The following is a 135,985-nucleotide window of genomic DNA, read 5'->3' on the forward strand; positions in this document are numbered from 1 at the left end:
AGACACGAGGAGAACGTGCAAACTCCACATAGACAGTGACCCAAGTCGGAAATCAAACCCAAGTCTCTGGTGCTGAGGGAGCAGTGCTAACCACTGTGCCACCGTGCTGCCCCATGCCACTATGCCGCATTGCTGCAGGGTCCTTGGCTCCAGAAGCCTGACCATCTGCAGCAACTTCCTCCTGAGGGTTGGCTCGGAGGTCCACCTGCCCCTCATCTCAGAATCACATCTTCTCTCCCCACCACCACGAAGGTCTTCAGCACCACAACCTGGAGCCTTCTCTCTGACCAGGCATTTTGTTTCACTTGTTTAGGATTAGAACGATAGTACTCAGCAGCAGCTTTTTGCCATTCTGTGCAGTTTCCCTTTACGAGGGACAGATTGCCTTTAAGAACAGAAAGCTGGCAGCACCACATGTTATCAGCAAAACTCCAGTAAATACCATTCTGAACGCAGAGGCTGTCAGTAGTATGGGAGGCACTTGGCTCCATGCCACAATTATGGAAATGAGGTGGCAGCATCAAATTTGCCTGCTGCCCGCTTTCACCAGAATCAGTTCAGGCACGTGTTCAGGCATCAGTCCACGATAAGTGAACCTGAGTTATAGGGAAGGTTGGCCAGGCTAAGACTTTATTCCTTGGAATGTAGGAGAATGAGGAGTGACCAGATTGATGTATATAAAATCATGAGGGACATAGATAGGACGAACTCACATTTTTTTTTCCCAGGGAAGGGGAACTGAAAATTAGAGAACATAGGTTTACGGTGAGGGGGGAACGATTTAAAAAGGGGACCTTCTCCACTCAGAGGGTGGTACGCATGTGGACTGAGCTGCCAGAGAAAGTGATTGAGGCAGATTCAATAGCAACATTTAAAAAGCATTCGGATAAGTACATGGATGGGAAAGGATGAGAGGAATATGGGTCAAAGGTCAGCAATTGGGACTAGCTGGGAGGGCGCTATGGTCAGTGTGGACTGGTTGGGCAGAAAGGCCTGTTCCTGTGCTGTATTGCTCTATGGGTGGGACTTTATGGGCTCACTCGAGCAAGACTGGAAATTTCTGCTCGAGGTTAACAACATTTCTGTTGTCCGCCCCTCACCCGCTCCAATTTTTTGGCGGGCAAGGAAGTAGAATTGCAGCGTATGACTCTATGTTGCAACTCAAATCCTCCCCAACCCCCCACGCCCCTACACACACCAATAAAATACCATCCATATCTTTGGCCTGCTAAGTTTACATAAACCTACTATGTATCACACCTCAAACAAATGCATAGAATAAATAATGCCCTGAACTCCATTTTCTGAGAGTGACACTGAACAGGCAGTATAACTTTACAACTTGCGCCGCACTTACGCAAGAATATTTTGGCCTTGGAGGGAGTGCAGAGGAGGTTTACTAGGCTGATACCGGAGTTGAGGGGGTTGAGCTATGAGGAGAGGCTGAATAAACTAGGCTTGTACTCGTTAGAGTTTAGAAGAATGAGGGGAGATCTCATTGAGACGTATAAGATGATGAATGGGATGGATAGGATAGAGGTGGAGAGACTCTTCCCGCTCAGAAAGGACAGTAGGACTAGGGGGCACAGCCTCAAGATAAAGGGGGGGCGGTTTAGAATGGAGTTGAGGAGGAACTTCTTCACTCAAAGGGTGGTGAATCTCTGGAAATCTCTGCCCATTGAAGTGGTGGAGGCTACCTCGCTAAATATTTTTAAGACGCGGGTTGATGGGTTTTTGATAAGCGAGGGGATTAAGGGTTATGGGGAGAAAGCGGGAATGTGGAACTGAGCCACGACAGATCAGCCATGATCTTATTGAATGGCGGGGCAGGCTCGAAGGGCTAGATGGCCTACTCCTGCTCCTATTTCTTATGTTCTTATAACTTGGGTCTGTCAGCCCCACATCACTCTGAACAATTGGAGGTGAGTGCCTAGGATATAATCCTTTTACCTAATGGAATCATGACGCTACACAAAATAGGGATGGCTGAGAGGAGTGTGGGAAAACAGTTTGAATTAGCAGGGAATTAGCTGGCAGCCATTCTTTGATTCAGTGTAAAGCCTTATAATGAAGGAACTGCTTGTTCTGGAATATTCTTTTAATTGTACGGTTGAAACTTTGACAGGAAATAGAGACAGATGAAAGACCCAAAGAAATTACTGTGTGTGACAGTCAATGAAGTCATTGGAAATGCAAGTTTCTGGAAAGGATGGAGTATTGTGGTAGGAACAGGCCCATAATTGATGAGCTGTGCATCAGCGAGACTGGGCTTCCTGAATACCAGTCGATTTCATAAAATTTGTCCTCGGGATGTGGGCGACACCAGGAATTGTTGCTCATCCCTCGTTTCCCGGAGAAAATGGTGACTTTTCCTCGAGCTGCTGGGAGCTCTTCCTCTCCAGGACACAGATGAGAGTCAACCAGGTTGGGATGGGACTGGAGTCACACACAGGCAGGTAAAGGAGACTTCCTGCTGAAGGCCGTGAGTGAACGAGTTGGGGGTTTTACGACAATCTGACGGCTTTACTATAACTTATTTCCTGATTTTTATAAACTGGGTTCAGGCTCTCAAACTGCCATGGGGGGGATTTGAACTTGCGCTCTTCGGGTTGACAGTGCAGGGAGGCAAACATTTTGCTACTGTGTTAAATGGTGATTAAATGTGCCTTCCCGTGCACTGAGCGCTGGATTTACATAAAAAATGGGAAGTTGAACAGACAGTGGTCAACAGGACACAAGAACAGAAAATGCTGGAAAATCTCAGCAGGTCTGACTGCATCTGTAGAGACAGAATAAAAGCCAAAGTTTCCAGTCTGGATGACCCTTCATCAGAGCTTTGTCAGCCATAGAATCCTACGGTGCAGAAGAAAGCCATCCGGCCCATCGAGTCTGCAGCGACCACAAAGCCACCCAGGTCCTATCCTCATAACCCCACGCATTTACCTTAGCTAGTCGCCCTGGCACAGTTTAGGATGGCCAACCTGCACATCGTTGAACTGTGGGTGGAAACCGGAGCACCCGGAGGAAACCCATGCAGACACAGGGAGAATGTGTAAAGTCCACACAGACAGTTACCCGAGCCGGGAATCTAACCCGAGTCCCTGGCACTGTGAGGCAGCAGTGCTAACCACTGTGCCACCATGCCGCCCAACGTGGTTGAGCTTCCCTGTCAAGGAAGAAAATTAATTGCAACATGGGAACCTGGACCATTTTCCAGCATAAGTTTTGTATCTTAGCTGCTTGAATGATCCATTATTTGGGCTAATTCCCAGGCAGCATATTAATAAATCAACAACTTGTATTTATGTAGCCACCTTTCACATAATAAAACATCCCACAGCACTTCACAGGGCCATTATAAAACTGAATCTGGCATTGAGTTAAATAAGGAACCAGAAGCTGGGCTGAGAGTCAATAAAGAAGAATGGAACCAGGCTCATGCAGTCACACATTGCTGGAGGCTGGTGAAGGCACATTAGAAGGGAATCACCTGGGTCAAAAGTTGCAGAAGGGTTGAGAAGCAGGAGAAGCAATAGTTGACCTTTGTCTCAGACACATAGTAGGTCATTTGTAGCCCCGATAAGAATAGTTTTGGTACTGCAGTGGGGCAGAAACCTGTTTGGAGGGATTTGAGCACCGATTTCCAGAAATAATGGGCACAGGTGTGGGAGGCAGCAACAAGTAAAGGAGTTTGGTAAGGAAAGGAAAGTCAGTGGTGGGCCCATAGTTTGCAAAGACGGAAGGATCAAGGGTGTTTTGAAGAGATGCGTGATGACAGCAGATTTGCAGGATAAGGGGCAGTGTCTCAGAAGAGAGAACCATTAATGATGTCAGCTAACATGGGAAATTGACTGGTGAGCAGTTGAGTGGAAATGAAGTCAAGAGAGCAGGATGTGGGTCTCACAGACAAAATGAGTACAGAGAAGGCCTGAAGGAAGATAGAGAGAAATTGGAGAAGTTACAAGTTCAGGGTTAAGGCATGAGGAACTTGAGACGTTCCTTCTCTAGCTTTCAAAACACATTAATGTTACCTGTGTAAGAAAATATGACTTCCAAATTTCAAAGGTTGCTACCAAATTAAACTAAAGAAATAATTACAAAGCATTTGGGGTGAGGTATCATGTGTGGGAAGATTAAAGACAGAGGAGAAGGAAAGACAGCAAGAGAAATGGTGATCAGAGAGTGGCAGGAAGGGGCATTGAGCTAGAAGGTCAGCTATGATTCAGTTGAGTAGGTCTGAGGGCCTACTCTTGTTCCTATGTTTCTATTTTGTCATTTACAATATTCTGTGGCTCCAGGGCCAGACTATCATAGCTGCCATTACAATCTATGCTAGGATCTCCATTAAAAATGCCAAGGTTTACCAGGATGATTTCTAGGATATGTCTGTCATTTGAGGAGAGACTATTCGTTTAGGATTATATTCACTAGAGTTTAGAAGAGTGAGAAGGGATCTCATTGAAACTTATAAAAATTCTAACAGGATTAGACTGGGTGGATTCAGAAAGAATGTTTTCAATGGTGGGGAGGCCAGAACTAGGGATCATAGTTTGAGGGTAAGGGGGTAAACCTTTTAGGACTGAGCTGGGAGAAATTTCTTCACTCAGAGAGTGGTGAATCTGTGGAATTCACTACCACAGAATGTAATTGAGGTCAAAGCCTTGTGTGATATCAGGGAGTAATTAGATACACTCTTGGGGCTAAAGGGATCAAGGGATATGGAGGGGGGGGAGGGGTGGCAGCGGGTGGCGAGCAGGAGGTAGGATCAGGATATTGAATTTGATGATCAGCCATGATCAAAATGAATGGCAGAGCAGGCTCGAAGGCCGAGTGGCCTACTTGTGCTTCTAGGCTCTACGTTTCTACGTTTTAATAACCAGGTACTGTGACTCCATAAACTGTCCCAAATTCATAAATCAAAACACTCACCTAACGTGATACAAAATCTTTTGCCTGAACAAAGCCCACGCTATTTTATCACTGACAATCTACTTTTCGCCCCTGTTCTCGAGCTTTATTTTTTCCGTAGTGAGAGATTAGAAAACACAGGAAGATAAAACCCTTTCAAGAGTAAGAGGGCTCAAATTTCCAACACTCTTGCTGCAAGCAACTGCTTTGCAACTTCAGCTGTTGTGTCAGAAAATCAATCAATTACTTCAGCAAATCGTGATACTTTCTCAAGCTATACCAGCTTGTAAATTATTAACCACAGGTTTTTTTTCCCAACATCCCCCCCACCCCCGCCCCCGTGATGCTCTATTCTTTACCCAAACACTTTGCAGTGTGTGAATCGACAAATGCAAATCCGGATGTCAGCCATTTCAAACTAATTAAATGGTTTTAAACATCAAAAGAAAATAGGGAGTAGGGATTTCTAGTCTTAAGTCCGCTGCATGTGTTTTCTCATGAACAGATCTTTACCTCCATGAAGTACAGAATTAGATAAGATTGGCCAGATGGGCAGCACAAAGGTTAGCGTTAGTGCCTCACACCATCAGGGACCTGGCTTGGGTCACTGTCTGTGTGGAGTTTGCACGTTCTCCCTGTGTCAGCGTGGGTTTCCTCCGGGTGCTCCGGTTTTCTCCCACAATCCAAAGATGTGCAGGTTAGTTGATTCGCTATGCTATATTTCTCCTTAGTGTCAGAGAGATTCACAGGGTAGATAGGGCCTGGGCGGGATTGTTTATCAGTGCAGACTCGATCCGGTCTACCTTCTGTACTGTAGGGACTCCATGGCTGTGTGCAGCCTATATTTTACATTGTTGTGGATTGGAGCAGTTTTTCAGCATGACATCCACCACCTAGATGCAATCCCAACCTTAGCCTTTAGATCACTTGCAGGTTTCTTGTCTTTTATCAGCTGTCAATCTGGGATAGGACCTGAAAAAGACTCTGGTAGATCTCAGAGGTCAAGAAACATCCATTGCATCCAGTACTGCCATGATGCAAAGGCTCCTTACTGTAGCGTATTGTTACAGTGAAAAAAGCAAAGCAAAGAGCTTGCATTTGTATAGTGCTTTTCATGACCCCAGATTTCCCCAAAGCATTTTAGAGCCAATGAAGCATTTTTGAAGCGTAGTCCCTGTTGCAATCTCGGAAACATTGCAGACAATTTGCACAGAGCAGTATGACACGTGATCAGATAACCCATTTTTTTAGGTGAAGTTTGCTTCAGAGATAAGTCTTGGTCAGCACATTAGAGACAACTCCAAGCCTCTCCTGAAAAATAAAACCTTTTGCCAAAAATTGTCAGATATAACGAATTGTCACTTCCAGCAAGTAATCTCAGGAAGCTGGATACACTCAGTTCCTCGGGGTGCTCCAGTTTCCTCCCACACTCCAAAGATGTGGAGGCTGGGTTGATTGGCTGTGCTAAATTGCCCTTAGTGTCAGAGGGATTAACAGAGTAAGCACGAGGAGTTGTGGGGATGGGGCCTGGGTGAAATGCTCTGTCTGAAAGAGGGCAAGGCCTAATGGGCTGAGTGGCCCTCTTCTGCACTGTAAGGGTGCAATGACAGCCTTTCTTTCATTTCATTTTTTGCGCATGTACATATGAACAAGATAATCTGATTTGCTTGTTCACAACTTCTCCTGTGCACCTGACTGCTCTTCCAGTGCTGAGCTTTCCCTAAATCAAATAGCCAAAATATTGGTTCATCACCAACCATAGTACCCCCACTCTCTACAAATCCCCCCGGCAAACTATTGTGCCAATTTTAGCAGAACTGCCAGGTTAAAACCAAGACTGAAGCTGCCTGTCTTCATAAACTCCTTGTGCCTTCTCACTTGCAGATAAGTGTTCTCAATATTTTAAACATGATGTATTTCAATGTTTCTTTTCAACATTTACAAGAAAAGTGAGCATGCTCTGAGATCTGGAGCACAATGGCCTGCTCTTGTTCCAATGTAACCTCGCATTAATAGAATTAGATTTAGAAAGGGCTACTCCACCCATCTAATTCAATCTATTAGACAGGCCTGTGTCTGCCATCTTTGGTTGTTCCCCATATGTTTCGTAAGAATACTTCCAAAATTTGCAAGAAGAAGTTGAGGCTTACATTTATATGGCACCGTATCACATCAGTAAAGAAAGTTCGCACAATAAGTCATTCTCAAAGCATTGTGAATGCTTTGCTGTGTAGGCAAATATGGCAGATAATGTGTGCCAGTAAAGTCCTCAAAAGGCAACAAAGTTAATTTTGTCTGTTTTCTTTTGGTTAAATGCGCACCGGAATATTTTATTGCAAATAGAAATTTTGAACAACCATTGTGCAGTACAAGAAAGGGAAGATTTCTCCTGTGGTTTGTGAAACAAATTTATAAATGTGTTCTTTGTAAACAAGTGGTCACACAGATTACATGTTAAACGCAAATGTGTAAATTGAAGGAAAGACAGTGGATAATTTATCGGAACTACTCATTCTTTTCTGAATTTCTCGATGGTTAAATGTAGATGTTAGTAACTGGGTAACAGAACTCTCCCCATTTCAGGCACGCAGTTTTAGCATCAAGCCATGCCAATCAGCATTCTGTAAACTAATTCAATTCCGTCTTTAAAAAAAGCCACAGCTTCAGGAAAGTACCTCCTCCTTGCACCAGTGTGATAGTTTCCCCTGTTCCTCATGCCACCCCATTCCCTGGCATCGATAATTGGCAATCACAATTATTATCAAATTCAAGGCTGTGTTTTGGCTCCAGATGTTTGTTAAGGAGTGGATTGAGATAGTTCAAAGTCGTTTTACGTTGGAACTAAAAAGAAGTTCGCAGGACCCTGACAGAGACTGCATTCCATTAATCTACAATAGGATGTGAATCATGTCCCAATGGTGAAAGATCAGTATTTAACCCACTGCACCATTCAGTTTTCTTAAGCCATTGCTTTTATTCCTGATCTAGATTAATGTAAAATGCTTCTTCGGGTCTGAAAGACTGAATCAGCACCAATTTTCTTGCTTGTACAATCATGATCAAATCCCTCAACTCTACATTGCAGTACCTAATCATAACTCACTAAAGTTTTGCTCTCCAAGACCAAACATGTCACCATTTTTTGCCCATTACATCTAATGTACATACAATTGAAAGAAATTATTGGCTATTCATCTAGTCACTTGCTAATGGAATCACTCCAGTGCAGAAGGAGACCATTCAGCCCATTGAAACTGCACCAACTCTCTAACAAAACTTCTAACCCAGATCCTATCCCTATAATCCTGTGTATTCACTCCATTAATTTCCCTAACCTACACATCTTGAGACAGTAAGGGGCAATTTAGCATGACCAATCCACCTAACCTGCACACCTTTGGAGTGCGGAAGGAAACTGGAGCACCCGGATGTAGATGCTGGGAGAATGTGCAAACTCCACGCAGGCAGTGACCAAAGGCTAGAATTCCCTGGGTTTCCTAGTGCTGTGTGGCAGCTGTGCTAACCACTGTGCCAGCAAGCTGCCCTATAAAGTAAATCCCAATCACAGGAAGGTGAAAAGTTTGGAAACCTCAGAGGCTGTCAGTAGTGTCAAAAGCAAGTAGGAAGAAGATGTCTCCAAGAGCTGTACGCCACAACGAAATAAAGTTTTCTCAACTTTCTATGCTAAGCTAGTGCCTGGGCAACCATCAAATCATCCATTCCAATCAACAGAAGATCCCAACTTCATGTCAGTGCAATATATTGTTAAGTGATATGTCAGAAAATCAATTAATTACTTCTAAGTAGCAGTTAAGAGTATCCACACAATACTGCCATTTGAATTATTAAACAGAACAAAGGCTGAGTTTTTCAATCTGAAATTCTGCCTCAAAATAAAGTGCAGAAAGCTCCATGTGCCCTCCAGCCTCATCAGAATTATTGGACAGGCTGAAATGCTGGCAGGAACTGTGTGTGTATGCTGAGGCGTGGGGTGGGGGGGCTGGGGGTGGGGGGAGGGGGTGGTTTTTATTAGTGGGTGTCAAACTACCACAATGATAACCTTATCCTATTTTTCAGCGGTGATTGTGTGTCGAGATCATGTCTGGCAGAAGCCTTTTATCTCATTTCAGCACAAGCAAAGGCTGACCACTGTGCTTCTGCAGCCATCAGGAAACACCTTGTTTATAAGTTGCTGAAACATTGCACTGACATTCAGTAGCAAGAGCTGTCACAATAACGCGCGTTGCCAAATAATATTGCCTCACCCACCAGATTAAAAGGAAGGGTTTGCGAAACAGGGCGTTAAAGAATGCAAACTGCTGCCATTGTAGCAGATTAACGGCAATAAAGGTTTCATGCAAGCCAAGACTTTCGGGCCCATCTATCCAACCAGTCTACGATTATCCCCTTCAAATACGTCTAATAATCTTATCTATGTGCGACTGGTGTCTGTACAAATTAACGTGAGGTATCACTTGTCCAATCATTGGATACAATGCTAGTGCATGAGTTAATGACCATGATGTTATGTGGGATTCATCTTCTGTGTGAAGAGCACACTTTAGGTTTTGTGGTTGATCTTTTTTTATTTTCAGTTGCCACTTATATTTATTTTCTTCTTTCTTCCCACAATGTTCTCCCTTCTTTTCCTGAACTGGCAGGGATTTTTTGGAGTTCCATCAGTGCACTCTGCTTCTGAGGGCCCACCAAAGTGACCAGTTCTCATTCCAAAGCCCACATAGTAAATTTTGAGAAAGTTTTAATCAACAGAATGGAACTGGGATGGCACAACGGCACAGCGGTTAACACTGCTGCCTCACAAAACTGAGGACCTGGGTTCGATTCCTGACTTGGGTCACTGTCTGTGTGGAGTCTGTATCTTCTGTCCGTGTCTGCATGGGTTTCCTCCGGGTGCTCCGGCTTCCTCCCACAGTCCAAAGATATGTGGGTTAGGTTGATTGGCCAATGCTAAATTGCCACTTAGTGTCAGGGTACTAGTAGGGTAAATACGTGGACTTATGAGGATAGGGCCTGTGTGGAATTGTGGTTGGTGCAGACTCGATGGGCTGAATGGCTTCCTTCTGCACTATGGGGATTCTATGATCCTATGAGTCCAATTCTGTGCTCATGTGCTTATCCCAGCACTAATCACTGGATACCAATGACATTTGAAAAGTCTGATTAACCTGGTTCCTCCAAGCTCCTCCATGGAACTATGTGCAGGGTTTCGGGGAAAAGGCAGGGATATGGCACTATGTCATAATGCTTGTTTAGAGAGCCAGTGCAGACAGGATGGACCAAGTGGCCTTCGCCAGCACTGTAACAATTCTGTGATGTCGCCTGGTGACAATAATCAAATGAACAAGGCCCAATCTCTGAATCACTGAATGTCAGTGCACAGACCCCTACGTGTGATATCCCTGTCTCATGTTCATATTTTCAGGACCAGCATGACTCTCTGAGAAATTAGGGTGCAATTACCTCAAGTAGGTGGCACTCCCCTGGCATTGTTTAATAGGCCTAACTTACGTCAGTCTCCATAGCAAGATTAGAGAAGAACTGAAACAATGGGCAGGACTTTTCTCCCTCTCCACAACGTGTCTGAAAGCGACGGGAGTTGGTCCAGCCATTGTCAACAAGGTTTCTATTTGAATGCACCTCTCACTGCCGGGAAACCCAAACCGGGGGTGTGCCATGAGCGGGACCATAACATCTCCTTAGTATGAATGTATACTGCAAGATTTGAGACTGATTATGATCATTCATAGAGTACACCAAAACCTAATAGAAACCAATTCAACTGGCAATTGCCATGGTATGCCCACTAATATGATTGACATTCCCTGTGATTTATGCCACTATTTATCATGCTATTTTCACTGTACTACATCCACTTTACATAGCACCTTGATCAAAAATTTAAAACAACTACAATTTAAAAGCAGATTGATGAAATTTGCATCTATTTAAATTGCTTTCCTTCATCATAGACTGTTAGAATCCCTATGTGCAGAAGCAGGCCATTCAGCCCATCGAGTCTGTACCGTCTCTCTGGAAAAGCACCCACGACCACACCCAACCTGTCCCCATAATCCTCACTCATCACATCTTGGGACATCAAGGGACAGTTTAGTATGACCAATCAACCTAACTGACACATCTTCGGATTATGGGAGGAAACCAGATGAAACCTGGCCTCCTGGCACTGTGAGGCAGCAGTGCTAACCACTGTGCCACCATGCTGCTCTTTTAATGCCTTGCTAAAAAAAACTTTGCTCTTACTGTAATAACTATAACTCAATACATTCTGTCTGGTGTGCGGATGATGTTCTAACTTCTACACCCAGGCTATATGAAACTGGCAAACAATTACTTATATTGATTAATATTTATCTAAATGAAATATTGACACACAAACTGGACAAATTCCTAATTCAACAGAACGTAGGAAATGGGATTTTGCCAGCACAAATGAAGATGAAGTGGTCTGTTCAGGTTCAGAAGGTGGGTGGGTGAAGTGGCTGGGTGAACTGACCATTTCTCATTCCCACTTCTAATCTTCTGCCCTTACTTCCAAATTACTTGCTAACTAAATAGAAGACTTAAATAAATAGCACATTCAGCTCTGTGAAGCTAACCAGCAGGCAAAAGGAGCTCATAATCAATGGGAAGTGTGTTGAAACACCAATGTGGCTTTTGTCCCTCAATCACTTTCCCTTTTTAACAGCACTCTGAGTCCATCTACACCACTCGGACTGCAGCGGTTCAAGAAGGCAGCTCACCGCCACCTTCCCAAGGGCAATTAGGGATGGGCAATAAATGCTGGTCCTACCAGTGAGGCTCACATCCCGTGACAGAATTAAAACAGAACCTCACTCTGTATCATCTTCGCTTAATGTTTTTTGCTTTCTCATGATTAGTGAATGTGGTGATGCTGATAGCTTTCTCTTGAGGCTGTCAAATCAGTAAAACAAGACTAACAACAAGGATAGCAGTGGAGGTCTGAAGAGGCAAAGGAAGAAAAGGCACAAGAGGCCTGAAATTGGGCATCTTACCAAGGTGTCAAACAGCAGCAGTGTTTGCGGCAGATGTATTTTGAAAAGATATTTATTTTTCTATACCACCTATTGGGGTGAGAATTAGAATCCAGCACTATTGATTTTACAGCCCCCACCCTGAGTGTGTGTATGGCAGGGGGACAGCTAAAATGTGTTGGGTGGTAAGACCATCCACCCCTGAGGTGACCCCTTTCGCAATACTCTGGGTGTGTGGGTGCTGAAATCGGCAGCCCCCCCCCGCCATGGTTATCTAATTAATTAGAAGTCAATGAAACTTGTTAGCGAGCATATTAACCAGGATAATACGCCGCCCACACCATTATACTGTCAACAGGGACAGATGGGCAGGAGTAGGTAGGTTTTTTTTTGGTCTAAATGAAAAGGCAGAAAAAAAGGTGGTAGGACACTATATTTAGTGGGGAGTGGTGCCATAGATGTCACCCACCCTCCCTGCCCCTCCCTCCATGCTGCCTGTCCTGCAAAACCCCATCCCTGGGCTCTCAGATCCTTCCCTACCCTAAAATCCAGGGACTTTTTCATTCTGCGGCTGCTGTCACTCTCAGTGCCTATTGCGGAACTCCCCCTCTGCTGGACCGCTGCCAACCAATCAGAATGGCTGTCAGCTCTTGAGGATAGGACTTCCTCTTCCCCTTATAAGGGCAGCACGGTGGCACAGTGGTTGGTACTGCTGCCTGGCTGCGCTGGGGAGCCAGGTTCAATCCCTAGCTTGAATCACTGACTGTGCGGAGTCTGCATGTTCTTCCCGTGTCTGCGTGGGTTTCCTCCCGCAAGATGTGCTGGTTAGGTGCATTGGACATGCTAAATTCGCCCTCAGTGTACCCGAACAGGCACCAGAGTGTGGCAACAAGGGGATTTTCATAGTAACTTCATTGCAGTGTTAATGTAAGCCTATTTGTGACACTAATAAATAAAAACTTAAACTTAAAATTTAAACTAAACTTCGTCCCACTGAGGGGCAGAATTCCCACTCTTGGCTTAATTAGCCCACCCTCAGCATGTTATAACTGGCCTTCTTATCAGTTGCTGAAAGACTGTCCATCAGAGTGGTGCAGCCCCATGATACACACTACACCGCCCATGACAGTGACAATTATCAAGGGTGGCACGCTGGCACAGTGATTAGCACTGCTGCCTCACAGCACCAGGGTCCCAGGTTCAATTCTGGCCTCGGATCATGTCTGCGTGGAGTGTGCACATTCTGCGTGGGTTTCCTCTGGGTGCTCCGGTTTCCTCCCACACTCCAGAAATGTGCAGGTTAGGTTGAACAGCCATGCCAAATTGCACCCCAGTGTCAGGGGGACTGGTCAGGGTAAAATGCATGAGGTTATGAGGATTGTGGTCGGTGCAGACTCGATGAGCTGAATATCCTCCTTTCAATCATAGCCTTATCCCTCTGGCTTCTTCCAAACTGCTTCTGGTAGCATCAAAACATTGGTCAGTTTTCTCTGCAGTCCAGTAGCTCGCTGCTACATTGTTTACAAAGTGGCAACATTTCATTAACTTTCTCGTGGAGGCTGACAAGCAGGAAATAAAAACTTTGGGATTTTCCCACATTGTTGGAATCATGCAGGTGCAGAGAATCATGAACTGCTTCCCTGCTCTTCCCTCCTACCCTAGTCCCTGCTCCATAACCATGTCTGATCACTGAACTATGCGCATTGTCAGCATCTGAACTGGACTCTGTTGGTATAAAGTGGAATGACGTTTTCTTTTCAATAACCCCTTCGTCTTCCGCTCCTTCATGGCTGTGTGCTCCTTGAAATGGAAGGAACGGAGCAGGGTTAACAATTGACAGTATGGGACAAGCAGATGAGTGGTTGCTGAATAGGAGTATTTGTCATACGTAGTGTGTGAAGGTGAGATTAAGGGAGAGAAAAGTGGGGTTAACATTGATGAGAAGCTTATCCTCCAGCTTCATCAGGTGTCACACTCCTAATATGTTCCTTGCCCACGATGTTAATCACTTGTTGGTTTGGTGAGGACAGCACATTGATGAGTGATGTTCCAGAACAAGCATGGTCGCTTCTCGCGAGCTGTCCCCAGTGTGTCCTCTAACTCCATCTTTTACTCCTGTTCTACACTCTTAAAATTGAACTCCAACTCTCCCGTGGGTAGCACAGTGGCGCAGTGGTTAGTTAGCACTGCTACCTCACAGCGCCAGGGACTTGGGTTCAATTTCCAGCTTGGGTCACTGTCTGTATGGAGTCTGCACATTTTCCCCATGTCTGCGTGGGTTTCCTCCAGGTGCTCTGGTTTCCTCCCACAGTCCAAACAGTGTGCTTGTTAGGTGCATTGCCCATGTTAAATTTTCCCTAAGTGTACCCGAACAGGTGCCAGGGTGTGGCGACAAGGGATTTTCACAGTAATTTTATTGCAGTGTTAACATAAGCCTGTCACTGTTTGTGACATTAATAAATAAACTTTTAGCTTAAACTTTAAAAACTAAACTTTATAATAATGCTCTTTTTGAGTCTCTTCTATCATATATTAAGCTGATCTTTTTCTACACCCTAGTTATGACTGTAACAAATTCTGCACCCTCTCTTTTCCTTCTCCCTTATGTACTCCATGAACTGTACGTTTTGTCTGTATGGCATGCAAGAAACAATTTTTTTTCACTGTAGCCCGATACATGCAAAAATAATAAATCAAATCAAATCAAAAGCCAACCCTATTTTGAGTGCAAGTTTGTCCTGCATTAAAGTAGCGATTGTGCCATTGTTAGCAGTGAGAAGTTTTGACATTTTGCACATCAGGGTAGAATAGTGTTGCTGGTGTGGGAAAGATGATAGAGTTGTAATGGGGAGAATGACATAATAGTGAACAGTGTAGCAGGTGCTGCAATGGGAGTGAAGTAGGCAGCAGATAATCAGACAGGAAACATTGTGAATGCTGAGGCAACATTTCATGAAAACACAGAGGCATCAGAAATTTAAGTTTGGAGACTTGCCTTCAATAGTTTTGTGAGGTTATTAAACTTTTTTTTTGCATGTCAGCATGTTCTATGTCCAAGCTTCTGGCCATTCACCCAATCTCCATCATCTTGGACAAAGCTATTTTGATTACCTCCTGTCGCTTGGTGAAAAGAAGACCTCCTCTTACCTTTAACCTCCTGTACCGATTGCTCCACTGCTGCAGCAGAAAAACAGTGGAGGGGGAGGAGGTGCCCTGGCAGCTTCTCTTCTGATGTGGATATGCCGGCGTTGGACTGGGGTAAACACAGTAAAAAGTCTGACAACACCAGGTTTAAGTCCAACTGATTTATTTGACAGTAAATTCACTAGCTTTCGAGGTTACCCTCTTCGTCAGGTGAATGGAGAGTTCTGGCCTCAGACAGACCATATAAAGCACAGACAGTTTACAGGTTAGAATGCGAATCTTTACACCTAACTCTCCATTCAACTGATGAAGAGGGTAACCTCGAAAGCTAGTGAATTTACTATCAAATAAACCGGTTAGACTTAAACCTGGTGTTATCAGACTTTTTACTGAGCTTCTCTCCTGCCAGTTGTCTGTCGGTTGCCTTTAAAAGCTGCCAGTAATCCACAATGTTGACACTTGCCATTGTGACACAATGGTTAACGCTGCTGTCTCACATTGCCAGAGACCTGGGTTCCATTCCTGGCTTGGATCACTGGCTGTGCAGAGTTTGCATGTTCTCCCTGCGTATGCATGGATTTCCTCCAGGTGCTCCAGTTTCCTCCCACGGTCTGAAAGACCTGCTGAATTGGCGCATTGGCCATGCTAAATTCTCCCTCAGTGAACCCGAAGGTGCTGGAGTAGAGCATGGAAAAACTATAGCACAAACAGGCCCTTCGGCCCACAAGTTGTGCCAACTAGGGGATTTTCACAGTAACTTCATTGCAGTGTTAATGCAAGCCTATTTGTGTCACTAATCAATAAGCTTTTTTTTAAAAACTTTAAACTTTAAACCTTCCCACCACCCCCCCCCCCCATAATTAGTTGTATCCGCTATGAATGGACATCCACTTTAACCATCTGCTTACTGTATGCCTGAAAACAGGCTTAAACCATTTGCACCCCTACAACCCCAAGTAAATTGAACTGAGTTATCCAGATTTTTGTACCATTCTGAGCTGGACAAGCCCAGCTCAGACACACCTGAGGATATGAGAAAGGGCCTTGGGAAGGGTTTGATCTCTTATTCTTTGTTGCTGTTTTCTTTCTCGATCTTACATTTTTGCAATAATCAAATGTAAAAGTGTATTTGTTACTCTGGTGAAGCTGAACTAACTTAGCACAGACCTGTGATTAATGTCACTATTAATTAGCACAGGATTTCTGACCTCCCAAGATGCACTCCCTGAGAAACATTCTTGTTATGCTGAAGAGTTAAATCACAAAAGGGTGATTGTTTTTGCAAGATGGGAACAACAATACAAAAACAAATTTACAATACATGTATACATTTATTATAGTTATACGTATACATCTCATGGAATCATAAAATTCCTACAGTGGCAGAATGAGGCCATTCGGCCCATTAAGCCTGCACCAACAACAACCACACCCAGGCCCGATCCCCATAACCCCACATATTTACTCCACTATTATAATTAAAATGTTCTCTTATTCAACAAAGTATTTAATTCTTACCTTTGTATCATTATTTAATTGGAGGAGTGATGCTGCTTTTGCTTACAGATTTGTTTAATATTAGGCTGCTGAAGAACTAGATTCTGTTATCAGATACGCATACACACACACCCTCACACACACACACACTTTCATCTCTCTCACACACCTCTCCCTCTTGCACGCATGTTCTCATCTCTCTCCCTTTCACACACACACTCAAATCCTCACTCTCTCTCCTTTGTTTCCGTTTCCCCTCCAAAGATCATTTCCCCTCGTGCCCTCCATGGCCATTTCACCTCTTGCCCATTGAGACTCCTTCCCCCTTCATGGACACTGCCTAGCTCCCTCAGCCGCCCACTCTGCCATCTGGCTGCCTTCACTCTCACCCTTGCCTGGGACTATAAATACTGACTTTGCCATTCTTTCCAGATTGTCCAATCAGAGGTAGGTTTCACAGTTCTTTGCTGCTGATAGGCTGGCTAGTGTGGCCATCAGTAGTCAATGCAGTGTCAAAAGCAACAAAGATTGGACAAGTTGGAAGGATATTTTTATTCAAATTTAACATGGCCGGGACTAACGCAGGAACCCTGGGAGGTCTCCTACAGAACGACAGGGTTCCACAGAAGCCAGTTCAGAAAAGGGTGAATTAGCAAATATTATACATATTATATTATATGTATTGGTATAAATGGGTCTCTTTCTTTGGCATAAATGGATCTTTTTTTGATTGGCAGGCAGTAACTAGTGGGGTTCCACAGGGATCTGTGCACGGACCCCAACTGCTCACATTATATATTAATGATTTGGAGAGGGAACTGAATATATTATCTCCAAATTTGCAGATGATACAAAGTTGGATGGGAGGGTGAGCTGTGAGGAAGATGCAGAGGTGCTTCAGCATGATTTGGACAGACTGAGTGTGTGGGCATGTGCAGGGCAGATGCAGTATAATGTGGATAACTATGAAATTATCGACTTTGGTAGCAATAATAGGGAGACAGGTTATAACTTGAATAGGTGGAATTTGAGAGAGGTGAATATTCAATGAGATCTTGGAATCCTTGTGCATTGTTCACTGAAAGTAAGTGTGCAGGTACAGCAGGTAGTAAAGAAGGCAAATGTATGTTGGCTGCATAGAGAGAGGATTTGAGTACAGGGATAGAGATGTTATGCTGCAATTGTATAGGCCATTGGTGAGGCCACACCTGGAGTATTGTGTGCAGTTTTGGTGTCCTCACCTGAGGAAAGATGTCCTTGCTACAGAGGGAGTAAAGCGAAGATTTACCAGGCTGATTCCAGGGATGGCAGATCTGTCGTATGAGGAGGGATTAAGTCGGTTCGCATTATGTTCACTGGAGTTTAGTAAAGTGAGAGGGGATCTCAGAAAAAATTATACCATTCTAACAGGGTTAGACAGTGTAGATTTAGAAAGAATGTTTCCATTGGTAGAGGAGTCCTAAACTAGGAGTCACAGTTTGAGGATAGTGGATAAGACTTATAGGACTGAAATGAGAAGAAATTTCTTCACCCAGAGGGTGTTGATTGTATGGAATTCACAACAACAGAATGTAGCTGAGGCCAAAACGCTGTCTGATTTCAAGAAGGAATTACATATAGCTCTTGGAGCCAAAGGAATTTGGAAGAAGGAACTGAAGACACTGTTGCTAAGTTTGCAGATGATACAAAGATATGTAGAGGGACAAGTAGTATTGAGGAAGCAGGGAGGCTACAGAAAGACTTGGACAGGCTAGGAGTGGGCAAAGAAGTGGCAGATGGAATATAATGTGGAAAAGTGTGAGGTTATGCACTTTGGAAGGAGGAATGGAGTTATATACTATTTTCTAAATGGGGAAATTCTTAGGAAATCAGAAGCACAAAGGGATTTGGGAGTCCTTGTTCAAGATTCTCTTAGGATTGATCTGTAGGTTCAATCTGCCGTTAGAAGGATAAATGCAATGTTAGCATTCATGTCGAGAGCGCTACAATACAAGATCAGGGATGCATTTCTGAGGGTGTATAAGGCTCTGGTCAGACACCATTTGGAATATTGTGAGCAGTTTTGGGCCCCTTATCTAAGGTAAGATGTGTTGGCCTTGGAAAGGGTCCAGAGGAAGTTCACAAGAATGATCCCTGGAATGAAGAGCTTGTCATATGAGGAACGGTTGAGGACTCTGGGTCTGAAATCGTTGGAGTTTAGAAGAAAGAGGGGGATCTTATTGAAACTTACAGTATACTGCGAGGCCTGGATATAGTGGACGTGAAAAGAATGTTTCCACTAGTAGGAAAAACTAGAATCCAAAGGCACAACCTCAGACTAAAGGAACGATCCTTTAAAACAGAGATGAGGAGGAATTTCTTCAACCAGAGAGTGGTGAATCTGTAGAACTCTTTGCCGCAGAAGATTATGAAGGCCAGGTCATTGAGAGTCTTTAAGGCAGAGATAGATAAGTTCTTGATTAATAAGGGGATCAGGGATTACGGAAAAAAGGCAGGAGAATGGGGATGAGAAAAAAAAGTCAACCATGATTGAATGCGGAACAAACTTAATGGGCCCAATTCTGCTCCAATGTTTTATGGTCTTATGGTCTTATGGTTCAAGGGATATGGAAGGAAGTGGGGATCAGGTTAGTGAATTTGATGATCAGCCATGATCAAGATGAATGGCAGAGCAGGCTCAAAGTGCTGAGTGACTGGCTCTTGCTTGCAGTTTCTATGTTTCAATGCGAATATCAGTCTGCAAAGTATCATAATAGTTGCAACAGTCACAAAATAGCCTTGATAATTCCATCAGCTATTTTTGGATGTCTATTCTATGAAAGCCATGTACTGACAATGTAATCATGTCATCAAACTCTATCTCTTCCAGAGTGTATTTTAGTGGACAAGTAAGAAATGCCTGTCATGAAAGAAGATATTTCTTCCTTCATTACAGTTTTTCTTGCTTCACTCTACTTGTTTCTCACTGAATTTTCTTCTCTCGCTCTTCCTGAATTACAAAGGTGCTGACTTTGATCCTCTTCCTTCTTCATATCTTCTCTTTGTTCAAATTAAATTGCTTCCCTGTATTACAAGAGAAGCAAAAGTACTTCATTGGCTGTGAACTGCTTTGGGTCGTTCTGCTGTTCGGAAAGACACAAAATAAATGCAAGTTCTTCATTTTGAGACACAGGGGGAGATGATGGCATAGTGGTATTGTCACTGGACTAATAATCCAGAGACCCAGAGTAATGTTCTGAGTAACCCCAGTTAGAATCCCACTATGGCAGATGGTGTAGTTTGTGTCCATTTAAAGCCTAGAATTAAAAGTGACCATGAAACAATTGTTGTCAAACCCACCTGGTTCACTAATGGCCTTTAGAGACAGAAATTTGCTGTCCTTACCTAGTTTGGCCTTCACGTGACTCCAGAGCCCACAGCAAAGAGGTTGCTGTGAAATGGAGGGCAGTTAGGAGTGGGTAATAAATGCTGGTCCAATCAGCAATGCCCACATCCCCCTGAATGAATAAAAAATCACACTGTTAATTCTTTCAATAATGTAGAAACACTGACCCTTTAAAACCAGCAATAATAATTAATTATTTCAACTGCCAAATTCTAATATCACTGTCACCAGTTTATTAATCTATACCCCTGTTAACAACAATAAAATAGTTCAACGCAAACCATTTGCAAAACATTCTTCTGTATGTTTTTAAACAGAGATCAAACCTGTGCTAAAGCAGTAGACAGAACACTCCTCGAATTGCACTGTTAGACCTTTGAAGGGGCTACTAGAACAGACAGACTAATTTTACATTTATTCCTGTCGCTAAATTCCACCAACTGCAATCCCCGGCCCCACCCAGGTCAATAAATGGAACAGGTCTTTTGCCAGGGGTGATAGCTTCAGGGGCACTGCTGCACGTCAAGCCAGGAAACTCACACCATCTGCCATAGACATGGGCGTATTTGCAGGATTTACAGGTTGATAATCAACCTGTTTGACCACATTATGAAAGCAACTTCCATAGCCATCATGTACTGGAGTGGGATGCAAAACCAGAGCTCCAGGCTCAGGAGTGAGAACATTACTCATTGTGACACAAGACCTCATTCCACTAACCATGGTTTATAATATTGCTCAATAGGCTATCAAATGAATAGGATTGAAAAAAACTCAAGTCACACTGGATGGCACGATGGCATAGTGTTAACACTGCGGCCTCACAGTGCTAGGGACCTGGGTTCAATTCTGGCTTTGGCCACTCTGTGGAGTTTACACACTCTCCCCTTGTCTGTGTGTGTTTCCTCCTGGTTTTCTAGTTTCCTCCCAGAGTCCAAAGATGTGCATGTTAGGTTGATTGGTCATGCTACATTGACTCAAGTGACAGAGGATTAGCAGGGTAAGTATATGAGTTTATGGGAATAGGGTGGGATTGTGGTCGGCGCAGACTCAATGGGCCAAATAGCCTACTTCTGCACTGCAGAGATTCTGTGACTCAAAAATGTTTTATCTGTTTCAAGACAACAAAACCAGAATTACTTGTGAAAGTTTTTTTTGAAAAAAGTTAAGAACAAAATTTGACATTCTACTTGCAACTCAACTTTAACATGATGGGAAAAGTGAGCATCATTTTAATGCCTAAATGAAATTACTAGGTTTTGGATGCCTGGGGCAAAATTGAATCAAACTCTCTGGTGAATTTGGTAAGTGAAAAACTTATTAAGCATGAGTGCATGTCATTTCCCAATTTGCCAGTATTTAAGAATCTCTAGGGTAGCCCATGTAAAAAGCAGGCACCTTACCCCAGCACTGGACAATCGGAGCTGGTCATTGAGCATCTCTGCTCTTCACAATGAGCGAAGGGCAGTTTGCTTTACCCTCGCACCTGTCCTGGGCTATGTACCTGATGTCAGAAGGCAGGGCTGCAACCAGCATTTTCGGTAGAGTGAAATTTGATTTATTTGTTTCTCAAAGCAGTTGTTAAATTTCTAACGATTCCAATTGACATTTAAGTGCCTTTGTCTAATATAAACAATGATCGATCTCTCTTTTGTTTCAAGTTGACAGTGTGCGTGGGCTAACAGTTTACTATATTAATTCTTCTGACTGGACGAATGGGGCTTTAATGATCAGAATGTGATTGTATTGGGTAGGGGAGTTATTTCAGGCTACGATTCTATGAGATCCGCTGACCCCTTTCGTTGCCTTTTTGGATCCTTGTACAACATTGCAGTGCAGGGGAATTAAATCTCAATGCTTGTCCTCAGTAAATGCGCCACATTTGTCACGGGATGTCACGCCGCGCCTTGCTCTGTTTATTGTACCCGCTCGCACGACTTTAGGCGCGACTTCACTGGAGTTGCCCATGTGTTTATTTTCTCTCTCTGAAAAATATTCGAGAGAACGCAGATTAAAAAGTGTCAAGGCTTGTGGCAATCTAAAACCAGCACTGGCTGAATTATAATCAGAGACCAGCTTCATTGCGAAAATGGTTCTGTTCAGTGGAGAGGAGGGTTTGCAAGATGTACTTGTGGCTTTCACTGTGGCTGTGCCGATGCATTAGCGGCGTCTGTCGTGGTTAAAGCACCCCCCCCCCCCCCACTTCAAATCACCTCCCGGTATCATTTAGTTCAATCAAATGTGACCATGGTGTAACACAAATGCAGTTTTTTAAACACACGAGGTGAGCAGTACAGATGTCAAGGTGCTTTGAGATTATTTATATCGTGAAGGTGTTCTTTCACACCAAGTGATAAACTGCAGTCATTCTTCCAGCTTGCTCATTCACTCTGTGGAAGGACATGCACAATAGCAAGGAAGAAAACTGCTGTGAAATTAAAATACAACGAAGGGTATGTTCCCAAACCATGCCATGTCCATGTGCAAGATAAGATTTGTGACTGAAGCTTACACCGGAAGAAACTGTGGAAGCAACTTCCTCGCGATGGTGTTAAATATTTGGCTCTCTGGGTTAGCAGAAGTAACTCGGGGCGTGCAGCCGTAGCCACAAGCTTCAGCTTTGGCAAGGCTACTGATTATTTCTCTCTGTAAGGTGAAGGAGCCGAGATGTCAATGGTAGAGGGTGTGGGGGGCTACACAGAAACTCTCCCAGCGGTTGACAGACAGCCTTAGCGGAGTGGAGGAACACCCCCCAACCCCACGATAAAAGAACTTAAACGGCGCTATTTGAAATAAGCAGCGATTGCTCCAATCGGCTTCTGAAGTTGTTTCTGTTTAACTGTCTGATGTCCCTTCGCTTTTTCTTTATCGTTACCATCGTATGTGGAAGTGAATTCACATTATAGAGGGTTACCAAAAAAAACACAGCTAATGTAATGTATTCATTGCAAAAAAACATACAGAAAACTACTGTTTTCAGCAAACCTACACACACACGCGCACACAGGCGGTTCAGAGTGGGTGGGATATGGAAAGAACTCTGCGATGTGACCAAAAATTAGACAATATTAAATGGTCTCGGAAGTCCACGCACGGAAACAGTGGTCCTAACTATAGTTAGTAAAACAACATTGCACAATCATCTTGGGCCAAGCCAGCGGCGGGAAATGTTTCCGAAGATGTTAGGTGTTAATTCTGGCTCGAAAACACACACATTTCCCGATATTTCAGTCTGCAAAATGGGTGGATGCTGTTAGGAATCAGATTATTTTGAGTTACAAAGCGGCTACCTGATATGTTGAATGGGGTGAATGAATTCCAATTTAACCATCCCCACTTTGTCAATCCCTCAAAAGTCGATTAAGATAGTTCATTAGTCCAAACAGTAGTGTCCTGAATTTTAAGACCGTCCACCATTGGTATGTAGCATGGCGGAGCAATGTAACCGACCAGGAATCGCTTACATTCCCCTGTGGCCCCTCTGGGTTCCACATGCTACATCAACATTAACACACACTACCATTCCAAATATCATCCCCCCCCCCCCCAACTCACACTGCCCCCCTCCCCCCCCCGCCCCAGCCCCAAGCTGTGGCTGTTACCTGGAAGAATTAATATATTTAATAGTTTCAATAACATTGGTGGGATAAAGAAAAGCAAGTACCATGGTCAGCGAAAGGATGGGTGCAGGAGAATAAGGAGATTAAATGAAACGGTTACCATTCTACGTCGTGCTGCATGAGCCACCGGCAAAAAATCTTTTTCTGGGGTGATTCTCTGTAATATAATTCTCAAGAGTCATTTTTATTTTTAATTTTTGACACTAATAATAAGCACTGAGATTTTTTTCCCCAACCATTGCTCGGGGGGAAGTGGGGGTGGGGGGAGCGGATGAAAAGTGAATCGCCCCCAATATTGCTTAGGAAGTGGCTTTCTGTGCACGGTGTATGTAGAATCTTACATTCATAACAGCTTGAAGAGATGTGCGGTGCAAAACCAGCCGATGACTGGAGAAGATTTACCCTAAGGTTCACTCAGTGGATCTCCCCAGTATATAACATTTCAATTGTGTCCATTTCGTGCAGGTGATTCAGAAGAGGTATTTAAACTCAGGAGTTTCAGCTTTACTTTAGATATTTTTTAAATAAAAGTGAAGTTATCTGTCATTGGTGAATGATGGCAGGGTTACAGCCTTTCCAGTTGGGTTAGCGAGGCCCGGAAAATCAAGTTAGGCGAATAATGTTAATCCAAAAGACGTGCCGGCTAGGTGCATTGACCATGCTAAATTCTCCCTCAGTGTACCCGAACAGGCGCCGGAGTATGGCGAGTAGGGGATTTTCATTGCAGTGTTTATGTAAGCCTTACTTGTGACAATAATAAATAAACTTTAAACAATTCGAATGAGCATGCAGAAAGGTGGCAAAGGCTTAACAGAATTAGAACAGGGTCACAAATACAATTATATATAGATATTAAAAAGTTAGACACATTTTATTTTTTAAAATAACCCTCATAATTGGTGCTTACATGTGAGATGGCCATTAGAAAGGGAATGTTGGAAACATTCGATCATCTATTCAAGCAGACTCTCCAGGGAACGAGCAAGTGAGTTGCAAATTAAACGGATCTGGAAGAGAGGTGGTCGGAAATATTAAGGTGGCCCAAATTTTATTTACCGATTTTCTATTGTAAACTACCATATATGCAATGTTGAAAAAGCGGTAGCTCTGAAATAGGGTTCCAGATTTAATAATTAGTTGAACGCAGAGTGGTAACGGTGTTGGAATCAGTAATAATCAATAGGTTAGGTAACCATGGTTGTTACCCATGGAGTCATTTGCAATTTAAGTGGCAAGTGACTGAAACATTTCTAACAAACCAACCCCACGCCACCCCACCACCACCTTTCCTGTTGCACGTTCTACAAAAAATCTCAGAAAATCACAGTGCAAGGATTCCGAAAAGAATTGTATTCAAATACTTTTTTTTATTGAAAAAGCAATTTCACATTCAACAGAACTTAAATGAATATATCACCCAACACCTACCCCAGTTCATGCACTGTGCGGATCCACTGGGAGCGAGGGAAAATGCGCTTTATCTTACCCTTCTACTGACTGACTGGGAGTAGTCGGCACTTAAAATGAACTTGTATTTAAAATGATCAGACCTTGAAAAAATTTTGGTTAAAAAAAAGCGTGGCTTTTGAATCAGTTGCGTACGAGAGAATTCACGCTTTAATTTTCAAATTTTTTTTTGTTTTAGCTGTGAACGGTGGCGGGTTAAACTACACAGTTAGTTTCCCTGTGAAAGGTGAAACTATTGCAGGCAATGGGATTATTGAGAGATGCTCAAAGCCCCTTTGAACGAGGTTGCCTGGTCGAGCAATTTTGTCGCACTCTCCACACGTAGGAAGGGGACCTGAAAGATGGACACGGGCAAAATAATCAGATGTGTATAGGTACCGTGTGCTCCCTTCCAAGTGAAATATTTAATGATCCCAGAACGAAAAGGAAGAATAGTAAAGGCTTGGTGATCGTGTTTACATGTTGGATAATTAAAGGAAGTAAAACGTTCACATCAGGCAAAATGAACATGTATTCATGTTTAATTATGTTGTTTTCCTTTTGTTTTGTCAAACCAATAGTAGCATACTGAAATAATTTCTGGTAATAGGCTTGGTGCGCTGTAATATTTACTCTATAAACAGGATGAATCTGCATCTATGAGAAGTTATTGCAAACAACAATCTTTCAATCCTTTATCAACTCATTGATGTCAATTAATTCCTGTTATTAACAGGATAACATGACACTCCAAGTTATCCGTTTCCAACCACTTTTATCTAAAACGCCCGTCCCCCAAATACGAAAATATCTAATCTAGCATCGTGGACTTTTAGCTGATCCTTAGATCCGTAACCCCAGACATCCCAGCAAGCAAAGGCAAAGCTAATTCATGCGAAAAGCTTTGTCACAGGACATTATTCTATATTTTTAATTCAGGTACATTGCCAAAGCCCTGTCAATCACTTAGATATTGTCAATAAATCGTTAAACCTCCAGGAATACTTCGGGCGAGAAGGGATGTGGGATTTGGACAACCATCTGTGACCTGGGATGTTGCTAGCAGCCTCTTCGCTTTGGGCAGTGTTAAGAGGTGAATCTGTAAGACTCCGAACTCAAAATGTGACCCTCGCTGTTTCTGATTACACTTAGGCTTCCGCCTTTTGCTAATCCCCAACCCTGAACTGCCATTCCCGCTACCGTTTTAGTGAACCCAACCCCGTGGCTACGCGCAAGGTTGCTGTCAATGTGTCAGCACCGACCCTAACTCTAACTGGGCTGCTCTTCTGACAGCCTGGGAGTTTTGAGTGTTGTGTCCCAGACTGCGAAGTTGCAGTCAGCTACTGCTGTTTCCACTCACCCTGAACCTAACCGAAACCGCTTCTTGTTATTCCTTACCCTGGAGGACAAGGTTGCCATTTACACGTCAAACGTGCCCCATACCCACTTCGTTTTGATGCTGGGTTGGGTAGGTATCTGAGAGACTGTAACTGGGCAGTTGATATTTCGCACAACTGGGTGACTACAATCCGCCGAGATCGTGGATGCCCAAACCAATCATTTAATTTGGAAGTGCATTTTCAATTATGTATCCGGTATAATTAAGAACCTGACGTTAGAGTCAGGTGCATGTGAGATTAATGGTCAACTTCTGCCCCGACGAAAGATTGAGTTTAAATACACCGTAGAGGAATGGTGTTTGCAACGTTCCTAACTATAGACCAAAATGTTGCATTTTGATGTTTTTAAAGAAAGTCGTGCGTTTTCCAATTAAACTGTAAATGTCACTCACTAGCGAGACTTTAACATGGGAATGGCGTTTGAGTCCCTACAACAGCATAGTTTCGGATCATGAAAGGATGAAACACAGGAGATGGACAGTCACAATTCAAAATCATTCAATTTAATAAGGCCGGCTATGAGATTTCAAAAAAAATCTATTACAATTTTGTCAGTAGACATTTATCCTGCCGCCTTGTGCATTTCGCCAAATAATAATTCAATCTTATGAACATAATTTAATTCATGTGAATCTCCGAAGTTAAATAAAATCAATAATTCTAATTGTCTTGTTATTTTTGGACGTTCAGCAATGTGGCCCTCGAAGAGTTATATTCTGTGAGATCGACTGATCTTTTTTTTTCAAAAAAAGGCTGCCTCTGCATTTTTTCTTAATACTCATATCTTTATTGAGACTCTTCCTGTTTAGTTACAGAAACTAAAATGTACTGCCAAGACACGCAGACATCGCGCGGGGCGGGGGGGGTGGGGGGAAGGGAGGGGGGTGGTGAGTGGGTTGCGAACTCACGTGATTATGTATGACACATGGAATGAAAATATACAGTCAGGAGACAAAGTCGCCACGATGTGGATGGGGTTAATTCACATTTTATTTTGTTTCTTTTTCTTCTTCTTAAAAGGTCTTGCTTGCCCCCTGCAAAAATAATAATAATAATTCGGCAGTCAAAAGCAGAAGTCCAGCAATTCGAGAGTTGTCAGGCTTCGGTCCGACTCAGCCAACTCCACTTCAAGGTCCATTGCTGCCCCCTGGAGCCCATTGCTTGCTTCTGCTTGCTCCTGAACATAAGCTCCCTCTTGTCAAACCTGACTGAAGGAAAACTCATCGTTGCGTAGGGTTATTCTCCACCCCCTCGGCCCCCCCCACCCCGGCCACCCCACCGGGTTTATTTATTGAATTCCTCCCCCGCGTCAGGAAGCAAGTGAAAGTGCAGCCCATGCCCGCGAACCAGTTGTCATGCGAGTCTCACGCTGTCTTTTTTAACCTCCCACTCTGTCTACATGTGCTGGTGGCTGCGGGACGGTAGCCCGGATTCCTGCGGTTTCCTGCGGGGCTCACCAAGGCCCGGCTACGTGGGGATTGAAATCATACCTGTTTGACTATCAGTCAGCGCCCAGGTCGTTAATATCAGTCAGAACAGCGACTAGGAAGTGGCTGCACCCCTAACAGGGAAACGCTGGGAGAAAGTACAGAAATCTGTGCTGTTGGAGAGCTGGCATGCCTCAAGTATTCGAAACCTTATACTTCTATTTTTTAGACGAACACTGTGCAGGAATTGATCACTTTTGATCTTTATAAGCCACCTCTGACCTATTGTGTGTGTACTGAAGTCATACACAACTGGCGAAATGTTTATCATTATACAGGCACACGAGACATTGGAAAGTTGCATTAATTCGCCTCAGATCTGTGTCATAACATTTCTATAGCTTTACAAAAGAAACAAAATGATAGTTACCCTAGGTATAAATTTATGCAAACTCAAGAGACCAACATGCAAGTCCCGCCTTCTTGTCAACGCTAGATTTGCATATCCATCTCTTGTTTGGCAATCAATATTGAAGAGTTAAAATCAAAAACCTGAGGTCCCAGAAAAGCATAATATTTAGAAAGAAAAAGAGCTAAAATAACTGATATAAATTCCTAATCGAATTCGCCTGTAAATATTTAGCTGTGAGTATATAAACAACACAGTCAGGGGTGAGGGGAGAAGAGAGGTCAGCAATTGGAACTGGATAAACTAAATATTTTTTTTGCATATGGATCAAGGGGAGGCGGAGGTGGAATTAAACATGTTTTACCCACTCCAGAGGGAATTAAGGATTGCCCACTTAAGGATTCCTTCTTTTTGTTGTTGCTTTTGGTCGATCAACAATGGTTGAGTGATATTAAGCATGTTTTTAAAAGAAAGTTAGATTGGGTGAGAAGTTTTTGAAACGACAGAGAGTGGGGCCATGGGGGGGTGGTGGTTAAGTGCTGGAGTAGGAGGCGAGGAGAGGGGTAGGAATCCCATTGATAGAGGCGATGCGCGCTCCCGTGCGCGCTCCCTCCCTCCCCTAGTGCGCGCTCCCATCCAGTGCGCGCTCCCCGCGCGCGTAATTCCCCTTCTGCAGGGGCGCGCCCTCCTCTTCATCGTCCTTACTGCCCCCTCTCCCCCCCAGGGCGCGCTTTAACTTCCTGGCCGTCGCTGATTGGCTGGAGGGGAGGAGGGGTTCGGCCAATGGCTCTGCCTTCCTCTCCAGGACGGGCAGCTGATTGGTTTAGAGCGAGGACTATGCAAATGAGCGGGTTGCTGTGGCCACAGAGAGGGAGGGAGAGACTGGCCGGCTGTTTGGTGTAGAGGAATTCCGAGACATTCACCTTCAATCAGAAGGAGAGGGAGTGTGGGGAGACACTCATTCATAAAGCGCTGGGACTACTCCTGCTTTGCCGCCTGCCAGTGTTCTAGCGTGTACAACACATAAATACTTCCAATTTTACAACAGAACCAGACAGAGAGAGAGAGAGACACAGGCGTTTAAAAGGAAGAGGATTGCCGACACAGAGATGGAAAAAAGAAACTTAATTTCTTCAGCAGCCTGAGAAGTTTTAACCCCCCCTCCAAAAAAACACACAAGAAGTTTCTCCAGTTTTTTTTTCTGGAAAAAAAGATTTATTTGGCTCAGTCATCTTCAGGGGCGGGTGTCTCTTGTGTGAAGTTGAACTGAAGTCTGTGCGTGTGTGTTGGTGTGTGTCTCGCTCTGAATTTCGGTCGGGAGATTATATATGTGTGTGTCTCAAACCACATAGAAGCCGCAAGCCTAACCGATCAAAACCACGCTGCACTCAAAAATAAAGATCTCGAAAGCGAAAGCTCCGATAAGCAAAACCCGGAGAAGAGCAGAACATTTCACGTGGATTGTTATTGCATTAATTCTGTTTGAACGGACTTGGGCGAAGTTATTTTTTTCAAGGAACATCATCAGATCGTTGGATAAAACTGCAGTGCTATTTTGTTGTTTTTTTAAAAAATTTCTCTCTGTGTGTTGGGGAGAATAAAAGGACATCAAGAACTCTCTCTCAATCAGCCGGGACCAGATCTAATTTTCAAAGTGCAGGATCATGCAAGGCAGGCCACTGTCAGAAACGTGCTATGTGGCTGGAAAGTGAAAGGGGGGCCACAGCAGCAAGTCTACAGGTGGACAGTTCATTCTTGTAACCGCTGACTGATCGAAAGTCCCAGCGCCTGGCATTTATTACTGAAAGCTGCTCTGAACTCAACCTACTCAGAGACTTGGTTATATGGTGACCTGCCTTGCAGGTGGATTAAGACAGGCAGAGAGAAAGATCCAAGACTGAGTTTTGTGTTGCTGCCCCGCTGTTCGTTTTCTTTCTCTAGCCCCCATCCCCACCCCTCCATCCCTCGTTATTATAATAATTAATTTTTCTTTTGAGATTAGTTAAGTTTTGTTGTGATGCGTATCCCTGTAGATACCAACACCAGCCGCCGGTTCACGCCGCCTTCCACCACGCTGAGCACGGGGAAGATGAGCGACTCTCTGCCCCTGGCACCGCAGGAGAGCGCCCTGAGCAAGCTCCGAGTCGCCGATCGCAGCATGGTCGACGTTTTAGCCGACCATCCCGGAGAGCTGGTCCGGACGGACAGTCCAAACTTCCTCTGCTCCGTCCTCCCGACCCACTGGAGGTGTAACAAAACCCTCCCCATCGCATTCAAGGTAAATGTGTCTCGGCAGCTATTCCGGTGCATGTCGAATCAATGTCTTGCCTTTGAACTATTGCATCTATATGAGAGCTAGTCCAGCAAAAGTGTCATTATTTTCACAGCAGCTACTAATGGAATATATTTTTCTTATATTCAGATTTTTAAAATTATTTTTAAGAACACGATTTGATTTATATTTGGTGCAGATTATTGGAGAGAAACGAGTCTAATGTATAAACTGTGTACTCCAGTTACCGCCCTGTAATTGGAAAGAATAAACTGTCTTCGCGTTATGTACACTGACGCTGGGATTATATTTGACTTCGCTGCCCCAGACAGAGTGAATTCTGCTAGCTCCCCAAGTAGTTTTCTCCAGCAATGATCCACAGCAGAAACTATCTTCATATAAATCAGTATTTTGGATAGATGGTGCAGTGATGGTGTGTGACTCAATGTAGTGAGGGGTAAAGGGGGGGGGGTATTGGATGTCTATGAAAAAAGGGGGAGGGGAAGGTATTGGGTAGAATCTAAAGTGATATTTGCGTTGGGAAATTGAGGGTTAGTGTTGAGTGCTGCTCTGTATTCCAGCCTATATGTGTGTGTGTGTGTGTGTGTGTGTGTGGTCACTCTATCTCAGCTGTTTTCCTCTCCCCCGGGTGTACAGGTAGTCGCCCTGGGGGACGTTCCTGACGGGACCCTGGTCACGGTGCTGGCCGGCAACGATGAGAACTACTCCGCCGAGCTTCGCAACGCCACGGCGGTCATGAAGAACCAGGTGGCCCGCTTCAACGATCTGCGGTTCGTCGGACGGAGTGGCCGAGGTAGTGGCAAAGTCACAGCAACTCGCCCCCCCCCCACCCCTCCCCGAGGGCAGCGAGTGCCTCCCCCATCCCACTCCCACACATCCCCACCTACCCTTCCAACTCACCCTCCCTGATCACCTTCCGCTCCAACCTCCAAAATCATCGTTCACATCTCAAATAACCAGTGCATTCAAAAACAACATATCCCTCCAAGTTTAGATTACATCAGATCTTGTTGATTCGCTTGCTGTGTATGTCCTATTTGGGGGGGGGGGGGGGGGGGGTGGTGGCTGGTAACTCTCTGCTAAGGACACTGGCGAGTGATGATGTTATTTCATTTTGTTTGTGTTGGACACTCAAATCACCACAGCGATGTTTAGGAAAATAAGCTTTTCGCTGCCGGATGGCTCAGCGCACACCCGCCTTGTGGCTTTGCCTTGTGGTTCCTAACTCTTGCTTTGGGAGGACTCAGAGCCGGACTTGCCCTGGGCACAGTACAAACGCAACGCGACTCCTCCGAATATCTGTGTCATCGCTACATAGATCACAGCATTCCCGCAGGATTAGACCACAGTGTTATTTCATTACGGAATTTCAGCCCTCCTCCTGCAGATTAATTTAAAACTCTCAAACTTATTTTTACTAGTTTTTTAAATTACACCAACATATTTTTCAAAAGAAATACATCAGATGTCAGAAACATAGTTTCTCATTTACATTATTTTCTCATCAGATTCAAGTTACCTTTTTAAATTTGATTTGATTTATTATTGTCCCATGTATTAGTATACAGTGAAAAGTAATGTTTCTTGCACACTATACAGACAAAGCATACCGCACATAGAGAAGGAAAGGAGAGAGTTACAGTCATAGCTAGGGTATAGAAAAAGATCAACTTAATGCGAGGTAGGACCATTCAAAAGTCTGATGGCAGCAGGAAATAAGCTGTTCTTGAGTCGGTTGGCTCGTGCCCTCAGACTTTTGTAACTTTTCCCCGACGGAAGAAGGTGGAAGAGAGAATGTCCATCCCTTGAGTATAAATTGTCTCAATTCTAGACAGCCGGTGCCGTTATTAGTCTGCAGATTAGAATCCAGTTTACTAAACATAGCGAAAAATACACAGTAATGAGATTCTGCTCGACCTAATAAAAACAAGGACACAAAGGGAAAATATGACAGTCTAAACTCCGAAGTAATTCAGACATCGGAGTTGTTTAACATTAAGCAGTTGACCGCGTGGGCCAAGTTGTTTATTTTCCAGTTGTCATTTTTCTTGTGTGCGAATAAATTGTTAACATTGTAAGACAGTATGTTTTCCGTTCTTCCTTATTCCTCCGCCTCCAACAGTTGTCTCCGGAATTGGCTAATTATTTATTTCTGTATCTGTCGGTTGCAGGGAAAAGCTTCACGTTGACCATCACAGTGTTCACAAATCCGCCTCAAGTAGCCACGTATCATAGAGCCATCAAAATCACAGTGGACGGACCCAGGGAACCCAGGAGTGAGTACTGCACTTAGCATTTCTATTTTGCAATGCCCATCCCCCGCCCCCGCCCCAAAAAACGGAAGATTTATTCTATCCTGCACCAAAATGCTCTCTTTATTATGAGCTCTGTCATCTCATTTTGTACATTTTCCAATATGACAGTGGCCACCGCCCCGGCCTTCCCTCTCCCATACACTCGCTGCACAATGTAACCACACCGGCTGAGTGGAGAAGCAATCGCTGCCTCCACACAGCGTCAGGAGCGAACAAAAAAAATGAACGTCAGGAGCAGGTGATTTCCCCCCCCCCCCCCACCACCCCCTTCTTTGAGAGTTTATTTTTGTCTTCCACATACATAAACTAAATATTATTATTCAGCGCATCTCAATTCGCATTCAAAGACTCCCAGTTCAGAGATGGAGCGCACATGGTACTGCGAGCCGAAGATAAAATCCAGAACTTATCCGGATAACATTCAAGCGAAATAATGACACGGTCAATAATCTCCATTGCTACCGAATGATTTTTTAGATCATATTCCCCCCTCTCCCTTCTCCATCAAGAAATTTAAATGCCTTTTGGCTGCCGAGTGTTTTGCTACAAACTGACCATTGGCATAGTTTTAGTAACTCTACGAATCTGTCTGATTGTGAGTTAAACACATCAATATTACACTTTTTTGCTCATTAACTACTGAAAAGAAATTGCACCATTCCATGAGCCATAGTCCTAGCAATACGGTATAAAAATATGAAAGCCCAATGCTTGCTAAATCAACTTTCTGGGTCTTTAGCATAAAAAGTCGACACATGGACATATAAACAAATTAAACACCAAAAACTATTTTTTTCGATCTAAATAGTCAAATACCGATGGGGAATTATTTGTAGATGTTTGGTTACTTTAAGAAAAATATATTATCAGACTAGAATTCTTAATGTGTACTTGGTTCTGGAGGATTTTGTGTTTCTTTACCAATTGTCGCACTCGGAAGTTGCTACTTGACTATAGTGAATGTATTAGTAGAACGGGGTCCAATTACAAAGGAAAGTAGACTGTTTAATAACAATCATCCTAATGCATAGCTAAATCACCTCTAACACCTCTAGTTCGCTTCGCTCATTTCCAGAGTATTTGCAGTTGTTTGCAAAATGGGCTGGAGAGGTTAAGCACCAAAAAATAACGCTATTGCCAATTATTAATAATGGGCAGGATGCAAAAATTGAAAGAAATTAATAAGAATGACAAACAGCCCGTATTTTACAAACGCACCCACCGTTTACATCTTGTAAAATTACACTTAGCATATCAGATGTACAAGTTTCAAGTATCATTTCAAACATTATACCAGTTCAAACTCGTGGATGACTTACTCCACTATTTCCGTTTATTCGACACAAATGTCCATCAAATACTTATTTTCGGGTGTCCATAAATAAAAGTATCTATTGATAAACACTGACATACTTTAATTAACTTGAACATATTTCTTACTAGCATCACAAAACAATGCTCCCAGCTATTCAAAACAATACGCTTAGTGTGACAATAGGAATATACAAAAGCGGAACGCCAGAAATAGTGTTTCTTCTCCCAGAGCTATTTAATAATGAGTTAAGCCCTATCTGAATCATTACACAACTTCCATGTGAATACAAAATCTGGATAACGATTAGATGAATATACCAATGCAATAAATATTTGGAATGACATTAAGTGTAGACTGGTAATTAAAGTGATCACACCCTTTGCAATTTAATCGTTAAATGATGACTGGGATTACTTATGACCTAGTGTTTAACTATTTTTTAACTGACAATATAAAATTGTAACCTTTAGTTTAGAGCTGGTTGCAAGTATTTTACAAAACGATTGCATTCAAAATGTGTTACAAGTGAGCATTTTTGAATGCATTAATAGTAATGATAAAACAGTGAGGAGAGTACAGTTATGAGGGATTACAGCAGCCATCAATGTGGTTTAATAATTTTGAGATGATTTGATATGATAAGCCTTTTTAAAATACGGAACTTGTTATTTATCATTAATTTCCATATGTGTCGTCATACATGCTACTTTTAAAATGGATAGCTGTCATTTTACAGTGTAACTTTACATTTGGTTGTTTTGGCCACTGCAAGTATGCATTTTTGGAAGATATTTTCTCTCTTTTGATTTTAAAAACTAATTGTTGGCCACATTTATTTTGCTTAACAACATGAATCGACATACATTGATAAAAAAAACGCACTAATATGAGTTGGAATACTCACGCTAATGTTTTGGTTTAAAAAGTGCCATACTATTAATTTCCAGTTCATCCCCATTTCTGTTGCACCTTCAATACTCCTTTCCTCTTCAGGTTCTCTCTTTGCCCGTCTGTCGCATTTAATCATGGATATCTGCATCGTTTGAGTGTATTCGTGTGAGATAGGAGAGCATGGCTGACACTGATGATTCCACAAACACTAAAAAGTCCCATAAATTGTTACACTTGCCTCTGGGCGTATAACAATAAAAATCAAAACAAATTAATTATCATAATCAATTATCAACAGTGTTTGGTTATTCAGATGTTTTAGTTGAATTTCTGGTTACTCTTCTCAATGGTATTTGTTTAGTCAATGATTAATCATTTGTTTTTAAAGTACTCATCTGAATTGAAGTTATAGGTTCTGATACACAAAATATCTTTAATCTGAAAATAATCTTTTGCAGAATAAAAAGCTTTTGTACCTACCGGGAATTAGAATAAATTATAAGGCAGTGAAGGGAAGGTGGGTGGAATTAAATCTTTTTATTTGTGAATAGCAGTAGATTATCTTTTCACCATTCATCTAAACCACAAAATTACCTTTGATCTTGTGCTTGGTGAACATCAGAGAAACCAACAGATTTCAGATAAAGATTCAGCTCACCTCCCAGCCAAACCACAGAACTAAACTCAGTGATCTCTATAAATGGCAATGGGGTTGTGACAGATTCGCCAGCACAGTGACTCTAGTTTGTATACTTGATTAGTTAAGAGGGTATTGATTAAAGTAGGAAATTGAGATTTGATAGTCAGCATTATAATCCATGGTTTGTGCTGGAAATTTTTAAGTCAGAGCATAAATATTTTTACACATATTTATAACGATATCCTGTAGGAAGACACAGAAGTCTTATCCTTACAGAATCCATTTTCCACAATTTCACTCTCTGGATAATTGCTTTATTTCCAAAGTATTTTCAATACAATGTAACAGAAAGAGAACATAAGCAGCAATTAGGATAAGTGATTTACTGCAAGAACCATTTAAAAGTGTTCAAAAATGGCATTCCAACTACCTCTGGGTATTTTTATTGGAAAGCCGGATTATTTGGGCAACAAATGTAAGCGGTGAAATAGGCAGAATGTCAGCACAAGCCAAATCCCTCACTCTAACAGCGGGACATGTTGTAATCATTTGGAGGCTTTTGCTATGCCTTGCGGGGTTTTGCAGGGCAATTTCAAAATATTGTACTGAAGAATAATATTCAGAAGCAAGCAGTTGCAGCATCAAGTGTATCGTGACATAAAACTAGATCTTTATGGCAGAAATTATTATTAAAACTCAGTCTGAGGAAGTTAATCAAAATTGCTATTCAAACACATCATGGAATTATTAAAGTATAAGGATGGTATTTTTCTTTATTGAATCATTTCCCTCAAATTGCTTCTGTTCATTAGAGAAGCCCATTTCAAAACACAAGATGCATATTAACTCTAGTCCCATGAATATCAAGTGTTACATTAAACTTTTCAGGCTGGAATACATTAGAATCACTAAACTAACCATCCAGTTTCAATACAAGTCAATAACTCCTTTGTTCATTTTGGTGTTTGAACCAAATTCGACATTATTATCAACACTTGCAAATGCCGGAAATGATCTTATATATCTGTTGCTTCCCACCATTTGATTAAGTTTTCAGCAGTCTATATTTACAAGTACAAATTTGGTTTGATCTATGTATTAGTACAGTGTTTGACCTTTTACACAGGACAACATCTATCAAGCTGTTTGTTCAGGGACTCATGAACTCAAGCACTGTGAATTATTTAATGTCTGATTTGCAGTTTTTAGTAATTAGCCAACTCTTGAGATATTGTGCTCAGGGTAGTTGTTAAGAGAAGAAAAGAATGTTGTCGCTGAATGCGGAATTGAGTCCATGCCATTTTCCTATTTTATTTCCTTCCTTATTCCTCCCTGAAGATACTGACCGCCCATTGGGTCATGATTCCATAGGTTCTATTTTATAGAAAAACTTATGAATTGGGAGAGGTAGGTCATTCAGCCCTTTAAGCCTGCTCTGCCATTCAATAAGATCATGGCTGATCTGATTGTAACTTCAACCCCCACATTCCTGCCTACTCCACAGGCAGCTCATCCGGGTGGTGACATTTCACGCCTAGCTTTCCACTGTTCGAATAATAAACAATATGAAGTATTAAAGACTTTAAGCTCACGGTGAATACGCCTTTTGCAGCCACTTATGTGGTATTCCTAATTCCATAGAAGGAGCAGAGCGGAAGGTAGTGGACCCATTCTCACCAGGCACAGTGAAAACCTTGGAGGATAAACCATTTAATCAAATACAGTTTGGAGGTTTCACGTTCAGAGCTATGTTTGGTGGCCTGGGACATAGCAGGAGGTCTATGCACACAGCTACAGTGCAGATCCCAGGGTATTCTGAGGAAAGGGATGATAAAACAAAAACATTTAAACATTTAACAAGTAAAATGGATGAAACATCTGACATACTGACAATCTTATAGAACTGGATTCAGACTGAAGTGAGGATTCCACTTTGACAATTTAAATTTCCCAACATGTATTAGATATTACTATTATTTACAAAGGTTCTGTTACCCGTAAAGAGTGCAAAACCTGAATTCAGTTGATAAGAGGAGCGTTTCTAATTGTTGCAGTTGTTGGAAGCCGATCATCTCAGCCCCAGGATATTGTTGCAAGAACTCTTCATGGCAACACCTTGGGCCTAGTGCTTCTTGGCATCCAATGGTATCATTATCGCCAAGTAACCCCACCCGTCCACATCCTGGGTATTATCATTGATCAGAAACACAACAAGGTCATGTAAGTGCTTGGCTGTAGAGCAGGTCGGAAGCTGGATGTTCTGTGGTGAGTGATTTACCTCCTAACTCCTTGAAATCTCTCCACCAGCCATAGAACACAAGTTAAACTTCCCTGCAGCACTGATGTGGAAAAAGCAATCCCATCAATCTGCAACTTCATCCAACGACCTAAACATCCATTCCTTTTACCAGTGTAATGGCATCTTACGCAGCAATGAGCAAATTCTCCACCTCCACCACCTTGGAGAACAAGAGGCAACAAGTGTACCAGAATGCCACTATGTCCAAATTCCCCTGCTCTGTAAGTTACACATCAGCCTGATTTGGAAAGGGGCAGGGACCTGGGTTCAATTCCAGCCTCAGGTGTCTGTCTGTGTGGAGTTTGCATGTTCTTCCCATGTCTGTGTGGGTTTCCTCCAGGTGCTCCGGTTTCCTCCTATATTCCAAAGATGTGCAGGTTAGGTTGATTGACCATATTAAATTGTCCCTTAGTAGCAGGGTAAATATGTGTGGTTACAGGGATAAGGCCTGGGTGGGATAGTTGTTGGTGCAGACTCAATGGGCCAAATGGCCTTCTTCTGCACTGTAAAGATTCTTTTATATGAAATATGTTGCCGTGTCTTCATTTTTCTTGGGTTAAAATCCTGGAAATGCCTCCCTAACAGTATTGAGGTGGTCCCTTCACCAAACAGACTGCAATGGTCAGGGCAAAGGCCCACTACAAGTATTTAGAAGGATAGAAACTGAATGCTAGCTTTGCCTGTTGCAGCCATATCCCAAATAATAAATCTAAAGTAAAAGCAAAAGATATATATATATAATAAATTAAAAATGTTTTGATAGATGTAGAAGACTGGCCGTATCAGAATAGCCACATGTCATTTCAGCATCCATTGTTCCATTCTCCTAACACCATCACTGAGGAGTCTAAGTCTCCTTTCTACTGAAGTTGAAGGTGCTCCTCAGAAAACAGAGAAAAAAATGTGAATTAGTATTGGCTAATGTTGAAAATATACATACATTAGGATTATCTTCAAAACAACAGAGTACAATTTTAGTACAATTTGTTATCACTATGTAACATTGAGCACTTTCTGAATTGTGTGGCTAGTGTTAGATCAGTATCTACTGACAAGTGAATGGAGACTGTCTGAAATTATTATCTAATAGATCAGTACCATACATTGACATTTACACAATTATACATATGTACTAGAAAATTAGGATTATTTAACATGAACATTCATTTGCTCAAAACAATATTTTTTTAATAAGGAACTATTTAGGCTAGCTACTGTCCACATTGTTGGACACTATCTTGAAAAAATGTCTCTCATCACTGTGAATACAATGCTTTAAAATTAATTGTATTGTTTCAATCACAATAGTGTGGTACAGTCCACCTTCCTCTCAAACCAGGGTTTCAGGGAGGCCGGATAGTTTAATGGAGAATCTTTTGCAACTGTCAAGGTCTCTGGATACAAAATAAGCTTCCAGAAGGAGACAGGTCACCTTCCTAATCGACTTCCCCCTGTCAGCCCTCCCTGATCCCTCACTTATTGGCTAATCTTTGGCACGAAACATTTCTAACTTTTCCTTACAAAATAACTGCCAGTTCAACCATCCAGGAGGGTTGCTTTCTAACCACATAGTTCATTGAAAAATTTAAAGTTTATTTATTAGTGTGGCAAGTAGGCTTATATTAACACTGCTATGAAGTTACTGTGAAAATCCCCGAGTCACCACATTCTGGTGCCTGTTTGGGTACATTGATGGAGAATTTAACATGGCCAATGCATGTCTGCATGTCTAATCAGCATGTCTTTCAGACTGTGGGAGGAAACTGGGGCACCCAGAGGAAACCCACGCAGACACGGGGAGAACACAGACAGTGACCCAAGCCGTGAATTGAACCTGGGTCCTTGGAACTGTGAGGCAGCAGTGCTAACCACTGCGACATCATAACATATCACAGTGCAGAATGTATTTACGTCCTCCAGATTAAGTGATCAACATTGATTATTTCATGGTCTTTTTATACTTCTGGGCTAATTTTGTAGTTTTGTTTACAAGCATAATTGCAAACTGCAACTGCGACAGAGAGTGGTTGTAGAGGGCTGTTTTTCAAACTGAAGGCCTGTGACCAGCGATGTGCCTCAGGGATTGGTGCTGGGTCCAATGTTATCTATCATTTATATTAATGGTTTGGATGAGAATTTATGGGCATGGTTAGTAAATTTGCAGATGATGCCAAGATTGGTGACACAGTGGACAATGAAGATTGTCTAGGGTTGCAATAGGATCTTGATCAATTGTACCAGTGGGTTGATGAATGGCAGAAGGAGTGTAATTTAGAAAAATGCAAGGTGATGCATTTTGGTAGATCTAACCGCGGCAGGACTTACCCTCAATTAATGGTAGAGCACTGGGGAGAATTAAAGGACAGAGATCTAGGGGTACAGGTTTATAGCTCCTTGAAAGTGAAGTCACAGATGGATAAAATAGTGAAGAAGGCATTCAGCATTCGGCATGCTTGGTTTCATTCGTCAGAACATTGAATACAGGAGTTGGGCGTCTTGTTGAAGTTGTACAAGTCATCAGTAGGGCCACACTCGGAATACTGTGCATAGTTTTGGTCACCCTATAATAGAAAGGATTTTATTAAACTAGAAAAAGTGCAGAAAAGCTTTACTAGGATGCTGCTGGGACTTGATGGTTTGAGTTATAGGGAGAGGCTGGATAAACTGGAACTTTCTTCCCCAGAGTGTAGGAGGCTTAGGCATGATCTTATGGAGGTCTATAAAGAAATGAGGGGTATAGATCAGCTAGATAGTCAATATTTTTTCCCAAAGGTAGGGGAGTCTAAAACTAGAAGGCATAGATTTAAGTTAAGAGGAGAGGGATACAAAAGGGCCCAGAGGGGCAATTTTTTCACACAGAGGGTGGTGAGTGTCTGGAACGAGCTGCCAGAGGTAGTAGTAGAGAGGGTACTATTTTGTCTTTTAAAAAGCGTTTAGATAGTTACATGGGTAAGATGGGTATAGAGGGATATGGACCAAATGTGGTCAATTGGGAATGGCTTAGTGGTAACAACTGGGCAGCATTCATAAGTTGGGCTGAAGGGCCTGTTTCCATGGTGTAAACCTCTAAGATTCCATAACTACAACATGCCACAATTAAAAGCAACCCTGACCATACATAAGCAGTTTCACTAATTCTTAAAACAATTTACTAAACACTCTACTTACCCTATTCTTGTTTTTGTCAAGCATACATCTCTATGGCATTGAATAACAAAACAACATCTTTTGAACATTATCACTAAGCTTTCAAAACCCCAGACATTTTATCCTTCATCTGATTATATTTTCAGCAGTTCTGTTTGAAATGACAAATAACTGGGGGAAACAAATTGGATTTGGATTTAAGATCCATTTTGTCCTTGTAACACAATTAAATCGACATATTCGAGTCGGATCCAGTGAATAGTTGCCTGGAAAGCAGCACACTGTGTATATCACTTGAAGTCAACATTAGTTTAATGTCTAAACGTATTTATAGTGTCAAGGGTATTATTCATTCTGTGCAAGCTGTCTGACACAACACTGCCAAAAATGCATCAATGAATTAGATAATTTTAGGCAGCTTGTTTTCAGTTCGTTCTGAGTGAACTATACTGTTGGTCATTACAAATGAAAAAAAATGCCTATCCCTTTTGAATAAAGTTTGATCAATTCTGATCACATTAACTGAATGTACCGCGAGGTTCTACTTCAACATTGAAAATCCTGGAAGAATTTCCACATCATATCAATGATTGCCCATTTACTTACAGAGGTAGATAACGAGAAGCATTCATTTGTGATATTGATACGGAGAATTGTATGAGGTCACTAAAATAAAACAGGTCTCTGTTGGAATAGTGAACAAGGGAATGGCATCTATTAAACATAATAGCAATACTGTATAGCCTGAAGCTTTCTGTTGCTGACATTAGTTAATAAAACATACTTCTGCCATTCTGGTAAGGCAGTCATCCATTTCAAATAAACGGGTAAATGCTTGTCTTACAGTAGTGTCTTATAGACATTATACCTTGTGTTACATCTTGACTGTTAGTCTGAAAATATCAGCCTTAGTAATTTCTAAGTTTACGTAGAAATTATGGCTTGCCCTGTTGCAAATTTCTTTAACATTTGTATGCTGATACCACAACTGTAATTTCTAGAACAAGAGGCTCATACAGTAATTTTGCTGTTAGCTAACTTAGTTCAATGCACAAAACACGAAAAGTGGCATGTAACAATTGAAGCCAAGGACAGAATATTGTATTACTTCTTGGCTGTTTGACTTTAGAATGGTCTTTATTGAAGACGAGTTTATATTTAGGGTTTGCGTCTTGTGATTAAGTATGTTACTCAAAGTGAAGAGCTCATCATAGTTTGCCTTCATTATAGCGTCCCCTAGATTCACTGTCCTTGCACGGAGAGGAACCCTGATCATTTTTGAATGTATATGTAAATTGTTTGTGTTGTTTGTATGTGTGTTGTTTACTGTGTGGGTGGCAATCTATGTGTGTGTGTGTGTGTGTGTGTGTGTGTGTGTGTGTGTGTGTGTGTGTGTGTGTGTGTGTGTGTGTGTGTGTGGCCAGGTATGTGGCCAGGTATGTGGTTCTTCAAGTGTCGTGTGTGTGGTGTGGCTGTATGTGTAAGAGATTTGACTGTGTGTGGTGTGTGGGTGTTTATGGAAATCAAATGCATAAACAAATAGATGACAAGTAACGTTTGGTTCTCACAAACTTAAAAAAAACTTGTTCAGTTCTCACAAGGTTAATGTTGAGATTTATACAGTTTCATTTGGATCAAGTTGCAAAGCCAGTTGGAGTCGCTCCAAGAAATATGATACATCTTTATTAAATTGATGATCATCATTAACCTTTAGTAATTTATACATATTTTCTTCTCTATCTTCTAAAAGATCACTATTACAATGATAGCAAACATTTTCTCTCAGAAGCCATCCTCTGTATTTTGGCCATATCTCTGCAAATGCTTGAACTACGATTTACAATTAAGCAGTCTTCGTTATGTGAATAGCTTGTGTGACAGAAATATGTTTGTATCTAAACTGGCCGTTCTGCTGCAAAGACCTGTTAACACAAACAGTATTTTACATATGTCTGTGATAATATCCCTCTCTTTGGAGTTGCCCAAACAACAGCTTCTGGCTTATTCAGCAGTTATACCACAGGTCCGAGATCAAGTTATACTATTCATTTTCCCCACCCTCCAAATGTCAATGGATTTGCACAGGCAATTGTTAACCAGCTAACTGTATTGTTGAGAACTATTGCATTGGGAAAAGGCTAACTGCCTCTGCTTCAGCATTGACAACGTAAGGGTGGGCTGCATGGAAACTTAGCTTCATCCTTGAAAAGCTGGCTTTGCACCAGTTGCAGCTCCAGCTGGTGTGAAGCCTAGATAGTACGAGACTGCTTCCTGGAGGTGCTCATAGAACTGAAGTAAAATCCTCAGCTGACAGAAGTTTGGCTACAGTCAGTTATGCTGCTCATTGACATAAAGCCAACATTGCTCTGCAGCAATGCAGAACGTTCAGCAAAACTCTGCTGCCCATATCCTAACGTGAACCAAGTACCATTCACTCTCCGTCTCTGTGCTTGCTGACCCACATTGGCTCCTGACCCAGCAACATTCACAATCAGAGGCAGAAACAATAGAGTGATTTATTTTTCTCCTAGTGCAATTGTCCTAAGACATAATCCAGCCGGTACTGAGGGAATGATGCATTGTCTGAGGAACCCTGTTTCAAATAAGAAATTAAAACAGGGAATCATCTGCTTACTCAGTAGACTCAAAAAGATCCTGTATCATTATTTATATAAATTAATTGGATGAAGAGACTGAGGTTCAGTTGCTAAATTTGCTGATGAATAAAGGTGGGTAAGAAAGTAAATTGTAAAGAAAATGCAAGGAGGGTCATTGATTGGTTAAGTGACTGGACAAAAATCTGGCAAATGGAGAATAAAGTGGGCAGATGTGAAATTGCCCATTTTGGCAGGATAAATAAAAGAGAAGCTAATTATCTAAATAGCAAGAAATCGCAGAGCTCTGAAATACAGAGGAATCTGGGTATTCTAATGCATAAAGGGGAGGCAATGGCCTAGTGGTATTATCGCTGGACTATTAATCCAGAAACTCAACTAATGTTCTCGAGACCCAGGTTTGAGTCCCGCCCACAGCAGATGGTGAAATTTGAATTCAATGAAAAAGAACTTCTGGAATTAAGAGTCTACTGATGACAATGAAACCCTTGTTGATTGTCAGAAAAGCCCATCTGATTCACTAATATCCTTCAGGGAATGAAATCTGTCGTCCTTACCTGGTCTGGCCTACGTGTGATTCCAGAGCCACAGCAACGTGGTTGACTTTAAACTGCCCTCAGGCAACAAGGGATGAGCAATAAATGCTGGCCAGCCAGCGACGCCCATGTCCCATGAATGAATAAAAAAAATGACAAAATATACAGGTGGAGCAAGTAATTAGGAAAGCTAACAGAATGTTATCATTTATTGTGAGGGGAATTGAGTACAAAAATGTATAGGGCATTGGTGAGACCGCATCTGGAGTATTGTGTACAGTATAGGTCTCCTTATTTAAGGAAAGATGTAAACACATTAGAGGCAGTTCAGAAATGGTTTACTGGACTAATACAAGATAAGCAGATTGTCTTATAAGCAAAGGTTGGGCAAGTTAGGTTTGTATCCACTGGAGTTTAGAAGAGTAAGATGCAACTTGATTGAAATCTTTAAGATCCTAGGGGTATTAACAGGATGGATATGGAGTGTGTGCTTCCTCTTTTCAACTAATCTAGAACTGGGAATCATCAGTTCAAAATAAGGGGTCACTCATTTAAGTTACAGATGGTGAGAGTTTTTTTCTCTCGGAGGGTCCTGTGACTCTGGAACTCTCTTCCTCAAAAGGCAGTGAAAGACTTTGCTAGATAGATTCTTAATTAACAAGGGGATGAAAGGTTATCGAAGGCAGGCAGGAATATGGGGTTGAGGGTAGTATCAGATCAGCCATTATCTTATTGAATGGTGGAGCAGGCTCGATGGGCCAAGTGACCTAGTCCTGCTCCCAGTTCTTATGTTCATATTATTTAAAGGAGATTGAGAAGCTCTCTTGCAGAATTGGTCAATGTTCCTATCTGAACCAGTGCCAGAAAAACCATATGAACTGGTCATAGAATCCCTATAGTACAGAAGAAGGCCATTCAGCCCATCAAGTCTATACCAACTACAATCCCACCCAGGCTCTATTCCCATAACCTCACACATTTACCCTGCTAATCTCCATGACCCTGGTGAGAACTTAGCATGGCAAACCTACTTAACCGGCGCACCTTTGGACTGTGGGAGGAAACCGGAGCGCCCGGATAAAACCCACACAGACACAAGGAAAACTTGCAAAATCCACACAGATAGCGGCCCAAGGCCAGAATTGAACCCAGGTCCCTGGCTCTGTGAGACAGCAGTGCTAACCACTGTGCCACCATGCCATTCCTTTATTTTCTGTTTACTATTTAGATTAATTTAATGGGTTAAATGAGCTTAAGAGGAAGCAGGAATATGACGAATGATACAAAAGGCCATCTCAGTAATGCAATGAGGGCTTTTGAAAACAAGATGGTGCAAGTAACCAAGATTGTGAGAAATACAGGAAAAGTTCCAGCAATGAAAACAGGAAATGGTGAAATCGCACAGTAGATCTTAAAGGGAGAAAAGAACAGGCTAACGCCTCAGTCACAGAACCTTTCCTGGAGCTGAGCTCAGATATTGATTTCTCCAGATCCAGTGTATCACTCTAATTTCACTCCACCCGGGGCAGCAATGGACACACTCTATATCTATTTTGCCAGTCTGGGCTTCATGGTTTAGTGTGGCTCAGGCCTCCTGGTGTCTCATCATTTGGCTGTTCTTCCCATTCCCATGCCAATCTCTCCAATTTGGCCAGCCCAACTCAGTGCCAGCTTTAGGAATTATATCCCGTTCTTATTCTTGAAACTTTGCAAATAACCTTGTAAGAAATCGGAAAGGATCAAAAACTGTTTCTGTCCTTTATTGTGAATACTCTCTGGTGGCCTTTTGTTCATTACTTTGACATAAGAAGATAAGAAATAGGAGCAGGAGTAGGCCATCAAGCTCTTCGAGCCTGTCCCACCATTCAATAAGATCATGGCTGATCTGAAGTGGATCAGTTCCACTTTCCCGCTCTCTCTCCATAACCCTTAATTCCCCTGTCTATCAGAAACCTATCCACCCGTGACTTAAATATATTCAGCGAGGTAGCCTCCACCACTTCAACGGGCAGAGAATTCCAGAGATTCACCACCCTTTGAGTGAAGAAGTTCCTCCTCAACTCTGATCTAAACTGCACCCCCCCTTATCTTGAGACTGTGCCCTCTAGTCCTGCTATCCTTTCTAAGCGGGAAGAATCTCTCTACCTCTACCCTATCGATCCCCTTCATTATCTTATATGTCTCTATAAGATCCCCCCTCAGCCTTCTAAACTCCAACGAGTACAGACTCAGTCTATTTAGTCTATCTTCATAGGCTAGCCCCCTCATCTCCGGTATCAGCCTCGTGAACCTTCTCTGCACTCCCTCCAAAGCCAATATATCCTTCCGCAAGTGCGGCAACCAAAACTGCACACAGTACTCCAGCTGCAGCCACACCAGTACCCTGTACAGTTGCAGCAAGACCTCCTTACTTTTATATTCTATCCCCCTCGCTATAAAGGCCAACATTGACTTAGACAAAAATCTTAAAAAGAGAGAGTTGAATTTTCAATGTACAACATTTACGCTTACGTTTATTACTGTCACAGTTGGGCTTACATTAACATTTCAAATACTGTCAAAATCCCCTAGTCACCACACTGTGGCACCTGACAGAGAATCTAGCATAGAGTCATAGAAGTTTACAGCATGGAAACAGGCCCTTCAGCCCAACTTGTTCATGCTGTCCCTTTTCTTCTAACTAGTCTTTTCTACTGAACTAGTCCCAATAGCCCATGTTTGGACCATATCCCTCTATAACCATCTTACCCATGTAACTGTCTAAATGTTTCATAAAAGACAAAATTGTACCTGTCTCAACTACTACCTCCGGCAGCTTGTTCCAGACACTCACCATCCTCTGTGTGAAGAAATTGTCCCTCTGGACCCTTTTGTATCTCTCTCCTCTCACCATAATCCTATGCCCTCTAGTTTTAGACTTCCCTACCCTTGGGAAAAGATGTTGACTATCTATCCAATCTATGCCCCTCATTATTTGATAGACCTCTGTAAGATCACCCCTAAGCCTCCAGAGGAAAAAAAGTCCCAATCTATCCAGATAACTCAAACCATCAAGACCAAGCATGGTCAATGCACCTAACCAACACATCTTTGCGACTGTTGGAGGAAACCGGAGCACCCAGAGGAAACCCACACTGACACGGGGAGAAATGCAGACTCCACACAGACAGTAAAGGCTTGTGTCATTTTAATCGCATTAAAGGCCTTTGTTGAAATAACGAAGGGGGAATTTGTGCTTAGTACTTGATGTAAACTCAGTAAAGGGAACTACTATTTATAATTGTTGCTGCAGCAATGTGGATAGCCTGTCATGATGCCATCTCCTTAGCAAGCACACCACATTGGATAAGCACGCAACCTTTTCAAGGGTAATTTCTGTCTTTTGCTCCTGGCATTGAACAGTGCGAAGTGAGAGCACTTATCAGAGATACAGAGGTTCATGTCTCTGTTATGCAGTCCATCCAATTTTCCATTAATTGCAATGGATGAAAAATTTAGTGGACTCTGTAATCAACATGCTATATTCTGTGCCCAGTATTCAAACACAGGCCTCTCATGTGCATTACTCCCACTAAAGGGCAGCACGATGGCAAAGTGGTTAGCACTGCTGCCTCGCAGCACCTGTGTTCAATTCTGATCTTGGGTGACTGTGTGGAGTTTGCATGTCTTCCCTGTGTCTGCGTGGATTTCCTCTGGATGCTCCAATTTCCTCCCACACTCCAAAGATGCACAGATTAGGTGCATTAGTCATGTTAAATTGCCCTTAGGTGTCCAAAGATGTGTAGGTTAGGTAGATTAGCCATGCTAAATGTTTGGAGTTACTGGAATTGGGTGGGAGAGGGGGCCTGGGTAAGATGCTCAGTCAGAGAGTCGGTGCAGACTCAATGGGCTGAATGGCCTCCTTGTACACTATAGAGATACTATGGTTCCAAGTGTTTAAAAGTGGGTAATCTTCCCAAAGGATTAATATATCAATTAGTTTCTTTTCAACAAACACCAATTTTATTTTTTGTACCCCAAAGAAAAAGCTGAGAGAAAAATTAATGCAAGACAAATATGAAATATTTTAGCAAAGGGTACTGTGTCTTTCTGCTTGCGAGTGTTTTAGGAAATGCTGAAACCAGCTTGAAACTCCAGCAAAGCTTTGCTATGAATTTGCAGTTTGTCTCAGATTGCGAAATACCAGCGCAGCCATTTCCTGTTGCCATCTGTGTGCAGAATCTTTTATAAGTCACTACATTTATATGACATATGACTGGTAAGTGACTTGTTTGCATAGTGTTGAGACTTGCATGCATGAGTGCTCAAATCCAGGGATGGATATAGGCCAAAGTAAAGACTGTTGCATATTGGGTAGAAAATATTCTGAGTATTTTTGTGCAAAGCTACTAACTCCATAGCATTCATTTAGAAAAGCAGAAGGCCTGTAATCATTATTTTATATAGAGGATGTTAATTCGGAAATGAACTGCATTCTTATCTACTACATAGCTCTGAATATGTTCAGGAGTACATAAGGAAGTGGCCCTGGAAATTGGTGGGTATTTTCCAAAATTTTCTGGACTCAGGACTAGTTTCTTACAGATTGGAGGGTTGCTAATGAAGGCCCCCTATTCAAAAAGGGAGGTAGAGTGAAAACAGAGAACTACAGACCAGTGAGCTTAACGTTAGTACTAGGGAAGTTGCTAGAGTCCATTATCAAGGATTTCATAACACAGCATTTGGAAGACAATCAGACAAAGTCAGCATAGACTTACAAAAGGGAAACCATGCTTGATGCATCCATTGGATCCTTCTGAGGATGTAAATAATAGAGTTGACCAAGGAGGGGTCTTTTGGGTAGAGTTGACCAAGGAGAACCGGTGGATGTGGTTTATTTAGACTTTTAGAAGACTTTCAACAAGGTCTCATATAACAGACTACAATGTTAAGTTAAAGCACATGGGATTGCAGGTAATGTCTTGAGATGGATAGAAAGCTGGTTAGCAGAGAGGAAGCAAAGAGTTGGAATAAATGGGTCTTTTTCTGATTGGCAGTCAGTGACTAGTGGGGCTCAGCAGGGATCTGTGCGAGGACCCCAACTGTTCATATTATATATTAATGATTTGGAAGAGGAAACTAAATGTAGTATCTCCAAATTTGCAGATGATACAGAGTTTCGGGGGGGGGGGAGGTGAGCTATAAGGAGGATGCTGAGGTGCTTCAGCATGATTTGGACAGGCTGAATGTGTGAGCATATGCATGGCAGATGCAATATAATGTGGATAAATGTGAGCTTATCCACTCTGTTAGCAATAATAGGAAGACAAATTATTACTTGAATGGGTGTAAATTGAGAGAGGTGGATAGTCAACGAGACCTTGGAGTCCTTGTGCATCACTCACTGACAGAAAGCACGCAGGTACAGCAGGCATTAAAGAAGGCAAATGGTATGCTGACCTTCATATGAGAGGATTTGAGTATAGGGCTGGAGATGTAATTCTGTAATTGTATAGGCCGTTGGTGAGGCCACACCTGAAGTGCTGTGTGCAGTTTTTGTGTCCTTATCTGAAGAAGGATATCCTTGTTATAGAAGGAGTACAGTGAATGTTTACTAGGCTGATTCCTGGAATGGCAAGTCTGTCATATGAGGAATGACTAAGTCAGTTAAGCTCGAAGGGCCAAGTTCCTACTCCTGCCTCTAGTTTCTATGTTTCTATGAATGAACATACTGTTGCTTTCTTCCATGCACAGTTTTTATAAATCACTCACATACTATTTTTTTGTCCCCTCACTCTAATGTTTTCCTGATTCCGTCAAGGGTCATATGCTTTGCTAACTTGGCCAACATCCAATAAGAAGTTGGATGAAACAGGCCATGTTCCTGCCTGCCCTCAATAAACTTTCATCCCCTTGTTAATTAAGAATCTATCTAGTAAAGTCTTCCACTGCCTTTTGAGGAAGAGAGTTCCAGAGTCACAGGACCCTCCGAGAGAAAAGATCTCTCCCCATCTGTAGCTTAAATGAGCGACCCTTTATTTTGAACTGATGATTCCCAGTTCTAGATTAGTTGAAAAGAGGGAGCACGCACTCCCTAATTGCCTTTGAGAAGGTGGTGGTGAACTGCCTTAAGAATCATAAGACGGAATTTTACCGACACGTCTGCCCAAGTTTCACACAATCCCACCCAAGGCCAACTGAAAATGCTGTTCTCCGAGCCTCGCCTACCCCCGGAATCGGGGCAGACATGCCAATAAAATTCCGGCCATAGAATCCCTACACTACAAAAGGAGACCATTCGGCCCATCACGCCTGACAACAATCCCAGCAGGCCCTTAACCCCACGCATTTACCCTGCAAATCCTCCTGACACTAACGGGCAATTTAACATGGCCAAATCAAACTAACCCGCACACTTTTGGAGTTGAGGAAGAAACCGGAGCACCTGGAGAAAACCCACAGAGACACGGAGAGACCATACAAACTCCATGCAGTCACCCAGAATTGAATCTGGGTCCCTGGCGCCGAGGCTATAATGCCAACCACGAAGTCACCATGCTGCCTTTTTGAACCACTGCAATAGATGTGGTGCAGGGACAGCCCAGAGCATAGATCTTGTTAGGAAAGAGGGACTTCACACAATTTAAACTATTTCTAAGTTAATTTGAAACAGGTTCCAGCTCAGCGGCAGTCAAAAATAACAATAGTCAACATGAACCTTATTTGCTGGATTGCCCAAGCCCCAGTAAAGTTTTGTCAATTTTAAGCTCCTGATGAGGTCTGAATTTTGCTTTCCCTTGAAATTTGTTTTTCCTGGAGAGATAGCTCATGAAACTGAGTGACAGAAATAAGAAGTTGGATGAAACACTAGCCTGCTGTGAGACTTATTACTTCCGCATCTCTCGCCCTTACACCCACAAGCCTTTCTTTGGTTTTGTTTTACTAACTGTTCCCTTTATACATTCTCTTGCTCTTTATTTCTATCCCTTTATCTTTCATCTTTTCTTGAACATTCGTCCTTATCTCTTTCCTTCCATTCCTACATTTCTCTGTCTCTTTCTTTCTTCTTTTCTTCCCTTCCTTATCTTTCCCACACTCTGTGATGCTGTTGCTTCATGGCTTTAATCCATCCTTTACATTTTTTCACTGTTCATCTGTCCTTAAGCTTGCTATTTTTCTCTTTTCTCCATCATTGCTGTCTTTCTTTTGGCTCCGTCATCATTCACTTTGGACTTCACCCCTCAGTCTCCAGGTATTTAACAACTCACTAACACAGTGAGCACCAAGGCCGGAATTGAACCTGGATAGCTGGCATTGTACGGCAGCAGCACTAACCATTGTGTCACCATGCCGCTGTGCCATACCAGTTCTATGATTCTAGGTTACTGGCTTATTAATCCCAAGAGGTGGACTCATCATCCGGGAGCTGGGTAATTTAAATTCAGCGAAAAAAAATCAGGAATCGGGACACATGGTGACACAGTGGTGAGCACTGCTACCTCATGGTGCCAGGGAACTAGGTTCGATTCCCAGCTTGGGTCACTGTCTGTGTAGAATCTGCACGTTCTCCCTGTGTCTTTGTGGGTTTACTCTGGGTGCTCCAGTTTTCTCCCACAGTCCAAAGGTGCATGGGTTAGGTGGATTGGCCATGCTAAATTGACCCTTAGTGTCAGGGGGACTCACTAGGATAAATGCATGGGGTTATGGGGATAGGGCCTGGGTGGGATTGTGGTTGGTGCAAATTCGAATGGCCTCCCTCTGCACTGTAGGATTCTATGATTCTATAATCAAAAGCTGGTGTCATTAATAGTCATCACAAAGCTACCAGGTTGTCAGAAAAACCCATCTGGTTCACTAATATCCTTTACAGAAGGAAATCTGCCATCCTTACTGGTCTGGCCTACTTGTGACTCCAGATCCACAATAATATGGTGGACCATTCTTCTGAAATGCCACTCAGATGTCAAGGAATAGTCTTTCCAATGGTACCCACGTTCAGTGATTGAACAATTTTTTAAAAATCTAACCAAGAGAACAATCTTGGGCAATGTTTAGAATAAATGATCCTGTCGGTTCATGTGAGCTTAAAAGCCAATTTCTGCAATACAGAAGTAGCACGATTATTGAACCTTTGGATGTTAGTGCTTCTAAATAGTTAGTGCTTCAGGATAAATACATGAGAAGTACTTCAGCTTTCTTTCTGCTGCTAACCCATCAGCAATGTACTGTCTAATTTCTTTCATCGAGTGTGCGGGTGATTTGTTGACTGTGCCACTCCTTCAAGGTTTTTGGCCTGCAAGAGAGAGTTTGGATTCTCATGTGGTCTTTCAGTTTAAAAGGGCAAGTTGCCCATCAGATGTACATTTTGCTACAGTAGGCAGCCTTGATTCACCTCCATCCTGACTGGTTTCTCAAAACTTGTGTTCATCCTGCATTAAAAACATGTCTGTTCAGGATTGTGAGTCGCTGGACTGAGGCTCAACTTTGGGTGACTCACCACACCTCATGAAAGGTAGATATTGCTCTCAATTGCTTTTAGCTGACAGCATCACTGTGACTAAGCAATGATGGAAGTCTGTGAAGAGTGTCCAGTTTTAGTTTCTACAGTCATGTGCAACTCACACAGGCCAAACCCTTCTATGTTTTGAGATGCCACACTTCTGGGCAGCATGGTGGCACAAAGGCACTGCTACCTCACAGCACCAGGGTTCAATTCCCGGCTTGGGTCCTGTCTGCGGAGTCTGCAACTTCTCCCTGTGTCTGTGTGGGTTTCCTCCGGGTGCTCCGGTTTTCTCCCACAATCTGAAAGATGTGCTGGTTAGGTGCATTGGCCACGCTAAAATTCTCCTTCAGTGAACCTGAATAGGTGCCGGAGTATGGCAACTCGGGGATTTTCACAGTGACTTCATTACAGTGTTAATGTAAGTCTGTTTGTGACTAATAAATAAATAAGCTTTTTCCTGCTGTTTCTTTACTGACACCACGGAGAAGAACAGAGAGAGCACTGGACCTTGGCTTCTCCATGGCCAATGATATCCACTATCGACAAAAAGGACATCCCAAAAAGCACATATATATTGACACACATGCCCCTGGTTTCGGACTGTTGGACCCTGGTGCCCAGTTCAGTACAGTACGAGGTAAAAACATCTTGGGCCAGATTTGGGCCAAGGACTCACACCCATTTATTTAAGGGACACCCACAGACTTTTCACAGGCTTTTGATCAGAAGCTTTGTGTACTTCGAGATAATTCCTGGTGTGCCACGCTCTGTGGGTAATCTGTAACTTGTGTCAAATTGAAGAATCTTGACTGAGACATGGAGAGCTGACAGAACTAGTCCCTGTCAGAACGATGGAACCATTTCTGCATTGGGAACCCGCTCACCTAATCATTGAATCATAGAATCCCTACGATGCAGAAGGAAGCAGTTCAGCCCATTGAGTCTGCAATGACCCTCTGACAGAACATCTGATCCAGGACCACCAATACCGCAACCCCCCCCACCCCCACCAACCCACCCACCCCACCCTATCCCTGTAACCTCACACATTTACCTCACTAATCCCCTAACCTACTCATCTTGGGACAGTAAGGGGCAATTTAGCATGGCCAATCCACCTAACCTGCATATCTTTTGAGTGTGGGAGAAAACTAGGAGGAAAGCCACGCAGACCTGGGAAGAACATGCAAACTCCACACAGACAGTCACCCAAGACTGGAATTGAACCTGGGTCTCTGGCACTGTGAGGCAGCAGGGCTAACCATTGTGCCACTGTGTTGGTGTGGCAACAACATCCTACCTCTAGGCTCCAAAAACAACCAGGGACAACAGATGGAATACTGTGTCTATTCTGTCAAAGAAGAATTTCTAATTACAGGGCCCATGGACTAGGTTAGAGGGTCTCACCGGGGTAAGGCTGCAGCAAGCATCGCAATGGAGTGGAGACCTAGTCCCCACCACCAATCTCTCATTTACCTGGAGCTCCTGCTATGGAATCGGAGTGGCTCCAGTGAAATGAATTCTCTAAAGGAGGGGAGGAAGAGGAAAACCTCTCCAAAAAAGCAGGCATGGATGGAAGTGACCAAGGCAGTCAGCAGCAGATGGACTCTTCCAACTGGAAGCAGTGCTCCAAGAGAATCCAGGACCTCAAGAGAGCCTGGCGGGTAAATGGCGCAACACTTTTAGATGCCACTCTGACTTGTTCAGCATTCATCTGCACTCCTTAGGAGAAGATAGCTTGCTAACTCCATCCATTCCTCTTCACATCCCCATCTGGACAGCCAAGAGTCATGTTCCTCCTCAGTCCTCTTATACTCATGCCTCAGTCACCCTCCACAAATGTCCTCACCCCCTCACAAGTCAATACAAGCACTCACTGTTTTCTTGCCTTGCTTGAGAGAGGTGGAGACCTGGGCTCAAGGTGAGATGGAGGTGACTCTCTAGTGACATGGACCATCTCAGCCACTGACACTGCATGCTCATCTACTGCACTGGGAAGGACATCTTATTGAAGGAGGTTGCAGATGATCGCAGTGACCTGCTTGTCAAAGCCTGAGCCTCCTGTGGCCCTGGTACTCTAACAGGTGGAGAGAGCCGATTCTCTGCCTTTAGACCCTGTGATGGCGATCCCACCCCTTTCCAGCTGGATCTTAACGTCCATCTCAAGTTGCTTGGCAGAGGGACGCGCAGTTGAGGGAAGGCAGCGTCTGCTTTTGCTGGTGCAGTTTGTGCTGCAGTGGAGCTGCAGCCTTTGGTGTGGCCTCTGCTGTCCCTCAGCACGGGTGGGAAGTGGAACTGCGAATGCTGCTCCTAAAACAACAGTAGAGCTAGGATATGCAGCTGAAAGTGAGAAAAGTGCTGGAAAGATGAAATGAGTTCCCAGAAGTTGGCAGTAACCCGTGGAGACAGTGTTAGTGACATTCTGAGAATCACAGTCCCCCAGTAGCCACAGCTGGAGCTCTTCGGTGTAACTGATCAAGCTTTTCCAGCCCATCAGTTTCACTGGAGAAACACGTCTATCTATGCATTCATTTTTCACTGGAGTTCAGACGAATGGGGGAGGGACTGGAATCTCATAGAGACTTAGAAAATTTTAACAGGACTAGTCAAGGTAGATGCAGGAAAGATGTTCCTGATGGTGGGGGTGTCCAGAACCAGGGGTCACAGTCTGAAGATACAGGACAGAGATGAGGAGACATTTCTTCATCCAAAGAGTGGTGAGCCCGTGGAATTCATTAACACTGGAAGTAGTTCATGCCAAAACATTGAATGTATTCCAGGGGCGGCTGGATATAGCACTTGAGATGAATGGGATCAAAGGTTATGGGGGAAAAGCAAGATTGGACTATTGAATTGGACGATCAGCCATGATCGTGGCGAATGGCAGAGGAAGCTCGAAGGGCTGAATAGCCTCCTCCTGTTCCTATCTTCTATGTTTCTATCTCAGTGAGTCTGGTGAGGTGCAGGTGCACTGTGGAACACCAGAACCAATGGGAACTCAAGGTTAAAAAGGTTCAATCATCTGTAATTGCTTTCCCGTCAAGCCCCCTGGGTGCCGCCTGCAGGATTCAGAACCAATCCCAGGGAAGGTTGGGTGTGGGGGGCTGAGGATATACTGACACTGAGATTCAGACCCTTCATTTTTAGGGACCTTAACACCACACATTCATTGAATCCTACCTACACATGGCTAATTACACGGCCTGGGTAACAGGGGCTCACCAGGGTGAGGCTGCAGTTAACACAGGAGTGGAGAGCAGTCCTGGGAAAGTTACCCCCCAGTTGCACGATATCTAAACAAGAAATGTAAGGGTTTTTTAAATTTGTTTATGAGATGTGAGTACCTCTGGCTGGGTCACATTGTTGTGGATCTGCGTTCACATGTAGTTCAGACCAGGTAAGGGTGCCAGATTTCATGAAGCAATGAAGTAAAACCCAGCTTCTGTAGCATGAATCTCCTGAGGGGTTAGCATAGTAAGCCAAAAGGTGCAATGTTTTAACGGGAGTGAAGTATTATAGCACATTACTGTGCTGCTAATGTGAACCAGTGCTCCTTGAAGATTACAGAGTTTCATCCCCATTGGGTAGAGATTGCATGAGTTGATTGAAAGTTGCTATTCAGGCTGGTGATCAGAAACCTGACCTGGTCTTGGGGAATGTCCATTAAGAGACTGCAAATACTGTGGCTGCAATAGTTTCTGTTCCTAAAAAAGTGTCTCTGCGCAATCCAAATGAATACATTTGCTTTTTTTTTCTATACTTTATTTTAAAGTGTAAAGCTGATATTTGGGTTAGACAACATGTGGCGTCTGGAATGTGGTGAACAGGAAGTGCATGCTTGACGTTGTGGGCTAGATTTTCCTCTCACCTTTCACCGGCCTCCTTAATGTAACTTAGCAACTCAGGCAGAGACGTCTTTCAAAGCAACTCTGCTATCACGCCACTTACCCCATCACTTCAGGGATTTCCTGCTATGAGGGCAGGGAGGGGGTGGAGGGAGGTTGTTGGAATGCCATGCGAGTTACCAGCTGCCTTTCTTTCCCATCCTTTGCACCACAGCAATGCCGTGCATAAGGGGTGCCCTAGTGTTTAGTGTTCCTACAGGTGGGAGAGAGGCCCAAAAAGGCGCCGGCAATTCACCACTTTGTTTCCAAATTGTGACCAAGCGATCCCTGCTGGGACAGGTCTGCAACAACCCATCTAAAACATAGAACAGTACAGCACAGGAACAGGCCCTTCGGCCCACAATGTTGTACTGAACATGACACCAATTTAAATGAATCCCTTCTGCCTGCTCTTGGTCCATATCCCTCGATTCCTCACATATTCACATGCTTATCTAAAACCCCTTGAACACCCTATTATATCTCCCTGCACCACCACCTGCATGTTGCAGACACCTACCACTCTCTGTGTAAATAACTTCACATCTCCTTTGAACTTTTCCCCTCTCATCTTAAATGCATGCCCCCCAGTATTTGACATTTCAACTCGGGAAAATGATTCTGACTGTCACCCTAATCTATGCCTTTCACAGTTTTATAGATTTCTATCAGGTCTCCCCTCAGCCACTCCAGAGAAGGCAACTCTAGTTTGCCCAGCCTCTCCTTTTAGCCCATATCCTCTAATCCAGGCAGCTTCCTGGTAAATCTCTTCTACACCTGCTCCAAAGCCTTCACATCCTGTAATGTGGCAACCCAGAATTGAACACAATGCTCTAAGTACAGCCTAACCAAAGTTTTACGACGATGCAGTATGACACCCTGACTCTGGTACTGAATGCCCTAACTAATAAAGGCAAGCATGCCATACTCCTTCTTTACCACCCTATCTACTTTTGTGACCACTTTCAGGGAGCTACAGACTTGAACCCCAAGATCCCTCTGTACATCAATGCAATTCAGGATCCTGTTATCAACTGTATACTTACCCTTAATATTCGATCTTCCAAAGTGCAGCACCTCACACTTGCCTGGATTAAACTCCAGCTGCCATTTCTCCACCCATATCTGCAATTGATCTATATCCTATTGTATCCTTTGACAACATTCTACCCTATCCATTCCATTTCCAACGCCTCTTCCCCTGTTGATTACTAGGCACCTCACCTCTTAAATAGGAGTGACCCGACCCACATCAAGGCACGCCAACAGATGGCATTCACCATCCCAGGTCCAGAAGGGGCAGGAAATCAAATTCTCCTAATGTTAACTTGGAAAGATAAGGACGTTTGGCAAGTGTCTACTTGTCCCTTGGCTGAGACCAGATGTTTCGTCACTCAGTTCTCAGTCTGGATCCTCCCCGCATTCTGACTTGGGTCAGGCCAGATTAATTTCCTGAGCAGAGGTTGTTGTTTTTTTAATACTGTTTGCAGTTTTGGAGGCAGTCCAGAAGAACACCTGAATTATGGCACCTGCATAAACTGTCTGGGTCATGAATCAGCGATTGGCCCTTTTCATCTCCTGACACCATCCTACCTCCTTGACTTTCAACAAAAACAGAAGGAAAACGGGGTGGGGTGGGGTGGGGGTTACAGCGAGATGGTTTGTGGTCTAACTTTTGGCACACATTTTGATATGAAAATTAGGTCTGATGTTTTCTTTTTTAAGTTTTTAAAAGAACCAGGCAGGGATTTAGTGCAAATGTTTGCCAACCCAATAAGTCAAACAGTAAATGAGACAGATTCACAGGAGGTGTTTAAAGAAAAAACATCCTTTCTTGAACGTATTGAGAGAATAAAGGAAAGCCACAGAGTGAAAAGAAAACTGGAACTAATTTTTCAGCCAAATCTTTTGTTTGAAGTTCTAATCCTGCAGCACAAATGATCGAGACGTTATTCTCCTTTTCCTTTAAAGTAAGACCGAATGTTTTCCTGTGTCCTGCAGGACATAGACAGAAGTTGGAAGAGCAGAGTAAAAATGCCAGCCTGGCCTTCTCAGAACGGCTCAGTGAATTAGAGCAGCTACGTCGCTCGGCCATGAGGCTCAGCCCTCATCACCCCACTACCGCTCCCAACCCGCGGCCCTCACTGAATCCCACAACTGCCTTTAACCCTCAGGCACAGAGCCAGATTCAAGGTAGGTACCCGAGAGCTACGCAGAATGAGGCACGGGAAGACTAGATTCTCTGATAAATTTTCAAACACTGTGTTGAACCTCCTTATTTTTAAGTAGATTTTTCAATCTGTCTATCTGTTTAGAAGGTTGAGGGGGGGATCTTACTCAAACTTACAGGATGCTGCGAGGTCTGGATAGAGTGGACGTGGAGAGGATGTTTCCACTAGTAGAAAAAACTAGAACCTAGAGGGCACAACCTCAGGCCAAAGGGGCAATCCTTTAAAACAGAGATGAGGAGGAATTTCTTTAGCCAGAGAGTGGTGAATCTGTGGAACTCTTTGCTGCAGAAGGCTGTGAAGGCCAGGTCATTGAGTGTCATTAAGACAGTGATAGATAGTTCTCGATTAATGAGGGGATCAGGGATTACGGAAAAAAGTCAGGAGAATGGGGATGCGAAAAAAAATCAGCCATGATTGAATGGTGGAGCAGACTCCATGGATCGAATGGCCTAATTCTGCTCCTATGTCTTATGCTCTTATACCTGCAGCTTCTGAGATTGATTTAATCATGGCACGGTGGCACAGTGGTTAGCATTGCTGCCTCACAGCACCAGGGACCCGGGTTCAGTTTTGGCCTCGGGTCACTGTCTGTGCAGAGTTTGCAAGTTCGCCGCGTGTCTGCGTAGGTTTCCTCTGGGTGCTCCAGTTTCCTCCCACATTCCAGGATATGTGCAAGTTAGGTTGATTGGCCATGGTAAATTGACCATTAGTGTCAGGGGGACAAGCAGAGTAAATACATGGGGTTACGGGGATAGGGTCTGGGTGGGATTGTTGTCGATGCAGACCCGATGGGCCGAATGGTCTCCTTCTGCACAGAAGGGTTTCTGTTGTCTCTTGTGAAAGGTGATGGGCAGAAACGATTGTCCGTATAAGAGCAAATTACTGCGGGTACTGGAATCTGAAACCAAAAGTGAAAATGCTGGAAAATCTCAGCGGGTTTGGCAGCATCTGTAAGGAGCGAAAAGAGCTGACGCTTCGAGTCCAGGTGACCCTTTGTCAAAGCTACTTTGACAAAGGGTCATCTGGACTTGAAACGTTAGCTTGTTTCTCTCCTTACTGATGCTGCCAGATTGGCTATCAGTGATTTTTTTTATCATACACATGCTCCTGGATAATTCCTCTTCCTGCTATTTTAAGGGTTAGTGGAGGAAGGAATTTGATAGGAATGTGTAACTATCATGACAAAAACATTGTCAGATATCATTTCTATCCTCAAGTGTCAATTACTCTTTTGTATGATGGCATTTCAATGTAATCGCAAGTGGTTTGCACCAATGTTATTATTTCTTTTTGTCATGGGATGCAGTGAATGAGCTGTGACATTTATACCAAGCAGACAGAACAAACTTTGCACTAATGTGTCATTTTACCTCTTAGATGGGCAACTTGTAAAAATCTGCCAGATCATTCAGCTTCCACATTAGACAGTACAAGTCTCTGTGGACAACGAGCACCTAGTATACTCTTATCAAATTACCCCACACTATTTTAATGGAGGAATTAAGTCATTCCAATAACAAAGAAATAGATCCATCGTAGACAGACTCTATATTCTTATTCTTATTCTCTACACCCTAGTCATGATTGTAACACTACATTCTGCACTCCCTCCTTTCCTTCTCCCCTATATACTCTATGAATGGTATGCTTTGTATTGCGTGCAAGAAACAATACTTTTCACAGCAGAGCAGAGCAGAGACAGAACTGAGAAATTTCCCAACACAATTTCTTGTTCGCTGACGGGAATCAGAATTAATTTCATGAAATGTCATATGGCTCAGAGTTCTAAGATTCAGATTCTGGTTTCAATATACCAACGCATGTGACAATAATAAATCAAATCAAAGCAAATATGTCCTGGCATATTTTAGAATGAACTATGTTGAGAAATGATAGTTCTTCCAGTATCAGCATCAATGTCTCTCACATATGGTGGACACAGGGTAAAGCTCCCCCTCCTCGTCCCAACAATATACCTCAGCTCTGACCTTTGAAGAGGTTGTGAATGTAGCCAAATCCATCGCGCAAGCCATCCATTGACTCTGTCTGCCAATCTCGCCACCTTCCAAATTAGGTTGATGGCTATTGAGGTACTGTTACTGTAGAGTTGGCAGTGTAAGCACATGCCCACCAGGCATGGATTGAAACTGCTTAGCAAATTGTCACAGTGATTTTGACAGTATACAAATACTTAGTCAGGTGGAATTCTTCACAGCTGCCTCTGCCTTGCCTGCTTTACTCCTCTCAAAACTACATTGGGTATATATCAATGAGGTTTCTGATGCACTCCCTGTAAAATAATGTCAGCGGTACAGAGACAGATCAGAGGAATTTCCCAACATAATTTGCCATAAGCTGATGAGGACTGCAACTAATTTCATGAAATATTACAGAGTTCTAAGACACAAACTCCAGTTTCAAAAGCATTCAAGCACACTCCCTTGAATGCTATTATATATTCACACAAATGCATTGCTGTGGTATAGCTATAACTGGCTGTTAGTTTATTGGTGTAATCTAAATATCAATATAAATCACCATTTGCACCTTGTGCAAGTGCAAAATACAGTGCCTGCTGCACAAAATCTATTTATGTAAATTTGGTGCAAAAATATGAAGCAGGAAGTTAAAAATTGAAAAACAAAAGTAAGCTGAGATACAGGTTAATGTAATCAACATTATTAACATTACATTGTTAACCGCTATATTCAAATCTCAGGAGAAAATGCTGAATCCTAGCTATTGGAAATTGAATGTTCCAATTGGCTTCAGACTATCACTTCATAGCTGACTGAATCTAGACATCCTAGGTGAGATTTTATGGCCTTGCTCATCCTGAAACCATAAAATCGCACCTGAGGTCAACAGACTTTTCCGAAGGTTCACCCCTCGCCCGCTCCGATTCCCCTGGCGGGTGGGCTGGTAAAATTCCGGCCCCTGAGATGGAATTGCTCTGTGCCCATTGTCAATTATAGATGAAACTGCTATCACTTTCAAATAACAATATGGGCCCAGTTTCTGCAGCTTCTTCATTCCTTCCATTATATCATTGCTTTGACTGAATGGCAGGAACATGATCACACATGTAGGGAGCTGAGAATCAGTTGGAAGATTGATGGATCCTGTTCCACAACTTTAACACACTGTATATTTCTCACCTCTGCCTGATTAAATCTGTAGTTGGCAGGCTCATGACTGGCCTTCCTGTCCTGAGACCAACTCAGACCTCTTTAAGTGGGCATTACTGCCCAATTAAGGGCCTCATTCTGACAGGCAGGGGAAGAAAGGGACCTTGGCATGTTTGCCCATAGAGCTCTGAAGACGGAAGGACATGTTAATGGGGTGGTGAAAAAGGTACACCATAGAATCCCTACAGTGCAGAAGGAGGCCATTCGGCCCATCAAGTCTGCACTGACAACAATCCCACCCAGATCCTATCTCCGTAAACCCACGTATGACCCCGTTAATCCCCTGACACTAGGGTCAATTTAACATAGAAATGAACCTAACCAACTCATCTTTGGACTATGGGAGGAAACCAGAGCACCCGGAGAATGTGCAAACTCCACATAGGCAGTGCCCAAGCCGGGAATCGAACCCACATCCCTGGTGCTGTGAGGCAGCAGTGCCATCGGGGACACTTGCCTTTATTAATCGAGGCATAAATTACAGAAGCAGGGAAGTCAGCTTGGAGTTGTATAGATCTTGATGAGGCTAGAGTTAGAGTACAGTGTGCAGTTCTGGTTGTCACATTATAGGAAGGATACAATTGCACTGGAGGGGATACAAAGGTAGCATCCCAGGATGCTACCTGGGATGGAACATTTAAGTTATGAAGAGGGGTTGGATAGGCTTGGGTTGTTTTCATTAGAGGAGAGAAGACTGAGGGGTGACCTGATGAGGTGTACAAGATTATGAGGGTCATGGACAACGTGGATAAGGAGCAACTGTTAGTTGAACGGTCTGTCATGAGGGGACAAAGATTCAAGATAAGAGGCATGACGTTTAGGGGGGAAGCCTCTGATTGGCCGGGAGCTCTGCCAGGTGGGACATCTAGCGCTGGGATCCTTGATGCCAGGAAAGACCCTTTAAAGTGCCCAATTAAATGCCTATCCAATTAACAGGCCAGACCGCATTGCCCGCATTGTTTATAGTATTGTAATTTTTATTCAATAATAACATCTATTCTCCAACTGAAAACTATGTATTATCGTTATATAACTAAACCATTGCTTTTATTATAACAATCCAGCGATTTGGGCTAACCGCTGGACAAAGCTAACATATAAAGCAAAGTATCTTTGATTGATACATGCTCAGACAAGTAAACGCAGCACTGAAATGCGAGGGCTCCCTTTCTGTTCAAGAAAAAGCACCTGTTCATTCACTAAACAAGTTGTTACCTGGTTGTGGCATCAATTGTCCACCACATCACACAGGCTGGCAGATGAAAGGTCGCTTTGTCTCAAACTCACAGAGTCAAACACTTTCTTCTCACAATACTTAGGCGATTTAATTTGATACCTTGTTTTGAAGGATTAAGCTGGGCATTTTTCTCAGAAGCTTTGTGCAACATTGCAGAAGCTGGCTTCAGTATTTCTTTTAATTACAAACCACACTTCCCCCCCCACCCCCCACCCCCATCATTTCCATTCAAGTGAGTCCCTGATCAGGAACATACAGTCACTTTCCTTCCCCCCACCCCGATTCTGACTGCTATCCCAATTCCAAAAGTATTAACATTCACTGGGGTTGTACGTTTTCAATCATTTTTGTATCATTTGGGTCCTGGTTTCATTGCAAGGCAGGATCGATCCAGCTGAGTAGCTGGGAGAGGAGCAGGGTTGCGTGTCAATGCCTGGGGGTGAGCAGGGCGGGGGTGCGGTGGGGCAATGGTAGGTCCTCCACTCCAGTTTAATTGCCCTACATGATTACTGTCAGTTGTGGGGAGAGGTTAGTAAAGGTTGAAGCCTTGGGCAGTACAGTGGTGCAGTGGTTAGCACTGCTGCCTCACAGCGCCAGGGACTCAGGTTCAATTCCTGGCTTGGGTGACTGTGCAGAATCTGCGCATTCTCCCTTGTCTGCATGGGTTTCCTCCGGGTGCTCCAATTTCCTTCCACAGCCCAAAGATGTGCGGGTTAGGTGGATTGGCCATGCTAAATTGCCTCTGAGTGTCAAGGGGACTAGGTAGGGTAAATGTATGGGGTTTTAGGGATAGGGCCTGGGTGGGATTGTGGTTGGGCAGACTCGATGGGCTAAATGACCTCCTTCTACACTGTAGGATTCTTTGATTCTTGCTTCCATAGTTAATGTGGTGGTGGTATGTTGCAGTTCGCTTGGAGTCCAGGTTGCTGTGGCAATGTGCACTTGTACATGCATGTTGTGGTCTGAAACTGCAGAGAGTCAGGGTAGAGGCTCCAATGTTCTCTCTATCACATGGCGGAACAGGAAGCTCTCCAAATCTTAGCAGCAGCCACTAAAAGTTTAAAGTTTATTTATTAGTCACAAGTAAGGCTTACATTAACACTGCAATGAAGTTATTGTGAAATTCCCTAGTCGCCACATTCCGGCACCTGTTCAGGTCAATGCACTTAACCAGCTCATCTTTCACACTGTGGGAGAAAACCCCACACAGAAACAGGAAAAATGTGCAAACTCCACACAGTGACCCAAGCCAGGAATCAAACCCTGGTCCCTGGCACTGTGAGGCAGCAGTGCTAACCATTGTGCCGCCCACTAGTGTGAATTTGAAGGATTTGCAGATTGATACTGAATCTTCTTGGCCACGTTATAAATGTTCCATCCTTGTTATCAGGTCCTGGGGTGGGAGTCAAACCCAAAGCTTCTGGCTGAGAGACAGGGACACTACCTACATCCCCTACAGAGCCTCCAATAATTACTGTAACAGATTTATATTCTCTGTCCACAGAATGTGATTGGCAGTCACTTGTTTTTCAGTTCCCTGCCTTTGTGTATCCAAGGATGATGGAAATTATTAGGAAGTATTTATGTTTGAGAACGCAATGATTATTGTTGAGCGATCCTTCAACAATACAAAGGCCAATCAACGTCACCTTGAATTTGAATGGGCTACAGCTTGCATGTCAGTGTGTGTACATAGTGTACGCTGTATATTCATTTGTAAATATATAATATATAAATATGTGCATAAATGCTATGGCTACAGGAGGAATTTAGATGCTGGATATTCTGCATTGAGTAACTCACAAAGCCTGCCTATCATCTACAAGGTACAAGTCAGGAGTGTGATGGAATACTCTCCACTTGCCTGGATGAGTGCAGCTCCAAAACTATTCAAGGAACTCAACACCATCCAGGACAAAGTAGCCCATTGATCAGCAGTCAAGCTATCGCCTTAAACATTCACTGCCTGTACCCCCAGTGTAGGAGTGTGTACCATCTACAAAATGCACTGCAGCAACTCACCAAGTCTCCTTCAACAACACCTTCTAAATCCCTGCCCCCTAGAAGGAGAAGTGCAGCTCAGACATGGAATACCACTACCTGCAAATTCCCCTCAGTCACATGCTATCCTGAGTCAAAAATATATCATTGTTTCTTCACTGTCGCTGGGTCAAAACCCTAAAACTCCATCCCTAACAGCACAGTGGGTGTACCTGCACCTCAATCCCACCACCAGCAGGCAGGGAAGATTCAATAGTCCTGTCCTGACTGTGTAAAATCACATGAGCTCTTCAGCCATCGAAGGAGGTGGCTGAGGTCACTAAGGTCAAAAGATCAAAACAGCATTGAGAGGGCAAACCTGAAATGGTCCTTCAGATTAAACTGTAGGGAGGACAAGAAGCACAGGTTGCAACCTGTGAAAGGTGCATTCAGAGATGGTTGTCTGAAAGGAGCATTTTGGGAGAAAATGTCAATTAGATTGGCGGAGGCAAAAATTGATGTTTTTTTTAGAAGGTGATGGATAAAGAGGAAAAGTTATTTCTTCTCATTCAGAAGTCAGTGAGGAGCAATCATCATTTTATCACAAGGATCCAGTGAGTGAGGAGTGAGGTTAGGAGAAAATTCTTCATTAGAGATTTGTTAAGGCATTGAATGCTTTGTAACAGGGAGGGGCAGAATGATGGCACAGTCATTAGCACTGCTGCCTCACAGCGCCAGGAACCCGGGTTTGATTCCTGGCTTGGGTCATTGTCTGCGCTGAGTTCTCCCTGTGGCTGCGTGTTTCCTCCGGGAGCTCCGGTTTCCTCCCACAGTCCAAAAGACGTATGGGTTAGGTGCTAAATTCTCCCTCAGTGTACCCGAACAGGTGCCAGACTGTGGCAACTAGGGGATTTTCACAGTAACTTCATTGCAGTTTTAATGTATTTGTGACACTTAAAAATACTTTAAGGGGAGGATAAATAAACATTTAAATCTGGAGAAGAGTAAGAAAGCTGGGGAATAAACTAGAACTGTAGAGTTAATTTTAGATTGTTTGAGTAAAGAACCAGCACTGAAGCAATCACATTGGGCTACATGGTTCTGTGGATTCTACATTGAGATGTGGAGATGCTGGCATTGGACTGGGGTGGCCTAGACTTTAACCTGGTGCTGTGAGACTTTGTTCTATATTGAGAGAAGGATAAGTTTCTTTCAAGATACATAAGCTAAAATGAACCTTATGGATTTTCTCATCCATATTTTGCATTGGCAGGGTAACACATCAAATCACCAAACAACAAGTGCAGGATTTTACAGCCTCGCTCGACCTGAGACCGGAAAATTCCACTCTAGGTCAACGGACCTTCCCATTGCCCACCCCCTCGCTTGCTCCGATTCCCATGGCGGGCTGGGCACAGTGGCTAGCAATGCTGCCGCACAATACCAGGGACCTGGGTTCAATTCCTGGCTTGGGTGACTGTGCGGAGTCTGCATGTTCTCCCCGTGTCTGTGTAGGTTTCCTCCGGGCACCTCGGTTTCCTACCACAGTCTGAAAGAGATGCTAGTTAGGTGCATTGGCTATGCTAAATTCTCCCTCAGTGTACCCGAACAGGTACCTGAGTGTATCAACTAGGGGATTTTCACAGTAACTTCATTGCAGTGTTAATGTAAGCCTACTTCTGACACAAATAAATAAACTAAACTAAACTAAACTAGAATTCCAGTGTAAGAGTCTGCACCTTCAGGAGAGGAGGGAAAATTTGGAAATAACATTTGACAAGACAATATTCATACCATTTTTCTGTTACCTATTCAGTCTCAATGTGTTTCGAGTTTTAAAGAATATTTTAAAAATGTTTTAATAAAAAGATTCAGATTTTATCTGTAGGGTTTTTTTTCTATTTGAACGGAAAAGCAATTTTGAAACCAAGTTTTTCACTGCACTGACTTCAAATTGGATAATTTAAATCAGATGTTAGAGGACTAAAGCGAATAGATTTATTGTCAAACTGCTATTGTCTTTTATGAATGGATATTGGACAGCCAGCCAAACTAAAGCAAACTGCTAACAGTTCTGCAAATATATTTATGGGTGAAAAATAATCACAGTGTAATATTGTAACACATCATAAGTTCAGGGTTACAGGAAATTCAGAGCAGCAAACCATACTTTGTCTTTGAATAAGCCTTTGTAGCAACGTGCAGTGTTGCACTGTATTTTAGTGATTACTGCAGTGCTGTATATATTGTTTCTTTGATAGGGTTGGACATTTACTGTATCTGAAAGCAAACAGACTTCAGAAATACTCCCTCAATTCCTTTCTCCTCTTATCACACCAAAGAACTGATCTTGCAGGGGTGTGGTTTAGGGTACCACTCCCTAGTGCTCAAGTATCAGTGAGTGTCGACAAGGTATTTCAATATGGAAGGCAATGCAGCTCAGTCTCATCCTATCCACTTCCCAGCAGTGGTTGGGTCTGCATCCAACATTGGAGTGTTGAGGCTAAGTCGTAGTGCTGTACAGGGAATTAGAACTGGGATCTTATGGTCCATAGGAACATCCCACATTATTTATCCCCAGAATCACAAACACTGCTTGGAAATAAGTCTGTAATCCTTCCACTGTATCATTTGTACTGGAGCAGCACAGTGGCACAGTGGTTAGCACTGCTGCCTCACAGTGCTAGGACCCAGGTTCAATTCCTGGCTTGGGTCACTGTCAGTGTGAAGTTTGCACAATTTCCCTGTGTCTGTGTGGATTTCCTCTGGGTGCTCTAGTTTCCACCCTATGTCTGAAAGATGTGCTGATTAAGTGCATTGACCTGAACAGGAGTGTGGTGACTAGGGGAACTTCACGATAACTTCATTGCAGTGTTAATGTAAGCCTTGTGACTAATAAATAAACTTTTTAAACTTTACTGAAACTTCAAGCTGTGCAGCCATGATTCAGTGATGGCTTATAAGTTTGTGGGCTCAAGCTCCACTTAGAAACCTAAAGACAGAATCCAGGATGACACTTCAGGGCAATAGTAAGGGGGTGCTGCACAGTTGGAGATGCTGCCTTTCAGATAAGACATTAAAACTGAACATGCCACTGTTGGATGTAGAAGATCTGATAGCGTGATATTGAAGAAGAGCAGGCGAGTTCTCCCCAGTATCCTCTTGGCCAATATTTATCCCTTAATCAACAGTTAATAACTGATCGTTATCTCATTGCTGCTTAATGAAGGGTGCTGTGGGCAAACTGGCTGCATATCACAAGTGTGACTACACTTCAAAAGCATTTCATGGGCTGGGCAGCACTTTGGTTAAGTTTTATGGTCATGAAGTGCTTGAGTAATTGAAAATCTAGCGTGGTCAACCTCTCCACTCCCAATGTGAACTGCTCCCAATGCCTGACAGCAGTGGCTCATTTCTGCTTCCAAAATTGAGGGTAGAACTTTGAGAATGATCAGAGATCAGCACTCCAATGTCCCGCCCGAGATGGAAATGTCCATTTCCCATCCTCCTTGCCCCGCCAGCCTAAAAACTTAAGGCTGGGCAGGATAAGGCCATTAGTTGGACGCTTGAGAGCGAATGGGTGGGTTTCCCACCCGAGGACTTGCCGCCCAATCATGAAATTGCGTCCAGCCTTGAGGGGAATCTCAGGAGGAATCCCATCTGTTCAATTTTATACTTCCCCACATCCCCTGCCCCCCAGCCCTCCCCCTCACCTGCCCCCTCTCCCGCCTCACAATCTGCCTCTGGGGAGCATAAAAATCTGCCCTTTGCATGTTTGGCATTTGCACATTGTTCCATGCACCTTAACTAAAATTTCAAACTGAAACAAAAGCAGGTGGCACAGTGATTAGTATTGCTGCCTCACAGAGCCAGGGACCCGGGTTCAATTCCCAGCTTAGGTCACTGCGTGTGCGGAGTTTGTACATTCTCCCCGTGTCTGGGTGGATTTCCTCCGGGTGCTCTGGTTTCCTCCCACAGTCTGAAAGACGTGCTGGTAAGGTGCATTGGCTAAATTCGCCCTCAATGTACCCGAACAGGCACCAGAGTGTGGCAACTGGAGGATTTTTCACAGTAACTTCATTGCAGCATTAATGTAAACTTACTTGCGACACTCATAAATAAACAAGCCCTGATATTACTCCAGCAATTGCAGTGCACAAATACCTGGTATGTTTGCCTGCAGTTTGCCTTTGCTATTTCACCAGAGCTATTAAACAATTAATTGAAATTGGGTTAACACCTCCACTAAGATGACAGAGGGAGGAATTTCTGACAAACAAGTTTGATCAGTGCATGATGCCAATAAGCCAGGCTGTGCTGTCAGGGCTGTTACCTACTTCGTTTATTTTTCAGTGGACCATTTTTCAGTTTGTTTGCCTAAACTTTATGGAACAGTGCAAAACAGTGAGAAAGAAAGAGATGAAACTTGTGAATGCTTGATATGCATTGACGGAAGCCAAAGTCTTACCAATATTTTATATCAGAAATTTCTCTTTTAAAACCCCTATGTAGATTTGCAGTCACTTTGTGCATCGTGTAATTTACTATTTGGGTTTGTAGGGAAGAAATAGGAATGGTCAACTTTTACAGACTGTCTACAGACAGTTGCCTGAGAAGCTGCGTGTTTGTTGGTACCATCTCTGCCTGATTTATATGTGTGTTAGTTAAGCTTTAAATTGTTGTGTCTCTGACTGGCTGAAGCAAGAGCACCAAGTGGTTGGAGCATGTCTCAGCTCCGAGATTTGGCTGAGATCTGTGTCTTGGCTCTGAATCAACTCAAACCTAACACCTGTCTGAGACAATGCGTGTCTTGTTAGTTGCCTGTGCTGTTGGGGTCACATTTGGAAAAGGAAAAAGGGGATTTCAAAAAAAAACAAATTATAGAGTAACTGCCATAAAATCTTCAGGTAAACTGTCAACCATTGTGCTATAAAAGGGTTATTTTCACAGTAACTTCATTGCAGTATTAATGTAAGCCTGTTTGCGACACTCATAAATAAATTTTAAAACTTTGATACCTGAGACTCAAAACAAACAGGCCAAATTAAAGTTAACGAGAGAAAAACAAAGCTCCAATTATGAATGAAAGTGTCAGTTTCCCCGTTGTGAATCTGTTTGAGATAGATTTGTTAAGCAATTACAAATGTATACTGTGAAGCTAAGCATCTTATCGTCAGATTGTTACTCCGGTCACTAGGTTGAGTGCAAGCTGATAGTTGAGGTAGAGATCATACCCCAGCTTTCTCCAGACACCTAAAGAAACAATGATCAAGAGGCAAGGCAGGGAGTTGTTTTTTGCTGTTTACTCAGGACTGGGCAGGGGCATCACCTGAATGAAACTCACCCCATTTTTACATCAGGAGCATGTTGCCAATAGCAAGTGTGTGGGATTCCTACTCGAGGACCCAACTTGTGCTTTGCAAGCAATATCGGAAATGTACATTTTAGTGGGCCTCCATACTGATAAATTCAATACTTCCTTACCTGAGTAAGCACAGCTATAAGAATACATATGCAGAATCTAATCCATGTTTTTTTAAAATTTTTTCTGTGGGACGTGGGCAACGCTGGCTGGCCAGCATTTATTGCCCATCGCTGGTTGCCCTTGAACTGGGCGGCTTGCTCAGCCATTTCAGAGGGCAGTTGAGAGTCAGCCACATTGCTATGGCTATGGAGTCACATGTAGGCCAGATCGGGTAAGGAAGGCAGATTTCTCTGCATGTTCTCCCCGTGTCTGTGAGGGTTTCCTCCGGGTGCTCCAGTTTCTTCCCTCAGCCCAGACGTGCAGGTTAGGTGGATTGGCCATGCTAAATTGCCTCAGTGTCAGGGGGACTAGCTAGGGCAAATACACTATGAGGATTATGAGGATAGGGCCTGGATGGGATTGTGGTCGGTGTAGACTCAATGGGCTGAAAGGTCTCCTTCTGCACTGTAGGATCCTATGATTCTACGATTTTCTTCCCTAAAGGATGTTGGTGAACCCAGGTCCCCAGAACATTAGCTGAGTTTCTGGATTAATAGTCTGGTAAGAATACCACTAGGCCATCGCCTCTCCAAACGCTTCAGCATTTAAAGCTGTCATGATGGGATGATTGCAAAGCCTATTCAGAACTGGGCTAAAGTAGTAAGAGGGCACTGAGAGAGGGAATTAATTGACTTGAAGCCGCTTATGGAGAAGTTTGGGTGAAATAGATATCTCGGGGAGGAAGGTTCCTGCATGTTCACTGATCCTCTCTCTCTCTCTGTTCCTAATCTTTGCATCCTCTTGTATTTGATCTTACAAGGGGACAAATGACTGCAACAACATTTGGTGCTACAGAACCACCAATCCATAGTAAGGTTATGGGAATAGAAAGAGGTCATGAGCCTATGTACCTCCAACTGTGTTCATGAATCAAGACTAGAGTCTGAAACCAATGGCTTCAGGTGCAGGGTATCGTGGCTCTTCCCAATTCATGAAGTCATTGCCACAACTGAGCACATATGCAATGTGAGGAACCCAGGCTCCAAATGAGCCTATAAATACAAGAAGTAGCAGGTCAGAAGTTAAACCTGAGAGAGCAATATTCTTTGCAGGCAAGTCTCCTTTTGAGTACTTCTTCTGGGACCCAATCTGCAGCTGAAAAATCCTGTAAAACCACTTTTGATTCCTTGATGTTTTTTCTCCATCCATTTTCCGTTTGTTATTTTTTTCCCTTCCTGTTTTGGAGATATTCCCTTCTGCAATGACATGTTCGGATTAGGGTTAGTGATGGTTAACACAGTTTCACATCCATCAGGCAGCCTCCAGTACTGGATTCAAATACAGATTATTCAGGTACAAACCTTGACAATAAACATCATTACATTCACTGCCAAAGCTGGAACTGTCCTCTGCTAACATCCACACACATACACTCCAGAACGACATGCGCTCAGGGTCTTTGGATAGGAGCAAGCTGCTGTGCCCCCTCTTTAACCCAACCATGGCACTGAAGTCAGTTAGAAAGTAAGAATTTCACCACATCATTTGTCCAGAACACCTTTGAATCACAACCAATGAGTTACTTTTGAAGCATAGTCACTGTTGTTATGTATGCAAACACAGTTGCCAGCTGTGTAATTTTATCTTGGTGTGGTTGTTTTTGGGATGGGAAATGTTGGTCAGGACACCAAGAAAACTTCCTGCTCTTCTTTCAACTGTGACACAGGATCTTTCTAAGTCCAGCTGAAAAGCAGGAGCAACATCTTGGCCTGTTTTAGCGACCATTTTAAGTTATGCGCTGACGCGCTGAAGTGGGGTTCAAGCCAAAGTCCTTCTCACTCAAAGATGGGACCATTACAAAATGAGCCAATGTGACACTAAGAGCGCCCACCAGCTCACTGCTGAGATCAGCTCTGTAGGAGTTGAACCTGAGGACTAGTGTTACTCTGTGTGACCCGTGTTACTCTCTATAACTCGTGTTACTCTCTATGACTCATGTTACTCTCTGTGACTCGTGTTACTCCCTGTGATCCATATTACTGTCTCTAACTTATGTTACTCTCTGTGACTCGTGTTACTCTCTGTGATCCGTGTTACTCTCTGTAACTCGTGTCACTCTCTGTGACTCATGTTACTCTCTATCATGTTATTCTCTATGACTTGTATTACTCTCTGTGACTTGTGTTACTCTCTGTGATTCATGTTACTCTCTGTAACCCGTGTTACTCTCTATAACTCGTGTTACTCTCTGTGACCTGTGTTACTCTCTGTGACCCGTGTTACTCTCTGTGACCTGTGTTACTCTCTGTGACCCGTGTTACTCTCTGTGACCTGTGTTACTCTCTGTGACCCGTGTTACTCTCTGTGACCTGTACTACTCCCTGACTTGAGTCATGGGCGAAGCATCATTTTCTCACATTGTAACTGCACTCCTTTCACGAGGCTGTTTTCATGTACAGTACAAAGGTAACATTTTCTGCAGTTTTTAGTTGTGCAAAAGAAATGAAATAAAATTGCGAAAAGATCAGCAAACAAGCAGCCTTGTGCTGTTAGCTCACCCTTTAGACCAGGAAGCTGGCAGCACTCAGCAAGTTTCCGAGTTTGCGTGCATGTTAAATTCAGAGTGTCATTAGACGTGAGACAGGCTGGCACTTGGAAGAAAACACAAGGGCACTGCTACAAACAGTATGAAGTTAGCAGTTTAATTCACTTCACTTGCATTGACTCACCAGCACTTTGGTTATAATGTAACAGCAGCCCCCCTCAACCCCTACCCTCAATTATAAGCAAAGGCATTTGCTGCACTTCCCTGATAAGCTGCTTTCAATTAGACGCAGTCAGTAATGATGAGCTGTCCAAACCATAGTGTGCCTAAAAAGCTAGTGGGGTGTTGGGGCTCCCCCAGTGCCGTCCAATTGCAGCAGTTCAAAAACCACTTCAGATGTTTGATCAAAGCACTAAGAGCCAAAATTCACCATATTTCCCCAGAGTTACAGAATGTGGCAAAGAGAGGGCAGTGAAAGCAGTGGCTAACACAGTCAGAGAGTGCTATACAAAATAGCAGATGCCTCCCTTCATTGAAAAAGATCAATTAAGAGTGTAACAGCAGCATAACCCTCATGGGATGTGGGAATCACAGGCAAGTCCAGCATTGTTGCCCATCCCTAATTGCCTTTGAACTGTTAAGTTTATTTATTTATTAATCACAAGTAGGCTGACATTTATGCTGCAATGAAGTTACTGTGAAAATCCCCTAGTTGCCACACTCGGACGCTTGTTCGGGTTGACTGAGGGTGAATTTAGCATGGCTAATGCACCTCACCAGCACATCTTTCGGACTGCAGGTGGAATCCAGAGCACCTGGAGGAAACCCATGCAGACACAGAAGAACATACAAACTCAGTGACTTGATGGGCCATTTTAGAGGGTGTTTCAGAGTAAACTGCATTTCTGTAGGTCTAGAGTCACGTGTAGGCCAGACTAGGTAAGGGTGGCAGATTTCCTTCCCTGAAAATGAACAAAAAAGTATTTTTTGAACAAGTGATGATCGACTTATGGTCACCATTACGGAGATTGGCTGTCAATTTCAGATTTTATGAACTGAATCGTTCGGCAGACAGTGGAATTTGAATTCAGTGAAAGAAAATCTGGAATTAAGAATCTACTGATGACCATGAAAACATTGTTAATTGTCAGAAAAATCCACTGAGTTCACTAATGTCCTTTAGGGAAGGAAATGTGCCGTCCTTACCTGGTCTGGCCAACATGTGACTCCAGAGCCACAGCAATGTCTCAACTGCCCTCCAAGGGCAACTAGGGCAATAAATGGTGGCCAACCAGCGAAGATTATGTCCCACAAATGAATAAATGAAATGAACTCAATTTAAATTCTGTCACTGCCGTGATGGGATTTGAACACAGGACTATACTGCGGATTATACTGGGTTTCTGGATTACAAACCCAGTAACGTTACCACTACCCCTAATGTCCTTCGTATGCCACACATCAATTTTCAGATCAGAGTAGCAGTGAATGATCACAGCGCTGCTAACCCAGTTGGTATATACAAACCAGGATAAGTTGAGTCACCAACCCAATTTACTCTACTTTCCCGAGGGGAATTGCTTCAGAACTCCTCAGCGTCACCTCACCATGAGATTGTTCTGAGTGGGAAGCCAGTACGTGAGGAATCCGGGACATGTATCCAACTATTTCCATCCACAGGATCTGTTTATGGTGTACCAACATCCGGCAAGTGCAGATCAGCCACAGTATAATTAAATGGCTCAAGGAGCTGAACAGCCTGCTGCTGTTCCTTTGTTACACAACATGCCACTCCGAGTGCGGTTGGCAGGATGGTTCAATACCAATCAATCTTTCAGTGTTTGCAGAGCTATCTCTAAGGTGTGAGACTATTCATTTGGAGAGTGTGGTCTATGTGTGCTCAAGAAAGACAAAGATATTCTGTAACTTTACACCACATACATTTTGGGTCCAAGATTGATTTGGCATGGCGGCACAGTGGGTAGCACTGGTGCTTCACAGCGTCAGGCACCTGGGTTTGATTCCCAGCTTGGGTTACTGTCTGTGTGGAGTTTGCACATTCTCCATGCGTCTGCGTGACTTTCCGCCGGGTGCTCCAGTTTCCTCTCATAGACTGAAAGATGTGCTGGTTAGGTGCATTGGCCATACTAAATTCTCCCTCAGCGTACCCGAACAGGTGCTGGAGTGTGGCGACTAGGAGAATTTCACAGTAACTTCACTGCAGTGTTAATGTAAGCCTTACTTGTGACTAATAAATAGACTTTAACTTTACTGTTGCTTAAAACTTAAATGTTCTTGCTTAAGATTTCTGACTCCTTCCTTTTAAGGGGAGTTTTCACCTATTTGCTCAATTGGGTTGATGACTACACTAAAATACCTGGCTTCAGACAAGTGTGCCCCACAGCATAATTTTAAGGCATAAGTTAATTGGCAAAAAACAGGAAGGCAGTTTTTTACATAGACATTGAGATGCAGGCATTGGGCTGGGGTGGGCACAGTAAGAAACACCAGGTTGAAGTTCAAGAGGCTTATTTGGAATCACAGGTTTTTGGAGCGCTGCCCCTTCATTAGGTTGCACTCTGAAGGCTTGTGATTCCAAACAAACCTGTTGAACTTTAAGCTGATGTTGTGAGACTTCTTACAGTTACATTGACAACATGGACTTGGTCTGATTTTATTGAGTATTGATTTGATTTGATTTATTATTGTCACATGTATTAGCATACAGTGAAAATATTGTTTCTTACCTGCTATACAGACAAAGCATACCATTCATAGAGAAGGAAAGGTGATAGTGTTACAGTCATAGCTAGGGCGTAGAGAAAGATCAAATTAATGCAAGGTAGGTCCATTCAAAACTCTGATGGCAGAAGCTGTTCTTGAGTCGGTTGGTACGTGACGTCAGACTTTTGTATCTCTTTCCAGACGGAAGAAGGTGGAAGAGAGAATGTCCAGACTGCATGGGGTCCTTAATTATGCTGAGACAGTGGGAAGTGTAGACAGAGTCAATGGATGGGAGGCTGGTTTGAGTAATGGATTGAGCTGCATTCACAATCTTTTGTAGTTGGACTCCAAATGAAGCTTTAAATCTAATTCTTGGTCACTGTTATGAGTCACTTAAGAATAAGTTGGCTTTAATTTAGCTCCTCACACATCCCCAGGATATCCCAGTGGCTTTTCAGCTGTCACATTACCCCTAAGAAACAGCTACTGTTGTGATGTAGACCAACTGTAGCGACCAATTTGCATGCAGAAAGGTGCCACAAACAACAATGAGATTCAGTTGCCCCTTCATTCATTGATTTATTGACACAGATCATCATCCCCGCCTATCCTGCGATTCCCTTCAATATGCCACATAAATCAACCTTATCCAACCCATTATACCTATGATCAATTTTCAATGAGACAAGTTGACCAACTAATCTGTTTTGCTGATGTCAGTTGAGAGATAAATGATTGACCAAAGCATTGCGATAACTCCATTGTCCTTTCTTTTGAATAGTAGCATGGGATCTTTTACACTCATCTGAGCAGATAGGCAAGGTCTTGGTTTAATGTCTCATTTTAAAGATGGGGGTGGTGGTATAGTGGTATTATCGCTGGACTAGTAATCCAGAGACTCAGGACAAGTCCAGGGATCCGTGTTCAAATCCCACCACGGCAGATGTTGAACTTTGAATTCAATAAAAACCTGGAATCAGAAGTCTAATGAAACCATTGTTGATTGTTGGAAAAACCGATCTGGTTCCCTAATGTCCTTTAGGGAAGGAAATCTGCTGTCCTTACCCAGTCTGACCTACATGTGACTCCAAACCCACACCAAGTGGTTGACTCTCAAATGCCCTATGAAATGGAGGGCTGTTAGGGATGGGCAACAAATGCTGCGCCCAGCCAGCAATATCCACATCTTATAAATGAATTACAAAAAAATATGGAAAAGGTTGTTGTGGTGAAGTGATCCATGCATTGAAAAGATTAAACTTGGATATGAAGAAAATCTACGAGCGTACAACTATTGTATTGGTGCCATCAATCCTTATTTGTAAATGTCCTGAACCCTCTTCCTAATTTTAGTCAACATCCTTTCTTAGCCCCTAGAAATAGATAGTTTGTCATTGTTTATTCATACTGTACTCACTCAGAGGGTGGTGAGTGTCTGGAATGAGTTGTCAGAGGCAGTAGTAGAGGTGGGTACAATTTTGTCTTTTAAAAAGCATTTAGACAGTTACATGGGTAAGATGGATATAGAGCGATGTGGGCCAAATGCAGGCAATTGGCACGAGTTTAGGTAAAGATTGGGTGGCATGGACAAGTAAGGCCGAAGGTCCTGTTTCCAAGGTGAAAACTTCAATGACTCTCTGACCCCACTTGTGGACTATTATGTGCAAAATGGCTGCCAACAGTTGCTGTATTGAAAGTAGTCTATTGTATATGAAACACTTTAAAAGGTTTCTGTGAGATGTGATACGTAAATGTAATATTTTATATTACCCAGACAACAAGCCTTCCAGGTAATTCCAGGTAAGCCTTCCAGGTAACACTTTCCCAACAAATGAAGGCACAGATAATATTCTTCCATTACTATCAAAAAGTCAGTCATAATCTTGTCTGTGCCTGAAGCAATGATTTAGCATTGTCGTTGCTATTTCCAAATAATCCTTCGAGATTACTACACCCTCATTAAAATGTGGATGTTGGTTAATGAGTGTCAAAAGAATGTTAACCACAAATTATGATAAAATATTTTTCATATTTATTGGAGATTGCATCCTTGAAAATTGATGGCGCCAGAAGGCGATCAGCAGCAATGCCATCACCCACACAGTGTCTGCAACGCACACTGACTTGCTTCAAAAGAAAACATCTTCATTTTGATCTTTCAAATTTTAATTTTGATCTAATTATGTGTACACCTCTGCCCATTTCTCACTTGAGCCCAGGGCTAGATAGATTTATCAGGGTTTTCTAGTTGACATCATGCCTAACAGACCCTAAAGCCAGTCATAACGGTAGGAAAATAAGGGACAGTTTGCAGACCAACTTATTTGTTGGCCCAAATTGATGGGGCCTCAGAGATTCTGATTGTGAGTCTTTCTGCTTACAAAGGTCCCAACCATACTATGACAGAAGTGAACAGTGCTGGACAACTGAAGACTCTACATCTATCCAGTTGATCTACTCAAGTGTAATTATCATAATGTATACTTTCCCCACTCACCTGAAACCATGGGCAGAATTTTATATTCCCTTGACGGTGATTTGCAAGTGAAGCATGGAGGGTGTGGGGGGTTAAAATTCCTCAGTTGGCCTTTCCATTGACGCTCAGGCCACCCTGACCCTCTGCATTCATATGCTAAGATAGGTGAGGCATAGGCTGGCCTGCCAGACTTTGGCCCAAATAAGACCAGAAGACCATAAGATATAGGAGCGGAATTAGGCTATTTGGCCCATTGAGTCTGTTCCGCCACTCAATCATGGCTGATAAGTTTCTCACCCCCATTCTCCCGCTTTTTCCCTGTAACCTTTGACTCCCTTACCCCTCTGTCCTAAATATACTCAATAACCTGGCCTCCACAGCCTTCTCCACAGCAGATAGGTAGCCAATCATATTGAAGTATTCAAACAGACAGCAAATCAGGAAGTAAAAGCCACTGCACTCCCTTACCTTTTCATTTATAATTTTATAGATAGTGAAATAAATGATTGGGGCATACAATTGAGATGAAGGCGGAAGCTAAATATCTTCAACAATGTTATTTTCAAAATATGTGCAATGTCTTATCATAATGGAACAAATTACCATTCAATAACTTTTCAGAGACTGCGGCCGGAATTTTACCGGCACACCCCACTTCCGGGTGCCAACAAGGCTCAGAGAACAGCATTCTCCATTGGCCTTGGGCAGAAGTGCTGGTAAAATTCTGCCTTGTGTGCCTGTAACTGTGAACACAGTACGCTGTTAAAATCCCAGTTACATTGGATTTGATGAGGCACAACTATTTCAAGGGTTTTTACGTAGCTTAAGAGAGGAAGTTCTGTTTGGTTCAGTGATTTCTAACTGATTGCAGTCCAAAGGACCAGAGATCCAGAGCGCATCCTCTAGGGAAGGGCAGAGTCACTGCTAGTAACTTCTGGATGTCCACACTTAACTGCACATGTACCAACTTCAGCAGCATGATCTGGTGAAGGCAGGTGGGCTAGAGAGTGTGACATGAATGTACTGGACTGGTATTTAAATAAAGTGCCGGGATCTTCAAACCTGTCAGCTGAGGGTGGGTGGATGAATCAGGAACTCTCTTGTACATAATGAACATTGAACATAGAATACTACAGCACAAACAGGCCCTTCGGCCCACGAGTTGTGCCGATCACATCAACACCTACCAATCTATAGACCTATCTATAACCCCCAATCCCATTAAATCCCATATACTCATCCAGAAGTCTTTTAAAAGACCCCAGCGAGTTCGCCTCCACCACCACTGACGGCAGCCGATTCCATTCACTCACCACCCTCTGAGTGAAAAACTTACCCCTAACATCACTTCTGTACTTTCCTCCCCGCACCTTAAATCTGTGTCCTCTCGTAGCGACCATTTCAACCCGGGGAAATAGCCTCTGAGAATCCACCCTATCTATTCCCCTCAACATTTTATAAACTTCTATCAGGTCGCCTCTCAACCTACGCCTCTCCAGGGAAAAGAGTCCCAGCTCCCTCAACCTAACCTCATAAGGCATGCCTCCCAGTCCAGGCAACATCCTTGTAAATCTCCTCTGTACCCTTTCAATGCTTCTACGTCCTTCCTATAGTGAGGCGACCAGAACTGCGCACAGTACTCCAAATGAGGCCTGACAAGGGTCTTATAAAGTTGCAGCATTACCTCTCAATTCCTAAACTCAATCCCTCGATTAATGAAGGCCAGTACACCATACGCCTTCCTGACCACATCCTCCACCTGCGAGGCCGATTTAAGAGTCCTGTGGACCCGGACCCCAAGATCCTTCTGCTCTTCAACACTACGAAGACTCCTGCCCCTGATAGTGTACTCGTTCATCCCATTGGAATGGGGTGAATGGGGTTCCAAGCACGGTATCTAGTGTGGGATCCTGCCATTCTGGTCAGCAGTACAGGCACCACTAGTGCTTGCCACTTGGTCTCAAAAATGAGAAAATTCCACACGAAATGTGACATTTCATTGGATTATTTGATTTGATTTGATTTATTATTGCCACATGTATTAACATACAGTGAAAAGTATTGTTTCTTGCACACTCTGCAGAGAAAGCATATCATTCATAGAGAAGGAAAGGAGAGTAGTGTTACAGTTATGGCTAGGGTGTAGAAAAAGATCAACTTAATGCAAGGCCAGGTCCATTCAAAAGCCTGACAGCAGCAAGGAAGAAGCTGCTTTTGAGTCGGTTGGTACATGACCTCAGACTTTTGTATCTTTTTCCCGCTGGAAGAAGGTGGAAGAGAGAATGTCCGGGGTGTGTGGGGTCCTTAATTATGCTGGCTGCTTTGCCGAGGCAGAGGAAATTGTAGACAGAGTCAGTGGATGGAAGGCTGGTTTGCATGATGGATTGGGCTACATTCATGACCTTTGTAGTTTCTTGTGGTCTTGGGCAGAGCAGGAGCCATACCAAGCTGTGATACAATCAGAAAGAATGTTTTCTATGCTGCATCTGGTTACAAGGTTTTTTTTTAGCCCAGAGCAAATTATTTTGGTAACAATTGTTGACTTTAAAATGTTCAGTATTATTTGCTTAGATGAGTATATCATTTATTCTATAACAGGGTTCAGTTTATATTGCCGTTGTGAATTGTGGTAAGGGATCGATTAGAATGTACTACATCCTGCATTTACCGTGTGAACAATTTACACTGAGCGCGGAATTTCCCACCCTGCCTGTCGTGGGAATTATAGCGGGCTGGGGGTGGACTATATAAAGGCCCGCTGACCTTAGGCAGGATTTTCCAGTTTTGGGGCGAATGCAGATAGAAAATCCCGCCCTGAAAGTGCAGTTCACACTCACTTTGAGAGACCACTTCCCCAGTACTGTCCCCGTCCACACCTACTCTGCCGCCATCCCACCCCCACCGCCGCCCCCCCACACCCCCCCCCCACCCCCTGCAGCCATCCCCTCCCATTCACAACCCTCTGTGTGGAGTTTGCACATTCTCCTCGTGTCTGCGTGGGTTTCCTCCGGGTGCTCCAGTTTCCCCCCACAGTCCAAAGATGTGCGGGTTAGGTTGATTGGCCATGCTAAGAAATTGCCCCTTAGTATCCAGGGATGCGTAGGTTAGAGGGATTAGTGGGTATAATATGTAGGGATATGGGGGTAGGGCCTGGGAGGGATGGTGTTCGGTGCAGACTCGATGGGCCAAAGGGCCTCTTTCTGCACTGTAGGGTTCTATGGCTCTAACTGATTCTAACTCTCCTAATCTCCTTTGAGAAAATTACAGGAGCCACATTCTGACTTCCTTCCTGATGAGCACTTGGCGGATGCCCCATTTGATGCCTGCAGCTCACTTCTACTTTGACAGTGAGGCCCCAAGGCTTAACATTAGCCGCTGCCTGTTTTTAGACACATTTGCCTCAGTGACATAAAGTTGCCAGATCTCTCAGCTATTTTTATCAATAGTGCAGCATCTATCATTAAATTGATCTTTTGCAATGGTATTGATTTTTGTTCTTCACTGACCTCATAGAATATGTCGGATGGGTAATGCATGCGCACAATAACATCCAATCATCAAAGCAACCATTTCATCTGAGGCGATACAAGTTCAGTATGGGAACACCATCAGTCCATGACTACAATATCCCACAGATCACACCATGGGATCTAGCCTTTCAGCTCTAAATTTGAATCCACAGTAGACTGACAAGAGTGGAAATCATTGACAGCCCTGACAACCCTCACTTGAGTAAACTGAGAACTTCACTAAGTGAGACTATGTCCAAAGATGTGCGGGTTAGGTAGATTGGCCATGCTTAGTTGCCCCTTACGTCTCAGGTGCATTAGGAGGGTAAATATGTGGGGTTACGAAGATAGGGCCTGGGCGGGATTGTTGTCAGTGCAGGCTCGATAGGCTGGATGACATCCTTTTGGACTGTAAGGATTCTATGAATCTGTGATAATAGAACTACGCCTTTGAGCCTGGAAAACCATTCATGCTCGAACCCTTGGCTCTATTCCCTCTCCACAGATGCTGTCAGACCTGCTGAGATTTTCTGCTTTTGCTTCAGATTCCAGCATCCACAGTATTTTGCTTTCAACTTCATTAAGTGACTTTGTATGAAAGAAAGCCTTAGTTCATTGGGCTTTGGACAAGGGTGGAATCTTTTTTTTAACATAGGGGCCTCATGTCTACGTTTGCCAAAGTTTCAGGAAGGTCACTGGGAGGGAAGGGGATAGTTGTGTAAGAATGAGCTGTGGGCGGCTGCATCCCTTTCTCATGGTATCCATGCACACCCCACTAGTTCCTTAAGACCACAGCCAGAAAGATAGGTAATCTCAACACTGAGGGGGCGAGGTACAAGTCATATGTATGTAGCATCGCATGCGATTCTGTGACTGCCTCGCACTGACATGTGTGTATAAGCTGGAAAACGGATGACTCGTGAATCTGTTTGGAAAACAAACTGCACATTTTCTAATTTCTGTGAGTGACTTTCCAATAACACCACATCAACTCTTCATCTCTTTGTTAAGCTGAGAGCGTCTTTGGTTCATTTCAGCTGGCTCCTATTAATATCTAGTCCTGGTTCTGGCTGGGATAAATAGATCTAATCAGTGTGCTACAGAATTTGCCAGAATCCTGCAGTGGAATTAATGCAGTTCAGCTCATGCAGGTGCTCCTTAACGTTGAATAAACTGCAGTGACCAGGAAACCATGTTTAATGAAAGATGTACTACACATAACTTCTAAAAATAACACAGGCAACAAGCCTTTCCTCAGGTCGAATTTCAGACATCAAATTCACGATAGTTGCTGCTATTCTGTCGGTGTAGTTCAAGTAGATGTTGTCCTTTTGTCTTTCTACAAGGCTCCTTGCAGTGGTTCCAGGATGGCACAGTTGTTAGCACTGTTGTCTCACAGTGCCAAGGGCGAGAGTTCGATTCCTGGCCTGGGTCACTGTCTGTACAGAGTTCTCCCTGTGTCTGGGTGGGTTTCCTCTCATAGTCTGAAAGATGTGTGGTTAGGTGCATTGGTCATGCTAAATTCTACCTCAGTGTACCTGAACAGGTGCTGGAGTGAGGTGACTAGGAGATTTTCACAGGAACTTCAATGCAGTGTTAATCTAAGCCTATTTGTGCCAGCACTAAATAAATTAAACAGTTGTAAAAATTTTTGACCCACGCCCTCCATCTCTTCACAGATACCAGGCATGTACAACCTTCTCCGCCATGGACCTACGACCAGTCGTACCCCTATCTGGGGCAGATCTCCACGCCGTCTGTTCACCCTGCAACACCCATCTCGCCCGGGCGAGCGAGTGGGATGCCGGCAATCACGGCGGAAATTTCCAGCAGGCTTTCAGGTGAGCAGCAAGTCTTCAGAGATGAAGCCAGATCTGTCATTGGTGGGAATGGCAAATATATTGGGCAAGGTTGCCCCCATGAGGTCACTGCGAGTAGTACAGGTCACATATTAAATCAGACTGATATTGGCTCATATAAACCAAATTATATGTTTGCAGTTACTTATAAAGTACCTGCGCTTAGTAGCCTAATGAGCTCTGATCATCATGACATATTTCAATACATACTTAGTACAATATTTATGCTGCAGCTCATTAAAGCAAATTAGTACCTTAATAATAAACTAAATTTAAAAGACCTCAGAGTAGTCATTAAATCTGAAACAGAATTTGATAAATAAGTAATTAAAGGCAAGTGAAATTCACCATAATGAGGAAATGAGAAAGCTTCTCTTTTTTTTCTCCTCGTTAATTGACAATCTATGAACAAAATAACAGGGCCATGCTAATTTAAGCGGTGAGATCTCTGAGAATGTGCCATATTTATCAGGATGCTGAAATGTTGGAGTAAGACAGGCATTTTTATGTGCAGGGGTACTTCATGCATTGCTAGAGCAGCGGTGACAAGTGGCTGGCAGTGCTGCCTCACAGCGCGAGGGGGAGCCGGGTTCAGTTGCCGGCTTGGATTACTGTCTGTGCGGAGTCTGCACGTTCTCCCCATGTCTGTGTGGGGTTCCTCTGGATGCTTCAGTTTTCTCCCACAGTCCAAATAACATGCTGGTTAGATGCAGTTGCCATGTTAAATTCTCCTTCATTGTACCCGCACAGGAACTTGGATGTGGCGGCTAGGGGATTTTACAGTAACTTCATTGCGGTGTGAATGTAAGCCTACTTTTGACATTAATAAATACACTAATAAATAAACTTAACTTACTGATGAGAGGACACAGCAGGTTCATTCTGTGAAATATGAGACAGGAAACACAAGAATAGGGCTTTACCCAAGGAGAAATAAATTTTGATAGCTGAGACTTTGTGCAGTCCAACAGGAGATACTTTAATTTAATATAATCCTCACTCTTATTTCCAATTGTCGGTAAAAAAAAAGCTCAGATAAAGCCTACATTGAAGCCCACAACTGTCTGCCAGACACTGTTGAGGAAGTCATAGTTTGGCTCAGTTCACTGTGTCTGTTTTAAGCAGTCTGGTTGCTCCCACAAAGCCGCCACACCTTGTCTGTCAGACAGGACTTGTCACCTGTGGAAAAAAAATGTTTTTTCATCTTCCTGCCAAAAAGCAAGGTTGCAGTAGATCACATCGATCTGAGTCACAGTCCAACTGGCTGCTTGAAAAACAACCTCCAGTTCCTCAGGGCGTCTAAACACTTGAGCACAGGTAAAACCTATGCAGGCCACGTCGATGTGTGCAAGGTGATTGCAGTCGAGCCTCAAGACAATTGCACTGTGCGGATCCATTTCAAAAGAGCACAATCCAAGCCAGCACTGTGAACAAAGTTTTGTTTATTTTTTATTATTGGTTCATGGGATGTTGGCTTTGTCAGCATTCAACGCACCATCCCTGAGGGCAGTTGAGAGTCAACCACATTACTATGACTCTGGTGTCATATGAAGGCCAGTCCAGGTAAGGGTGGCAGATTTCCTTCCCTAAAAGACGTTAGTGAACCAGGTGGGTTTTCTCTCTATGGGCTGCCACTAGCACCTCTTATCCTTTCCCCTGGTTTCTGTGGCTATGATTCTTCCTTCATTCCCTCACCCTGCACTATGATTACCTCCCACTTTCTCTGCATTTTAGCTTTGACAAAGGGTCACCTGGACTTGAAACGTCAGCTTTTCTCTCTCCTTGTAGCTGCTGCCAGACCTGCTGAGACTTTCCAGCATTTTCTCTTTGGGTTTTTCCTGACAATTGACAATGGCTCTATGGTCATCATTAGACTTTTAATTCCAGATCTTTCACAGAAGTCAAATTTCACCACCTGCCCTGGGAGGGATTCAAACCCAAGTCCTGGGCATTACCCTGGGTCTCTGGGTGGCACAGTGGTCAGCACTGCTGCCTCGCAGCACCAGGGACCTGAGTTCAATTCCGGCCTTGGGTGATTGTCTGTGTGGAGTTTGCATGTTCTCCCCATGTCTGCGTGGGTTGCCTCTGGGTACTCCAGTTTCCTCCCACAGTCCAAAGATGTGCAGGTCAGATTGCTTGGCTGTGATAAATTGCCCCTGAGTGTCAGAGTGATTAGGAGGGTAAATATGTAGGGTTATGGGAATGGGGCCTGGATGGGATTGTTCTCGATGCAGGCTCGGTAGGCCAGATCACCTCCTTCTGCACTGTAAATCCCATGATTACTATTCCAGTGACAATATCACTGCGCCACTGCCGTCCCCCGCTGGTAGCCAAGTGAATGTGTGCTATCCAGAAACGATAGCGGAATGCTGAATGCAAAGCTTTTAAGTGCCGACGGCATGTATTTTATGAGGTTCATTAGCTGTCAACCCTGGTCGGAAGTTTTTATTTAATGTCTCACAGGCCCAGGCACGGGCATGGACCTATCACCTGGTTGCTCAGATTCATGGTGCAGTAAGTTACCTCAAGTTGCACTGTCAGCACTGAAATATAAACTTCCACAACATTGTAGTTCAGTCGCTGTGTACTTCAGCAGAAAGAGCTAAAGTGAATGTGTGCTGCATTTAACTCTTTGCAGACTGAAGGAAAAGTTGTACTGCAGTTGTGAATTGAGTCTAGTTTGCATTAGAAAGTACCACAGCAAATGGTGGAATTTAAATTCAATAAAAAATATCTGGAATCAAGAATCCACTGATGACCACTGTCAAAAACCCATCTGGTTCACTCATATCCTTCAGGGAAGGAAATCTGACATCCTTACCTGGTCTGGCCTACATGTGACTCCAGAGCCCCAGCAATGTGGTTGACTCTCAGCTGCCCTCCAAGGGCAAGTGGGATGGGCAATAAATGCTGGCCAGCCAGCGATGCCCATGAATTAAAAATAAATAAATGCAACTTGGAATAGCCAGTAAATACCAGACTGCCCACATCTCTAGAACAATTTAAAATACAATCGCCAAAGGAGATAATGTGCAATTCCACAATAGTCAAAGGCACAGCTAAGGGTCTGTCACTTCGATGATGCATGAGGAATGCTGGAGAAGACTTGCATTTATATAGCGCCTTTCACAGCCACTTCCTGTCTCAAAGCATTTCACAGCTGAGACAGTACTTTTTGAAGTGTTGTAATGTCCTAAACACAGCAGTCAAGTTGCATGCAGCAAGCACCCACACACAGCAATGTGTAAATGCCTGGAATTCTCTGGCTGTTCACACCCAGTCACCACAGCTGGCAAGAACTGAGAACCTTGGCACTCAGCTGAATCAGTGGGATTGGAGGAGGCTGGCTGTGGCTGAGGTCAGAGAATCCAGCCCAATGACCAGATAATCTGTTTGGATGATTTTGACGAAGGGACAGTTATTGACCAGGACACCAGAAATAGCTCCTTGGCTTCCCTTTGAGGTAGTGCCATGGAACCTTCTACATCCACCTGGTCTCATCTAGAGTAGGCAACCTCTGACAACACAGCACTGTCTCACTACTGCATCAAAGGTGCAGCAAAGATTATGCATTAGAAATGTTCACATTGCTTCTCCCTCCTTTGGAAAGAAGAGTCCTCATTTTGTTACCTTCATTTCATGGGTTTTGTTCAAATTTAGTGGACAAAGTAATTTAGTTAGCATTAGCACTGCTGCCTCACAGCGCCAGAGACCCAGGTTTAACCTTGATTTTCTGGGTGCGACCCCTGAAGTAGGACCTCGTAACTCAAGGGGCAAGTGCGCTACCAGCTGAGTTGCAGCTAACACTGAAAGCAGGGTTTTTTAAACTGACTGGCTTTAAATTAGACTACAATAAAAGTCAATACACATGAAGGTAGAATCATAGAATGCCTCCAATGCAGGAGGAAGCCATTCGGCCCATCGATTCTGCACCAACCACAATCCAACCCAGGTCCTATTCCCATACATATTTATTTCCCACATATTTACTTTGTTTATCCACTGACACTAGGGTCAATTTAGCATGGCCAATCAACCTAATCCGCACATCTTTGGATTGTGGGAGGAAACCGGAGCACCCAGAGGAAGCCCACGCAGACACGGGGAGAACATGCAAATTCCTCCCAGACAGTGACCCAAGGCCGGAATTGAACCAGGGTCTCTGGTGCTGTGAGGCAGCAGTGCTAATGTGTTTGAATTAATTTATCTTGCCCGCTAAATTTGAACAAAACCCATGGAATGAAGGTAACAAACTGAGGACTCTTCTTTCCAAAGGAGGGAGAAGCAATGTGAACATTTCTAATGCATATTCTTTGTTGTAGTACGGTTGACTGTGACTGTACAAACTGCACAGCTGATCTTTCTGCTTTACACATTCCAAAAACAGGTTTGGATTTGTCAAAGAGCAGTAAACAGTCCTATTAGAATCTTGCAGGCATTTCCGTTTTTTCACCCCATCCTAATTTGAAGGAGTTTCTGGGATGAGGGTGGTTTGTTTCCTTCTGTGTCTTAAAGTTTATTTATTAGTCACAAGTAGGCTTACATTCCCAGTGTGATGAAGTTTCTGTGAAAATCCCCTAGTCACTCCAGCGCCTGTTTGGGTACACTGAGGGAGAATCTAGCACAGCCAGTTCACCTAACCCGCACACCTTTCAGACTGTGAGAGGAAACCAGAGCACCCAGAGGAAACCCACGCAGACACAGGGAGAACATGCAAACTCATCTGAGTCACCAAGAGTTGTTGGTGTATATTTTGTAACAGCGGTTAATTAACCTGCTCTATATTTCTTTGCAGGTGCCTCTGATCTAACAGCATTTAGTGACCCACGAATGGGCATCGATCGGCAATTTTCAGCTCTTCCTTCTCTCTCCGATGGTCGCTTCACAGACCCTCGAATGCACTACCCAGGACCTTTTGCGTACACACCCACTCCCGTCACTACTGGCATAGGAATTGGCATGTCCGCCATGACAACTGCTGCGCGCTACCACACGTACCTGCCTCCCCCTTACCCAGGCTCTGCCCAAGGTCAAAGTGGACCCTTCCAAACCAGCTCTTCTCCTTACCATCTGTACTATGGCACTTCAACTGGCTCCTACCAGTTTTCCATGATGGCGGGGGGGGACCGGTCGCCACCCCGCATTCTGCCGCCCTGCACTAACGCATCAACAGGATCCAGCCTCCTCAACCCAAACCTCCCCAACCAAAGCGACGTCGTGGACGCGGACGGGAGCCACAGCAACTCCCCAACAAATATGAGTACCACGGGAAGGCTGGAGGAAGCGGTGTGGCGGCCATATTGACTATGAAGTCACCTTTAACTTAATCAGAAAGCCTAGCGATCCCACCCATCAGTGGCAAAGCAAGCGCAAGATCCTCATTAGTCTTGGAAACATTGCAAAAGCCTTGGTCGGGATCATTGAGTGCGAAAGGAAAATATTTGTGTTTGTTTGGTTGCCCTTTGCCAAGTTTGTGTACTCAAACAAAAGTTATTGTCATCCTTGAAGGTTCATCTGCGTTGTTTTGCATCTAGTGGCAAAAGAATCTTTTTGTCTCGCACCTTACCTTATATGAAGCAGCAGGTTTTTTTTTTGACCTGATTTTGTATTTTTCCACCTTGCTCTTGGCACTGAGAGAGTAAATTAATGTTGTTGCCTATGGATTGAAAGGAAACCCCCAGCTTACCCTCTTCCTCTGACACTGTTATCCTTTCTCTTAACCTCACAGCTTCAGTTTTCAATCGAATTGACGACTGCACAGCCAGTAATGCAAGCAGGGCAGATATTTCCTTTTTTGTTAAAAAGAAACAGAATTGAATTGCCTTTTTAACTAAACAAAAAGGTTATTAAACACTTCTGCGAACGAAATGAGACAGATTTCGATTACAGCAAATATATGCGGCAAAGCTTGACAATATTTTGTGCTTCATTTCAACGTTTGTGTCAGTTGCTTCACTTCCTGACTGACACGTTCCATCCATCCAGGCAGTGATAGCTTGAAATGCACTTAACATTTCAAATGTACACTTTCCAATTGGCCTTCTTTTCAAAAAAAAATAATGAAATGGTGGCTCCCACACCTCTGGGAGAGTGTGGAAAAAGGACAAACACCAGACTTCACCATTCTTTAGAAATGTATTTTTTTTTTGGAGTGTGCTTGATACAGGGTGAGACGCACTAATCCATCCCCCACCCTTGAGGAACACTGATGCACTCGCAGAACGAAACAAAGATCACTGGCCAATATTACCTCTTTCCTGGGAGCGGTTATTCCACGCCTTTTCACAGCGGACAAATTATCACGGTGGCTTCTATAGTAGGACCTGAGGGCCATACATTCAGCAGACCCTTTTTGCCAGTGTGGGTTTCAGTCACGACGGGGCATAGGTTCAAGGTGAGGGGTAGGAGGTTTAGCGGGGGATGTGAGGGGAAACTTTCTTTACTCAGAGGGTGGTGACGGTCTGGAATGCACTGCCTGGGGAGGGTGGTAGAGGCAGGTCGCCTCACATCCTTTAAAAAATACCTGGATGAGTTCTTGGCATGTCGCAACATTCAGGGCTGCGGGCCAAGTGCTGGCAGATGAGATAAGGTGAGAATTCAGATGTTTCTAAGATGGGCCAAAGGGCTTCTTCTGCATTGCATGATTCTACGATGCTAAGTACGGAGCAGTTAAAGTGTATTGATGCAGAATGAAGAGACATTTGTGATCTCCTGGCTCTTATTTAATTTGGTTTCCAGAGCAAGACAAGTAGTCCCTCAAGGAGACATCACAAGCTGCTGTTGTCCCAGCCATTAGTGGCTGTTAATGCGAGGGGAAAGGCATTAAGTAGCATTTCCAGATTTTCACCAGTTGGCACCTAATCCCCCCCCCCCCTCCCCACCCTCAGAGCGCCTGTTAAGCTTTGCAAACATATATTTGAAAGAAGAGAGATGGTCAGTCAACACTGCGATATCAAATGGCTCCAGGAACGCCAGATGCTAGAGGGAGGCAAGCACAGTGGGGTGGGGGAGGCAGTAAATCTCTGCGTTCTGCCCTGGCTACTGGATCCAATGGCCAACAAAGTGGTGGCTTAATAGTAATTGATTGAATGTTATTTAATTTTCATTGTGAGTGTATTTAGTTCATTTGCTGGTAGACACAAAAGATCATGGGAAAGCAGGACTTTAAATCAGTGTTTCAAAGACTGGAACATGATTGAAATGAGGACAGTCTCAGGCTGCAGGCAGCAAAACAGCTGGATTTGTTATTTAAAACTTTGGTTTCCAAGAGTTCCTTATTGATTCTTTAGAAGAATATAGAAGGGGGACTTACATCTACCTTACAATATTAAGATATGCCAGCTGTCTTAAAAATGTATGCAGTGTGCTGACTAAAGACTGGATAATTTACAAAATTCTAAATGAGCTAAAAACAATAGTTATCAGTTTCCTGAAACAAGCTCATTATTGTATCTATATTTGTAAATAAGCAAGAGTTTTTTTCCTCAAAATTTTCCAGCTATCATTGCTAGTAATTGTACAGACACCACTGCGCTTCAGACTTTCCTTTCTAACCTTTTTTTTGGTTCCAAACAACTTCCAGATTGCATTTGCAAAAAAATACTGTAGTTTATGTTGTCATTTTTCAGACCTAGATGTTGTAGGTGTAAAGTTACACGCATTAAGAAAGCACTTCTTGTTCTCTGCAACCCAGCTATTAGATGCCTGTTCTTGGGCACAGCAGGTAACTCCTGCGCTGAATAATCTCCAGAGCGGCTGGGCTGCTGCAGGGTTTCTGATCAACCTATTGACATTCATACTCTTTGTACCAAAGTTTGTTGAACAATTTCATAGTTATATTGTGGCTGGCTAATAAATTAGTTTGTTGGACAAGTATTGACTTGCATCGTTTATTATCTTCCTCTCTCCGCTTCCCCTCTCACCTCTGTCTCCTTACCCCCTTCCCCTTTTCTCTTTCCTTCACTTCTGCCCCTTCTTCCTCTCTCTCCCACTCACCAACTTCTCTGTCTCCACCTCCTTCTTTTCCCCTCTCTCTTCCCATCCCTCGTCCCCTCTGTCCAACTGCCTTTCTCTCAACTTTCACCCCTCTCCCCTCCACTTTCTCTGTCTCCACCTGCCCCCAATTCCCCTCTCTCCCATTTCCCCTTCCCTCTCTCTAATGATCCTCTCCCCACTTTCACCCCCTCCCCATTTTCTCTCTCTCTCTCTCCCCTCCCTCCTTTTCCCCTCTCTTCTGTCCATCCCTCCTCCCCTCTCTCCAACCACACCCTTTAACTTACGCCGCTCTCTCTGTCCTCCCCGTCTCTGTTTCCACTTCCCTGTTTCCCCTCTCCTTTCCATCCTTCCTCCAACTGCCCCATCAACTTTCACTCCCTCTCCCCTCCCCCATCCTTTTTTCCTCTCTCCTTCCCATCCCTCCTCTTCTCGCTCCAACCCCCTTCCCTCCCAACCTTCATCCCCTCCCTTCCAGAAGCTGTCCGCTCACATTGGAATCATCATTCTGCCTGACACTGGGTTAATACGACTCAGCTCAATCCTCTTCCAAGCTATTGCCCACACATGCACACTTTACAGTACAGACTAAATAGTGCTAATTAAAAGAAGGGGTTGTTTTTACCCCTCCCTAACCTAGGAACTCTGAAATGATATGGAAGATTGTTGAAGCCAATTCTACAATACTTCACCCAAGTCCAGCAAAGAGTGGGAATAGGGCCTATCTGGGAAGTATACAACCGTTCTGCTGATTGCTATATTTCTTAATTAAACTTACCAATGATTTTAGGATCATAGGAATTAGGAGCAAAAGTAGGCAAATTCAGGCCTTCGAGCCTGCTCCGCCATTCAATCAGATCATGGCTAATCTCTTCCTGCTCTCAAATCCATCTCTCCACCTGTTCCCCAAATCCTTTTTTTATTAGAAATACATACATCTCCTTCTGGTAACCATTCAATGATTCTGACTCCACTACGCCATGGGAGAGCGGGTTCCACAAATTCACCACCCTCTGTGAGAAGTAGTCCCTGCTCATCTCAGTTTTAAATCTACCACCTCGCAACCTATACCAGTGACCTCTTGTTCGAGATTGCCCCATAAGAGGAAATACTTGGCCTACATGTGCATTATTAAATCCTTTGAAAATTTTATATACCACAATCTGATCCTCTCTCATCCCTTTGCTGCAATTTTTAACTCATTTGATTTGATTTATTATTGTCACATATATTAGTGTACAGCAAAAAGTATTGTTTCTCGTGTGCTCTACCGACAACAGAGAAGGAAAGGAGAGAGTGCATAATGTAGTGTTACAGTCATAGCTAGGGTGTAGAGAAAGACCAACTTAATGCGAGGTAGGTCCATTCAAAATTCTGACAGCAGCAGGGAAAAAGTTGTTCTTGAGTCAGTTGGTACGTAACCTCAGACTTTTGTATCTTTTTCCCAGAGGAAGAAGGTGGAAGAGAGAATGTCCAGGATGTGTGGGATCCCTAAGTATGCTGGCTGCTTTGCCGGGGCAGCTGGAAGTGTAGACAGAGTCAACGGATGGGAGACTGGTTTGTGTGATGGATTGGGCTACATTCACGTCCTTTCGTAGTTCCTTGTTCAGCGTGAATGAAGCTGCCCATCAACATCAATACTCTCAGTTCTCACTAATGCCAAAGGATTAGTGAGAACTGAGGTTTTCAGAGTGCATTTACAATGTGAGTAGGATCCCGTACAAGTATCACTGGTAATGTTTCATGTCACCACTCTGCAAAGCCAAAAGCCACATTTTTCTGGATGTTTCAAATTTCAAATTCACTCACTTCTCAGCAGAGCTCTTATCAAACTCCTTTCAAGTCCAAAGCTCTCCTTTCCACTACCATTCATTCTCTGAACTTACGCAGAGATCACCTGTACTCATCATGAACCTTGTCATGACGAAGAATGACTATTACATATGGCCAAAAGTGCACTTGTTTTTGAAGCCCTTTCTTCCGACTCTCTTAGAACTCGAGTGACAGTTATTAACGAGCTGAATTGCAGTCTTGTGGTTTGTATTATGATGTTCTTATCCATTCAGACGCGCAAACTTTCACAAACTGATCACAAGAGATGCTTCAACCTTACTCTCAATCCGAGGAAAAGGGTGCTGAAAATTCTGGCCTTTTAACCACTCACTTGTGCATGCAAATTTTGTGTGGGATTGTGCATGCGCCTGGGATCAGGTCCTGATTAGGCAGGCATTGAAAGGGCAGGCCCGGATCGGGTAGGCTTGGATCAGGTAGGCCTGGATCAGGTAAGCCCAGATTGCATAGGCTCGGATCTGATAGGCTGAGATCAGGTAGGCCCAATTGGGTAGGCCTGGATCAGGTAGGCCAAGATCAGGCAAGCCCAGATTGTGCAGGCTCAGATCAGGTAGGCCCGGATCAGGCAGACCAGATCGTGTAGGCCCAGATCAGGTAGGCCCAGATCACACAGGCCCGGATTCAGCAGTCCGGGATGAGGTTAGCCTGGATTGGGTAGGCTAGGATTGGGCAGGCCAGGATCAAATAGGCTCGGATTGGGTAGGCTAAAATTGGGCATGGCCAGATCGGGTATGGCCGGATCGGCTAGGCCTGGATTGAGTAGACCCAGAGCAGGTATGGCCAAATCGGGTAGGCCTAGATTGAGTAGACCCAGAGCAGTGTAGCCAGATCAGAACAGGTAGGCCTGCTCGACACGTTGGGATCGGGCAGGCTGGGATCAGATAGGCCCAGGTCAGGTAGGCCCGGATCAGGCAGGGTCACTTAGTCATCTAGACGCTGCCTGCAAAGAAAACAATGCACACTTGCCAAACCACATTGCTTCAACAAACCCTGGGTGAAGTGGCCTTTCACAAGAGGTTTCCATCATGCTCTGTTACTGATTGTGGCTTTGCCTGAATTGCTTAGTGATGTTCCCAGTGATGACAGGCAGATGCAAGCTGGGTCTGGGTGATAGATTTGTACTTGGGGCATTGACTCTCACTCTGAGATTAGTCAGTACATGGCCACTGTTCAATTTTCACTCTGAGTTAGGTCAACATACACACTATGAATCGCACTATGGGAGATCCGTCAGTACCGACATATAAGTTGACCCCTCATTTGGAGGAATCTATCAAGGCTTTTCAAATGTCGATTTATATGCTGACATCCATGGTAGTTCTCGACTCCTTGAGGAGAGACATCCTACAGCAGCTATTCTACCAACTCTTGAAATAATTTTATATGTTTCACTCAGATCACCTATCATTCTTCTAAATTCCAGAGAATATAGTTTCAATGTCCTTAATATTCCTCATAAGATTGTCCTTATCCCAGGAATCATTGTATTGAGGCTGATTGCACTGCCTCTAGTAAGGGTGCTCTTTAGGTAAGGAGGTCAAAATTGTACACAGTTATCTGGCACTTGAGATATGAAGATTTAAAGCAATTGACAAAAGAAACAAAAGCAATATGAGAAAAAGCATTTTCACACACAAGTTACGGCCTGGGAATGCACTGCCTGTGAGTGTTGGAGGCAGGACCAAGTGACGCATTCGAAAGAGAATTGGCCAGTTATCATAGAATCGTAGAATCCCTACAATGCAGAAGGAGGCCTCTTGGCCCATCGAGACTGCACCAACCACAACCCAGGCCCTATCTCCTGTAACCTCACATTTTTACCCTGCCAATCCCCCTGACACGAAGGGGCAGGTTAGCATGGCCCAATCAAACTAACCCACACAACTTTGGTCTGTGGGAGGAAACCAGAGCCCGCGAAGGAAACCCACAAATTCACGGGGAGAATGTGCAAACTCCACACAGACAGTGACCCAAGCATGACTCAAACCTGGGTCCCAGACGCTGTGAGGCAGCAGCGCTAACCACTGTGCCACCGTGCTGCCTTATGAAATGGAAGAATGGATAGGGTTCCAGGGAGAAGGAGGGAGTGTGGCACCAAGTGAATTGTACATTTGGAGACACAATGGGCTAAATGGTCTCTTTCTGTGTCATAACAGTTCTGTGATTCTATGAAGTCTGACACGGAAGACTTCAGGATTGCGACTCAATTCTATAATGTGTATTCTGATTATTGTTGTGTAGAACTACATTTTAATTGTCTACAATGAGGAGTTCCCTCGTGTGATTCTCCAGTTCAGTTGTTTTGATGCAATTTCTTATGCTGTCCTCCAGGTACAGTACACTCCCATTTAAAGGATCACTGACTCTGTGGAAAAACCTTTGCAATAGATTTTTCAATGTCAAGGCTGCAATATATTCACCACCTTATCAAACCAAATGGTGCTAAAATACATTTCAACGTCTCACAAGCAAACTAAGTATTACTTGTCAAAAAAGTATTTGTGAAGAGTTTACTGGTCACTCCAGTGACGATGTCCATCTCTAGTGGGGCTGGAAAATCCTGCCCATTATTCCACCAGGTGTTAAAGTTCAACAGCCCTAGGTGACATTCTCCTCTTCTTCGAGGTACCATGATCTAAGAGATGCTGGCAACCATGGACTGTCATTGGATTGGTCCATGATTATACTTGGTACAGTACCGCAGTGGTTTGCCATTACCTTCTGGTGTGGCCGACTAGGAATCTTTCTCACTCTTATCACCTGCCCTCATGTGGGCAGTACAGTTACACAGTGGTTAGCACTGCTGCCTCACAACACCAGGGGCCCAGGTTCTATTCCAGCTTCAGGTGACTGACTGTGTGGAGTTTGCATGTTCTCCCTGTGTCTGTGTGAGTTTCCTCCAGACTATCTGCTTTCCTCACACACTCCTATGTTGTGCAAGTTTGGTTGATTGGTCAGGCTAAATTGCTCCTCAGTGTCCAAAGATACATACGTTAGTAGGGTAAATACATAGAGCAACAGGTTAACAGGCCATTCTACATTGCCCCTTAGTGTCCAAAGATACATACATTAGTGAGGTAAATATGTGGAGTAATGGGGCAAGCCTGGGTAAGGTTCGGTGAAGACATGATGGACTGAATGGCCTCCTTCTGCACTGTAGAAATTCTGTGATTGATTCTATGTACATTGGAAGGGTTTACAGGCTGATAATTAACCTGTTTGTCCACATTATGGTCACACCTTCTATTAAGTCATGAAGTAAGACTCGAACCTGCAACTTGTGGCTTTGTGGTAGGGATGCTACCACTACACTACAAGACCACTCGTAAACGACAGCCTGTCATAAAATGTAGCACAGGACTGCACAAAACAATGGAGAAGGCAAGTCCAGCTAGTTGTTAAAACCGTAATGCCATCACCTTCATTCCCTTCTCAACCCCACCCTCCTCCTCAATCTCACACACACAAACTAGCAATCTACCCAAAGAGGCAAAATAAAAGTGACAATCCTCATCTGGAGGGATTGAAATGGAGGGCTTAAATTCAATTGATTTGTCTGACCGCCCCATGTTACAAATGTCGCCATTGGACCCGCTCACCTCATTATGGTGACTGAGGTGGTCACCAGAAGCAGACAGTTGGCACATGAATGCATGCGAAGGGGTCTCCCGTGCTGTAAATAGGCCCCCAGTGCAATCAGGCCTTTCATCGACTAACTCACTGGGCAAAGCATCGTATTGGATTGGCCACAGGCACTGACTGACTCCCTGGAAGCACTCTTCAAAGAGATAGTTAGCTGCAAGCACTCAAGTCATTGAGATCTGTGCACTATTTTGTTTTGCAGACTTCCCAGGGATTTCTGAGCCATTGCTTGCTCCTAGCAGTTTCTCCCTTCCCCACAAATTAAGTCAAAGCTCTCACATATTGGCCCAAGTCCCCACGCTTCTGCATGTTAGATAAGCAAGTCAACCACTTTCTTATCAGTACTTCCCTGAAGACCTTTCACAATGATGCACCAATTAAAGTATTCAACTGTAGTTTGTCTGCGGATAATTGAGGGTAACAAACAGTCTGGAATGGAAGATGTTCCACTTCCCTCCTGCTGGGAAATAACTTGCGAGGAGACGTATTGCAGTATTTAATTATAATTCACGAAATTATATAACAAAACTGTCCAATAACAGCTCGGAATTTTTTTTGACTTCAGAATGCTGCTTTTGAATGGTAAAAAAAAGTTGCTTTTGGTTTTTGGAATGTATTTGCTTAAACTACAGTAATAGTAAAAGATCAAATGATCTTCTGTGCGTCACAGATTTCAGTTCTAAATCAGCCTGGCGCCCAGAGATTAGTCACATTGCATGTCACAAGAGTGCCCTCATCTGACTCTAAGTGGTATCTGATTTATTGCAAGGATAACTATTCATTAGAAAATGAAAGTTTAAAGTTTATTTATTTATTAGTGTCATAAATAGGCTTACACTAACACTGCAATGAAGTTACAGTGAAAATCCACTAGTCGCCACACTCCGGTGCCTGTTCGGGTACACTGAGGGAGAATTTAGCATGGCCAATGCACCAAACCTGCACATCTTTTAGACTGTGGGAGCAAACCAGAGCACCTGGAGGAAACCGATGCAGAGAACATGCAGACTTCACACAAACAGTGGCCCAAGCTGGGAATCGAACCTGGGTCCCTGGCACTGTGAGGTAGCAGTGCCAACCACTGTGCCACCATGCCATCCTCCAAAGTTTATATTTATTACAATTCCTTGTTTTTAACATACTATTTTCCTCCTTGCCCATTTCATTAATTTTCCTTCTTGATGTTTGCAACGTCCAAGATCCATATCATATCCAGGAACCACATCTTCACACAATGGCTAGTGCAAGTCTGCGATGCTTTTTCCCTCAGAATGCTTCCAAGGCTAGCGGAGTCTTAGTAAGTAAATAGGAAAGTCTTTATTTTTAAACGGTGCCCCCACATCTAGATTCCCCCTGAAAGAGGAAATACTCTCCTGGCACCTCCCCGGAATCAGATATATTTCAATTCTATCACCTATCATTCTGCTGTAAAGTTTTCGTGTCTGTTAATGTCACTGTTCACTCGTAGTTGGCTAAAGTCTTTGACTGGAGTGATTGAACCTCATTTTCTGCTTGTTTGCTACTCAGTGTGTATCCTCCCCACCCCACTTCCCCTGCCAGCACTCAGCTATTGGTGATACAGTAAGTCACCCTGGGATGGGACTGTAGCTTGAGTGAAGGGACCAGTGACGTAAGGTCTATACCCCTGGCCAAAGGGTAGCATTTTCCACTGCTGCAACCTCCCATAAGAACATCAATTATACCTCCAGAGTTGGAGATACTGGGAATGGGTTATCCAGTCTACTAGCAAACCATACAAGAAGAATCAATCTCCATGCAATTTTCTTGGTATTTAACCCAGGCCACCCAGAATTTTATCATATTGTTTCCTTATTAATATAAATATGTTATTATGGTTTCACACTTTTTAAAACACAGTGATTGTAGAGAATAGGTATTTCATAGAAAAGATAAAGTTTGAGGTGGTATTTCAATATAATGGGCCTACATGCAGCTGGGACACTGCTAGCAAGTTGGGAATTCATTAAATCGTGGCTCTTTTATAAAGTGGAGAAGAGACTGCCCCCCCAAACATTGACTCTGTAGGTTTTACTGCAGGATCCAAGACTCTGAATGAGATGAGATCTTCCAAGAGTAAGAAGAACAACTAAGCATGAATATTGTTTGGGTTTGATTATAATGTAGGCCTTTAAAGCTTAAATAGGGAACATTTTAGTTTAGGTATTTAGTGACAGTCAGTCCTAGACTGAGTCTCCAAGCTCCACCTCCAAGTTAGTCCCAGCGAATACCTGACCTGCACTCTTAAAGGGACAGCACGCTCCCCCAGCCTAGATATATAACAATGAGAATAGAGTGAAGCCAAGGAAATCAGCAGTAGGAATGCAGTCCCTCCAACCTGCAAACATTAGCACCAGCGAGACTCAGGAGGATGAGGGACAGTGGGTGGAATGACATTCCCACGCTCCATGACCCACACTCTGACGTTCCCAGCATGCCCCCTGAATGCCCTACTTCTGCACCGCTAGGGAATCTATGATTTGATGATATCAATCTCCAAATAAAAATGAATATTTTTATTCACAGTAGCCAGCACCATCTAAAATGCCAGTTTAAGAGCCCATTTTGCTATTTCTCAGAGCCTGATTAAACAGAGCTAAATCACAGCAGATTTCAACACACTTTGACAATGTCTTGAGTGTCCCATGAAAGGTTAGGAGCCCCATTATCATACATTTTTATATTATTATTGGGTTTCCCTGCTCTGTTATTCACCCATGTTTGGATCTCCCACCCTATCCCTTAACCACCACAAACATCTCCTCCCCGCTTTGCCCTGACACCCCCAAACCCCACTGTCACGACATCACCTCAGTGGAGTTTACAACAGCGTTTGCCAAACAGCGATCTACTGAATGGTCCCCCACCAGGGCGTCACAGCTAAGTACAGGCCCCTTGTTCCTTTCCCCAGGGGAAAGGGGGGTGTGGGGAAGAGGGTCATGCCTGGGCAACACCAAGGCAGTGCCCCCAGCAATGCCACCTGGTACTGTCCAGGGGCAGTGCAAGAGGAAATCCCTGGCAAGGAGCGGGGGGGGAGGGGTTCAGCTGGGGAAGTCCGTGAGACAGGGGGTGTTCCCTGTCCAAGGAGAGGGTGGCTTCATGGGAGGATGGGGCATTGTATGGAGGGTAGGGGGGAATGTTCCATGACTGTCTGGAGGATCTTTTCTTTTTATTTTTATTTATTTTAGAAAGGACGTCCCGATCTCTGGTAAGGCTGAGCTTGCTGCTCCTGCCCTGCCAGCACCTCCAGAAATTTTTTTAAACTCAGTTACAAAATTCCTGGTGGAAAAGTTGGTTAGCTGAGCCTATGGGCTGCATACTGCTTTTCCTGCCTGAGCTGAGACTCAGTTAGAAAATGACAAAATCTCGGCCAATGACTGAAGAATCCAAATCGAGAAAAGTCCAACGCTTTCACCAAACGAAAGGTCAGCAACATGAAACATTGGCCGGGGTTCTCCCATCCCGCCCGCCACTGGAATTGTAACGGGCGGGAATGCGGACAGTGTGAAACCCCATTGACAGTCGGGTGGGAAATTCCAGCTTTTGGATCAGCGCGGCCGGAGAATTCCACCCTTTAACTCTTGTTATTTCCCTCCACTGACGCTGCCTGACCTGCTGCGCGTTTCCAGCATTTTCTGCTTTCATCCCACTGAACCAGATTGATGCATATCCTTGCATGCCTGTTCCTTTAGGGAATATGCTTCCAGAGGGTTAACGCAAAATAGGATTAGTTCAAGAATGTTTCCTGTTTGCAGTTTGAAATTTAAAAATGTGCACTGACCATTCTTACATATGCTTAACTAATCCCATCATATTTTATTCAACGTTAAAATCTAGTTTGCCAGAGCTGGCAAGGAAATAGTTTTGCAGGATATGGATAAATATTACTGGAAAATACATATCCTCTATAAACACACATGCCATGGTTTCTAATGACTTATTTCATCACATGTTTCAAGAATGCTGATGAGCATTCCCAGAATTGAGCGTTTGGTCTATTCAGTCACATGTTCCACACACATTAGCGTGATTACAGGCTAGTAACGAACCTAAGTAATACCAGAACAAAAAAATGTCAATTGCTTTTTATAGTCCTTGTCCATGTTGGAGTGCATAAAAAAGGCAGATAGTCTGTCAGTGTTTAATCCTCACATTCAGCCCTCTCCTTCAAAAGACGTCCAAAGAATTTTCATTTGATGCCAAAGTGAAGGGGGCGGATGGAAGTTATAAAACATCGTTCAAACACATCTGCAAACAATGGAAGTTCATCGCAATGTTTACTTGGACCCAAATAAGAAGGCTTGTCCACAGGGAGCAAGCCCAAAGATTTTCACTACAGACACAGCACAAGGTGTAAATTTCAAATGACAAAAGAAGTGGTATCAAATTATTAATTGAGTTAAATATAGAATAAAGCAAAGACAGAATCACTGAAACACTTTTTGTTCTTGAACGATGTAACAGTTTTATGCCAATACATGCACACATGTTAAAAGACTCAGTGCATCTGTGAAAAAGCTGACAATAACTCGGCTAAAACTTAAACCTGTACAAATTGGATTTTGCTTTAAAGAAGCTCCAGATTTTTGGAATCTAACACACGCATATTCATCAGACATTAAATGGGGCAAGCTGCAGCGTCTAATTGCTTTGGCGGGTGGCGGACAGCAAGACAATCTCCAGATTATGTAGGATGGCTTCAAAATTAGCATCTTTAACTTCAGCCATCTAAGCTCCCAGCCCTGTCTTCCATTCTCAACATTGAGTTAAGGCTTCCTAGGTGTCCAAATCACCAACAGACTGTCCTGGTCCCTCCACACTGAAGCTATAGTTACAAAAGCCCACCAACTCCTCTAATTTATCAGGAGGCTAAGGAAAACAAGAATGATCAAAGATGATTTTGGGGAAAGATATTAGCATAGATAATGTAGAATCTGTATGGATCAAGTTAAGACACAACAAGGGGCAAAAAACAAAGGTGGGGTGGTATACAGATCACCAAACTGTAGTGGTAATGTTGGGAAAAGTATCAGACCGGAAATCAGAGATGCGTGTGCTAAAGGAACATTAAGAGAGTCAAATAATTCACAAAATAATAGGAGGAATTTCTGGAGTGTGTACTGGACAGTTTTCTGGAGCAATATGTTGATGAACCAACAAGGGAACAGGCCGTCTTGGACTGCGTGTTGTGCAATGAGAAAGGATCAGTTGGCAATCTAGTTTTGAGAGAACTCTTGGGGATGAATGGGTGTGGCAGAATTCTTAGTCAAGATGGATAGTGACGTAGTTGATTCTGAGACCAGGGACCCGAATCTCAATAAAGGTACCTATGATAATAATGAGGCATGAATTGGCCATGATGGACTGGAAAACATTACTGAAAGAAGAGGCAGTGGTCAGGCAATGGCAGGCTTTTAAAGAATGAATAGGTGAACTTCATAGAATCATAGAACCCTACAGTGCAGAAAGAGGCCCTTCGGCCCATCGAGTCTGCACCGGCCACAACCCCACCCAGGCCCTACCCCCATACCCCAAAATATTTTACCCACCAATCCCTCTAACCTAAGCATCCTAGTACACTATGGGCAATTTTAGCATGGCCAACCAACCTAACCCGCACATCACCGAAGTTATGTGGTGCCACAGTGGCATAGTGGTTAGCACTGCTGCCTCACAGCTCCGGGGGCTGGGTTCGATTCCCGGCTTGGGTCACTGTCTATGTGGAGTTTGCACATTCTCCCCGTGTCTGCGTGGGTTTCCTCTGGGTGCTACAGTTTCCTCCCACAGCCCAAAGATATGTGGGTTAGGTTGATTGCTCATGCTAAATTGCCCCATAATGTCCCGGGATATGTAGGTTAGAGGGATTCGCGGGCTAAAAGTGTGGGAATAGGGCCTGGGGTGGGATTATTGTCAGTGCAGACATGATGGGCCAAATGGCCTCCTTCTGTATTGCAGGGTTTCTATGATTGTTTATTCCTGCTTGGCATAAGAGTGGCAAGGGAATTGTGGTTAAACCATGGCTTACAAGAGAAATTAGAGATAGTATCAGATTCAAAGAAGAAGCATACAAATTGGCAAGAAAAGGCATGAGGGCTACAGATTGGGAGCAGTTTAAAATTCAGCAAAGGAGCTCCAAGGGATTGATTAAAAGGGAAAAATAGACTATGAAAGTAAGCTGACTGGAACATAAAACCCAACTATAAAAGTTTCTATAGGTATGTGAAGAGAAAAAGATTGGCAAAAATGAATGTAGGCCTCTTACAGTCAGAAACAGGAGAACTCATAACGGGGAATAAAGAAATGGCCAAGGACTAAATTTGCACTTTGCTTCAGTCTTCACAAAGGAAGACATGAATAATGTACCAAAGGTTCTGAGAGAAACAAGTTTTAGTCAGGAGTGAAGGAAATCAGCATTAGCAGAGAAATGATTTTGGGAATATTGATGGGATTGAAGATGGATATATCTACAGGTCCTGATAATCCTCATCCCAGAATACTTAAGGAAGTAGTCCTGGAAATAGTAGATTTATTGGTGGCTATTTTCCAAAATTCTTTGGACTCTGGACTGGTTTCTACAGATTGGAGGGTAGTTAATGTAAGCCCACTATTCAAAAAGGTGGTAGAGAGAAAACAGGGAGCTATAGACCAGTCAGCCTCACATCGGTTGCTATAGTCTATTATCAAAGATTTCACAACACAGCACTTGGAAGTCAGTGGTATAGTCAGACAAAGTCAGCGTGGATTTACAAAAAGGAAATCATGTCTGACAAATTTATTGAAATTGTTTGAGAATGTAACTAGTAGAGTTGACTGAGGGGAACCAGTGGATGTGGTTTCTTTAGACTTTCAGAAAGTTTTCAACAAGGCCTCACATAATAGACTACAATGTAAAGTTAAAGCATATGGGATTGCACATGGATAGAAAGCTGGATCTCAGATAGGAAACAAAGATTTGGCATAAATGGGTATTTTTCTGACTGGCAGTCTGTGACAAGTGGGGTTTCGCAGGGATCTGTGCTAGGACCCCAACTGTTCACACTATATATTTGAAAGAGGGAACTGAATGTATTATCTCCAAATTTGTAGATGATACAAAGTTGGGTAGGAGGATAAACTGTGATGAGGGTGCAGATTTGCTTCAGTGTGATTTGGACAGGCTGAGTGTGTGGGCATATGCATGGATGATGCGTTATAATATGGATAAAGGTGAGGTTATCCACTTTAGTAGCAAAAACAGGCGGACAGGTTATTACCTGAATGGGTCTAAATTGTGAAAGGTGAATGCTCAGCGAGACCTTGATGTCCACATACGTCAGTCGCTGAAAGTAAGCCTGCAGGGACAGCAGGCGGTAAAGAAGGCAAATGGTATGTTGGCCTTCATAGTGAGAGTATTTGAGTATAGAGGTAGGGATGTTTTGCTGCAATTGTATAGGGCCTTGGTGAAGCCAAATCTGGAGTATTGTGTGCAGCTTTGGAATCTTTATCTGAGGAAGGATGTCCTTGCAATAGTGAAAATACAGCAAAGGTTTACCAGGCTGATTCCTGAGCTGGCAGGTCTGTCATATAAGGAGACACTAACACGGTTAGGATTATATTCACTGGAGATTAAAAGAGTGAGAGGGGATCTCATTGAAAATTCTAACAGGGTTCATAGAATCATAGAAACCTACAGTGCAGAAAGAGGCCATTCAGCCCATCGAGTCTGCACCGACCACAATCTCACCCAGGCCCTACCCCCATATCCCTACACATTTACCCGCTAATCCCTCTAACCTATGCATCTCAGGACGCTAAGGGGCAATTTTAGCATGGCCAATCAATCTAACCCATACATCATTGGACGTGGGGGGAAACTGGAGCACCCAGAGGAAACCCATGCAGACACGAGGAGAATGTGCAAACTCCACACAGACAGTGACCCGAGCTGGGAATCGAACCCAGGTCCCTGGAGCTGTGAAGCAGCAGTGCTAACCACAGTGCTACCATACCGCCCTAGGTAGGATAGGTTAGACAGGACAGATTCAGAAAGAATATTAGAATTTTATGTTCTATCATGGGACTTAATAGGATTGAGGGTTATAGGGAAGCCTAGTAGGTAGTGATATGATCGGTGCAACTTGTGGGCCAAAGGGCCTGTTTGTGCTGTAGTTTTTCTATGTTCTATGTTCTATTCCAAATGGTATGTGAGTCCAGAATTGGGGGTTAAAGTTTGAGGATAAGAGGCGAACCTTTTAGGCCTGAGGTGAGGAGAAATTTCTTCACCCAGCGAGTGGAAATCTGTGGAATACCACAGAATGTAGTTGAGGCCAAAATGTTGTCTGATATCAAGAAGAAATTAGATATAGTTCTAGGGACTAAAAGGATCAAGGGATATGGGAGAAAGGGGGGATCAGGATATTGAATTTGATGATCAGACATGCTCAAAATGAATGACGGAGCAGGCTAGAAGGGCCAAATGGCCTACTCATGCATCTAGTTTCAATATTTCTATGAAATTCGACATGTCTGCCACAACTTCCACCAACTTTTACAGGTACAGCATAGAAAGCATTCTTTCTGGGTGTATTACAACTTGGTATGGCTCCCGCACCACCCAAGACCGCCAAGATACCACAGAAAATTGAGAACATAGCTCAGTCCATCATGCAAACAAGCCTCCCATCCATTAACTCCGTCTACACTTCCCACTGCCTCAGAAAAGCAGCCAGCATAATAAAGGCCCCCATGCGCCCTGGACATTCTCTCTTCTACCTTCTCCCATCAGGAAAAAGTTACAAAAGTCTGAGGTCAGACACCAACCTATTCAAGAACAGCTTCTTCCCTGCCATCATCAGACTTTTGAATGGACTTTTGTACTTTTGAATGGCTCTAACCTGCATTAAGTTGATCTTTCTCTACACCCTAGCTATGACTGTAATGCTACATTCGTACTCGCTCCTTTCCTCCTCTATGAACGGTATGCTCTGTCTGTATAATGCGCAAGAAACAATACCTTTCAATGGATATTCATACATGTAACAATAATAGATCAAATTAAATCAAGTTCTTATCTCTGTTCCTTTACTTGTCTCATTATTGCTATATTTGCTTCGCACCATTATCACTTTGGTCATTTAATCTCTCCAGACTTCCAAGTGATCGCTGACCATCCCTTATATTCTTCTACCATCCCCTCCATCCCTAATTCCCAACCCCGCCACATTTCCCTGCCTCTTGTACGTTTTTAAAAAGTGGGCCAAATGATCTCCTTCTGCACCATAACAATTCTGTGGTTCTGCACTCATTGGGAGAGCTGGTGCAGACATGATGTGCCAAATGGTTTCCTTCCATGTGTAACAAGGATGGCATGGTAGGCAAGGGACCCGGGTTCAATTCCTGGCTTGGGTGATTGTGTGAAGTTTGCACATTCTCCCTGTATCTGCCTGGGTTTCCTCCAGGTGCTCCAGTTTCCTCCCACAGTCCAAAGATGTGCAGGTTCGGAGCATTAGCCCTGCTAAATTGCCCTCCAGTGTCCCAGGATACATAGGTTAGAGGGATTAGTGGGATAAATTTGTTAGGTTACAGGGATAGGGCCTAGGTGTGTTGTTGTCAGTACAGATTTGATGGGACGAATGGTCTCCTTCTGCACTATAGGGATTCTATGATTCTATGAATTCCGTGATTCTGTGGAGTTTTACATCACTAACTTCCTCCAGTTCTGATGAAAGGTTACCAATGTTAACTCTCTCCACTGTTGCTCCCCAATCTGCTGTGTTTTACCAACACTCTGTTTTTCCTTTGTAGTTCCTTCCTTTTTTGTGTCTGCAATGCTTTCTTCTCTATTCAAACACCATTTAAAATCTACCTCTACCTGGTCAAACATCCTAACATCTCTTTCTTTGGCTTGGCATTGATTTGTTTCTTTGGGATGCGTACTACAATAAAGTCAGCCGATGAATGCAAGATGTTTTTTGTTGTTGTTAATTATCCAACCCGTTGGTGGCAGAGTGTAGAGAGCAGTGTAGGAGAGGCGGTGCTGTCATGGTATTGTCATTGGACTACTAATCCAGAGACCCCAATTACTAATGTTCTGGGGACCTGGGTTCAAATCCTACCATGGCAGATCGTGACATTTGAATTCAGTAGGGTAGCATGGTGGTAGCGTGGTTAGTACGGCTGCCTCACAGTGTCAGGGATGCTGGTTCAATTCCTGGCGTGGGTTACTTTCTGTGCAGAGTCTGCATATTCTCCCCATGTTTGCCTGGGTTTCTTTTGGGTGCTCATGTTTCCTCCCACAGTCCAAAAGATGTGCTGGTTAGGAGCAATGGCCATGCTAAATTCTCCCTTAGTGTACCCAAATGGGTGCCAGAGTGTGGCAACAACTAAGGGATTTTCACAGTAACTTCACTGCAGTGTTAATGTAAGCCTACTTGTGACTAAATAAACTTTTCTTTATTAAAGAAAACCTGGAATTAAAGCATAATGATGACCATGAAACCATTGTCGATTGTCATAAAAATCCATCTGGTTCTCCAATGTCGTTTAGGGAAGGAAATCTGTTCTCCTTACCTGCTCTGATCTACATGTGACTCCAGATCCACAGCAATGCGGTTGACACTTAATGTTCTCAGGGATGGAATGAATGTTGGCCCAGCCAGCAACTTCTAAATCCATTGAATAAAAAGGAAAAGATCATTTCAGCCGCAGAAGTTACCCCAACACAGGGATCGCTGCCATCTTCACCAACATCATTAGTCAAACAGCAATGAAACATTTATAATGTTCCTCTACAGCTTTTCTGTTTATATTCTCCCAAGCAGACATTCCCCACTCCAGGCCTGCCAGACACACTACAGCAATCATCTGGAATATGATTCCTGTGTAAAAAAAAACAACATTCTCTTTGGCTTTCTTCCAAGACATGCAATGAGGTCGAGATGGACAGACTGCAACATCACAGAGGTAAAAAAGGAATTGCGTGCGATTCAATATAGTAAACTCTCCATTTCAATATTTCAAACACTAAACAGATTTAAGCTGTAACTTCCAGAGCAATGATGGATTTTGACAAAATTTAAATTGAGGGTACTGCGTGCTTTGAACCCATAGAAATATGAGAGCTAATTCCGTATCATTACATTATTGAAATTTAAAATGTAAACCCACAAAAAATTTCATGAACCTGCGTGCAATAGAAGTAATTGCCTTATGTTGGGCACATCTTAAGGACTACAAATGTAAGATATTCTTAACATTGCTCATTTTTGTTGTGAATTTCTCAAATTATGCTTCTTCCCCTCAGTGTAATCCACTAGCTGTCTTGCTTTCAATATACTGAATTATACCGAGGAACACACGTCTGGGATACAGGTCCGCAGGTGCTGGGGTACAGGTTCACAGGTGCTGGAATACAGATTCACAGGTTCTGGGGTACAGGTCTACAAGTGCTGGGGTACAGGTTCACAAGTGCTGGGATACAGGTCCACAGGTGCTGGGGTACATGTTCACAGGTGCTGGGGTACAGGCCCACATTGCTGGGATACTAGTCCACAGGTGCTGGGGTAGAAGTCCACAGGTGCTGAGATACAGGCCCACAGGAGCTAGAGTACAGATCTACAAATGCTGGGGTACAGATTCACGGGCGCTGGGGTACAGGTCCACAGGTGCTGAGGTACAGGTCCACACGTTCTGTAGTACAGGTCCAGAGGTGCTGGGGTACAGATCCACAAGTGCTGCAGTACAGGCCCACAGTTGCTGAGGTAAAAGCCTGCAGGTACAGAGGCAGAGGTTCACAGGTGCAGGGTTACAGGCCTACAGGTTGTGGATACAGGTTCACAGGTGCTGAGCTACAAGTTCACAGGTGCCGGGGTACAGGTTTACAGATGCTGGAGTATAGGTTCTCAGTTGCGGGGATACAGGTCTACACATGCTGGGATACAAGTTCATAGATGCCGGGGTATAGTCCACAGATGATGGGGCACTGGTGCAAGGGTCCATATTCACAGGTGCTGGGGTACAGGTTCACTGGTGCTGGGGTACAGGTGCACAAGTGCTGGAGTACAAGTGCACTGGTGCTGGAGTACAGGTCCATAGATGCTGGGGTGCAGGTGCGTAGGTGCTAGGGTACAGATTCATAGATGATGGGATACAGGTGCATGGATACTGGGGTACATGTTCACAGGTGCTGGGAAACAGGTTCAAATGTGCTGGGGTACAGGTTCACAGATGTTGGGGTACGGGTTCACAGGCGCTAGGATACAGGTCCATTCGTGGTCAGGTACAGGTGCACAGGTACTGGGCTATATGTTCATGAGTACTGTGGTAGAGGTCAACAGATGTTGGGGTACATTTTCACAGGTGCTGGAATACAGGTTCACAGATGCTGGGATATAGGTTCATAGGTGCTGGGGTACATGTTCACAGGTGCTGGGGTACATGTTCACAGGTGCTGGGGTACAGGTTCACAGTGCTGGGAAACAGGTTCACAAGTGCTGGGATACAGATTCACAGGTGCTGGGGTACAGGTTCACAGGTGCTGAGCTGTTAGCTAACAAGTGTTGGATACACATTCACAGGTGCTGGAGTACAGGTCCACAGGTGCTGGGACACAGGTCCACAGGTGTCGGGGTACAGGTTTACAGCTGCTGGGATACAGGTCTACACATGCTGGGATACATGTTCACAAGTGCTGGGATACAGGATCACAGATGCTGAGGTATAGTCCACAGGTGCTGGGGTACAGGTTCTCAGGTGCTGGGATAAAGGTTTGCAGGTGCAAACAAGTTCTCAGGTAATGGTGTTTGGTCCACAGGTGCCGGACACAGGTTGACAGGTGCTGGGCTACAGGTTCACCAGTGCTGGAGTACAGGTACACAGATGCTGGGGTACAGGTCTACTGGTGCTGGGATACAGGTTCACAGGTGCTGGGGCACAGGTTCACAGGTGCTGGGGTACAGGTTCACCGGTGCTGGAGTACAGGTCCACCGATGCTAGGATACAGGTTCACAGGTCCAAGGGTACAGGTTCATAGATGCTGGAGTGCAGGTTCATAGGCGCTGGGGTACAGGTTCACAGGTGCTGGGGTACAAGTCCACAGGTGGTGGGACACAGGCCTACAGATACTGGGATATAGGTTCACTGGTTCTGGGCTGCAGGCCTATAAGTGCTGGAATACAGGTCCACAGGTGCTGGATACATGTTCACAGTGCTGGGGTACAGATTCATAAGTGTTGGGGTACAGGTTCAGAGGTGCTGGGATAAATAAGATTACAAGTATTAAGAGCAGGAGTAGGCCATCTGGCCCCTCGAGTCTGCTCTGCCATTCAATAAGATTATGGTTGATTTTTCATGGATTCAGCTCCACTTACCCGCCCACTCACCATAATCCTTAATTCCTTTATTGTTCAAAAATTTATCTATCCTTGCCTTTAGGACATTCAATGGGGTAGCCTTAACTGCTTTACTGGACAGGGAATTCCACAGATTCACAACCCTTTGTGTGAAGAAGTTCCTCCTCAACTCACTCCTAAATCTGCTTCTCCTTATTTTGCAGCTATGCCCCCAGTTCTAGTTTCACCCGCCAGTGGAAACAACTTCCCTGCTTCTATCTTATCTATTCCCTTCAGAATCTTATATGTTTCTATAAGATCTCCCCTCATTCTTCTGAATTCCAATGAGTATAGCCCCAGTCTACTCAGCCTCTCCTCATAAGCCAACCCTCTCAACTCTGGAATCAACCGAGTGAGTCTCCTCTGCACCCCTTCCAGTGCCAGTATATCCTTTCTCAAGTAAGAAGGCCAAAACTGTACACAGTATTCTAGGTATAGCCTCACCAGTACCTTATACAGCTGCAACATAACCTTATTGTTTTTAAACTTCATCCCTGTAGCAACAAAGGACAAAATTCCATTAGCCTTCTTAATTACTTGCTGTACCTGCAAACCACCCCCTTGAGTTTCCTGCAGAAGGACACCCAGGTCCCTCTGCACAGCAGCATGCTGCAATTTTTCACCGTTTAAATAATAGTCCATTTTACTGTTATTCTCACCAAAGTGGATGACCTCACATTTACCAACGTTGTACTCCATCTGCCAGACCCTCGCCCACTCACTTAGACTATATCCCTTTGCAGACTTTCAGCATCCTCTGCACACTTTGCTCTGCCATCCATCTGAGTATCATCTGCAAATTTTGACACACTCCAAAACATCTATGCAAATCATAAACAATTGCGATCTCAACACTGATCCCTAAGGCACACCATAGTCACTGATCGCCAACCAGAAAAATACCCATTTACCCCCACTCTTTGCTTTCTGTTAGTTAACCAATCCTCTATCCATGCTAATACATTACGGGTAACACCATGCACCTTTATCTTACGTAGCAGTCTTTGGTGCGGCACCTTGTCAAATGCCTTCTGGAAATCCAGATACATCACATCCACAGGTTCCCCATTGTCCACTGCGCATGTAATGGTCTCAAAGAATTCCACCAAATTAGTCAAACAGACCTTCCCTTCATGAACCATGCTGTGTCTTATCAATGGGACAATTTATATCCAGATGTCTCGCTACTTCTTCCTTGATGATAGATTCAAGCATTTTCCCTACTACAGAAGTTAAGCTAACCAGCCTACAGTTACCTGCCTTTTGTCTACCTCCTTTTTTAAGCAGTGTCGTCACATTTGCTGTTCTCCAATCTATGGGAACCACACCAGAGTCCAGCAAATTTTGATAAATTACTATTAGTGCTTTTGCTATTTCTCCCGCCATACCTTTTAGTACCCTGGGATGCATTCCATCAGGACTAGGAGACTTGTCTATCTTTAGCCCCATTAATTTGCCCAACATTATCTCTTTTATGTTAATGATAGTTTCTAGGTTCTCACCTGCCACAGCCTTCTTGTCATCAATTTTTGGCATGTTATTTGTGTCTTCCACTGTGAAGACTGACACAAAATAACCTGTTCAATTCTTCCCCCATTTTCTTATTTCCAGTTATTACATCCCCCTCCTCATCCTCTAAAGGACCAATGTTTACTTTCGCTGCTGTTTTTCGTTTCATATGTTTGTAGAAACATTTGCTCTCTGTTTTTATATTCTGAGCTAGTTTACTCTCATAATCCACCTTACTTTTCTTTATAGCTTTTATCGTGTCTTTCTGTTAACCTTTAAAGATTGCCCAATCCTCTAGGTTCCCACTAATCTTTGCCACTTTACTTGCATTTTCTTTCAATTTGATACCATTTTTTACTTCCTTCAATATCCATAGCTAAGGAAATAAAGATTCATAGGTGCTGGGATATAGGTTCACAGGTACTGGATACAGGTTCACAGGTGTTGGGATACAGGTTCACAGGTACTGGATACAGGTTCACAGGTGCTGGCATACAGGTTCACAGGTACTGGATACAGGTTCACAGGTAGGGAAGCAGATGTTCAGAGGTGCTGGGGTACAGTTGCATTGGAGGGCAAGTGTTGTAGTTTGTAAGTGCTGAAAGCCCTTCATTACATTGCCCAGGTATTTATTCTTCGGAAGTGAACCTGGTTGCTGATATAGGGAAAAGCCTAACCATTTCTCTCATCCTTGGAAATCTCTGCGTTTGCTCTTTTGAACAGAAGTTACGAAATAGTACAAAATATTAACTTATTTACTTTGTATGTTGAATGTAATGACATGTCTCTAATGTCACAAGATTATTACAAAACAAATATGACTCTTAGACGCATACATAGATAATGCATTGGTTAATCAAATGTTTGGTGTAAGATGAAGGATTCAAGGGGTGCCCTAAAGGCAGAAAGTGGGGAAAAGTTTTGAGAGGCTAAGGAAGGAGCTTAGGGAAAGGTAACTGAAGGCAATGACATCAATGTTGCTGTGAATAAAATCACAAGATGCCAGAGTAAGTTGAATGCAGATACCATGGATGGTGTTAGGCTGGAGGACATTGTACAGATTTGGAGGGGCACGAATCTAGAGGGATTTGAAATCAAGGTTTTTCAACCAGAGGCTAACGTAGAGCACAGGATTGATAGTTGAATATGGGACTTAGTGAGTGTTAGGATATAGTCAGCAGAGTTTTGGATGGCCTCATGTTTACAGAGGGAGGAATCTGGAGCACCCAGAGGAAACACATGCGGGCATGGGGAGAACGTGATCGCAGACCATGCCAACACACAAACTCCATGTAGGCAGTCGCCTGAGGCTGGAATCGAATCCAGGTCCCTGGCGCTGTGAGGCAGCATTGCTAATCACTATGCCGCCCTCATGAAGCTTATCTTCATTACATTTATTCCTGCACAAAGTCATTGCAACAGTTTCACCTCCAGCTGCACACAGAGCAACAAGCACTCAGTATTCTGAACAATTCAGGATTTGGGTGCAATAAGATGCAGCTAGCACAGGAGGGCAGCAGAAAAACATCAGGAAAATAACTTGCAAGTGTCATCACTTGAGGCCTTCCCTCACTTACCTCATACTCAAAGTGAGAAATGAGGCAAATGTGAGAGCATTTACTCTGCACAGAATCTAAGAGAAAAGCTAATTCAATCCAAAGGTGAATCTCCCTTCTCGTAAATGTAAATAAAGAATTTGATCTGATTTGATTTGATTTATTATTGTCACATGTATTAGCATAAAGTGAAAAGTATTGTTTCTTGCCTGCTATACAGACAAAGCATACCATTCATAGAGAATGAAACAAGAGATTGCAGAACGTAGTGTTACAGTCGTGGCTAGGGTGTAGAGAAAGATTAACTTAATGTGAGTCCATTCAAAAGTCTGATGGCAGCAGGGAAGACGCTGTTTTTGAGTCGATTGGTATGTGACCTCAGATTTTTGTATCCTTTTCCCTATAGAAGAAGGTGGAAGATAGAATGTCCAGGGTGCGTGGGGTCCTTAATTATGCTGGCTGTTTTGCCGAGGCAGCAGGAAGTGTAGACAGAGTCAATGAATGGGAGGCTGGTTTGCATGATGGATTGGACTACATTCACAACCCTTTGTAGTTTCTTGCAGTCTTGGGCAGAGCAGGAGCCATACCAGCCAGAAAGAATACTTTCTATGGTGCATCTGTAAAAACTGGTGACAGTCGTAGCTGACATGACAAATATCCGTGGACTTCTGAGAAAGTAGGGGCATTGATGGGCTTTCTTAACTATAGTGTCAACATGGGGGAAACAGGACAGGTTGTTTGTGATCTGGATATCTAAAAACTTGAAGCTCTCGATCCTTTCTACTTCCGTTGATGTAGACAGGGACATGTTCTCTTTTATGTTTCCTGAAGTCGATGACAATCTCCTTCATTTTGTTGGCATTGAGGGAGAGATTATTGTTGCCATACGAGTTCACCAGATTCTCTATCTCATTCCTGTACTCTGTCTCGTCATTTTTTGAGACCCGACCCACTATGGTGGTGTCGTAAGCAAACTTGAAAATTGAATTGAAGGGGAATTTGGCCACACAGTCATAGGTGTATAAGGAGTATGGTAGGGGGCTGAGAACACAGCCTTGCGGGGCACCAGTGTTAAAGTGCCCCACCAGTGTCTTTCCAGTGCTGCAAAGATTCAGGCAACATCTTTGTCGATAGAAATAAAAAGCTAAATCCTGTGTTTCGGATCAGGTCCTGGATGTCAGGGTTAACTCGTGGGCCGAAGGGTCTGTTTGTGCTGTAGTGTTCTATGTTCTAAATGTGGGTTCTAGGCTTGCACTGTGTCAGGAACAGCATCCCAACATTGGTTTTGTGTACTTTTGTCAATTAGTGGTCACAGGATATGCTCGCTGTCCAATGAAGAAAGATAAGCCCTCAAAGCTGGAAGATCAATAGGAGATCTTCCAACAAGGCAGGAGATGCAGACTGCTTTTCTGGGTAAAAGGGAGACTGTGAGAGAGAGAGAGAGAGAGAGAGAGCACTTCCATCAGGAAGCATCCTCTCAGTGTGTTTCAAAGATTAGACATTTGAAAAAAAAGCCAACAGCAGGCAGACTATGGATGACATGGTGGCACAGTCAGTAGAACTGCTGCCAAGGGCCCAGGATAGATTCCAGCTTTGGGTCACTGAGTGGAGTCTGCATGTTCTCCCTGCATCTGAATGGGTTTCCTCCGGGTGCTCCATTTCCTCCCACAGATCATAGATGTGCAGATTAGGTTGATTAGCCATGGTAAATTTCTCCCTAATGATACGGGAGAGTATATCGAGTTACTAAGATTGGGCCTGGGTGGGATTGTTGTTAGTACAGGTTTGATGGGCCAAATGTACTCCTCCTGCACTGAAGGGATTCTATGAACAAAAGATGATGGAGGGTGAATCCTTGCACAGGATGGTCTGAGGCAACAGCTTGGCCAGATAGGTGTGGTTACTGGGGCTTCCAAGTCAGCAAGAAACATTTCTCCCTGGTGTGTCACTGGGCGGGAGCCTCTGGGGGACTGTCAGCACCACAGGTATCTGCAGGACATCGGAAAATTCCTGCCAATCTCTGATCGATGGCCTTAATCCACCTTTTTCATTACCTCAATTGGCTACATACCACTGGGGGTAAAGGTTACACACCCAACAGTCCCCATTCCTGCCTCCATATCTGGGTGGAAATCCCACCCAGAGTTCATGTTTCAGGTCAGCCAGAATGTCCAAGGCAAAATCATCAGTTTGAAACATCAACCCTCTTTCTCCCCCCTCCTTCAATACTGTGTGAGTTGGTGAGTGTTTCCAGCACTTTCTGTTTTGATTTTTGGGGAGGCATTGGCCTAGTTTTGTTATAGCTAGACTATTAATCCAGAAACTTAGCTAATGTTCTGAGAGCTTGGTTCAAATCCCGCAATGGCAAATGGTGGAATGTGAATTCAATTTTAAAAATCTGAAATTAAGAATCTACTGATGACCATGAAACCATTGTCGATTGCCAGAAAAACCCATCCGGTTCACTAATGTCCTTTAGGGAAAGAAATCTGCTGTCCTTACCTGGTCTGGCTTACGTGTGACTCCAGAGGCACAGCAATGTGGTTGACTCAAAACTGCTCTCCAAGGGCAACTAGGAATAGGCAATAAATTCTGGCCAGCCAGTGACACCCATGTCCCATGAATGAAGAAAAAAATAAAAAATTCAGCCTGCCGTATTTTCATTTTCTTTTCTTAATTAACAAGTAAAACATTTAAGTGTGGATCTTGTTAAGGGAGACCATTCAGATAACTTTGGGGTACTAAAATCCTCGGGAATTTATTCCTGCTGCGAGTTTAAGCAGGATTTTGGCTGATATTCCCTGCGCGAAAGGTCAGCCAGCGAGAAGGGTGAAGGAGTTGTAATCATTAGCAATTGTGATTTGGAAGCAACTCAGCTCCTGAAACAGCACCAAGGCAGCAAAGTTATTAAAATCAATCCAGAAGCCCCGATGCTAGAAGCACTACTATTTGATCTGATTTGATTTATTATTGTCACGTTTGTTGGTATGCAGTGAAAAGTATTGTTTTGCAAGCTATGCAGCCAAAACATGCCATTTATAGAGTAAATAAGGGAGAAGGAGAGAGTGCAGAACATAGCATTACAGTCATAGCTAGGATGTAGAGAAAAATGAGCTTAACATATGGCAGGCCCATTCAAAAGTCTGATGGCAGCAGGGAAGAAGCTGTTCTTGAGTCGGTTGGTACGTGATCACAGAGTTGTGTATCTTTTTCCTGACAGAAGCAGTGGAAGAGAGAATGTCTGGGATGCGTGGGGTCTTTGATTATACTGGTTGCTTTGCCAAGGCAGCAGGAAGTGTGGACAGTGTCAATGGATGGGAGGCTGGTTTGCAGAATGGGCTGGGCCAAATTCACAACCTTTTGTAGTTTATTACTGTCTTGGTCCCAGAGCACAACAAACATAAACTTATGAAATAATGTGAAACAATACATTTTTGGGATAGAAATAGAGAAAGAAAGGACACTTCAACTGCTAACAATTAAAGTGCAGAGGAACAGAAGCAACTTGCTGTGCCGATATCTGAGTCTTTAAAAGTGGCAGCCCTTGTCATTAAGGCCATTAGAAAATAGAATCCTTGGCTGTGTACCCAAAAACAAAGAATAGAAAAGTGAGGAATGAATCAGTTGCTTGGTCCCACACCAATTGGAAAACTGTGTAGAGTTTGTGAGACCAACGTTCAAAGAAGTACACGAAAGCAGTAGAAAAGGTATGATAGAGTTTTACAGGAATTCTCATGAGTGAAAAGTTAGATATAAAATAAAACATGCCATCATAAAGCTTTTTTGCATTAGACTGAGGAAGTTAAAAGATGACATGGAATCAAAGGGATAGTCGCAATCTGGATACAAAATTGGCTGAGTGATAGGAAATCAGAAAGTAATTGTCAATGGATATTTTTTCTGGAGGAAGGTTTGTAGTGGAATTCCCCAGGGGTAGGTTTTGGGACCCTTGCTTCTCCTGATATATATTAATGATCTGGATCTTTGTGTGCAGAGGATACAAAATTTGTGGATGATACAAAAGTTGGAAACAATGTAAGCTGTGAGGATACTGTGCTATTTTGATATATTTTACATTTAAGATGGAGTTCCATTAAGAGGCAGAGTTGATCTGTCTGGGAAAAAAATGCAGCAGATGCTAAGAATGCAAGATAATAACTGATTTTAGCTAGGAATGTGTTACTTTGGAGAGTCAAAGGACCTTTTTGTTTCAGTGAGCCTCCCTGGGATTTCAGAATAGGGTTTTGATTCGGTTGATTGACAGAGGAAGAGCTAAGCTTGCAGGCAAGAAAGGTTTCAGTTTCATTTTAAAATACACACAGTTGCTGCCTGGGTCAAAAGAAACAGGTATCTCTTTGTCTCTCTCTCTGTCTCTCTCCAAAGGTGTTCTGAAAGTTCTAGCTTTGTTAATCTAAGATAAATATGCCTGTCTGTGTTTTGCTAACTAATTTTAAAGAGTTGCTTGGGTTTATAAGAGGAATACTGGGTTATGAGGAAAGATTGAGCAAATTGGGGCTGTTTTCCCTTGAAAGACGGCGACTGAGGGGGGATCTAATAGAGGTATATAAGATTATGAAGGGTATAGATAGAGTAAACAGTGGTAAGCTATTTCCTATGTTAGGGACACACAGTACGAGGGGCCACGGGCTTAGGGTGAGGGGGGAGAGGTATAACACGGATATTAGAGGGAGGTTTTTCACACAGAGGGTAGTGGGGGTATGGAATGCTCTGCCAAGCAAGGTGGTGGAGGCAGGCACGCTGGATTTGTTTAAGAGTTACTTAGATAGGCACATGAGTGGGTTGGAGATGGGAGGATATAGGAGATTGTTTTAAATAAGGTTCATTAGCATTGGGACATCCCTGGTAAGGTATAAGGATGTGGAATGATACTAATGTTTTTCTCTTTTAATTCACAGGTTTTAAGTCGGTCCGCCGTGTTGTCCAACAAGGGGCATACACGCGATGGGTCGTACTAGGGCTGGTATTGGATGTTCGAGAGTAGACTCGTGCGTCATGTCGTTAGTGTGCGCTTAAACTGGACCAGATGCTGGGCAAGACGACAGCTCAGTGACTATCACTGTTTGCTGTGCAGACACATGGATTTGGGCCAGTGTCTGTGGGAGTTTGCGCATTCTCCCCGTGCTTGCATGGGTTTTCTCCAGGTGCTCCGGTTTCCTCCCACACCCCAAAGATGTGCTATTAGGCTGATTGGAGGTAATAAATTGTCCCTAAATTAGCTTCCCTCAATGTGGAATGTCATAATCATAGATAAGGGTCATGGGTGGAGGGGGGACTGGTAATGTTAAAATGACGGTGCGGGTTCATTGGGCCACAGGGCCTGTTTCCTGGGCTGTTTTTGTTGTTTGTTCTTTGTTATATTGCTTAAATTGGAACTTATAACAATAGGTTAACAGTTAACAATTGTATCTTGTCATCTTTAAATATTGTTCAATTGTTAGAAGTTAAGCTAATTAATTTATTATAATTAAATTGTGTTGATAAATAAAATTTGTTTTGATAAAAGCTTCTTGGTTTGATAAAAGCTTCACCCTATCATCACATTAGTGCCAAAATAGCAAATTGTTGGTGTCTAGTCTGACTTCATCATATACCTTGGAATTTGGATTTAGTTTCTTAACAAGTGTAGAACTTCAAAAAGACATTGACAAATTGGTGAAGTGGGCAGATAGGTGGCAGATGAAGTTCAATGCAGAGGGTAAAGCAAAATAATTTGACCATTGGACATGGGCATTGAAGGGACCTCAAAGATCTGATTCTTTTGGAAGATTTAAAGATTCACCTAATTTAGTTATTAGATCTCAGGTTGAAGAATAAAAAAATTAAATCTGCTAGGCAGGGAACAGAGCTAGCTGATGATTATGAATTGGTCCATAGAACTAGATCTTTTTTCCGCCTTTATAAACCAAAGAAAGATAGAAGTGAGAAGATGACAGTAAAACTAGCAATCAAGGAAAAGAAGGGACAGTTGGGAACAGTCAGAAAGTTTCATCTTGGATCAGAAAGTAAAATGCTAAGGGTGTACGTGACATTCGTAAGCCTAAGTGTTTCCACTATAACAATGGGGCATTTTTGGACAGATTGCTGGAAATTAAATGGGAGAACAGTTGCAGTAACAAGGAAGGTAGCACCAGAAAAGGAAATAGTTGTTAAAACTGGAGTGCTTGTACAAGTAAAACATACTACCTCAGAATCTATGAGAAAGGGGGATGTGGTCAAAGATAGTTCAGAGATTTCTTCGAATACTGGTGAAGGAAATTAGGATATTAGAGGTTCTGGAGGTTTAGTTTCAAAGAGAGAAGTACTCCCTTACTCATTCAACAAAATAAGTTAAAAAAATTAACATTTTGAGAGGCACAGGAGCAAATCAGTCATTGGTAGTGATAGTAAATTGAGAGAGGTGGATACTAAACAAAACCTTGGAGTCCTCGTGCATCAGTTGCCGAAAGTAAGTGTGCAGGTACAGCAGGCAGTAAAGAAGGCAAATGATATGTTGGCCTTCAGCAAGAGGATTTGAGTATACAGTTAGGGATGTTTTGCTGCAATTATACAGAGTCTTGGTGAGGCCATATCTGGAGTATTATGTGCAGTTTTGGTTCCTTATCCAAGGAGGGATGTCCTTGCTATAGAGGGAGTGCAGTGAAGGTTTACCAGGCTGATTCCTGGGATGGCAGGTCTGTCATATGAGGAGAGACTAAATTGATTAGGATTATATTCACTGGAGTTAGAAGAGTGAGAGGGGTCTCATAGAAACTTGTAAAATTCTAACAGGATTAGACATGGTAGATTCAGAATGTTCCCAATGATGGGGTAGTCCAGAACTAGGAGTCATTACTTGAGGATAAGGGGTGAACCTTTTAGAACTGAGGTCAGGAGAAATTTCTTCACCCAGTGGATGGCAAGTGTGTTGGATGCACTACCACAGAATATAGCTGAGGCCAAAGAGCTGTCTGATATCAAGAAGAAATTATATACTGCACTAGGGGCTAAAGAGATCAAGAGATATGGGAGAGAAGGGGGAATCAGGATATTGAATTTGATGATCAGCCATGATCAAGACATTGTTTAAGAAGGGGGGAAGGCAGCAGATGGGAAATTATAGGCCGGTTAGCCTGACTTTGATTATTGGCAAGATTTTAGAGTCCATTATTAAAGACGAGATTGTGAAATACTTGGAAATGCGTGATAAAATAGGGCTGACTCATCACGGCTTTATCAAGGGATGGTCAGGTTTGACAAATCTGTTAGAGTTCTTTGAGGAGGTAACACGGAAGTTAGATAAAGGAGAATCAGTAGACGTGATTTATTTAGATTTCCAAAAGGCCTTTGACAAGGTGCCACATAGGAGACTGTTAAATAAGTTAAGAGTCCACAATGTTAAGGGTAACACCCTGGCATGGATAGAGGATTAGCTGACTGGCAGGAGGCAGGGAATTGGAATAAAGGGATCTTTTTCCGGATGGCAACTGGTGACTAGTGGTGTGCCTCAGTGCTGGGACCACGACTTTTCACAATATGTATTAACGATTTGGAAGAAGGAACTGAAGACACTGTTGCTAAGTTTGCAGATGATACAAAGATATGTAGAGGGACAGGCAGTATTGAGGAAGCGGGGGGACTGCAGAAGGACTTGGACAGATTCGGAGAAGTGGCAAATGGAATACAATGTGGAAAAATGTGAGGTTATGCACTTTGGAAGGAGGAATGGAGGCATAAACTATTTTCTAAATGGGGAAATGCTTAGGAAATCAGAAGCACAAAGGGACTTGGGAGATCTTGTTCAAGGTTCTTTTAAGGCTAGCACGCAAATTCAGCTGGTAATTAGGAAGGCAAATGCAATGTTAGCATTCTTGTCGAGACAGCTAAAATACAAGAGTAGGGATGTATTTCTGAGGCTGTATAAGGCTCTGGTCAGACCCCATTTGGAGTATTCCGAGCAGCTTTGAGCCCTATATCTAAGAAAAAATGTGCTAGCCTTGGAAAGGGTCCAGAGGAGGTTCACAAGAACAATCCCTGGAATGAAGAGCTTGTCTTATGAGGAACGGCTGAGGACTCTGGGTCTGTAGTCCTTGAAGGTTAGAAGGATGGGGGCGATCTATTGAAACTTACAGGATACTGCGAGGCCTGGATAGAGTGGACGTGGAGAGAATGTTTCCACAAGTAGGAAAAACTAAAACCAGAGGGCACAACCTCAGACTAAAGAGACAATCCTTTAAAACAGAGATGAGGAGGAATTTCTTTAGCCAGAGAGTGGTGAATCTGTGGAACTCTTTGACGCAGTATGCTGTGGAGGCCAGGTCATTGAGTGTCTTTAGGACAGTGATAGATAGGTTCTTGATTAATAAGGGGATCAGGGATTACGGAGAAAAGGCAGGAGAATGGGGATGAGAAAAATATCAGCCATGATTGAATGATGGAGCAGACTTGATGGGCCGAGTGGCCTAATCCTGCTCCTATGGCTGATAGTCTTAAGGTCTTAAGTTGAATGGAGGAGCAGGCTCAAAGAGCTGAATGGCCTACTCCTAATTCTAGTTTCTATGTTTCTATGATACACAAAATGCTCAAAGAGCAAACCAAGCAAGAATCATTTTAAGTGAACAGAAGAAATATCCCAATAACATCCTAGAAGTAGCTGAGAGGTTCTGACAAGAGGTTAAATTAGATGCAAATGCATAGGAATGCTATTTTGACAAGCAATAAATCAAAATGAGAGTTTACCACATGTGAATTTGGAAAATGGACTTCAGAGTGGAACTCTGCCCACGAGTAATGAAAAAATAATTGGACTATCGACTTATATGAAAGATTCTTTTCTGAGTTAAAGATTGGAAATCAGAAGAAAAAGAAACACAAGACTTGAAATATGATAATGCTATCATGTATGGCATTGTTGCAATTATTGCCTTTGGTTTGTTTAAATCATTGCAATTAATCAACAGAACATATGTAGTGAATTAAGAAAAGTTTATCTGCATGATGTAATAAGTTATTTTGTTAAATGGGGTGGCACGGCGGCACAGTGGTTAGTACTGCTGCCTCACAGCACCAGGGACCCGGATTTGATTCCCAGCTTGGATCACTGTCTGTGGGGAGTTTGCACATTCTCCCCGTGTCTGTATGGGTTTCCTCCGGGTGCTCCGGTTTCCTCCCACAGTCTGAAAGATGTGCTGGTTAGGTGCATTGACCGAACAGGTGCTGGACTGTGGCGACTTGGGGAATTTCAAAGTAACTTCATTGAAGTGTTAATGTAAGCTTTACTTGTGACAAATAAACTTTTCTGTTTTTTATATTAATCACTTCCTCCCTCTGAAGTATCATAGTTAGGTGTGTGAAGTGGATGTAACACCAGCATAAACAAATCTAATGGGTATGAAGATTTTTTATGTTTCAAAAGGGGAGGTGTCAGGAAACAGACCTAGTTTTAAATGATCTCTATTTGTGGTTTCGAGTATTAGATACAATGTGTAGATTTAGGTGAGTCAATTGTATATTTTTGTATAATAAAGGGTTTAAACTCTAGTCAGATTCATGTTAAACAAAGGTTAAAGTTTAAAGTTAAAGTTTATTTATTAGTGTCATAAGTAGGCTTACATTAACACTCCAGTGAAGTTACTGTGAAAATCGCCTAGTCGCCACAGTCTGGTGCCTGTTTGGGTACACTGAGGGAGAATTTAGCATAGCCAATGCACCTAACCAGTACATCTTTCAGACAGTAGGAGGAAACTGGAGCACCCGGAGGAAACCCTCGCAGTCATGGGGAGAATATGGAGTCTCTGCACAGAGAGTTAGCCAAGAGAATCGAACCCCAGTCCCTGGCGCTGTGAGGCAGCAGCGCAAATGACTGTGCCACCATGTTGGCATTTATGGGGTTTTGGTTTCATTCCAAACTGTGCCCGGATTTTGATTAAAGAGTGAAGGTAAACAGAGCTTGAAGAAAGGTTAGTGTGTTGCTTAGCAACCAGGGGCCATTTTATGTTAAACATTTTAAATTTAGTTTTAAGGTGTACCCAGTGCCGTTGGAACTAGATAGTTGGAGAGGAAGCATCTTGTATAGAAAACTGTAAGGAGTAGAGAAGCAGAACAATAGAGTAATGGGGAGAAAGCAAGTCCAGAAGCTAACAGATAGTTCTAGAAAACAGTGAATGAAAAGAGAAGCCCCAGAAAGACTGAAGTCAACGGGACTAAAGGAACTGGAAGTTAAACAAAATACTGTTCACTGGAAAGAAGCAGAGAGAAGCTGAAAAAGTGCAAACAGGTGTCGATTTCTAAGAACAGCGTGAGACTTTTTTTCCCTGGAGTGTAGAAGGCTGAGAGGGGATGTTATAGAAGCCTATAAAATAATGAGGAGCATAGATCAGGTAGATAGTCAATATCTTTACCCAAAGATAAGGGAGTGTAAAACTAGAGAGCATAGGTTTAAGGTGAGGAGGGAGATGCAAATAGGTCCAGAGGGGCAATTTTTTCACGCAGAGGGTGGTGAGTGTCTGGAACAAGCTGCCAGAGGTATTAGTAGAGGGTACAATTTTGTCTTTTAAAAAGCATTTAGACAGTTACATGGGTAAGATAGGTATAGAGGGATGTGGGCCAAATGTGTGCAACTGGCACTAGCTTAATCATTAAAATAAAGCAACATGAACATGTTGGGCCGAAGGGCCTGTTTCCATGCTGTAAACTTCTATGACTCTATGACTGTATGGCATCTGAAGTGATCCTAAAGTTGGTGACCATTGTACAGTCTCCGAAGCAATAGTGTTTCATTGGTGTGATTGGGTACCTGAGAAATTGTGAGGAAGCTTGAATGCAGGTGGCAATCCAAAGCAGAGGAATACTGAAAAAAGAGATTGAAATCCTGGAAGTAAATCCGTGGTGACGCATCTGAAAAAAAGCTTTGTGCGAGTGAAGGTTCTAAGATGTGTCTTTTTGAGGGTGATGTTTGAAAACACTATTGTGGAATTTGGTATTCCTGTGCGGCCATTTGGTTCACAGTGTGAGACGTTTGATGAGCAAAGCACAGAAGTTATATTGGGTGGTGTCTGCCACTTGGTTTCAGAGTGGAATGTGTCTGACCACAGTTGGCCTGTAGATTGACAGGGACTGTGTACTTGCTGAGAACAATATAGTATAAGGTATATTCTGTAATTTGTGTTAGCCTTTAAAAAATTGTATACATTTGTGATGATATAGGTGGACAAGATATGGAGTTGCCGGCATTGGACTCAGGTGGGCACAGTAAGTAGTCTCACAACACCACGTTAAAGTCCAACAGGTTTATCTGGTAGCACAAGCTTTCAGAGCACTGCTCCTTCATCAGGTGAGCGCAGGATTTGTTTCACAAACAGGGCATATGTAGATACAAACTCAATTACAGTTAATGGTTGGAACACAAGTCTTAACAGGTAATCAACTCTTTACAAGTGCAGACAATGCCAGTAGAGAAAGGGTTAAGCACAGGTTAAAGAGGCGTGAATTTTCTCAAGCCAGCATAGTTAGTGAGATTTTGCAAACCCAGGCAAGTCATGGAGGTTACAGATAGTGCAGTTGAGGCCGTCCTTATGTGTGTGGAACTTGACCATCAGTTTCTGCTCAACAACTCTATGCTGTTGTGTGTCTTGAAGGCCACCTTGGAGAACGCTTACCCCAAGATCAGAGGCTGAATGCCCTTGGCTGCTGATGTGTTCCTCAACAGGAAGGGAACATTGCTGTCTTTTGATTATCGAGCAGTGTCCATTCATCCGTTGTTGTAGCATCTGCATGGTCTCGCCATTGTACCATGCCTTGGGACATCTTTTCCTGCAGCATTTCAGGTAGACAACATTGGCTGAGTTGCAAGAATATGTACCGTGTACCTGGTGGACGGTGTTCTCATGTGAGATGATGGCATCTGTGTTGATGATCCAGCACATCTTACTGAGGTTACTGTGGTAAGGTTGTGTGGTGTCGTGGTCACTGTTCTCCTGAAAGCTGGGTAGTTTGTTGCATACAATGGCCTGTTTGAGGTTGCACAGAAGGCAAATAGTGGGGATGGCCTTGGTGAGATGCTTATCTTCATGGATGATATGTTGAAGACTCCAGAAAAGATGTTGTAGCTTCTCCACTCCGGGGAAGTACTGGACGATGAAGGGTACTCTGTCCGTCGTGTCCCGTGTTTGTCTTCTGAGGAGTTTGGTGTGGTTTCTCGCTGTGGTGTGTTGAAATGTCAATTGATGAGGCGTCTTTCAGCCCCTGTAGGTGTCTGTTATGATCCTCCTCACCTGAGCAGATCCTATGTATATGGAGGGCTTGTTCATAGGGGTGGCTTCTTTAACATGTTTAGGGTGGAAGCTGGAGAAGTGGAGGATTGTGAGGTTATCCGTGGGCTTGCGCTAAAGTGAAATGCTGAGGTGACCGTCCTTAATGGAGATGCATGAGTCCAAGAATGCAACCAATTCTGGAGAGCAGTCCATGGTGAGTCTGATGGTGGGATGGAACTTGTTGATGTCATCATGTGGTTGTTTCAGTGATTGTTCGCCAAGAATCCAAAGGAAGAAAATGTCATTGATGTATCTAATCCTGTGTGGTGAAGAAGTTTTGTTCGAACCTGTGCATGAAGATCCTGGCATATTGAGGTGCAAATTTGGTCCCCATGGCTGTTCCATGTGTCTGGATGATATAGGTGGAGTGAAGGAGTACTGTGTTATCATCAGATTTTTCATGTTTAACTAATGTTTTATTCTTTTGTAAAATGCAAATTAGCAGTGCTATGACTCTGCTCACCCAGATTTCTAAAAAAAGGTCAAAGTTTCTGTCTGTAACTTTTGCCAGGGAGCCAGGTTCCATTCTGGGACCTTCCCTTCCAATGGTAACATCAGCAGGGATCTAACAACATCTACCCTGTCAAAACCCCCTCAGGATCTCATATGTTTTAATCATGTCAGTGCTTACACTTCTTTACTCCAGCAGTTCCAAGCCTAATCTGTCCAATCTTTACTCAGAAGCTTGGCCATCCATTCAGGTATTAAGTTTGGTAAATCTGGGATCAGTTAAACTGCAGCAATTTCATCTGTGGCCCTATCACAACACAATCAGGGAAAAAGGCGTGCTTCTTCTGAGCAATAGACTTTCCCAATCACATCTTTCACTATTAAGTTGCAGTCTTTCACACTTCACCTGTGCTTCAATCCAATGCCAACCAGCACCAGCCCCATCCACTGAGAAGGTAAACACCTTCCCAACTTGGCTCAACATGGAATCATCTCTCTTAAAACATCCCCACCACAACCCATCCCATCTCCCACCCCACAATCCCTCCCCATCTCCACAATCCACCCCACCCCACAATCTGCCCCACCCTACCACTCAATCCACCCCACAGCACGTACCTATCTATTGCCATCTTAATTGTTTTCGAATCAGACTCTAAACCAGAGTACCCAGAGGAAACCCATGCAGGCACAGGGAGAATGTGCAAACCCCACACAGACAGTGATCCAAGCCAGAAGAAACCTGGGTCCCTGGCTCTGTGAAGCAATGCTGCCAACCACTGTGCCAACGTGCTGCCCATGACACAATAAGCCAAATGGCCTAATTCTGCTCCTATATCTTATGGTCTTATGATCTATTAGGTTGAAGGATGAATGGGCGTCCTTCACTACATTGTACTCCAGCTGTTGCACGTGCTCTGTGGGACCTGTTTCCATCCATTTTGAGGGTATCTTGTCTCTGATCCATCAAAGGGTGGATCAGAAGCAAGCTGATCCAGGCACCAGATGTCTGAGATGTGGGACAAGTTCTGAGAAGTAGTCTTGCCCCGAAAGAATCATTCCAGGTCACATCACAAGTGACCTTGTCTTTTACACATTGCTGCCACTGCAACATGTAAATTCCCAATTTACTAATTGAAATTTCAAATCGCCCTTACCTCCAGCTCATATCTAACTCATTTAGTTTTTAATTATATTGAAAAAAGTCCTCTTTCCCCTCAAATAAAAATCTCTTCCTTTTTGTAAATTGATAAATCCGGTAAAATTAACATTAAAAGGGACATTTGGGTGAGGGATTATGGTGACTTTCTCATTACTCAGTGGCTGTGAACACTGAGAGACAGCCGCTTATTTGTGCGAGAGGCTCATTTTGCTGCTTCCTTGTCCAGTTTGATTTCGATTAGGTGGGTAAACGGCTGCTATTGAGGTTGACTATTTATTCTGCTGCCTTTTCCCCATTTGCTATGCCAACCGGCCAGCGTCACCCACGAGTTGGAAGAGAAGTTTGTTCACTAAACAGGGCTATTAACAATGCAGGATGGAGACACTCTGGGCGGGTGGCTGGACCATTCTGAATGCGGGCAATGCGCACAGCCTCTCTCTTTGGCCAGTGAGTGAGAGTTTACCTAAATATTTGTGAGCCTGCCCTGTTCAAGCAACGATAACGCAAACGGGGATGTGTTTGCTGAGCTCTCGACTTAGACAAGAGGTGTGACGCGGGAGCTTCGTTTGCAACGTGTTAGCAAAAGCCAAACACAGAGGCGCCAAATGTCAAGGTACAGATTTGTAAAATGTGATTTGATTGAGTTTTTTTTCTCTCTCTGCGTAAATGATGAGCCAAAGGGTTTAAATATTGGGGACCTTGTTAAATTGGAGGAGATTGAGAGCAGCATTGACAAACCTTGCTTGAAAGGCGCACCCAGAACCATAGATTAAGCAAAGGCAAAGTGTGGTAGAATGCATGCTAATGTCTTACTGAGTCTTCTCATCATTACTGTTTCAGTAATTCACCATGTGCAGTCCAACCCCGTGTTTCCTGAGCGCACACAGCACCGCCAAGGTCAGTTTCCCCAATGGGAACATTCTCTGTTTCAATTTCCTCAGCTCTCTGCAAAGCCCCTCACTCAATCTTCAGTGGACGAAATCGAGAGGAACAGAGTAAATTCTCCACTGAAGCTGAGATTTCCTTTTTGCAAATGGGAATTTCAAATTGAACAGTGTGTGTGTGTGTGTGTGTGTGTGTGTCAGGGTTTAAATGCCTAACCTGTCTCTATCTGATTGTTCCTCAAAGATATTGCCAGACCCGCTGCTGTGGGCGAATTAACATCAGAGGGACGGGAGAACATCATGAAGTTCCTGACTATTTTTGACCAAGCGCGCAAGGATGCGAATGGTAGGATTCGAACCCAGATCACCAGAAGCAGAGGTGTGTATGGGAGAGTTTTGTGTGTGTGTCTGGGGGCAGGAGGGAGAGTGTGTGTTTGGGGGCGAGGGGAGGGTGTGTATCTTTGTTTTAGAGTGTGAGGGAGAGAGTGAGGGAGTGTGTGTGGGAGAGGATGAGGGAGAAGGGTGTGTGGGAGGGAGAGAGAAAAATGTGTGTAAGGGAGGGAGAAAGGTGTGTGTGGGAATATGGGGGAGAAGGAGAAAGGATTTGTGTGGGAGAGAGGTGTGTCTGTATGAGAGCGGGTGAGAACGAGGATGTGTTTGAGGGAGAGAGGGTGTGAGTGTCTGTTTGAGAGAGATGTGTTTGTGCGTGAGAGATGATGGGTTTGTGTGTGAAAGTGTGGAGGAGAATATTTGTGTGCGAGAAAAAATGTGTGAATGAGTGAGAGCGTGGAGAAGAGTGTGTATGGAAGAGTGGTGAAAGGGGATGAGAGGGCAACACAGAATCTTGCAATTATTTAACTTCTTCCATCCGTGTAGTTTTTACTACTGAATAACTCTCATTTTCAGTTTGGAAAGAAATTGGTTCTACAATTGTGCCTGAGCCGGTGACAGAGAAACAGCAAAATGGGGAAATTGACCTTGAAAAGAAATCTATTTGGACTGGTTAAAATTGGGGGAAAGGATAAAGGTCAGACTGGGAGAGTTCAGGGACTGAGTGAAAGAGAATAATATTGGGATGAAAGCGTTTGGAACGTCATTTGTCCCGAGATTTAGGAATAAGTAAACACTCCAGAAATAATACTTTGGGTTTGAGTGTTTAAAATAACTCAATTGCTGAGATACAGGCGTAAGTAAAAGCAGGAATGTGAATAAATCTACAATAGAGTGTGTGTGGGGAGCCAGTCGTCTGGGGTCGCTCTGTCCCATTCAGTAAGGAATTTGGTTCAGGGTGCCATTAATTTAGCAACACTCCCATTGGTTACACTCCCATGTTACCATCACTGAGAGACCAGACACAATACAGAATGACAAGATTACCAGTGCTCAAGTACAGGATGGGAGACTCCTGGAGATGTTTAGGAGACACCAGACACTAAATAAATGCAAAATCTTTTCCAATGCCTTATGCAAGTCCCGCTTTAGAACTGAAACAGAAAACAAAAAGGAAATCAGGACGAGATGTGTGCAACATTACAAATCCCATGTCCAAAAGGTTTCTTGTGGCTGGAGTTGGTGGTGCTTTAGCAAATAGAAGCCTTTAAAAAGTATTTTCGGTCCACAGTGTTATTAAGCGAGATGTTTTTAACTTTTGTTTGCAGCCGGTGGAAAGAGGGCTGAACGAGAAGAAGGCACAGTAAGTAATTCAAATACTTAATTCGCAAGAACAAGGAGAAATGTTTAAAGTTTATTGACTAGCATCACAAGTAGACTTGCATTAACACTGTAATGAAGTCACTGTGAAAATCCCCTAGTTTGCTGTGTTCTGGCACTTGGAAACTTTCCCAACACCTGTTCGTGCATCACAGAAATGGCAAAATTCAGATTTTGGGGAATATTTTCTACAAGCAATAGGGAATCTGTGCATCTTAATGTGCTATTGTATATAATAGATCATATCATGATATGAGGAGTCTATGGACCTTAAGCGTTATCATCTATAATAGGTTATATCATGAATGAAACATGCACTATGTGTCAGTATTTCTTGGTAAAACCTTCAGCTGATTCCAAAATCCATCATATTGAATGAAAATTGACCAGGGTGCAGTGATTTCCTGTGTTCCTGACAACATAACTTGACTGACCATTGTTTGCCTCTGAGAAACATTAGGAGAGTTTAAGTTTATTTATTTATGTCACAAGTAGGCTTATATTAACACTGCAAAGAAGGTACTGTGAAAAGCACCTAGTCGCCACACTCCGGTGCCTGTTCGGTCACGCATCAGTGATGAATGAAAGTCACTGGAGTAAATTTATAGTGGGGGCAAAGTTCCTGAAATCATGTGAGAATCAATTAGATATATTGACAGGTAAATTTGTCTAACGGCAAAGCAGCCAGCATAATTAAGGATCCCACGCACCCTGAATATTCCTTTTTCACCCTCTTCCGTCAGGAAAAAGATATAAAAGTCTGAAGTCACGTACCAACTGACTCAAGAACAGCTTCTTCCCTGCTGCCATCAGACTTTTGAGTGGACTTACCTTGCATTAAGTAGACCTTTCTCTACACCCTAGCTATGACTGTAATACTACATTCTGCACTCTCTCTTTTCCTTCTCTATGAATGGTATGTTTTGTCTGTTTAGCGTGCAAGAAACAATACTTTTCACTGTATGTTAATACATGTGACAATAATAAATCAAATCAAAAAATCGATGTCTATTAGGGACCAGTTGATCTTCCTCAACTGTAGCTTATTAATATGAAGTTAGAATTGATCCTCCCTGTCTCTTCGTTCCTCCTGCCCTTCACTCAAATGCTCCAACTTTGGCCTCTTGTGCACTCATTTACTTCCATTGCTGATCTTGATGATATTCTGTTTATGGACAAATATTGAAGGTAAGGATACACTTTTCCTATAACTGTCCTATTTGTTTCCCACTTACCAAGCCTGCCTGCCATTTTGTTTGCCCTCCTGTCCCTTCTGTCATCATCAGTTTTGCATCCCAGTGTTGGCCTGTCACTTTCTTTCCCTCTCCATGCCGGTTTCTCTTTCGCTTTCCCCAGGAGAGACGGTGATTTAGAGGGAATCAGAAAAACTGACACCGAGGTTGAGAATGAGTAGCGGTGAGGTGGAGTGGGGGGAACGTTTACAGAGACAGTCAGCACGAGACTGGGAATGGCTTTCATGAACCATATTAGAACTGCAAGACTTGGAAAATATTTATGTAGATTGCATTAACCTTAATCACAACCTTATCACTTAAAGGGCTAAGTTTAGTTTGTAGTTTCTCTGTGTCCCATAAATCTAAAAATGTTCCCAAAATTTGTATCAGATATAGAACTGTGATACTTGGGTCTGATGTCATTGAGAGGTCCAGTTCATCACAAAACAACGATGTATACCAGAGCCTCTTTCTTTTCGTTAGAATTCATATTGAAACTTGATATTTACAAACTTAGCTTGGCTTGATCACCCTGTAGGAATTTGTTGATGAAAGTCAAGATGACTATCTGCTTCCCGACAAAGAAAGAGAAATGAAAGATGAACCATTCGCTGCAAATCCTCTGAAGGACAAAGATCCCAAAAAAACAAAGAAGCCAACTGGAAAGAAATCAAACAAGCGAGGTAAGGTGTTCTTTGCTAGATTTTTATGGTGATTTCTATTTTCGTACATATTGCTCTCCTGTCTTGACGGCACTGATTTATTGCTGGGATGTGGTTCCATGGGTGCCCCATACTGCCTTGATCATTGCTTCTTAATCCTGTGTTGCCATCAGGGGGCATCAAACTATAAGTAGTGATGCAAATGTTTAGCAGCTGTCACTAGATAGGGTTCAGCAAAGTGGTTAACACTGTTGTCTCACAGTGCATCGACCCAGGTTCAGTTCCAAACTTGGGTGACTGTGTGGAGTCTGCACATTCTTCCCAAAACTGCAGGTTTCCTCTGGGTGCTCTGAATTCCTCCCACAGATTAGGTAGATTGTCCATGCTAACTTTTCCATTAATGTCCCAAGATGTGTATGTTAGATACCTCACAACCACCAGCTAAGAGGGTTCTCACAGTTTCCAGCTTCTCAGTATACCTTGAGATTGATCTGAAACAGTGTCCTTTCCTCATTGAGCCTTTGTGGCAGCATCCCCAGTCTTTCATCCATCCCTTTCCTTTTACCTGTGCCACTGAAAGAACTGATATAATCCTAGTTAGCACAGAATTCACTCCTCTTCTGTCAGGGTTCAGTAAAGTGCTGCTGGATTGCAAAGATTATGAATCTCACTTATCATAACTTTGGAAGTTTACCATAGAACCGTAAAATCCCTATAGTGCAGAAAGAGTCCATTCGGCCCATTGACCCTGCACTGACTCTCCGAAAGAACAACCCACCCGGGCTTTCCCCTCTGTTCTCTGCATAACCCACACATTTACTGTGGTTAATCCAGCCAACCTACATATCTTTTGGACTGTGGGAAGAAACTGGAGCAACCAAGTGTGCAAAATCCACAATACAGTCGCCCAAGGCTAAAATCGAACCCAGGATCCTGGTGCTGTGAGGCAGCAGTGCTAACCATTGTACCACCTGTGGTTCCTTTCTCTTTAGAATGATACTTACCACAGTATCATACCAATACCTTTTTTATCTTATAAGTTACTTATAAAGTGCCATTGGGCTTCTAGAGGGATCTGAAAAACTATGCTTTGTGTCGTAAAAACAAACCCTTAATTAAAAAAAAATCCACCCTCTACTATGTTCCCTCAGGCAACACTGCGATAACAGGAGTTATGTTCCTCAAAAGTGCACAAGTTTAATCTTCGAATTCCTACAGTGCAGGAACAGGCCATTTGGTTCAGTGAGACCGTACCAACAAGAATCCCACCCAGGCTGTATCCCATAACCCTACGTATTTACCCTACAAATCCCACTGACACTAAGGGGCAATTTATCATGGCCAATCCACCTAACCTGCACATCTTTGGACTGGAGCAGGAAACTGAAACACCCGGAGGAAAACCCTGCAGACACGAGGAGAATGTATAAACTTCTACCTGTGGCATCACAGGTAGATAGGGTCGTAAAGAGTGCTTTTGGAACATTGGCCTTTATAAATCAAAGTATTGAGTATAACAGTTGAAATGTTATGGTGAGGTTATATAAGACATTGGCAAGGCCGAATTTGGAGTATTGTGTGCAGTTTTGGTCACCTAATTCCAGAAAGGATATTAATAGGGTTGAAAGAGTGCAGAGAAGGTTTACAAGAATATTGCTGGGACTTGAGAAACTGAGTTACAGAAAAAGGTTGAATAGGTTAGGACTTTATTCCCTGGAGTGTAGAAGAATGAGGGGAGATTTGACAGAGGTGTATAAAATTATGATGGGTATAGATAGAATGAATGCAAGCAGGCTTTTTCAACTGAGGCTAGGAGAGAAAAAAAACTAGAGGACATGGATTAAGGGTGAAAGGAGAAAAGTTTAAACGGAATATTAGGGACAGGCTCTTCATACAGAGAGTGGTGAGAGTATGGAATAAGCTGCCAGATGAAGTGGTGAATGCAGGCTCACTTTTAACATTTAAGAAAATCTTGGACAGGTACATGGATGAGAGGGGTGTGGAGGGATATGGTCCAGGTGCAGGTCAGTGGGACTAGGCAGAAAAATGGTTCAGCACAGCCAAGAAGGGCCAAAGGGCCTGTTTCTGTGCTGTAGTGTTCTATGATTCTAGAGTTCTCACAGACAGGCTGCCAGGGCCAGAATTGAACCCAGGTCCCTGGCGCTGTGAGACAGCAGTGCTTACCACTGTGTCCCATTAGATTCTTGAGAAGCCACAATGAACAAACAAGGACTTTTATCATTCATGGTTTCAGTCTTTAGTTTTTAAGTTGTCTTATGTTTTCCTTGTAACATATCAGAATACTCAAATAATTCAAAAGCTTTATCTTTACTTTCACAGCTTGTTTCTGGAAATACTGCAACTAGGGAATGCTGCATTCTGGACAAACCCAATCGGTGACCAAGGAAATGAAACCATTTGACATTGAAAGTTTTTTTGCCTTTAAAACTTTCAACATTATCCTTCAAATTACAGAATAAAAATCTAATCAGCCTGCTTTCCTGCCTTGTGTAAAAACTATACTTGAAGAATATAGTTAAATATGTGTATTTAAAATACCCTATTGAAATAAAAGTTTACTTTTTCTTATCAAGTTAGCTTAAGCACTTGGTTTTCAAAGTACACCAGACATATAAAAACATATATTAACATTTGAATTCTATTGCAGTTTCCCTGGTACAAAACCCTGACATTTACCTTTCAAACTAAAAGGACTCTCTTGTGAATACTTTCTACAAGATGTGAATTTACTTAGGCATAGCAAGTTTAGCTTTTACGTTCAAACTAAGCCAGAAAGTGTGTGAAGGCATTTCTTCCATACAGGGAATGGTTGCTTCCGGGAACTATAAAACAGTTTTTTTATATAAAGCAAACTATTAAGCAACAGCTGAACGAAATATCTCTTTCTCCATTTGCTGCTATAGAAACCTCTTGCTGATGTGGCAAGTTACACTTGCATCTTAACATCAGTTTCTGTCAATGTCAATTTGATTTTCGATCATTTACGTCCTTTTTGTTAGATTTCCCTCACAAAATATCACCCTGGCTCACAGGATGAACAAGAAGCCTGTTCTGCTCAATACTCGTCAGTACAAAAGATCTGCTGGTTAGGTGCTAAAATTTTCCCCCAGTGTACCCAAACAGGCACCAGACTAGGTGCCAATTAGGGGATTTTCACAGTGACTTCATTGCAGTGAATGTCTCGCCAGGCTGGTGAAATCTGGAGAGGGGTTGGTTAAATCCATTCTAATTTATTTAAATGCATCGAAATCAGGATCATGCCCATAGGGGCGAAAATCAGAGATCATTATTTCACTGGCGAGGTTCGCAATTTCCGGGTTTCTCCGGATCTTGAGCCCCCGTTGGCGGTCTGGCGGACAGGGAGTGCAGGCTCAAGATCCCGCCCAATGTTACATGCCTCTTCAGGAAAAGGGCAAGTGCTCACAGGGAAAATCATAGGCCCATTAGTCTCAACCTAGTTGTAGAGAAGGTGCTTGAATCTATCCTGCAACATTAAATTAGTGAATACAGAGAGTCGTGGACAAAGCAGGTACAGTAAGTATCGATTGTAACGAGCAGGATTTAACGTAATTCACTTTAAAAATAAATCTTGAATGTATGAAGTGAATATATTGGATTTTCTGGAGGATTTTGATGGAGCTCCTCAAAATTGATCATGATTTAAGGCATATACCATTCCAGCAATGTGGCTGGCTGGATAGGGCTGGGGAAAAAAGAA

General features: G+C 43.4%; 1 protein-coding gene across 3 annotated transcripts; it reads left to right on the top strand.

Moving 5' to 3' along the window:
* Positions 1-29,152: 29,152 nt before the first annotated feature.
* LOC145353174 (runt-related transcription factor 1-like) lies at positions 29,153-91,775 on the top strand. Of its 3 annotated transcripts, none has more exons than XM_080203641.1 (6): positions 29,153-30,548; positions 31,200-31,356; positions 32,735-32,839; positions 58,659-58,880; positions 83,721-83,882; positions 88,696-91,775. In XM_080203641.1, exons 1-6 carry the CDS (start codon positions 30,288-30,290, stop codon positions 89,202-89,204), a joined length of 1,416 nt encoding a protein of 471 aa, XP_080059767.1. In that variant the 5' UTR covers positions 29,153-30,287; the 3' UTR covers positions 89,205-91,775. The 3 variants fall into 3 exon arrangements, with proteins under 3 accessions (XP_080059767.1, XP_080059768.1, XP_080059769.1); XM_080203642.1 differs by having other exon boundaries at positions 58,689-58,880; XM_080203643.1 differs by lacking the exon at positions 58,659-58,880.
* Positions 91,776-135,985: the final 44,210 nt, after the last annotated feature.

Source organism: Carcharhinus amblyrhynchos, chromosome 15 (genome assembly GCF_965287045.1).
Source record: "Carcharhinus amblyrhynchos chromosome 15, sCarAmb.v2.hapA, whole genome shotgun sequence".
NCBI lineage: Eukaryota > Metazoa > Chordata > Chondrichthyes > Carcharhiniformes > Carcharhinidae > Carcharhinus > Carcharhinus amblyrhynchos.

Bases quoted from the DNA above. Each gene is read 5' to 3' on its own strand.
- LOC145353174 (XM_080203641.1), top strand. From the start codon at position 30,288: ATGCGTATCCCTGTAGATACCAACACCAGCCGCCGGTTCACGCCGCCT. The intron at 32,840-58,658 runs GTGAGTACTGCA...TTTCCTTTAAAG, and splicing joins CGGACCCAGGGAACCCAGGA to TAAGACCGAATGTTTTCCTG. The intron at 58,881-83,720 runs GTAGGTACCCGA...ATCTCTTCACAG, and splicing joins GGCACAGAGCCAGATTCAAG to ATACCAGGCATGTACAACCT.